Source organism: Uloborus diversus, chromosome 1, assembly GCF_026930045.1.
Source record: "Uloborus diversus isolate 005 chromosome 1, Udiv.v.3.1, whole genome shotgun sequence".
In the NCBI taxonomy this organism is placed as follows: Eukaryota; Metazoa; Arthropoda; class Arachnida; order Araneae; family Uloboridae; genus Uloborus; species Uloborus diversus.
Genome location: NC_072731.1, coordinates 77,910,673 through 78,032,918, shown reverse-complemented (window position 1 = coordinate 78,032,918; position 122,246 = coordinate 77,910,673). Strand labels below are relative to the sequence as shown.

General features: G+C 33.1%; 4 protein-coding genes across 4 annotated transcripts in view; 1 reads left to right on the top strand and 3 right to left on the bottom strand.

Annotated features, from left to right (window-relative positions):
- Positions 1 to 606: 606 nt before the first annotated feature.
- Positions 607 to 81,247, top strand: LOC129230566 (uncharacterized). Its single transcript, XM_054864973.1, is given in 17 exon segments — positions 607 to 743; positions 20,597 to 20,641; positions 46,935 to 47,081; positions 47,735 to 47,919; positions 53,689 to 53,755; positions 53,757 to 53,793; positions 56,362 to 56,369; positions 56,400 to 56,876; positions 60,851 to 61,217; positions 68,544 to 68,602; positions 69,605 to 69,675; positions 72,794 to 72,865; positions 72,957 to 73,053; positions 75,642 to 75,684; positions 75,782 to 75,939; positions 76,329 to 76,403; positions 80,910 to 81,247. Coding segments are annotated over 17 exon segments (2,151 nt in total). The 5' UTR covers positions 607 to 635; the 3' UTR covers positions 81,045 to 81,247.
- LOC129230555 (uncharacterized) lies at positions 32,465 to 33,388 on the bottom strand. The gene is made up of 3 exons (XM_054864963.1): positions 33,048 to 33,388; positions 32,839 to 32,916; positions 32,465 to 32,742 (listed from the first exon to the last, which is right to left on the bottom strand). The coding sequence occupies exons 1-3, from the start codon at positions 33,373 to 33,375 to the stop codon at positions 32,516 to 32,518; spliced, it is 633 nt and encodes a 210-aa protein (XP_054720938.1). The 5' UTR covers positions 33,376 to 33,388; the 3' UTR covers positions 32,465 to 32,515.
- Positions 33,546 to 36,238, bottom strand: LOC129230544 (uncharacterized). Its single transcript, XM_054864951.1, has 2 exons — positions 36,157 to 36,238; positions 33,546 to 35,171 (listed from the first exon to the last, which is right to left on the bottom strand). Exon 2 carries the CDS (start codon positions 35,168 to 35,170, stop codon positions 33,602 to 33,604), a length of 1,569 nt encoding a protein of 522 aa, XP_054720926.1. The 5' UTR covers position 35,171; positions 36,157 to 36,238; the 3' UTR covers positions 33,546 to 33,601.
- Positions 81,248 to 87,619: 6,372 nt separating the features above from the next.
- Positions 87,620 to 122,246, bottom strand: part of LOC129234665 (uncharacterized) — a 111,136-nt gene continuing 76,509 nt past the window's right edge. The window contains exons 3-14 of the mRNA XM_054868708.1: positions 114,846 to 115,115; positions 112,174 to 112,440; positions 109,619 to 109,731; positions 107,982 to 108,210; positions 106,927 to 107,064; positions 102,457 to 102,632; positions 100,902 to 101,035; positions 100,096 to 100,235; positions 98,587 to 98,668; positions 95,359 to 95,503; positions 89,520 to 89,694; positions 87,620 to 88,935 (exon numbers count right to left, since the gene is read on the bottom strand). Coding sequence (XP_054724683.1) covers positions 88,772 to 88,935; positions 89,520 to 89,694; positions 95,359 to 95,503; positions 98,587 to 98,668; positions 100,096 to 100,235; positions 100,902 to 101,035; positions 102,457 to 102,632; positions 106,927 to 107,064; positions 107,982 to 108,210; positions 109,619 to 109,731; positions 112,174 to 112,440; positions 114,846 to 115,115 — 2,033 coding nt within the window. The 3' untranslated portion in view covers positions 87,620 to 88,771. The remainder of the gene's footprint in view (positions 88,936 to 89,519; positions 89,695 to 95,358; positions 95,504 to 98,586; positions 98,669 to 100,095; positions 100,236 to 100,901; positions 101,036 to 102,456; positions 102,633 to 106,926; positions 107,065 to 107,981; positions 108,211 to 109,618; positions 109,732 to 112,173; positions 112,441 to 114,845; positions 115,116 to 122,246) is intronic.

Genomic DNA, 122,246 nt, shown 5'->3' with positions numbered 1-122,246 from the left:
GCGTTGCTTGCGTTCGACGAACCTCACCGGTCTACCGGTGAGTAACCGAAGTTAACCGCAGCGGTCTGGGGAGGAGCATTTGTGACTTTAAAATTTTGAAAACGACCCCATTCGAAAAATTTTTGTGAACACAAATGAAAGAAAAAGTAATGTAATGCCTGCTCCGATGTTTGAAAAAGAAGTTCCAGAACAAAACTCAGTACGTCTCGGAAGAACCAAATAATCCCTCTTAGCTTACGTTCGACGAGCACGACCGGTAGCGCTCGGTTAGTTAATCACGTGACAGTTAATGATCTCGTGCTCCATTCAACCAATCAACAGCTTAGAATGGTAACCGGTGCGGTAACCGGTTGATCATAGAACGCTGCGGTAAGTAACCGGTTACTTACCGGTAGACCAGAAGGAGAAATATGTGTTTTGAAAGTAGACCGACTCTTTCTTAACGATCACCTACGATTGGCTGCAGTGAAACTTATCTTTCCGGAAAGGATAACTCGCCTCCAATCAAGCACACTTGCTCGACGGATCGCTAGTATTCGATAACGACGTATCTCTATCCTTACGTCACAATTCACAACAAAACTTTTAGAGATTTGCGCAAAATGTTTGCATCCTGAGTTTTGTAAAGAATTTCAATGTTATCAATATTACTGACTTTGTTTGTCATTGCAGGCTTCGGTCTATCCCTTTTCCTCATAGTTTTACTTTTTCTGAATCCGAAAAATTACAGAATTTCTGATGGGGTGAGTACATTATTGTTATTATAAGAGAAATATGAGTGGATAACTCTTTTCAAGCAAATGCTTTACTGACTTTAAATGAATCTTCCTTGGAAGTTGTAGAACTCGTATTTATCTTTTGGAGTGAATTTTCAGTTACATTTTTCAATTATATTGTGAAAATTGTCCTTAAACAATCACTCTTTTTCAAAAGTTATTTTTATGATTTTCTGAAAAATAAGCTAGAAGTATGTGTGTAATTGGTAAAGAAAAGGAATAGTTTTCTTGAAAAGGCTTTGTAGTATTTTATAATCTATGATCAGGAGTAAAAATTTAGGGTGAGGTGGATAATGGGAATCTCAAAGAAATTTCGCAGATTCTCGGGTTGAAAATAGTGGAGACAGTAGGCTCCGAAGTGCAGAGGATTCACAAAAAAGCCAACAAAGACCAATTTGTGGGAGATGGGTCATGTTGGTCCGCTTTTTTACTTTTCATTTTTATTGCATAAAAAAATTTAATCAGCAGTTAAATGTTCTACAAAATAAGTTTCACTAAACATTTCTCATTATCTCACTTTTTTTTTGTTGAAAAGAATTAAATTAATGAACTTTTTTATTAATTTTTTAATGGAACCTTGTGAAGTAGATCAATGTGCCCTCTGCACCATGCTCGCACCATGCTCGGGTACATTGGACTGCATTACGCAAACAACTTCTTTTATATTTTTAGTGACAAATTTTATCCAATTCTGTAACCAACTTATTTTCTTTTGTGTGTAGGATGAAAAACATAAAACTTAAAGATCCATATAACATATTAAATTAATTTTAATTGATAAACCATCTTTAATTATAAAGTGATAAGCATTTGCCATTAGTACACAATTAGTTTTTTAAAATTAAAAGAAAAATGAATTATTAAATGTTCATGGGGAAGGGGGAGAAATTAATGCAGATTAAAGTTGACAAAAGGTATGTTAAATGACAGCTGGAAATATAAAATTGTTACTGCCTGAGCAGACATTGGATTCTGCAGGAATAAGTCTTGTGTCACTTCTATATGCACAATTTATGTGCATCAATATTTGCTGGGGTAGGGGGGGGGGTCTTATTTTTTTTTTCTTCATTTTAAAGCATGAAATAATTCCAAAAAGAAAATAATCCTGTTAAACTAATCAAGGGTCTGTCCAGGATTGTTCACAAAGTCCGTTTTTTGTGAAAAATCAAATTATTTTGTGAAAAATGAATTCATTTTGTGAAAAATCAAGTAATTTCTCAAAAAAAAAAAAAAAATTAAAATGAAATTTCGGAATTTAGAGATAGCTCAAACTGCATCTTTTAAACTTAAAGTTGAGTGCTTTCCTCTTCTATGTTGAGAATATCATTCTGGAGTTTTTTTCTAGTATTTAGCGGGGGGGGGGGGGGCTTCACTCTCTCAAGTATCAATATTTATCTACCATTCTACATTGTTAAATTATCCTAGAAATATTTCTGTACAGTATTTAAAATAATTGTAACAAAAAAAAAAAAAAAAAAATCAGACAAGGGGGGGGGGGGACCTTGCATTTAACTTTTTGATCCAAGACACTCTTAAAAAGCACAGAATTTCCTTTAAAACTTATCCATTCCGTGATTTTAACAAAAATAAAAAGAGATTTTATTTGTTTACTTCTTAACAATGTGTATTAAACATCAAAAATTCAAAAAATCGGATTCCCATAGCGGATGCAAAGAGATCGCAATTCTCAAAGTCATGGGCGGATTTATGGGGGGGCAGAGGGGGGCAATGCCCCCCCAGTTTTGGGAGGACTTTATGTAGTTACAACCCATCCTCCAAAAATTGTTTAAAAAATCATTTTTTTCTTTTTTGACTAGTTTAGAAGGGCATGGGTGGATTTATAGGAGGGGGGGGGGCAATGCCCCCCAGTTTTGGGAGGACTTAAAATAGTAACAACACATCTTCAAAAATCTTAAAACAAAGAATATATTATTATTTTCTTTTTTTAAGGGGTTACAGTACCTCAAAAATGATGAAACAATCAAAAAATTTTTTATTGCTTATTTCAAAACTAAAAACTATTCTGAAAACAGGGAAAAAGTTTCATTGCTTTAGTTCAAATATTTAAAAAGTTATGAGTAGTTTTAGGCCATGCCCGCTATGTGTTCTTATGCAAAAGAAAAACTTTAAACTGCTTTTTCTCGATGATGGTATTTTTGTGTTTTCATGTCATTAGAATCCCTAAGGATTTTTTCTATTTAAAGATACAGCTTTAAAGTAATACTTTTTTGCAATTGGGATAACATATTTGACAAAACTGCATTGGATAAGCATTTTATAAATTACTCAAATGCTTAGAGCGTGTTAAACCTTTAAAAACCAATTTAAAAAAAAACTTTGATTTTTTATATAATTAATCAATGAAAATTTTCTAATAAACTCATAAGCAAATGAATTCACAGATTTTTAGAGATGATTATAATGATCGTTTAGCAAAAAAAAAAATTTTAATTAGTGCAAAAATAAAAAAAAAAACTTAGGGATTTCAAAAAATCGAAATTTTTTTTTAATTTTTTTCATTTTTTAAAAATTAGGCAATATTTTTAATTTTTGAAAATAAATTATTGATTAAGAAATAAGTATGCATGTTATGGTTTCAAAAAAATATAAAATTTACTTAAATTTCAAAAAAAATGTTTGAAATGTACTGTGACCCCTTAAATAGTTCAATGAAAATGAAGAAAATAGCGAATGTCCTTTTCTGATGGGAGAAAAGAAAAAAAAAAAAGAATGTCCTTTTCAGATGGGAGAAAAGAAAAAAAAAGAACATTAAGTACAAATAGTACAGCTTTCACTAGGGTGCTGAAAATATGCCTACATTCATTATTTTGGACTGAAAACCGGGGAAGAAACCCCTGAACTCCCTAAAATTGGAGATATTCAATATTCCACTTAAAAGGGAGCCCTGCGTCACTCTCTTGGTACCAGTCACCTCTCTTAAAGCCAATTCAAAAAGGACAGCATGAAAACACACATTAATGAAAACGACACCAAAAAAAAAAAAAAAAAAAAAAAAAAAGAACCAACTTCAAAATTGCTCTAAAAAGTGAAAAATAATTTTATTCTTTAAACACCATCGATAATACTTTTAAACATAATTTTTGAAGTTGACGCAAAACGAGTGAAAATTAAGTGAATTTAAAGAACATTACCAGTGTAACCATGTTCCGTTCATATTTTTTTCTGAAAATCATCCAAAGTTAGAAACGAAACATGTATATCGTTGCTCAAATACGCTGTCATCAATGCATAATGTATGTGGTTAGTGAGGAAACTAGACCTGGTTAAATTTATAGTTGTAGTTGAGTTATGGCTGTGAATGATCTTATCTATCGTTTTTGCGCCAACTTCAAAAATTATGTTTAAAAGTATTATCGATGGTGTTTAAAGAATAAAATTATTTTTCACTTTTTAGAGCAATTTTGAAGTTGGTTCTAATTTTTTTTTCAAAATTTTTTTATTTATTTCTTTTTAGTGTAAATGTATTTCAGAAATATTAAGAAGTTACCATAACGAAACTTTCTTATTTTTTTCATAAAAGTGCTCCATACTAAAAAAAAAAAAAAAAAAAAAACTAAAAACACGCCTTGCACTTTAAGCGATTGACACTAACAAGTTATCGTTGTTCCTCCCTGGAATTCATTTGTGTGTTAATTTAATTATAACCATTCAAATATTACGTTTTTCCTAACTAATTAACATTTTACAGCCCAGTTGCTTTTTATGCAATACTGTATCTCCTTACTTAGCCCAGATCATCTGTTATTGGCATAACATGAAAACGATAAAAATACTGCTATAGTTGAAGCAAACCTAACCTAGTAGCATTGTGAAGGCTAAGCAGATCCTAATCACTGCATAAACCTCACTTCGACGTTAGGTTTACCCCCACTATAGAGCAATGGCATTGAAGAAACTTGATGCTTACTCAGGGTGGCGACAGATCAGGGAAATCAGGGAGATCAGGGAAAAGTCAGGGAACTTTATTAATCAGGGTAATATCAGGGAATTTTGAAAAAATAACAAAAAATCAGGGAAACTTGATTTTATGAAGGAAAAAAAATATTTTTTTTTTGCTTTACGAAATTAAATACTCTAATTCCCTACGCATTTTCCGCCAATTATCTGTTCGAAAAAAGTAAAATTAATGAGGTGCGATTATACACTCCCCATATTTGTGCATCTTTTTTCCTCAACGTCAAAGTATTGAATCTTACTTATTAACCACAGGATGAACTTATTAAGATTGCTTCTGTGTCTGTTAGGTTGTTTATTTTACCTAGCTTGAAATTTCCTTTTACGCTTTCAATGCTACATAAAATAAACAACCATACAGGCAAAGAGGAAGCCTTCATTAATGCCTTAGCTCCGTTGCCTTTATCCCATTGTCTCGAAGTAATTAGCGTACTGTAATCACGATTTCAAGAAGAAATCTTTGGTTTTTAAATTAATACTATAAAAGCTTAAAAGTTATTACTTCTTTGGGTTTTTAATTTAATTGCTAAAATAGAACTTTCAATTAAAAGAACTTTGTTTTTTGGCGGTTTACTATTTGTTGTCACCGCAGATTATAAAGGTTTTCTTTTCTTCAGACTTAAGTAATTTTTTAATTTTATAACCAAGTTGTATTCTTTTATATATTTTGATATTAACTAATTGCTTTTTTTTCTTGCATTCAAAGTTGTTTGTTACAAAAGCAATCTAAGATTTTTTTCGTTACATACTGAAATCATTTGAAATAGAGTTAACTTGTGAACTTAAGTAAATATTTATATTTTTTTATTGTTAAAATGTAGTATTCATTCATTAAAACCAATATTTTTGGTTAGAGAAAAGCAACTTATGAATGGATGTCAAATGGTTTCATCTGTTTTGCATAAGTATGTCAATTAGTTAGATAAGAATAACTACATTACTTCTATTCTTTCACTATTGTTATTCTTGCAACAATTATTATACTGTTTGAAAACTTAGTTCAAAATAATTTCAATTACTTTTTGGTTCTATCATAAATACACATATGTTTTTAAGAGAGATAATTTTAATAGTTTCTTAAATTTCTTATGCTAAGTGGTTTCTGGAAGTGAAGTTTTTTTTTTTTTTTTTAAATTTCTATAATCTTTCCATGTATAAAAATTTAATATACTGTTTTGTTGGTTTTTCTTTCCTTCCAAAAAAATTGTCTTGTTTTTTTGTTGTTTTTTTTAAAAACCATTTTATTAAAAAAGTAGCATCTTTTTAAAATATATCTTTAGTTCAACAACTTTACACAACTTAAAACGTTTAAAATACTGCATTTAATACAAACATACAATGGATTTCAAGTAGAGCAAAGAAAGAAAACCATTATCATTTGTAACGTAAATCAGGGAAATTTGGTGAACATAATCAGGGAAATCAGGGAAAAGTCAGGGAACTTTTTTTCACAGTTCCTGTCGCCACCCTGATTACTTCAGAGAAGCCTTCATTCAAAATTATTACCACAATTACTATTAATATTGTAACGGATTTTGTGCGACTTCCACTTTCTTGAAATGAAGACACAGTTCTTGATAAAAACACAGGAAATTTATTTACACTATGTACAGGAAAGATCTTCAACAACTGCTAAATTATTCATCAGCAATTAAGCAATTATCACACAACACCGTAAACTCAACGTTTACACACGTATTTACTTCCAAATACGAAAACAACACAGCGAAATGCCTCGCTATAAACAGAGCAAAAATCTTCTCCAGTTCGAAATATCAATCGAAACTCCCCCGTTTATCCATCGCTAACGGCTTTTATAAACATCGAAGAATTTTCCACAACATTCTTTCTGCTTTCAGAAATGCGTAGACCGTTTTACAACTACACTTCCATTGATAAAATCAGTGAATGAAATAAGAAAAAAAAAAAGAATAGGGGGTTGTATACTTTAGCCATATGTTAAGGGGTTGTATATTCATTACGGGAAACTATTTACAGGTTACGTTCCTACAATAATTACTATTTACAGGATTTGTAACATTGCCCCCTTCCTAAGGACTGCACGTCCCGGGCAGTACAATCCCCAGAAAGGGTGCTAAACTTCTATCACAAGTTTACAAATATACACATTAATTAATAACTAACAGATACAGAAAACACAATAATAACAAGAAATATTACTAAACATTAAAAGCAAAAATTATCTACAACTTTTATGTTATCAACCATGGTTGTTTACGTAATACTCATGAACTATGGCCATAGTATGGGGCTAACCGATCATAATGTACAACCCTAGGTTTTGCATTAGGTGATTTTTGGATCCTCACTACAACGTCATTCAGTCGGTTAACGACTTTGTAGGGTCCATCCCAATGCGACTGCAATTTGGGTGAAAGACCTTTCCGTCGGATGGGATTCCATAACCAAACCTTGTCGCCTTCGTTGAATTCATGTCCAGTAGACCTTGTGTCGTATCGGGTCTTCATCTTCTCCGCCGCGATGTTGATTCGCTCTCGTGCGAAGTTATGAACGTCTTCCAACCGGGCCTGGAGATCCTGGATGTACTCCTCAGGCAAAGAAGGCGCATCCGGAGGACGACCGAAGACGAGATCACAAGGTAGCCGAAGCTCTCGTCCGAAGAGCACCTGAGATGGGGCATATCCGGTAGTCTCGTGGACAGCACTGCGGTAGGCCAGCAGGAACAAAGGCAGCTTCTTGTCCCAATCCTGTTGATTTCTGGAGACCATAAGTGAGAGATTGTTCAGGATTGTGCGGTTAAATCTCTCCACCATGCCATCCGATTGTGGGTGTAGTGGTGTTGTCCTAGTTTTCTCAATTCCGAGAATTTGACATAGGCCCTTAAACACAGCAGAGATGAAATTCCTCCCTTGATCGGAATGAATCTGCAAAGGTGTTCCATATCTCGAGATCCAATGTTGGACTAGAGTCTCTGCTACGGTGGTAGCCTCTTGATCTGGAATGGGATATGCTTCCGGCCATTTGGTGAAGTAGTCGATGGAAACAAGAATGTATTTGTTCCCATCAGCAGTTCTTGGTAGAGGACCCAGGATGTCGATCCCAATTCGTTCGAAAGGAGCTCCAACGTTGTACAGATGTAGCTTCCCTCTGCTTCTCTTCTTCGGTCCTTTACGAGCAGCACAGGCGTCACAAGAATGGCACCACTTCTCCACGTCATCCTTCGCCTTGCTCCAGAAGAAGCGCTCCCGAACTTTATTGAGAGTTTTCAAGACACCAAAATGTCCTCCAGTCGCACTACTATGTATTTCTTTCAGAACATCTGAAATCCTTGATCGGGGAAGTAGTAACTGCCACCTAGATGTTTTGCCGTCATCAGATTCCCATTTTCGGTACAGTACGCTGTTCCGTAAATGGAGTGAATTCCATAAAGCCCAGTATCTTTTTGTTGCAGGACTAAAGATGGAAACGTCCTGCCAGCTAGGTCGCCGACTGTCACTCTCCATGAACTCCAAAATTGGTTTTATGTCGGGGTCTTCAAGTTGATCTTTTCGAACTTGGTCGTCACTCCATGGATCAGGTTCTGATGATGTTGGGGTCACTGTCACCTGATAGGCAGTAGGGCTAGTCGTTCCATACTGTTTCTCGATTCGGGAACAATAACTGCAGTTCTCAGGACAGGGTCTCCTTGATAAAGCGTCTGCATTACCGTGAGACAACCCTTTTCGGTGCTTGATCTCCATGTCATATTCCTGGAGCCGCTGTATCCACCTGGCTATCTGGCCTTCTGGATTCTTGAAGTTCAAAAGCCAAGTTAATGAGGCATGATCTGTCCGAAGCAGAAATTTTCGGCCGTAGAGGTAATGATGGAAGTGTTCTACAGCTTTCACTATGGCCAGTAACTCCTTCCTGGTGACGCAGTAATTTCGCTCCGACTTTGATAAGCATTTGCTCCAATAAGCGATGACATGTTCATTTCCGTCAATTTCTTGGGATAAAACAGCTACGATGCCCTCGTTGCTCGCGTCAGTGTCCAGGATGAAGGATTTTTCAGGCTGAGGATAGGCGTTGATGTTAAAGCCTCCTTCAGTCGTAGAAATGCATCTTCGCATTCTTTGGACCATTCAAACTTTTGCTTGCTCTCCGTCAGCTTATGCAAAGGTCGTGCAATGTTGGAAAAACCCCTCACAAACTTCCTGTAGTACGTGCAGAGCCCCAGGAAACTTCGCAGCTGATGGATGTTTTCGGGACGACTCCAACTCTTGACAGCAGACACCTTTTCTGGATCGGTTTGTACACCTTCAGAAGAGATGATGTGACCAAGGTAGTTCACTTCCCGGCGGAACAAATTACATTTGGACGGGCTTAACTTCAGATTGGCTTCCTTAAGCTTTTGCAGCACCTTCCTAAGATTTGCCAGATGTTCTTCGAAACTGCGTCCCACGATGATGATATCGTCTAAGTAGACCAGACAGGATTCGTAGGAAAGTCCTCTTAACACTGTCTCCATAAGACGCTCGAAAGTAGCTGGTGCATTGCAGAGGCCGAAGGGCATCACTTTAAACTGCCATAAGCCTTGTCCAGTAGTAAACGCTGTCTTCTCTCGGTCATCAGGGTGTATCTCAACCTGCCAGTAGCCGCTCTTCAAGTCCAGGGTCGAAAACCACTTGTGTCCGGAAAGAGTGTCTAAGGTGTCGTCTATCCGTGGAAGAGGGTAACTGTCTTTCTTGGTGATTTCATTCAGTCGTCGGTAATCAACACAAAATCTGGTGGAGCCATCTTTCTTTCGGACCAAGACGATGGGAGAGGCCCAAGGACTGGATGAAGGTCCGATTACATCATTCTCCTTCATCTCTTTCAGGAGGGTCTCAACCTCTTCCTTCTTGGCGAACGGTAGTCGTCTTGGATGCTGTTTAATAGGGGGGTGTTCTCCAGTATAGATCCTATGCTGCGTCAAATTCGTCCGACCCACATCCTCCGATGTAGATGAAAACAGATGCTTGAAGTCGTCCACCAATTGTTCCGCAGCAGTTCTTTGATCCTTCGATAAGGGTGCACTCCCAATTAACTTCGATGTCAAGGACTCAGAAGACACAGTCTCGGGGGAACTGATTCTTCTAATGATGCAGTTTACGGGAGTACAAGTTGCTAACACTTCGCCTTTCCGGATATTCCTTGGCCTTTCACTCACGTTGGTGACTCTTACAGGAATTACATCCTTAGAAAGGTCCACAAGCGTAGATGCTACCAGCACTCCTTTTAGATTATTGTTTAGGTTAGGGTATTCAACGAGTCCAAATCGAAAACTATAGCTTTCTTCAATGGAGCCAGATATTAATGATTCTGACTTTGAGGGAATCGATAAATCTGTTTGGGCTATTATTTGATGAGCGGATTTTACATCCATTTCTGCGGGGAAAACGGCTATGTCTTCTCTCATCGAGTGCAACTCATTTGTCTTGAAGTCGAGGTTGAAGTCATACTTCTTTAAAAAGTCCAATCCGAGAATGAAGGGGCCTGTGATAGCAGCAACGAATGCCGTATGATGGTAAGTGGCATTTCCAAACACAATTTCTAATTTTACTTTACCTTCAATCTCGATCTTGTCACCTGTCACAGTTTGGAGGTAGAGGTGCAGATTAGCGGTCGCCACTCGCCAATTGGCGACCAAAAATTTTCAATGGCTACCAAAGATTTCAGCGCCGATCGCCACCGGGTGACCAAAGGGGAAAAAAATCCCCCCAAGTTGAAGTTATCGATTGCACTGTGCTTTCGGATCCAGTTTTTCATGCTGTGGTAATCACTAGTGTTCCCGCTAGGCCGTTTTTGAAGGGCGCAGCGCCATGCCCTTCTTTTAGATCGCGAAATGCGCCCTACCCTTTTCAAAAATAAGAAATTGCACCTTTTGTTTTTAAAAAATGCCTCAACCATCGCTTCGACCTGCCGCGATATCGGGGCAATTTTATTTGTCCAGCGATCGTCTGCAAAAACGCCAATGTCTTATCCTTGTTCCCAGAATTTCACCTTGAAAACGGCCCCATAAACAAAAGGGGAAGCAAATACCTAGGGGAAGAAGGAATGAGATTCTCAGAATTCAAAGAGGCTTATCAGTAGGAAACAAAGGCATGTTCTTCCCTTCTACTGAGGGCTTGTTTTTGTAAGGTTGTGGGAAGGAGTGGGGTCTTCTGGGAAGGGAGAGATCTTTGCTTCATTCCTTCCCATCCTTGATCTTCTGAGAATCAACAATGAGAAAGGGAATAGGACAATTTCCTAACATTTCAGACCTTTGTGTCCGTTTTTCGTCTGCACGTGGAAATTAGGCTTAGCTAATTATAGCTCATTGCTAGTGATTGTGTAGCAATCTTTTAACATCTGTTTCTGGAAAGTTAACTTTCTGATTGTTTCCTAAGAAGAACATAGTACAAAGCTTACTGGGCTAAAATACAAGGGTATTTTTTTAACATCTCGGATTTTTAACCCCATCCCCCCCCCCCCCAAAAACCGTTTGAAATGGAAACATCGCATTGACAGGACGTTCATTCAATTCTTTCCTTTTTGCTAAGTATTTTAATTATCTTTGTATATGATTTATACAACAGATTATTTAAAACACTTATTGACATAATAAAAAGCACACTTTTGACTTATTTGTGCTTTTTTCTAACTGAAATAATCTTGCACTGTTTCTTTTTCATTCATAAATATTATACAACTGATTTTTAAAAAAATCACAAAATTAAAATGGCAAAATATTAAATTTTCACAAAAATTGTCTGAGATTAAAATCGTAGCTTGGCCCAAGCTGTTTATGCATTGCATTTAGGAGCGCATACATCTGCGAACACATTTGTGTTATGAATTTGAACAACTCCAAGACTAGGAAATAGAACTCAAATAAAATCTTTTTAGTTTTGCAATTTGCTACCACTGCATTTTTGAAGCACTGCACACAGTATTTTAAGTTAATTATTCTATTTGAAGTGTAATATATTTAAAAAAGAAGAATTTATACTCATCACAATTTTGATGTCTACTAAAATACTTAATGGCACAATGCACATTACTAGGCAGTTTCTTTGGTAGGAAGGGGGGGATCAGTTATTAAATACTGTTCTTCTTAAATTGAAATTCAAAGGGTTTTGAAATGCCTAGAATTTTTTTTTTTTTTTTTTTACTCTTATAGGTAGTTAAAATTATGGGCTGAAAAGTGTTGAAAAACACCCAAAGCCAAGTTTCAGCATTAGCTAAATGTTCCTATGGAGTGTGGAAAATGTGCTTAGCTTAGTTGGCATTTGTGTGTGGGGGGGGGGGGGGGGTGAGCTAACTCTATTCTGAACACAAGTGCATTTTCAGGATGAAATCACATTTAATACTAAAGTCAGTGGTGACGGCGATCAAGGTGGGGGGGGGGAGGTCATGGTGCAGACTAGACTGTTTGAATTTTTGCAAGGTGTTTTAGTTATTTCTCCTCTTAATTTTTTGAGGGGGGAGGGTTGAGGGGCGCTCAGTTCTTTTTGAGTGGTGCATCATTGGTCTTGGATGGGGAGGGGGGGGACACTGCGTTGAAATAGTGCCCTTTTTTAAAAAGTGCCCCTTTCAAAGGCCAGCGCGTCTAGACGCGACGTCACTTACTGACCTTCAAGAAAAGTTGAAATGTTGCCCCTCTCCTCGCTGATTCGTTGACCACTTCCCATTTGCTACACCTACACTGCGTTAGGGGCTTAGAGCATTGATCGGGGAGGGGGGGGGGAGAAAACTGCCCCACCCCCCCGCGGTCCAGCAGATATGATCCCCGAACCCAATTAAGGTCAACACCGCAGCATCTGCAGACTTGATTTCAGTTCTTCAAAACGAAGACAACCAGCATCAAGTCAGTTAGTTCATTTTTCATTATTATAGAAAAAAAATTTTTTTTTTTTGGAAAGATTACTGTAACGAGTGTGACAAATTAAACATGGCATCAAATACATTATTTTTCTGCTGTATAATACGCTATTGATTTAAAAATCAATTTTTAGAAGTACCAAATTACTTTAAAGTGGCCGACTTACACCGGTGTCATGAAACTTTTCTCGACTTGCTTCGCGAAAATCTGCTTCCCTTGTTCCTTTTACATCTTGCAAATATTTTAATATATTTTTTTTTTTCAATCTGAAAATATTTTGACAAATGCAGCGTTAAATTAGCTTATTTAATGTTTAATTTTCATGACTTTATTTAGGGAGCCATATTAAATTTGAAATCGTACTTCGTGCGAAAAATTGCACTTCGTGATTTAGATTTCAATCCTTTTACACCTTGTAAATATTAAAAATATTTCTTAAAATCGGAAGTTATTTTGCGCAGGCTAAATTTAATTAGCTTATTTCGTGTTTGATTTTAATGAATGGATTTATTTTTGGATCCATGCTTCCTTTGTAATCGTACTTCGCGGGGAACTGCACCTCGTGGTTGAGTTTTCAGTAGTTTTGCATCTTGTTCATTTCTTAATATTTTTGACAAATGAAAGTTATTTTGACGTATACTACCTTAGATTAGCTTGGTCTATGTTCCATTTTAATAAAAGAATTAATTTTGAAGCCACGCTTCCTTTGTAATCGTACTTTGCGGGGAATTGCACCTCGTGGTTGAGTTTTCAATCCCTTTGGATCTTGTACAGATTTTAATATTTTTGATAATCGGAAGTTATTTTGGCACAGGCTGCCTTAAATTAGCTTATTTTTATGTTTATTTTAAAGACTTGATTTATTTTTGGAATCGTGCTTTCTTTATAATCGTACTTCGCGGATAACTATAACCATGTGGTTGAGTTTTAAATCCTTTTGCGTCTTATACATATCTTAATATTTTTGACAGACGAAAGTTATTTAGACAAATGCAACCTTATAATAGTTGTTTTATGTTCTATTTTTATAAAACAATTTAGTTTTGAAGCCATGCTTCCTTTGTAACCGCACTTCGCGGGGAGCTGCACCTCGTGGTTGAATTTTCAATCTTTTTGCATCTTGTACAATTGTCTTCATATTTTTTATAAGCAAAAGTTATTTTGATGTGTGCTACCTTAGATTAGCTTGTTTCATGTTCCATTTTAATAAAAGAATTTATTTTTGAAGCCATGCTAACTTTGGAATCGCACTTTGAGGATAATTGCATCTTGTGCTTTAGATTTCCTTTTGCATCTTGTACCAACATATTTTAATTTTTTTGGCAGTCGGAAGTTGTCAGATTTATTTTAAGTTTTTTTTAAATAAATAATAAATGCAATTATTTTCGGGAAACGTGCCGACATTGCACACCAGTTTTGCTAATCTTTTTGCATTTTTTAATTACTTCAGAAGTTTTGATAATTGAAAGTTATATTTTAATAACTAAAAAGTAATAAATCCTGTTCATATATTTATTTTTACAGGCTTTATTTTAATCAATTTAATTTTATCCTAAAATATTAAATCTAAACATTTTTTTTTTGCTGTTGAATTTGAAATGTATTATTTCTATAAACGATACTAAATGTCGTATGTTGATAGGCAGATAGTGGATAGCTACTTTATTATTAGTTCAATTCTAATTCAGACTTTTAAAATAACCATTTGTTCGCAAACTACAAATATTTTTCTAGTTTGTTTTTATTATGTGGTTTTGAATTTTAAAATTTGGTCCTACAAATTTAAATTTGCAAATATGTTGGCTAGGGGGATTCCATGAAAAGTGAAACCAGTAGGTCAAACAAATATTAGATTTTAAACTTAATGTGTTCCTCCATCCTATTTCAATCCAAATCATTCTCAGATTTCTTCAATGAGAGAAGGAAAATACTTACCAATCTTCACTGGTACTGATTTTTACTGTGCTAAGATTTTTAATACATAGATATATAAAATATATGTACAGTGAAGCAGAGTTTATACGTTTTTGAAGGGACTGTATGAAAAAAAGTGTATAAGGGAAAAAACTTACAATGGGTATGCATTAAAATGTATTAGATTATGCAGGGACCAATTCAAAAAACGTACCAAAGAGAAATGTATAAACGGTGCTTTTCTGTATATATATATGTGTGGGTGTATGTTTGGCTACCAAAAATTTGAAGTGGCTACCAAAGTTTTTGGTGTTGGTAGCCACTGGTTACCAAAGAAAAATACTAGTCTACACCTCTATTTGGAGGGTAACACAGGGCGGCGTCCATAGAATGTTGAGTCCAAATTGACGAGCCACATCTGTTCTAGTGATTGTAACATTGGCTCCAGTGTCAATAATCAGTTCGCAGGGAAACCCGTTTACGTATGCGTAAACAAACAGTCCATTACTGCCGCCACTCGTCGATGAAATCTGGAAAACTTTAAGATGGGGCTCATTCCAATTTGGCGACCTCCGCCCCGCGAGATTGCCATGGCTTAGTTTTCCTGGACCTGCGAGGGAGAGGTGCTCTTCCCTCTGGTTTCTTGGCGAGCTTCACAGTTTCTTCGTAAGTGACCCTCGCCGCCACATTTCCAGCACTTAAGTGATTGTCCATTTTGGTACTTGGGAGCCGAAGTCCTTTTGAGGATTCCTGCAATTTCTTTTATTTGCTTTTCCAGTTCAGCAAAGCGTGACGAAACCGGATCAGGCTCATCAGTTTTCACGCCGCGGATTGAATGGCGATCCTTGCGGGTTGCTTGCTGGGCGGCCTCCAACTTCATCGCATACACAACAGCAGAACTCAGGTCTTTGACATCCGCCATCCGTAGAGCTTTCTGGATTTCCGGATCTCGAACCCCGTCGATGTAGTAGTTGAGTGCCAGGTTGTCTCGAACATCCGCAGGACAGTCGCAAAAAGCAAGATGAGACAATCTCTCGATGTCCGCCGCAAGCTCTTGCAGGGTTTCCCCGGTTTTCTGGAAACGGGACTTCAACTGGAGTCGGCTGAAATCTTTCTGGCACTTCTCACCGAAGCGAAGCTCCAACGCAGATGTGAGGGCGGCGAAATCCAGGCGCTGGCCGTCCGGAAGGGTCTGAAGAATGTCCGCTGCGTCACCTCTCAGGGATGCTGCAAGATGGCAGGCCTTGGTAGCAGAGTCCCATCCGTTCGCTTCCGCCACTATCATGAACTGAGTTTTGTGAAACTGCCACGAAGTTTTCCCATCAAATGTGGCAAGTTTAATGGACGGTCGAGCAACCGATGTGGGAGCGCCAAACTGTACAGGGCTGCTTTCCGCGGCCGCCAATCTCCTTTCCAGATCTTTAAAGATGTCTTCTTTAAGTTGATGAAATTTTCTATCTTCTTCTTCCAGTTTATTTTCTACAGCATTGCATCGGCCTTCAACGGAACTCAATTTTTCTTCAAATTTCTCTTCGATTTTATTTTCCACTGCGATGAATCGGCCTTCAACTGCCTCAAACTTTCCTTCAATAGCATCAACTCGATGCTCTATCTCATTAAATTTATTTTCCATCACAGTCTTTACCGAAGTAAGATCGTTTTTAATTTCCTCTTGGTTAGAAACTAGGTCATTTTTCAGCACCGTTAAATCACTTTTCAATTGGTTTTGATTAGCCGCCATATCATTTTTTAATTGTTCTTGATTAGCTGCCATATCATTTTTTAATTGTTCTTGATTAGCTGCCATATCATTTTTTAATTGTTCTTGATTAGCTGTAAAACTTGCAGTCAAGTCACGTTTTAATTGTTCTTGATTAGCCGCCATATCACTCTTCACAGAGGTGATTGCGTCAAGAAGTTATTTTAATTGTTCATCCATTGCGCGAGTAATCACCATAAAAATAAAGTCCTAATTCAAAAAAGTCTTTATGAAAAAATGTCCAAAGTCACACTTACTCCAAGAAAGTCCAGAAGAAGCCCCACATTGGGCGCCAAATTGTAACGGATTTTGTGCGACTTCCACTTTCTTGAAATGAAGACACAGTTCTTGATAAAAACACAGGAAATTTATTTACACTATGTACAGGAAAGATCTTCAACAACTGCTAAATTATTCATCAGCAATTAAGCAATTATCACACAACACCGTAAACTCAACGTTTACACACGTATTTACTTCCAAATACGAAAACAACACAGCGAAATGCCTCGCTATAAACAGAGCAAAAATCTTCTCCAGTTCGAAATATCAATCGAAACTCCCCCGTTTATCCATCGCTAACGGCTTTTATAAACATCGAAGAATTTTCCACAACATTCTTTCTGCTTCCAGAAATGCGTAGACCGTTTTACAACTACACTTCCATTGATAAAATCAGTGAATGAAATAAGAAAAAAAAAAGAATAGGGGGTTGTATACTTTAGCCATATGTTAAGGGGTTGTATATTCGTTACGGGAAACTATTTACAGGTTACGTTCCTACAATAATTACTATTTACAGGATTTGTAACAATATTATTGTTGTATGGCACCAAATTTTTTGAAACAATGGGCTTTATATTTGATCATATAATAGGGAAATCGCATGAAATTTACTGTTTTTTGACCATAACTTTTTTTCTAAAGAATAAATATGGTCAAACAAAGTAATGGGACCTAAGTTGAGCCATCCCCTATCCATTAAAAGAAGAATCATCAAAATCGGTTCACTAGGTGAGACGCCGTGAGTGTGAAACAAAAAAAAAAACATACATACGGTATGAACTAAAATGTTGCTCAAAAAAAAAAAAAAAAAAAAATCCTGCCCCCCAGGAACTCAGTCCTAAATCCGCCTATGCTCAAAGTGAAGGTATCAAAAGTATAAAAACGGCTTGTAAAAGAAATATTTTTGATAAAATTATTTTAAAATTGCATTTTAGAGTCCTATGTTAAACATTTCATTAATATCTGTAGACACAGTTGAAGCAAAAAAAAAAAAAAAAAAATTAACTATCAATTCAGCATTTTAATTTTTGACTCATAAAAGGAAATGGAATTTTGCTTTAAAAACTTAAAATGAGAGTTCTAACAAAAATAAAGAAACTTTTCATTTATTTGCATCCTAATAAAGCGAAGTTAGCTAGAAAAGAGAGCAAAATAATTCTCATATCGGATGTTAAAAGATTGCGTTTTTCAAAATGTAGATATCTAAAGAAAAAAAAACGGTAATTAAAAGAGTTTATTTAAAGTTAATCATCCTTGTTAGCATCGAAATATCAAACCCATATAATTTTCTCCCAAAATAACAGTTAAACATCGCACCACATCCTCACCGTAAAAATGCAAATATTGACAAACTGGTAAAATGATGAGAATATTTTATAATCAAGTTGTTACAAAGGTTCAACTCCAGACACTAAGTGGTGATAATTTTGAAGTTGGTAATCATATCTGAAGCGATCATATTTTATTCCCACCCTTACTATCCCTTTGCACTTCTAAGTTCATTTCGCAGATATATAATATTATTATTGTTGTTTATTAAATCATGAGTGGGGGGGGGGGGTTGCTTACCAACGCCTTTTCAGAAAAGTTTACAACAACACTGCTGCTAATAAGCTGTGATAAAACAAACAAAGAAAATTGTTTAAGACCAAACTTATTTTCAGGGCAGTAGCAATTATTTATAGCTTGCAGAAGCATTGCAAGAGTGCCATGCCGATTTTTTTTTTTTTTTTTTTTGCAAAATTAGCAGATTTTGTATAAGCTGATCGCTCTAATTTGACTTCAAAAAAGGTTCCAAAAATTATCGGTTTTATACAGGGAGATATATGTTATTTTGCTTTCAGATTTGCTCTTTCAATAAACAATTTGTGAAAGATCCGATCTTGTTTATCAGAATTTTGTGAAGGGACCGTTTTGATTGATCGGGATTTTGTGAAAGGTCCCTTTTGGTTGATTGGATTTTTGTGAAGGGTCCGTTAACGGACCCAAATATCCTCTGGCCAGACCCCTGCTAATATCATATATTTCAAAGAAAAAATACAATATAATTAACATTTTTAAGTTCGTAATCTTTGTCTTCTAAAGTTAAGTGTAGAAAATGAAAATAAATAGTAATCTTTAAAAAAAAAACATACCTTTTTTTTTTATTTCAAGTAATTATCTTAGTATTAAAATAACTGAGACTGTTCCTATGTGCCTTATCTCCCTAAATGAGAGGACTTAAGCAGTAGTACTAATGCAGCTCTATTAACATTGAAATTTATTAAATTTTGGAGTTTGGCACTTTTAAATGCATATAAGTAAATAATTCTAAAAATTTAGTTGAAGTTTTTGGAAAAAAAAGAAAAATGTATAAAATGTTGAATGTGGAGTGAAGATTTCGATAATTATGAATCTGGAAACCTTCCTTCATTGGTGTCAGTTTTTTGCTCCAGTGCCTGCACGAGAGGTATGTTTCTAACAAAGCATGTATCTAAACAAAACAAACTAAAACATCTATTCACATAGGGTTACTATAAATCATCAGGGTTACCAAAATAAAATTATTTAAGTCAAAAATGAGTTGACCGGCCAGATTCCCAATTATTGAAATATCCCCAACGTGGGAATGTACTAATGCTGGAAAAAGTGAGTGTAGCCTCGCTCAACAGATGGCAGCACGAGCCCAGGTCCCTTTACTGAGGTGTGATTTTTCGGTAATCGCGGAACTTACTAACAGTTTTTCCATAGACTCGTACGATGCTTGCCACCCGGTAACAATGCATATTTTGGACTCTCGTTTACACGTCTGAAGTGCTCTACACGAAATTGAACCAATTCTTGTGTTTTTGATTAATAAATAATGTTTACCTAAACTTGTGATAATTACTAAAACAACAACAAATAAATGAGATTGCTATTCTTTCTAACTTCCAAAAAATTGAGCCCTTCATGCACCATACTTCATAACCAAAAGTATCCAAACACTTTTGAAATGTTTCTCGAGAAATAAGGCACTAATTGGCTGACATTTTCCTATAAGAATGAAATCATACAACATGTGTATTTTGGAAATCAACAAAAACTGGAAGTATAAAAATAATTTTTTTTAAAATCATATTTCATAACAATTAATGGGGAATAATATTTTGTAAACTTCACAAAATAAATTTCTTACTTATGCACAAATATTTTATGAATTTTCCTAAAAGTATCACTTATTTATGAAGATTTAAGCATTTATTTAATAAACACTAATTTGCTCCATAACATACAATTTTCCGCCAAAGTTTTTCATCAAACTTTAACAATGTTTCAGAAAACTTAATAGCACATAAGAGAATTATTATTCTGAAATTTGAAATGAAAAGCTTGAAAACTTCTAATTTTGAGCCAATTAAGTAATAAATTTTCCACTATATTAGTACGAAAGACAGCACTTTGCCACTTTCATAGTTGTACAGCCAGTTGTATGTGGCAACTCATAAAAAATTGCAGTTGAATATCATGCAAACGTAAAAAGATATCAGCAACCCTATGAGCCATATTTAAATGATTCTCTGTTGACGATAGATGATAAGGGTTGTTCACAGTTGTTCAGTGTGGCTACACTGTGATTCGTGATAGAAACAGATCGTTCATGAACAATCCCTTGCATGGCATATCAGAGAATCATAAAACTACAGCTCATTTAATTGCCAATATCTTTCTAAATTTGTATTCTATTAAACTGGGGTTGTTTTATAAGTTGCGACATAATCCTGGCTGGGGTAAAATATGTAAAACAAAATAATTTTAGATTTATGTTTTGATCGTGGTGAAAGAATAATTTCATAGTGGTCATTGTGTTTAGTTTTTTTTTTTTTTTTTGAAGGAATGTAAAACATTCTTGATCTTTCTCCAGATACCAATTTCTGGAATATATTTTCATCTCTGCTTTAAAGTTGTGTATTTTCCTCTTTAGTATGCTATGACATTGATAAGTATAAATTTTTATTGTATCCCCTGTTTAAAAAAGAAATAATATGAAATATTTTGTTACAGGATCCAACCATTATAATATTAAAATTAGTGGAAGCCCATCGGGAGGTAAGTTGTACTGGATTTTAAACAAAAATCTTGTTTGATTGTTTACTTTATTGAATTGAATTCATTGCTAAATCTTAGCTGTTTTTGTGTCTGTAAGAATGCTTAACTATAAATTTCAGTGCATTTTAATCTGAATTTTGGTTTTAGTTATTCTAATAAATATTGCGAGCCTTTGTCTTGTTTTTGTGCATAACTTAAGGATACTGAATAGAGGTAATTACACCATTCTGCATGTCTAATAATGCTAAAAGAAAATCAAGGCCTGATTAAGATATTGGGATGCCCTAGGCCAAAAAAAATTTCAAGGCTCTTCTGTAGTCAGTCCTTATAATTTTAGCCATTGGCTAATGCAATTTCAGCACTTCGCGGGGCCCTCTAAAGGGAGGCCTCAGGCCACAGCCAAGTTGGCCTAGTTGCATTCCATATGATATGAAAAAAATCAAATAGGTATTCAGTAATTAGGCCCTGTAAAAAATCATGCCATCCTTTTGATCAGCGCCTTAAATATCATTTGCCCAGTATTGCTCATTTTGTATATAAGAATGTCCATCCAGTGCTGAATAAAACAGTGTCAGCTGATGGAAATGAAGAGCCCGACCACTGGGAAGAGCTCCTCTTGAAATTGGAGAGTAGTAGAAATTTTATGGGGGGGGGGGGGAGTACAGGGATCAAACTGACAAGAGGCCCGCCTTGACTCTTGACGGCCTTACATCTATCACTACCCATGGCTAACCTGTACAATAAGTATAATTTAAGCTATTGCTTTAAAAATCTACTTTTTGCATTAAGAATGCAGATGAAACATAGCTTTGGCCTGGCCAAATCATGAGCTGTGATTCCTCCCATGATAATTTATGTTGAAAATCCTTTTTTATGCTTATACTGCATGGCAAAAAAGAAAAAGAAAAAAAAAAAAAAAAAACTCACATAATGCTTCCAACACTTTAAATGAAGCTTTTAAAATGTTGCATGAAACATTCTTTCTAAGATTAGCTTTGAAACGTATGAAAACAATAGTGTCATTATTTTCATTATCTATTAGAGCAGATGTGCTAGTAATGGTCACTCAAAAGCAGGGGTGCCCACAAGGGGGGATTATGGCGCAAGTTGTGCCATCAAAATTTTTTTTTTGGGGGGGGGGGATTTTTTTTCCAGAACTTTTTTCTTTTCTTTAGAACATGAAAATTTTGAATTTTGGAAAGAAAAAATATTTAAACTTATTCAACAAGAAATATATGCATTAATAATATTTTTTTCATGCACTCTTCATTGCCGTCACTAAGAGGCGGGTGCTACACCCCCAAGTTTTTTCAGAAGTGGGGCCGCCACTTTCATTTTAGCGTTGAAAACGAACGAAGAGAAAGGGAAACTCTTCGTTGTTTTAAAAAATTAAAATAGCAATTATAAATGAACAACTGAAATAATAGTGGCTAAAAGTATTTTTTCTGTAAAATTTGAATAGAAAATGTAATCTTAAAATACAATTTAGGAACATCCATGTTTCTCTTTTATTAAGAGTCGCGGAAATGTACGCTTCAAACATTTTTATTAACCAAAAAAAAAAAGTATTCAGTACAGTACACTCTTCACTAGACCGCAGAATGGGTATGTCTGCCTAGTCGGAAACTATGGGCTCGGCTCAAATTAAAGTACTGTGCATTAAGTAAAAATAGCATAATGGGAGGGAGGAAAGGCGACAAAACTAACATGGTGCACGCCTTGTCTCTCGGCGGCCCTGGTTATACAAAACTATGCTTCATAGTTCTTCAGTTAAAAAAAAAAACATAAATAAATAGGACAGTTTCATTAGAACAGCCTATAGGATAGGGCTCGCCGAAACATTCCTATACATACATATATATATATATATATATTTTTTTTTTTTTTTTGGTGAAAAATATTGTCCTGAAAATAACTGCTAAGTGGAAAAAAAGGTATGGGTCGCTGAAATAAATTTGAAATAGAGAGAAAAAAAAACAGTTAAATGCAAAGTGAAATTCAATGTGTTGTAATGAATACTCACACCAAAAGTTCTAAATTCTTGAATGTAAAAATCGTAAGTAAATCACAGCTTAAGCCAGAGATGCAGGTGGCATATTTAAAATAAAATACAGCAATGGTATAGCAGAAAGTTACCACATCGTTCCAAAATGTTAAAAGTCCTTTTTCCAAGGCCGCAAACGTTTGTATTGCAAGAAAGCAAAAATATTAGGGGGAAAATTGAAAGTTTTGTTATGGAAAATCCAAGAATATAATCGTGTTTGGCAAAGGAAAACTGGAAGAAAATATTACCACAATATGTTTATCAGTAATTAAAATTGACAATGAAGATAAGAGGGACGTAGCCAAACGGAAAGGAAGAGTGGGGAACTCCAAACCCTTCTTTTTACGTCCCCAAAGCTGGCCTGGAAGTGAGTTTTTAAAATTTAGTTTTTGAAAAAATCCAAGAAAAATGTTTTTAAACCCCATCTTTTAGCCTAACGTCATTAAAGATGGCCTACACCTGAGTATTTAGGACTGCAATTTCAAAAAAACCATGAGAGTGCTCCGAACTTAACCTCCGAGAAAGGCCCTCTCAATTAATCATTCACCTTCATTCAAGGTCGAATAAATTTCGTCTTTTGGACTTTAATTTAAAAAAAAGTTCCCTGAGTTGTTTCGAAACTGTCGTTCTCCAAATTTTACCGAAGATCCTCAAAAATTTCATTGTTAAGGCTTCAATTTAGAACATTTTTCGGAGGAGAGATCTCCAAAACCTTCTACCCCTCTAACAGTATGAATGAACGGTCTACGATTACTTTAATTGAATTTCAATTTTGAAAATTTGCCAGGGGAGGACTCCGAATCTCTCGACACATTAACATTAACAAAAATCTTCTGAAACTGCGGTTTCTACGAATCCAAATTTTTTTCGAGAGAATGCCTCTCTCTCTCTCGCCAACATCATCGAAAAATGTCTTAAATCTCGCTTTTAGTGCTTCAATTATGAAACATTTCTGGTCGTGAGCCCCTTCAAAACTCCCCCCCCCCCTCTTTCATCTAAGGTTGGTTTTCATTACATTTTCGGAGCTTTGATTTCAGGAAACTGGCAGTGCACTAAATTTTAACAAAAAAGTCTACAATTGCGTTTTTAAGACTTTAAAATTTCAAAAAGTTTTGATGGGGGGCGCATCTCCCATCCCCTTAATATCACCATAGATCGTCTAAAACTGCATTTTTGGATCTACAATTTTCAAATTTTTCCCGGGGGGAGCCCCCCCCGCCCCCCCTTTACGTGTCACAATCACAAATAATTCACAATTGGGAATGTGTGCTTGAAGTTTGCATTTTGAAAAATTATAGAATGATGACACCGAGTCTCTTCCTCCCTTAACATCACCATAGATCGTCTAAAACTGTGTTTTTCAAATAATAGTCTTGAAAATTCCCGAGGGAGAACCCCTGGAACCCCTCTTCTGAACATAATTAAATATAACGTACGATTGTGTTGGGAACTTAAATTTGTAAAAATTATCGGGAGAGGCTATCCTGGAACTCCTCTCCCCTTCCTCCCAAAAAATACAGTTTAAAACTTCGTTTTTATGTCTTCAAATTGCGAAATAATGCAAGACGGTAGCCCTCTGACAACCCGTAATTCTGATTGAACATTATCCTTACGATTATTTATATTGCTAGTATAGTGAAACCTGTGTTAGTTGACCACTCGCGGTGCAGTACTTTGGTGGTCAACTTAGACAGGTGGTCAACTTATAAAGGACGGTAATGATTTTTTTTTTTTTGTCATTTCTTTCACCATGTACTCATTTTTTGAGTAATTCACCCTTATTCTTTTTGTTTAACTCACTTTCATTGTTTAACATTATTGAAAGTGAAACAATAATTAAAAATACCATTCGAATAATTTTGTTATTTTTTCCTTATTTTTAACTGTATTAGACACTGTAGTTTTAAAAATTCCATATGTGCCGGCTGACTTTCTCTGGCTTTCTCTATTTTCAATTAATTTTAATATAATATTTCATACTTTTTATTAATCTCAAGTTCAACTAACTTTCTTTTTCAAGCCCTTTTTGTACAACTTATAGCACAAAGAGCAATAAGCGTGACTCTCCCAGTTCATAAAGGCAAAATTAAAATTTCCTATATCTTAATCCTTTGCACCAGAAACATGTAACTTCATTCATTAACAGGCCCAGATTTGCGTACCCGCAGTGCCAGGGGCCCACGTACTTAAAGGGGCTAACAACCCTAGAAATTGAAGAAAAAACAGAAAAAAAAAACTAGCACTAAGACTTATTCACTTTACAAATAGACAATGCTGGCCAGTAGGGAGGGGCCCTAGATATTTTGCTGCAGGGGTGACCCAAAATGTATAGATCCGGGCCTGCTCTTTTTAGCACAGTTCCTGTGTTGCCACAACATATTGCAACTGAAAGAAAAGACTGAACTTTTCTACTGACACCTGTTTTTACTGAACAGAGTACAAAAAGCTATCTCAAATAGAACAAGAAATGAAAAACAAGTGTGGAGAATAAAAGAGAGCAACATAAGCTTTATGCTGCTGTTTTGTTAGTAAAATGCTATTCTGTCATCAAAGCATTAAAAACATTTTTAGAAAGCTATCAAAAAAAAAAAAAAAGAAAAGAAAGAAAGAAAGAAAGAAAAAGAAATAAGAATAATAATAAAAAATAAGTAAATAATAAAATAAAATAATTTGCTGAAGAAAGTTTTAAAAAATAAACCAAGTGGTCAACTTATAAAGGGTTTTTTACAATACTCCAAACCAAATTTGGCGTACATTAGTGGTCAAGATAGACAGGTGGTCAACTTACAAGGGTGGTCAACTTACAAGGGTGGTCAACTTTACAGGTTTTACTGTACTAAGGTCTAGTAATATGACCAAAACCAGAAGCCAAATCTTCTCTCTCTGCATATTGGAGCATATCGGAACGTTTGAAAGCATTAAGGGGAAGCCAAAAGCGTACCCCCCCCCACCCAGTTTTTTGAAATAGCTACGGCCCTGGTACTCTTTCCAAAATTTAATGACCGTGTCCCTTTTTCAATGAAAGGAGCATCACAGAAGGCATGGAGTTGGTGTCCATTTCAAAGCTGGATCAAAAGATTTGTTTTCTTTTCAATATCTTATAAATTTTCTGGAAGTAATACAATTCTGCATGATGAATATGTGTGGCAGTGATGAGAGGGAGGGACGGCAAAAATGTTTTATTGTTTGTAATAATTCTGACCAGTATGCTCTAGTCTTTCATTGATTCATTTGCACCTTGACAATCGTTAAGAATAAGAACTAGTTTTGAAGTCCCCCTAATCAACAATTAATATATTTTCTTCATTAACTAGCATAAGCTTATGAAGAATTTTGCTCATTTCACTTTACTCCCTTCTTCTCTACCATTTTAAAACTGATTGTTTCAATTTATCATTAGATGATTTTTATTAAAACTTTCAGTGATGTTGGTTTTCGCTGCTGGAAGTAGAACAGTCTGTTCTTAAGGTGTTTAAATTATTTTTCGTAAATCATATTTACTTTCTTCCATATCTGATATGTATCGAAGGATATTTGATTCGTTAAAATTCTCGAGTTCTGATTTTTGATGTGTGAAGTATAGTTGAATCCATTTTTGAGGATTTGATTTCCAAAAAAAATATCTGTCATGGTGTGTGTGATCTATCACTTTTTGTCTATGCGACTTCACTTTTGGAAAATTTCCAGGAGAACGCCCCCACTGTAACGCTAGAATGACACCCTCTTTATCATCAAGAGTCATCTAAAAACTGTTTCTAGTAATGCAATTTTGAAAAATTTATAGGAGAGAGCCCCTGATTCTCCCTCTTTCCTTTACACGATCAAAGACAAGCCTGGAATTGCGTTTTTGGAGTATCAATTTCAATAAATTGCCGGGGGAATGGCACCGAAATTCACCTTCCACTAACATTATCAAGATCTATCAAAACTGCGTTTCTAAAGCTATAAGTTCGGAAATTTAAGTGGAACGCCCTTCTCCCTCCTCCCCATTCTCGTCAACATTATTAAAAAATTGTGTTAAATTTGGTTTTTAGGGCTTCAACATCGCGAAAATTCCGGGAGAGCTTCCAAAAACTCTTTTTCTTAACGTCACAAAGGTCAGATACAATTGTGATCTTAGAACTTCAATTTCAGAAAACTGCTTGTCCCTCAACCATAGATAGCGTTTTTAAAACTTTAATTTTGAAAACTTTCCAGGGGCGAGCCTTAGGATCTCTTCTTTTCTTAAAATTACCACAGATAGTCTAAAACTGCGTGTTTAGAACTACAATTTTGAAAACAAACGAAAGCCCTCCTTAGCACAACGGTAGACTATTTACAATTGCGTTTTGAAAGTTTCAATATTTAAAAATTACCGGGAAGGGACCACCAAACCTTTTTTTCTCCTAACATCACCAGAGATCGTGTAAAACTGTGGTTTTAAAGTTGCAATTTCGAAAATTTTCCGGGAGAGAAACTCCCCTGACCCCGTATCTAATTGACAATAAATTTCCGTTTCACAGTTCATGTTGTATACATCTAGTAATGACTCCATCCCAAACCAGAAAGTTGCCCCTGTAATTATTCATACGTTTGAAAAAAAAAAGGTGTAGCAAAATTCAGGGGTACCCAAAACTTGTTCACTCAAGGGTCCTTGTTTTAAAATTAGGCAAAGCAAGGCGGGTCAACAATGCAACAACATTTCAGTTTAAATGGTATTTGTTAGCGCTACTCCCGCCCCCGTGAATTGGACTGAAAATTAAGCACTCTAAAAATTGTTATGTTTAACCCAAGTCAAAAGCGAGAATTTTTTTTTTTTTTGGGGGGGGGGGGGAATTTGCGCCATTGAGTTTGGGGGGGATGGGCACCCTTGACTCTAAAGGAATATTTATAACTATTAATATTAATAATATTTTATTTTATAGTTTTAGGTATAACTAGAGGACCCAACAGACATCGTTCTGTTCAAACTTAGTTAATTGAAAAGTTAAAAAATTTTCAATAATCTACAGGGTTGGCTTTCTGCCGGCAGAAACTAGTTTTTACCGTGCCAGTGGCAGAAACTGGTTATAACTGGTAAAAACTGGCAGAAACTGGCAAAAACTTAAAAGCGTCTTTAATAACTCAAGTAATTACTAAATGATATTCGTTTAGGTAATCTAAAAAATTAAACTTCATTTCATCAGTAAAGAAAATAAAATCCTATGCTAGTGCCCTTGATTTAGTTCGGAAAGGGAACTTTCCAATTTCAGATGCTTGTAATATTTGGATTAATCTGACAAAGGACGAAAAACCACATGGGTGCTTAGGAAAGATGAGTGACATACAGTATTAAATAGGCATTACTGATTGTAATTTGCTCACTTATATGCTTCATCTAAATTGCTTATGATTGAAATTATCATGTGCTTCAAGAAAAAAGTGCCAGAATTTTACTTGCCAATATTAACCTAGATTTTGTACCTAATGCCACAGCTTTGCAAAACAAATTGGCCCCATTTCTCAAAACTTATTTTGCATTCATATTTTTACCACTCCCCCAGTTACTAAATGGTGGACCAGTTAAAAAAAAAAAAAAATACAATAGATGGAAATTTCATGATGGATGAAAGTTTCATGAACATTGCTTGTTCCTTGATCCATTTCCTGCTAGCTCTTCTGTTAGAAGAATGTTCTAAAGTTTCACATTTGTGCATATTAAATTGAAACTATTTAGATTTTAGAAACCACCTTTTCCAAGATGCAACTGCAGGGTCCAAACAATGTAACATTTGATTTTGTATTGTGATAATACAGTAAAACCTGTGTAAGTTGACCACTTGCGGTGCAGTACTTTGGTGGTCAACTTAGACAGGTGGTCAACTTATAAAGGGGTTAATGTTTTTTTTTTTTTTTGTCATTTTTTGCACCATGTATTCATTTTTTGACTAATTGACACTTACACCTTCTGTTCAACTCACTTTCATTGTTTAGCATTACTTTGAAACAATAATTTAAAATGTTATTCAAATATTTTTAGAGATTATTTTCAAAGAATTTTTCTCATACATTTATAACCCCATGATGATCTACTTTTCAACAAAATAACTCCTTATTGAAGGTTGGCACACTTATTAGACTAGTTTTGGAAATTCCATATGTGTTCCAGCTAATTTTCTCTGGATTTCTCCCTTTTCAATTAATATAAATAATTCATACTTTTTATCAATCTCAAGTTCAATTAACTTCCTTTTTGAAGCCATTTTATGTAAAACTATAACACAAAGAGTAACAAGCTGGCTCTTATAGTTCAAAAAGGCAGTTTAAAATGAAAATGTCCTATATTTTAATCCTTTGCACCAGAAATAAATACTGCGATGCAAGTAACTTTACTCTTTAGCACAATTCCATTGTTGCCACAAAATATTACAACTGGATAAAAACACTTTGTACTTTTCTATTGACACATGTTTTCATTGAACAGAGAGTACAAAAGGCAATCTCAAATAGAACAACAAAAGAAAAAAAAGTTTGGAGAATAAAAGGGTTCTTAGTAGTTTTCCCATGTGGGTTAAAAGGAGGTTTAGTTATGCTGCTGTTTCTAAGATGGTAAAATGGGGGGGGGGGGCTGGTCTGGCATCAAAAATATTCTTGGAGACATATAAAGAAATAATAAAATAAAATAATTTTCTAAACAAAATTTAAAAAAATAAATCAAGTGGTCAACTTACAAAGGGTTTTTTACAACACTCCAAACCAAATTTGGGGTACATTAGTGGTCAAGATAGACAGGTGGTCAAGATAGAGAGGTGGTCAAGTTACAGAGGTTTTCCTTCATTATATAAGATAGGACTAATTCCGTTCCTGACAAAAGTGGTCAACATAGACAGGTGGTCAACTTACAAAGGTGGTCAACTTTACAGGTTTTACTGTATTGTAATTAAACTGTGCTTTGGTTAACAGTTATTTTTTCCATGCATATCTTTTGTACGTCAAATTTTTTTTGTCATTTTTGAGAGTTTTTGCCAGTTTTTGCCGCGAATGTGGCAGAAAGTGGTTTTTGCCATGCCGATTTTAACGGGTTTCTACCAGTGGTTTTAACCGCCTCGGCAGAAACTTGCCAACTCTGATAAACTATCAAATGTTTGAACCGTTCTGTTGAAAAAAATAAGTAAAAAAATTAATTTGAATTTTATGACATCTTGAATTCAAATTATGTTTTTCGCAATCACGAGTGTGTGTTTGTGTGCGGGGGGTATGTGTGTTTGTGTCTGTGTGCTGGAATAAGTGTGTGAGTAGTTGTGTGTATGAATGTGTGTGTGGGGGGGGATGTGTATGTGTGTGTAGGCATATATGTTTGAGTCTCTGTGCAGGCATGAATGTGTGGGTAGTTGTGTGTTTGTGTTTGTGTATGTGTGTATAGGTGTATGTGTGTGAGTGCGTGTGTGTGTAGTTGTGTATGTATGCGCGTGTGTGTAGGACATGGATGCAACCTGGAGACGGCTTTCGCTATAGGAGCAGCATCTGGAGGACTCGGTCGACGGTGACGGTGCGGAGGGTGGCGGTGGGAAAATAAAATGATAGGACATCAAAACAGTCAAATAAAAGCAATAAGCAATCGTGATTGCTCAAAAAATGTTTTAAGCTGCTGTTGTGTCAGATGCGTACATTTATTACAACTTGATTTATCGAATGGCCACTGAGCAGTTGTTTTATTAACTATTTTTTCTCCCGTCCTTGATGGTTTGTTTCTTCAGCCATACTCAAAGGATAAAAAGCGCCCTCAGATATTAAGTGTAAAAATCTTAACTACTCATCTAGAACAAATGGGAAATCTCGCTGCAACATCCCCCATATGAAAAAGAATAAAACAATCGAAAGGATATCGCTTAGAAAAATTATAAAGGTAAAAACAGTTCTATGAATAAGGGGTGGGGCGAAAATCACTCATCCCTCCCCCCCCTTCCCGATGTAAAATAAACACATTCTTCAACTAAAATGATTAAAAACTCTTTAAAAACGAAAAATAATTCTTTGCAATTTGAAATAATTCGCCAAATAAACAAAAAATACAATAAATTACATTAACAGTATCTTTAAAATGTAAACAAATGTTCATGCAACTCTATTGTTTATAGCCCAAGTCGCCACGCCACCACGTTACTGTAATCCAGCCAATCAGTGAGAAAGCCAACTCTGACTGATTAGCGGTCTGATCTTTTGAACGAAAACTTTTTAACCTTCATATATTGTCTAATTTGTTTTTTCCACCAAAGATAAAGATCTTCTACTGCACTGATCTTTTGTGTACAGAACTACCCTGTTGTAATTTATCTGGATGAAAATAAAATTTGTTTCGTCTTTAAATTCCATCATCTTTTCCTTTAATAATGTACTGATTAGTTAGATAATCCTGAAAGTATTCTTGACATTGGTGCCAAAACTCAGATGGATTTCAGCCGAGAAACAAATGTTGCTAGGTATGGTACTTTTTGATCATTTGGTTAGGAAAACCTAAAGCGCCGATCTGGTCACATGGTTCAACTACGATGACAGAACACACGATTTGCGGTAACCTTCCAATACTTTACTTTAAAATATATCACAGTACCTAAAATTGTTGCTTTCAAGAAATGAAGGCTTCACTCTCACTCTCTACGTTTTATCTATTCTCAATTGACATATCACAATAGGAAATTTCATTATAAAAAGCAGAGCTGGCTTTCTTATTGTTCTTTGGCAACGAGTTAAGTATTTATTTCAGTTCTCGCTCAACAATAGGTTAAAATAAATATTAATCATTTGGGAAATATAATCCTCCAATGTTGAAATTAATTAATCAATTAACAAAAACGTTTCCGATTTGTTCCATAGCGCTTCAAAACCATGCTTGCCACAACTTAATTATATGCAAAAAACTTGATCGAAATTGGTCCAGCCGTTTAAAAGCTTTATGGTGACAAACGTCCGTACAGAAGATTTTTATATATTAAGATATTCCAGTTTATTTTTTATAATCTGTCAACCAAATTTAACGAACCTCTGAATCATTGATCAAGATGATGGACAATATCCCCGGAATATAAACATGCAAGGAATTATCAAAAATTAAATAAAAGCTGAGCATATGTTTTTTTCTTTTTTAAAGTAAATGATAGGTGAGTAGGAAAGAAAGCATGCATGGCTGAATATCACATATACGTGCATTTTGGATTTTTTTTTTTTTTAAATGTCAAACCCGATATTTTTGTTTGAAATTTTAAATATAAGTTTGTAGGTACATCTTGAAAAAATTCTGAGCTTGGCAGAGATCGATCATATTTAAAAAAAAATTTATTGAAAATTTTCAATAATAATTCATAATTTTAATTATCTTGTAAAATCCCCATTATCACAAAAAAAAAAAAAATTTTTAGGTTCAAATTCATTAAACAACATAACCTTTAACTTTTCGACAAAGATTTTCTAAATTTTAAAAATAATTCTCATAAAAAAAACTCAAATTTTTAAAAATTTGAAAAGTTTTAAAATTTTAAATTTGTTTTTGAAAAATGCACATTTAATGAGTGGTAAATATGATTAATAGCATATCTTTTACCTATTTACTAAAAATTATTGGGTTATTTGTATTTAATGTTTAATTATAGCATTTAAAAGACATTAAAAAGGTTGTCACTGAAATGACAATTTGTCACTGAAATGACAGTTTGTCACTGAAATGATATTTTGTCACTGAAATGACTTTTTAACATTGAAATGACATCAACAATAATAAAATTGAAACAAGTAAAATATTCTGAAGAGAATGTTAAGAGAAACAATAAGAACCAATCAATTTTATTACATTAAAAAAACTTAATTTACAAGCATATTTAAGAGTTGAAGGCAACAAAAGCATTTAAAACATTTTGGTAATCAAGTTCTTCAAGTTTAAAATATCGTGTTGAGGCAGGTTCTGGGCAACTCCTAATTTTGCACAGGATATGCGGAACTTCAATATCCTGTATATCTTCTTTCTCAGGCCACGAGAACTTATTTCTCCCACAAATTGTCATAAATGACACGCGCAATGTATTTTTAGTAATATTTTCAATTACACCTTGAAAGAAAAGAAAAAAAAAGTTTTAACTATATTTAATTATTTTTTTTACTGTGTATTTTATTATATATATATATATATATTTTTGTCTCTTACCTGGATACCACTTATCCGAAAAAACCACTGCAACCCAGTCACCAACATTTAGTTTGGCTTTAGTTTCATTGACTATATCTTTCAATATTATTAAGAAAATTAAGTAAATTTGAAAAGAAATAAACATTAATTATCATCACAGGGATATAATCATATTTTATAAAAAAATATATTTTATAGGTATGCAACAATAGCAATAAAAAGGATACCATTTTCATCATTAATTTTATAGGTTATTGCCGATTCGGGGAAATGGACACAATCAGCTGGGCATGTCCAGCAGGACAATTCTCTTTTGAACATTTTTTTTGTTGTTTTACACCACTTTATTTGATGTAGCTTTGAGATATTTGGAACTTGAATAACGTCCGAGGGCAAATTGTGTTTTATTTTCTCTATTTCTTCAGGTTTCAAAATAATTACTTTAACTTTACTATTTTCAAATAATTTGACGAAGTCCTCAGCAGATACAAGGTCCCCGCCATGTAACACAAACGAATCCGCTGTTCTCTTTAGGGAACCACCGATTCCGTCCATGGCACCCTTACCATGCCCGCTACAGCTAAAGTTCCATGAAACATCAGTGAGTTTCGGGAAAAAAAAAGGTGCAAGTTTTATCATTAAATAGATGTTGTACCGATTGCGGTACTGGCCAGTTGGGCCGTCTGAAAAAAAATGCACCTTCTCAATGTCATCTTTTTCCAAGTTTGAAAATATCGAAGCCATATGGGCCCACACAGCATGGGCTTGGTGGGAAAGATCCTCAGAGACTGTGCAAAAAACTTTTGGGTTCTATTTTGCCCGCTACATTTGCATACATCATGACTGTATGCAGACATATTTGTTTTTTTGACGCACCGAAGTGCATGGATTGAACTTCTTTATGAAGTTTCAATTCATAGTTCTCAGAAAAGTCGATATGAAAACACAGCTCATTTGGCTGCAAGCCCTCTTTTATCGTCTTCAGTGCCTTCGCTTGGTGAGTCATTGTTTTCACATGGGTTTCATATTTTGGTAGTTCAACTTTAAGTTTCTGAAATATATCTTCTATTGTAGAAGACTTTTCTACTTTTACCATTTTGGTTATAACTTTGATGTTTCCTTTTATTTGTTTCGACTCCTTAACTGTTTGCCATGAAAAATACTTAAATACCTGTTTTAAATCGATGTTTGCTTTCAAGTCATCTAAATTTAAGTGAAATAGAGAATCAGGCTTCTTGTCTTCAATTACCTTTAGGCGGTGCAGTTTTGACGTTATGAATTCCATATTTTCATGCTTGATGCATGCACAAGTTTCCCGATCCCTCATCTTCGGGGGTACAACCCAAAAAGGTTTCATTCGACAAAATGTCGTGTATGATATTTTTATTTTCTTTTGGTTAATGAGTTTCTTGTGAATTTCTTTAACTGTTTTTGTTAAAATTCGTTTTTGTACTCTCTCATTTGATTTTGTGACATAGTCTCTCTTGCATGGGGACATTTTACTATGCTCGTCATCTTCATAGAAATCTCGAATTAGTTTCTGGTAATAATCCGAGATCGATTTATTTCTTTTACTTCGCTCATATTTTAAGTTGTTTACACTAGTAGAAACAGAGCTTATCCTGCGAGAAAGAAATGTCCGGGTTAAATTTAAAAATCTGTACTTTTTTATGATTTTCCCGCAAATCACCCTATGGAACATCTGTTTATCTCTCTGGGTAGAACATTTGACTTTTAAATTTTCCTTTAGTTGATCTGTTAATACCTCCCCAAAAAGTAACTTTCTCTTAATCGGGCTTGAAATACGTTTACCTTTTAACAGATTTTCAACTCTACTACGTGGAGTAAAAGAAGCTGACGATGCTGCTTTTAATCGCAACCAGCTTTGCTTATACTTCTGAACTTTTGTTTTCAATTTCTCATTCTCTCTTTCTTTTTTCGCTAAATCTCTGTAGGCTTTAGATCTACTTTTAGCAACCTTTTTTCGACCTGAATTTTTGCGTGAAGTGCTAGGGTATTGAATATCTTTTTCTAACAATGGTGACGGAGTATTTATGTTATCAGAAATTTTTTTTCTGTATTTCGTGGTGGCATTTTTCCATATTTTTCTTTGTTTACGCTTTTCTCTATCAGATCTTTCTGCAATTGGCTGAATTAAACCTAGCTCTTTCTTTTTTCTGTACCTTTCTCGAGCTTTGGCCTTTATTATTTCTTTTTTTTCCTCTGTTAAGTTACTTTTGTACTTCTGGTTCCTTGCATTAGCTTTTTGCCGATGCAACTTGTACTGTTGTGATGTTTTCTTGATTTTCCCCACATCCTTTTTTTTACCTTCTGGTTTTGGTTTACCCATCCTAAAAAGAACAAAGTGTGTGAGCAATTAATGCTATTTTTTGAAGCTATAATTTTGTTTTCAGGAGAAAATGGAATAACATTTTAGTTTGAATTGTTTAGCAATTGTTATTGACAGTAATATGAGTGAGTTATACCTCAACTTCTTTCACATAAAATAACACTTAATACACGTTTTTTTTTTTTTTTAATATTGTGATAATTTTTTTTTTTTTTTTTTTTTAATTCACTATTCATTTGGGGCTCTGCTATGCCATACTTTTTAATAAATTAAAATTAGACAAACTCTAAATTTATATTAGACAGACATGCCCTCATATTTAATAATATTGAGAGAAAATTAAGTATGCAATTTAATTCAAAGATTAATATTTTTCGTTTTAAAGTAATAGTTGAAAATATATATATATATGTATAAAAATAAATATATTGAATAAAAAAGCACTGCCAACCTGAAATAATGCAAAATAAATAGAATTTGCATTTTTTTTTTTGGTATTTTTAGAACGATTTTTTTTTTGCTGAATTCGAGTGCATTTCTAATAAATGTGCAAAGAGAAATCGCATTACATGCGCAACGCGCGAATCCTGTCATCAAAAAATTACAGTATTTGATATTGAAATTCAAACATCCAACAATACATGAGGTATAATTTATTTTTAAGACTCCCAAACCCCCCAAAAATACGTCAAATGTCATTTTCGCGACGATGCTGTCATTCCAGGCGACGTCAGTCATTACCGCGACGTCGCAAAAATGACCGTCACGAAAATGACGAAACATCGAAAATTCGCTCCGTGAGGAAAAGCACGCTTTAATTAAGCCTTTTTCGTCACATTACTTGCTTTAGGTTGAAGTACTAGATCAAAATATAACTTCATTCTAAATTTTTTAAAATTATTTTTTGTTTTTACAGGCGTCGCGAAAATGACGAGCAATAAACATACGCATAACTTGTAAAAAATAGAAATCACGTAAACACTTACCTGTTGGAATTTTTCTATGAAAAACCTATTCATCCAAGCTCTCAATGTCGATTTTCATTCCAAACAAGTAGTAAAATTGTTCCTGGCGCCATCTCTTGATGATTTACGAAGTTATTTTTAAGTGTCACGAAAATGACGTCGATGCTTGCATACAAAGAATTTAATCATCCAGACATGAAAATTATCACAAAAAAAGAAATAAAAAGTATTTTTCTATGAAAAGTAATGTTTATTTTTTAATATTTCACAATTTTTATAAGCATTCTTTGATTTTTGCTAACAGAAACCATACTTAATCAGTACTCATTGGGTCTTGGATACAGTCACGAAAATGACGATTTTGAAGTTTAAAATTTTCTGAAAAATAAGAATATCGCGAAAAAGCCCTATTTTTAAATTTATTAGTTATTAAAACAGTACTTGCGGTGAATAAAAACAAAATTTTTCAATATATTTGCTTAAAATCAATAATAAAAGTCGGAAATGCTAAAATGCACATTTATGTGATATTCAGCCGCATATTGTTTTTAACAATTTATCTTAATTCAAAACTTTTCATTAAGAAGGTCTGAACATCAATTTAACTGCAGAACATGCTTTTAATATCTCAAACAATTTTGTATTACTTATTTGCAGTACAAATTTAGAAATACTGTCAGCCTCGTTTAATCCGGTAACAATTGAACAAATACCCAAATACCCCGCTTTTACGAATAAAACTTTCCAGAACCGAATATTTCCCTACAGGCGCAATGTTAAAGATCCCCGCTTCATCGACTAATTACCCTGGATGATCGAATAATATTAATCAACTTTTGTAAATATTGTTGATGAGAAAATTTTTGAATAAGTTAGATATAAGTTAAGTAATAAGAACAGTTATTGACATAAAAATATCTTATATAATTAAAAACATAGAGTACCTATGTATCTATGTATGTCCAAGCTTCTCCCGAACGACAGTAAACTGACCATCGAACCAGGTGTCGATGGATTCGTAATCCTCCTGTCTTCATGTTTGGCTATTTAACATAATCCTCCGATAATAATTAGCAGAGATATCAGTTAAAAACTATTAATTATGACTCTTAGATTTCAAAATCAAATCCCTCTTTTTCGAAGGCTTTCCTCTATTCAAATTATTATTCAGTGCTTCATCTCAACTTTCCGCAACAATGCGAGACAACGAGAGTTAAAATGTATAGCGTGAAGAAAGTCATTGAGATAAAAGATCTGTTGCCATTGAACAGAACTCTTGAATATGAACAGGTAAAATTCTTGTTTTTGTTTTGAGGCTTTTCCTGTAATCAGGGGATTTAAAATGCTTACTTTTTTGTGGTTTTCCCGCAAAATTTCACTGAGACATTTTTTTTTGGTTTAAGCCTGAGTGTTGAACTCGCTTTTATTTTCGAGGTGGACCGTGCAAAGCCAGGTGACGCAGCTAGTAAAACAATATTTTTCACCATTCTAATTTCTTTTGTCATTATTGCTGTTACAAAAAAAAAAAAAAAAAACTATAAATAGCACAGTCGATAAATTTAATAACAGAAAGAAATACAGTGAAGCACCGTTTATATGTTTCTCTTTTATATGTTTTTATCAATTACACATTTTTTGAATTGGTCCCTGCAGAGTCTAAATACACATTAACGTAGACCTATTATATGTTTTTTCATTTATACGTTTTTTTCATACAGTCCCTTCAAAAACGTAGAAACGGTACTTCACTGTATACACATTTCCAGGGGTCTGGCCAGAAGAAATTTGGGTCCGTTAACAGACTCTGCACAAAAATCCGATCAAACAGAATGGACCTTTCACAAAATCCTGATCAACCAAAACGGACCGTTCACAAAATTCTGATAAACAAAAACGGATCTTTCGCAAATTGTTTTTTGAAGCCAAGGAAAAAGAGTAAATCTGAGATCAAAATAACGCATATTTTAGTGTTATAGAACCTTAGGCCTTGGAGGGATGAGCTTATACAAAATCTGCTATTTTTGCAAAAAAAAAAAAAAAAACAGATCTCTCGTGATGCTCCTGCAAGTGATTTGTTTTTTTTCTCCTTTGGAAGAAGTTAACAGCTGAAAGTCAGTAAATAATTTTGCTTGTTTGTTTCATTATAGCTGCAGGTGTTGTTGTAAACTTCTGAGAAGGTGTTGGTGTTGTTTTTAACTTCTTTGAAAAGGCATCGTAAGCACTTTTCTCTCCCCCCCCCCCCATGCTTTAATAAATGATAATAATAATATATATCAGCGAAATGAACTTAGAACTGTAAATGGATAGTATGGGTGGGGACTTCAAAATGATGACATCGCCAAGTAACGTCTTGCGTTAAACTTTTATGGTGAATTGATTAGAAAATATTCTCATCCAGGGTTCGTACGCTCCGGGAATTCCGGGAAAACCGGGAATTGTCAGGGAAAATGACACTGTCAAAAATGTCAGGGAAAAGTCAGGGAGTTTTCAAATTTTGTCCTCCAAAATTTTTTTTTCCATTTTTTTTCCCAAGGAATTAACTACCATGAGATCTAGTCTTCGTTTTTATTGTGATTTCACGAAAAAAATTGTAAATTTTTATCTAAACCGACGCTGGCACTTAAAAACTGCAATCGAGAAATGAACGTTTTTTTTTTTTTTTTTTCACAACGAAAAATGCGCCAAAAGATCGAAGATTTTCTTGCATGGAGTCAGTGAGGGGAACGCATTTCTTTCTACTGCCTAAAGTTTTAGATGGGTTGCCACAACATTCTATTCGGTACAGGGTTCGTACGCTCCGGGAAAACTTGGAATTATCATGGAAAATGACATAGTCAAAAATGTCAGGGAATTTTCCAAATGTGTCCCCAAAATTTTTCTTTTCCCAATTTTTTCCCAGGGAATTTGGTTTTATGAGATCTAATCTTCATTTTTATCGATGTATTTAAAAAAAATTGTAACAATTTAAAAGCAATGAAAAAAGTGGCGACCCAAAAAATCTTCAGCAGCCGCCATTTTTGGCTCTCAGTAGTTCCCAAGGGAAAAAAATCAGGTGAACAGCAATTATGTACAAACTCAAAAGGAGAGAAGACAATTTACTGCTTCGGAAGCACAACCTGTAGATGGGAAGATCGATCGGGGAAAATAGTTTTTTTTTTTTGATCGGAAAATCATTTCAGCTACGTGTGAAACGCAGTCGCCATCTTTGGTCATTCACAAGATGGATGTAGATACGATCCTAAAATGCCTAAGTTTCTAAAAACAAAGCAGAATTGGATGTTTTCTTTAATTGAAAACTGATGAAAATAACAAAAAATGGTCTACAAATTGTTTTTCTATTGTTATTTAAAATAATTTTCTTGAGAAATAAAAAATTTTGTTCTTAAAACTTAATCTTATCCTCACTGCCTCGGACGCAAATGTGATAAAAACTTTTCAATGAATTGTAGTTTCATGAAGATTAATTATTGTTTAATTGTCTTCATGCGACAAATTAAAAAAGTTATTTCTTATTTTTGGGCATAGCCGCCATATTTGGTCATTCCCAAGATGGAAGTACACAAGACTTTTTAAGTGCCTAAGTTCCCGAAAACGGCATTGGATGTTAATTGCAATGCAAACTATTGAAAACAACACAAATTGTGCCTTTTTTTCCGGATAATTTGTAATTATTTTCTGGAAAAATGCAAAATTTAATCTTTATAACATTTTTTTGTTTTAATTGATTTAGACTCTTATGTGCTAAATACTGACTATTTTGCTTTTATTGTATCCTTTTAAGGATTATTAATTATTTATTACTACTTTTATACTACAAATCCAAAAATCTACATATTATTTTAAATTTTTTCACTTTGTCGCAATATTTGATCGTTTGCACAATGGAAATAGACTTAAACTTCCAGAAACAGAATTGGATGTTTATATCAATGAGTAACATTGAAAATAACATTAAAATGTGCAAAAAGTTGTGAATTTTTGAAAATTAACTAATACTTTCTGGAAAAGAAAATTTGAAATTTTAATGTAAGCGTCCTTTAATATGTGAAAAAAAAAAAAAGATTATTGGCATTGGCCTATGATCGGCGGATGTTGATTTTTGTTACTATGCATTACATGGTATGCCAATTGATGCAACAAGTTAACCATATTTATACTAAAATTTAGCTTTGCGTTTTGCTCAATATGTTTTGTGTAACCTACTTATAAGAAAATAAAAAGTATTGTAAACCAAAAGCGGATGCTAAAAGGTTGCTGCAGGACTACAGCAAAACGCTATAATATTACGCGTGACATCAAAAAAACCCTAAAATAAGTTGAAAGTACTCTGTTTTCAACAAATAGTAAACAAATTAAAACAATTTTGAACAAAATGTTTAAAAAAAACTTAAAATTTTGACAGAGAAAACAAAGGAAAAAAATCTAAGTTTTTTTTTTTTTTTTTTTAAATCTAAGGGGAGAAGTTTCAGTTCTTCTGCATTGCTACTTTAAACAATTTTAATTATTTTGAAAATATTACTATTTAAACTTAAATTTTTAATGAAGCGAGTAACCTGGAATTTTCTAAAAAAACAACCTGGAAAACCTGGAAAAGTCAGGGAACTTTTTTTAACCAAAAGTGTATGAACCCTGTCATCATTTTACCAGCTTGACAATATTTATGTTTATGTGGTGCGATATTTAACTGTTATTTTGGGAGAAAATTATATGGGTTTGATTTTTCAATGTTAACAGGGATGATTAACTTTAAATAAACTCTTTTATTTATACCGTTTTTTTTCTTTAGATGCCTACATTTTGAAAAATGCAATCTGTTTACATCCGATATGAGAATCATATTTTATCTTTTTTTTCAAGCTAACTTCGCTTTATTAGGATGCAAATAAATGAAAAGTCTCTTTATTTTTGTTACAAGGCTAAATTCAAGTTTTTTAAAGCAAAATTCCATTTTCTTTTACAAGTCAAAAATTAAAATGCTGAATCGATGGTTTATTTATTTTTTGCTTCAACTGTGTCCACAGATATTAATGATATGTTTATCCTAGGACTCTAAAGTGCAATTCTAAAATAATTTTATCAAAAATTATTCTTTTACAAACCGTTTTTATACTTTTGATGCCTTTACTTGAAAGACTGATCTCTTTGCATCCACTATGGGAATCAGATTTTTAGAATTTTTGATGTTTAGTACGCTTTGTTAAGAGGTAAACAAATAAAATCTCTTTTTTATTTTTGTTAAAATCACGAAATTTATAAGTTTTAAACGAAATTCTGTGCTCTTCAAAAGTGTCTTGGGTTAAAAAGTTTAATGCTGAACCCCTGCCTGAATTTTATTTTTTTTGTTACAATTATTTTAAATACTATACATGTAATATTTCTAGTTTAATTTAACATAATGTAGAATGGTAGATAAATAAGGAAACTTGAGGGGTGCCCATCTCCCAAAGAGTGATGCTGCCCTCTCCCCCCTCTGGAATTTCTGAACCTATTAATTTATACGCATTTGAAATTTTGCAAATAAGTAAACAAAAAAAAAAAAAAAAAAAACAAGTATTTTTGAATTGGAGGATACATTTACTACTGAATAGTTTTTTATATAAATATCTGGTTTAGAAACATACATAACTAAAGAATGGCTTTACTTCAAAGAACCAAAATACTGTCACGTTATGTGGATGATTAAATACATTGTTAACACTAAAATACATTTTTTGAAGCAAATTTATTGAAACTTAATAATGACTTATTCAACCTTTGTCCCATTGATTATCATTCTGCCTGTTTATAAAAAAAATATTAGACGTTTAAGCATCATTATATTCCATTCACTGAATTTTTATTTTACTTAAATATATATGATGAAGACAAATAAGAATAGTTTACATGAAATACACCGCCAGCTCAGTCATTTCCAAGCCGAGGACTGCAGTTTCGTGCTTATTAGCACTCATCAGCCCGGCATAGGAATGTGACTGAGCTGGAGATGGAAAACCTCTTATGGAAGCCAAGAGGGCCAAACAAACTGGTAGCTAATGTAGAATTAGCACAAACCAGCCGAGTGACCGAAGCAATGGTTCGGTTCAACTCGAAAATTGATGGCAAGGTATGATATATTCAGTAAATTACCGCCCATTAGCCAGGGCTCGAGCAGAAATACATGAAATACACCGCCAGCTCAGTCATTTCCAGACCGAGGACTGCAGTTTCGTGCTTATTAGCACTCATCAGCCCGGCATAGGAATGTGACTGAGCTGGAGATGGAAAACCTCTTATGGAAAATGACTGAGATGAAAATGATTGGAAATGACTGAGCTGGCGGTGTATTTCATGTATTTCTGCTCGAGCCCTGGCTAATGGGCGGTAATTTACTGAATAAGAATAGTTTAGTTTTTTAAGTGTACGCTGATATTTTTTCAATCACAAGTAAGTGCTTCGATGAGGTTGTGACATTTACATAGAAGTAATTCTCATTTCCAAAAATTGGCATGTTTGAAATTAAATAGTCCTATTAGAACTATTCTTTTCATGTAACAAGGTCATGAAAATGCTTATGAAGTAATGAAAATGTCTTAGAAAAGTCATGGAATTTTTTATCCAAACAAAGTATGTACCCTGGGAAGGGTGCATCAAACCCCCCATGTTTCAAAAAATTTTCTAGAAATTGTTTGTACCCATGTTATTTTTGTTCCAAATGCCAAAAAAAGTATATGCACATAAAGTTTCGTGAATTTTGAATAATATCTATGTGGTCCACTTGTCCCTCGAAATATAAAAATTGTTTAAAAAAAAAAAACCTATTATGAGGAAAAAATGAATAAATATCTCTTCAATCAAAAGTATGAACATTAGAGTGATTTAGTATGAAACAAAAAAACAGATGTACATGCACTAATTGCTTTCTGCCTTTACTTGAAGTCTTGCAAGCACTCTATTTTAGATTCATTTAAATTTTTTAGTCATTTTCTTAGATTTTTTCGCTTTTGTCGATCTTGTTCAACAACTTGCACAACATGCTCATAGTGCTCCTTCACATTTTGAGGACTTGATGAAGTCACTACTTAGCTTGACCCCACATTCTGCACAGTCATTGAGTGCATTTCGTGCTTGTAACTTTGCAAAGGATGTGGTGCAGGATGTAGAATTTGGCCATACTGAAACTTCTTCTTTTAAAAATCCAAGTCCAGTTCCAACAAAGAAAACAAAAACCAAGAATCTGCTCCAATTAAATCTGAAGTCCTTGTATTGATGTTGACATTTTTTGGAAATTTGGGTATCGAAAACCCATGCATGTCTACCTTTAAATTCAAAACCAGTTTTGGTAAAACTTGGTTTTGTATCCACAGTGGTGGTAAAAAAATTGCATTACCCTCACATTTTCACAACAATGGGATTGCAAATTAGCTGATATAGGAATAGGAGGGAAAACTTTCATTTGGGTAAAAAATTGGCTGACCGGAAGGAAACAAAGAGTAGTTGTAAGGGGAAATTATTCTAATTGGAGTGAGGTCTTAAGCGGGGTTCCTCAAGAATCAGTGTTAGGGCCTGTTTTGTTCATTGTCTTTATGAACGATATTCACAAAAATATTTCTGGGAACATGAATTGTTTTGCTGATGATGTCAAAGTTATGGGGACTGTAGAAAATGAAGAACAAGCAAATCAGCTGCAAGAGGATCTAGATCATATTACGGAGTGGGCTGATAAATGGGGTATGGCTGTTAATGTTGGGAAATGTCAAGTGCTACATTTAGGGCATGGAAATAAGTGTACAAGTTATTATTTGCAAGGTTCAGTCATTAGTCAGGCAGACAAAGTTACTGATCTGGGGGTCCTAAAAAGCCAGGATTTAAAGTTTAGCCAACAGTGCAGCATTGCTAGCAACAAAGCCAATAAGATGCTTGGGTTTATCAATAGATCTATTTCAAATAAATCTAAAGAAGTTCTTCTGCCCTTATATAGAAGTTTGGTAAGACCCCATTTGGAGTATGCTGTTCAGTTTTGGTCTCCTTATCTTAAGAAAGACATTAATGTATTGGAAAGGGTTCAAAGGTGGGCTACAAGGCTAATAAGTGAACTTTCCCACTTAGATTATGATTCCAGGCTTAGAAGGCTAAAAATGTACAGTCTTGAGCAAAGAAGAGACCGAGGGGACATGATTCTGCTGTTTAAATTTATTAAAACGAAAGATGTTACGGGGCTAAAGTTTAGCACTGAAAACAGGACAAAGGGTCATTGTTTTAAGCTATTTAAATCTCAGGCTAACATGGATATTAGGAAAAATTATTATTTTAGCAGGGTAGTGGAACCTTGGAACAGCTTACCGGAAGAGGTGGTAATGAGCAAAGGAGTAGACAGTTTTAAGAGGGCCATTGATCTTCACTGGGGATCTAAATTGACTAGGACCAGTCTAGCTGGGCCCAGAGCCTGTTGCTGGTCGTCACTTTTGTATTTGTATTTGAATGTATGTAAAATTGTGCAAAACTTATGAAATAAACATTTAACAGCAGGAATATGATAATTGCTTAGGTAGATCAAAGCTGTTTCCAGACCAAGGCAAACTGCTGACCCCATGCTCATTTCTCCATTTCTGAACCTGTGCATGAGTTTAGAGAAAAAAATTACTTAACCCCATGTCAATTTAAGTCTAACGACAGGATAAAGGTTTTTAAATTGTTACTTATCAGTTTTGCCCTATGTCACAGAGCAGAATCATCCTGGAAAATGACGTTTGGAACTGAAGTAAAGTGATCCCGGATAGTAGGAAGAATTTTCTCCTCCAAAATCCCAATATACACCTGAGCATTTACTGCTCCTTGCGCAAAGTGAAGCCCACCAACTCCTTGATCAGAAATACAGATCCAAATCATCTGGGATACGGAATGTTTGACTGTGTTGAATGCAGTTGGGATGATATTCCTCTCCTTTGCGGCGCGGGTGATGCAATTTTTTTTACCACCACTGTAGCAGTGCATTAGCTATGGCTTTTTGTTCTTGTGCCGGAACTTTGTTCTACCACAGGGCAAGTAGCACCACCAGGTGCTGTATATAAGAGCGACAAAATTTGCAAAGTCACGAAATTTTTTAATCAATCTGTTGCTTTGAAGATAGTGCCTGTAGGTAGCTGTGTTATTTGTTCCTCAAGAAGACAGATCTTAATTGTGTATAAAAACTTAGCCATCCGGCATGCTTTGTGCATTGTGCAAGGCTCCTGAGCGATTCAACTTTACTTCTTGTGTCATATTGGGAGACTCTAGGTATAGAAGGAAAAGTTTTGCAAAGTCCATGTAATCATTTCTGTATTTTTCAGAATTTAAGGCATATTTTGCTGTCTTGATTGCATTAGTTTTAAGACCACTAACTGTGTGTTCAGCTTCTTCAATCAACTGGCTATGATCAAGATCAAAATAATAGAAATTATCACGGAATTGTTTAAACAGGCATATATCCGGAGACTTTGAAGCCTCTATTTTTAAATCATCAAACACATGGGTCAAAATGATTTCGCTTATATGATTACAGCAAGCTGACCAAAGAAGTACACTTCCTAGCTTCTTTTGCACACTGAGACAGGCGGTGAATAAAAATATGCGATTACAATCTGATGTCCATAGTGTAATTAGAACAAAAACTTAAATTAAAGCATGAGTTTCCAAATCAAAACAAAAAGTAGAAATAAGCAAATAGAATACTTATAAATTTAGACTAGTGTTTTAAAATTTCAATGAAAATGAAAAGTAAACAAAATAAAAGTTAATTGATGGCTCAAAATTAAAAGTAAAAAATTGACTTAAAGTGAAAAATACAAGTTGACAAAAAAGCAGATATTGCTCTGTTTTGTGAACAGAGTTGAAGTTGTAGTCACTATTCAATGTTGCCAAAAAATTATAGCAAAAATTAATTTGACTGTTTTCGTCAGAGAGGCAGATTAAAAAGCACAAAAGCCGTATTATTTATTAAAATTCAATGCCTTTATGATCCATTTTGCATTTTACACTTAGGTAATTACTTCTTACTGAATATTAAGATAAAATTAATTTAAATATGAAGGAATTAACTATAAAAAATACTGATTTTAGGCATTTTTTGCAGAAAATCTGAAATTTCAAAGTGGGCGTGAACCACCTAAAATTATTAGGAAAACAAAAATATTTGATATGAAGAAGTTTTAAGGGTAATGGAACATTTTTAGACTAGGTACAAAGAAATTTTTTTCCAGAGATGGTTTGATGCACCCTAACCCTGGGTTAAGGAAAATTTCCTCGCTTAATCAAATAATATTTCTTGGAACCAACAATATTCAATGAAGCGGTTCCAACAGTACCTGCTTTTTTGGTACTACTAGTGTAAGATATAAGTAAATCTAGTTTAAATAGTTGATATTAATTTTAAAAAAAATACAAAGAAAGCTGACGGTGCTGTACAAAACTTAGAATACTAAAACATGAAATATAATATTATAATATATTAATTTATCGTGCATTTAGTGCTAAAGTTCAATAGGTGCAGCATCCAAAACACTATTAGTTGGCCGAAGCTTCATCATTGGGCACTTTGGCAAAACTACGCTTCATGCCATGCTTGATTTAGTTTTTTTTTTTTTTTTTTTTTTTTTTTGAGGTTTGAATTGGTAGAACAGTAGAAAAAATGACATTAATTTTTTAGATTTGTGTTTTGAAATCTGAAAATTAGCATGCAAATTTGGAATATGTTTGCATTATTGTTTAATGTGTTATTTATTTTTTGTTTAGTTGTATATTTATTTTTTGTACAAAGTATTAGTAATATCTAAATCTTTTTTCAGACTCTTCCTGTAAATACATCTCATGGTTGGAATCTCGCATCATGTAGTTCAAGTCTGCGTTGTTGGAAGAAGGAACTTTCCTTCAATATTATTGGATCACCTTTAGTAGTTTATGCTTGTTCTAAAGAAATAAACTGTGCTGCTGTGGTTAGTTGTCAAGTTATTTTTATGTATTTCATAATTGCAACTGTACTTAGCTCAGTCATTTAACACCATATACTGTTAACCTTTTAAGTTAATCAGTTTTATCTTTGCAAAAACTTCAACTGAATAAATAAAGCATACAAATTTAAATTATCATTGTTATTTAGTGTAAGTTACCTTATTTTCTTTAAAAATATACATTGTTTTCATTACACATAAATGTCATTTTCTTGTTCATTAGTAACTGTTGCTGTTGTGTGATTTGGTGTAAATTTACAATTGCTATGTCCTAAATATTTATGCTATCTTTAATTCTTTGTTGTGAATGTTTTGTCTCTTATTTCATCAACAAAAAAAAAAAAAAAAAAAACACTGAGAAGTTGATTTTAAGCTTTCTGTGTGGGCATTTTCTGTATACACAACTTTATGCATTTCAAAAAATCATGTTTGCTAATTTCAGTTTTAATTTGCATGGTAACAGTACTCATCTAAATTAAAATAGTTTGTGCTCATTAAATTTTATTGAAAATAAATGTTCTTCACAGTTCAGTTTGGTGTAAAATATGAAAGAGCTGAGTTTTGTTGTCTGAGTATTTATCATTTTTTTCAGCATAAATCAGTTATCTGAACTACTACATTGGACATTGATTTTGTAGATATTATTAAATGTGATTGCTGATGTCTCCACTTGGCCTGAGTGGGACATTCACGCTCAAGATCAAAATGTTCATCTCGAATTGCCAGAAAATCCTCTTCTCCATGGTGATGCCTATATGCAGTGTGATCAGCTAGTACTGACCACTTCCAAACTGAAAGCAAAGCCTGAAGTAGAAATGTTTCGGTATGATAGCTAGCATTCTTATTGGAAACTAAAATACTTTTAATTCAAGGGGGGGGGGGGAGATTGGAGATTAAAAAATAAAAATATATTTTTATAAAATGAATTTGCATGTTTGGAAATATTTACTTGATTTAATTTTTAGTCAGTAGATGCTAAATTATCCTTTTAGTTTTCTCTTTTTAGTCTTACAGGTACTTAAAAATGCTTCAGATTTTAATGGAAGATTCCTGTGAGTTTCAGACCCATGTTTCATTTTCACATAAAAGTCATATGTTTAAAATTTATTTAAAAGCTTTTTCGACTTTTTTTTCCTATCTAAGTGAGAGCAATATATATATATATATATTTTTTTTTTTGGAATTTTTATTATAATAATGAAAAACATTGAATAACACATGGTACAATGCAGGACTGAAATGTTTATTTCCTGGTGTTTCTTAAAATTTGTGAATCTGATATTTGAAAGCAAATGTTTTCCGCCCAACTGTTTTCTCATTTATTTTATCATCACAAAATTTCAGACAAAGAAATATCTAATATGATTCAGACTCAAATTATGAAATTGTTTTGTAGTTGTAAACTTTCTATGTATTTTTATCATAATTTTATCATTTAAGAAAGTTTTGCTTCTAGTTGCTGTATTATGGAGTGCTTCAACATCAATCACAGTGTTCTTACTGTCAAAATCAGGGGTTCCCAAACTGGGTGCCAAGGCACCTTGGGGTGGCATAAGGCAATTTGAGCGGTGCAGCGAAGTGTCCATGGTATCAATATACGTTAGGGTGGAGTGAAAGTATAGGCAAAAAATTTTTTTTTTCGAAATTCAACTTCTGATAGTGCGGAAAAGTTGTGGTTTGGTTCCACAAAGAAAGGGCTAAAATATTTTTACTCTACCTTTCCATCTTGAGGGTTCGCTTTGACCTTGAAGTTTACAAAATTTACACTTTTTTTCCTAAAATTCCACTTTTAATGCAAGTAATTTTTATTTTAGATGCTCAATTTTTGGTGGAGGGAAAGAATTGTGACTGGGTATCATAAAGAATAGGGAAAAATTATTTTAATTTTACTTTTTAGTTCTGTGGGTCGCTTTGACCTTGCATTTCAAAAACTTGCTTTTGTTTTGTAGTGAAATAATCGCAACTTTGTTTTTTCTGTACTTAATTTAATAAGTTAAAAAAATGTTATTTGATACTATAAACTTAGAATTCATATATTTATATCCTAGATTTCATTTAAAATATCTGCTTTTACTTTTTTTGCTTGAAAAATCTTACTTTTTTAACTACGGTTTTTATAAGTCATTTCTCTTTTCCGTAAATCAACTGTAAATGTCATGAAAGAATTCTAATATCACTATATGAGGGAAAACACTTTTATCTTGCCTATTTATTTACTTCAAGGGAAGCCCTTGAAAGCCTTTACTTTTAGTAGTTGCGTATGGGGGTACTTCACCTCCCTCTCATTCTTAGCTTGAGGAACGAATTCGTCCAAAGCCATGTGGCACCTGTTTCGCATGTCATCTGAGAAAAATAAGCAATCACATTGCTTAGCTGAGATTATGCCTTGCCTACATAATCGAACATTTGTTTTTCTCGAATGAGTGTATGTTTGCAGTTGAGTGTTGATTTGTTAGTCGAGTTGTAAGGAAAATGGCTACTAGTAGTAAAATTAAAACGAGAACTAAATTAAAGTGTCCTGTGTTTGGAATACCTAAAGAGTTTAGTAAGCTAGTTTTGCCCGCGTATGAAGACATGATACTATTTGCATGTTAGGAACCATTTAAAGACAGATGAAATAACGAAAGAACCCATGGTAGCTGAAGTCTCAGAGGCAGTAGCTTTACAAATCGAAGAACTGTGGAGGAAATCTTCAATACCTCTAGTTACTCACACTCGTGTTCTTCAACTCATTCGTTCATACAATACCAAATACAAAGAATTATTAAAATCTATACGGAAACATAAAAATGAACGTCATCTGGTCAAAATAAAAGCATTCGCTGAGGATGCAAAACAAAAATTGTTTGATATCTCGTCTTGTAAATGTAAATTTTCCTCTTGTAATTGTCAAAAGTCCCGCAAAGTTCCTGTGGAAGAACAGGCGTTTCTTCATGAGCAGAGAATTGTTAGAAAAGTGATCATGAGCACTGTTGACTTAACTGCAACAAAAAGACTTCGACGGAAATCAGAGAGAAAATCAAAAGACAATGCTCGCCTTTCTAAAGTTGCAAAACAAACTGAAAGTGAAACACCTATGATTTTAGAATCAACTTCAAGTTCATCAGAAATGGACATAAATGACGAAATTTTCCAGGCTTCTACTTCAAATTTTAGAGCAAAAGTGAAGGAGACACCATGTTTCACGAAGCTGCCACCCAACTCTCAACAAATGCAAGTTTCCTTACCAACATTGGCAAGGGAATTTGATACGGTGTTTCAGATAGAGCTGCGGCACCAATAGCAAGTGCTGTGCTTCAAGATGTGGGTTTGATTACAGAACAAGATTCTTCATGCGTGATTGATCGCAGCAAAATCATTCGAGAGAAACAGAAGAAAAGGAGAAAGGTACTGGTACAAGAGACGGAAACTTCGAGAAGTCTTCGTGCTTTGTATTTCGATAGCAGAAAGGATAAAACGTTACAACTTGCAAGCTTAGATTGCAAAAAATACCGTAAAACAGTAGTTGAAGAGTATGCTACTTTGCTTCAAGAACCTGGATCTAACTACCTTAGCCATGTGATTCCAGCCAGTGGCACAGTGATAAACATCACCAGAAGTATAACTGACTATATAACAAGCAATAACATTTTAGTTGATAATTGTGTAGCTGTTGGATGTGATGGAACCAACGTAAATACTGGAAGAAAGGGAGGTGTAATACCGCTTCTCGAAGTTCATTTCAAGAAACCGTTGCAATAGTTAGTATGCCAACTTCATTCTAACGAACTTCCCTTACGACATCTTTTGAAACACTTAGATGGTAAAACAGATGGTCCACGCACATTCTGTGGAATCATTGGTAAAGCATTGGATGTAAATAGTTGTCAGTTGTAACGTTTCAACCGATTGAGGTTAATCTTCCAAATATAAACAGAAATGAGTTGAGCACTGATCAACAGTACTTATTTGATGTTTTTAAAGCTGTAGCTAGCGGTCAGTGCTCTGAAAATTTGTCTAAACGAAAACCTGGAACATTAGTACACTCGCGGTAGTTAACGACGGCAAATAGAATTTTACGGCTGTACATGACAACTGACAGTCCGCCGCAGAACTTATACACATTAGCAGAATATGTTATGAAAGTGTATACACCAATGTGGTTTACCATAAAGATTAACCACTCTTGCAAAGATAGTTCTAAAAACCTCTTTGAAACAATAAAAAAAATAACGTTATCTCTCTTCTGAATTAAAAGCTGTAATCGATCCTGTAATTCAGCCCAATGGTTACTTTGGGAATCCGGAAAACATATTGATAGCGATGATCACAGATGATCGACACTGTGTCAGAGAACTTGGTTTGCGTCGAATTATGAATGCAGGTTCTATGACACCGATTGGATTGCGAAAATTTACAATTCTAGAGTTTAATTTTGATGCTGAAGACTACCATGAACTCATCGATTGGCAAAATTGGGAACACACGGAGCCGCCACTTACAAGTGGAATTCTAGATAAGGATTTGAAAGAAATAGTGCTTGATGGCGTACCTTCTGAATTGTTTGATTTCCATAGCCTCCCATGTCACACTCTAGCAGTGGAACGATACGTTAAATTAGTCACAGGAGCATCGTCTACGGTTTGTGGTGTAAGCAAGAGAGAAGGATTAATTAGAGTAAGATTAGAATTCAGAAAACTTATACCGCAATATAACACTAAGTCTGAATATTGTCAGTCATAAAACTGATCTCCAAGCCAACTTTTCCGCCAAACTTTGCGTCATTGTTTGTAGTGTGCAGATTATAGTTTGAATTTGAAGGAACAACAATTTGAGAATTCATTGAGTAACTTCTTTAGTTTGCTGTGCTTTAGTTTAGTTTTGCTGTGTAATTTCTGTGACTGTAAAAAATTGGATTGATAATTTCATACTTTTATGTTTAAATTTTGTAATCTATCATATGTAAAAATCACATTTTGGTGCAAAGTCACATTTCTCAAGCAGAGAATCTTTTACGTCAAAAATGCTCTTACTTGTTAGTTTTTTTATAATTTTTAGTTTTATATAAATAAATAATTGATGCATATTAAAGTTAATATTTTTAAAGGAATAACTTTTAATACATTTTTCTCAGTGTGCTAAGTATTGTAATGTTACTTAATTTTAACTCGATATTGGGTGATTTTAAGGTATATGATATTTAGTATATTTTATTATTTAAATATTTGAGTTTGGTATGTAGTTTAAACAAACGGTCAACTTTGAAGTGATTTTTCATCATATTGGAAAAATTTTGGCTTTAATAGAATCATTAGAATTTGTATCAGTTTTGATGCAATAATGGTCAATTTCAAGGTCCGAGTTGACCCTCAAAATATTTTTTGTTATAAAAATGCTTTTGCATGACAAAATATCTATACAAGAGGAAACTTTTCAGCACTATTACTTAGCTTTAATCAAATTTTGATTTTCTATGAAACTATTACAACTTTTGTCAGTTTAGATGAAATAATGATCAATTTCAAGACGCGAGCGGATCCTCAAGATATTATTTGTCATAAAACTGTTTTTGCATGACAAAATATCTATACAAAAGGCAACTTTTCTGCGCTACTGCTTAGCTTTTAAAAAATTTTGATTTTTGAGGAAATTTTTATAACTTTTGTCAGTTTTGATGCAATAATGGTCAATTTCAAAGCAAAAGCGGATCCTCAAGATAATTTTTGTTTTAAAAATGCTTTTGCATGACAACAAAACACAGCTTTTCCGCACTATTACTTAGCTTTTATCCAATTTTAATTTTTTCACTCCACCCTAATATACGTCTATGTAACAAAGATACAGTAGCATATCATGAGAAAGTTCTAGTTCTTCAAAGGATGCCATGAATCGGGAAGGTTTGGGAACTCCTGGTCTTTTTAGACTTTTTTTTTTTCTATCTAAGTGAGAGCATTGAGCTTTTCTTTCTTTTGCTACTAAGCTAATTGTATAAGTAATATATCTGAGGAAAAATACATTTCTTCTTACTGCAGCTATTTTGATAGAGATTTCGTTTTACACTAGAAGTCTGTACATTAACTTAAAAATTATAGTAGAAATATATGCTATTAGAGCCTTTGATGTGTTCCTCATACAAAAAAATTCATCTAATATTGTTAATCTTGAAATTATGGATAAAACCATCATAATTTTTCTTTTTGTCTTTTTTTTTAAATTAAGGATATATTTTGCTGATGCTCTTGATCAAGTTTCGTGAATCTCCCCCCCCCCCCCCCGTTACCATGTTTACAACTTTTGCTGCTCAAAGAAGCATGCCTTTCTTCTGTGGAAGCAGAACTTTCTCATCTGTGGAGACTTAGAAATCTTTTTGCTCTTCGAATACAGTAGTCGTTGTCGAAAATCAGCAGGAGGATGGTGATGAGTAGTTTCACATAAGTGTAAATTTTTTAAAGATTAAGGGGGGAAAATGATGAAAAGCGAATAAATACGGGGTTATTAAAAGAGATGTTGTATTGTAAATGTATTTTTTGGTCTCATTCAGTTATAGAATGTCATTAAACTATTCATTTACATAACTAAACTTTATTGGGATATTTTTTCATTTTATTTTTAGCTTTGGTAACTTAGAAAGCAATGGTACTGGTTGGATACTATTGTGGAATGCGAAACAACTTGATTGGGATACTATACATTGCTCAACCTATTGATAATGATACAGGTGATTAGTAGATCCTACATTGTGATATTCTAACAGTTTACTTTTATTATTTGTATTATATACTTTCACTTTAAAGACCAGGATTTTAAATTAATCAAACAATTTTTAAATCTTTTTTCAGTCTTAAATTTTTTATCTGTTTTGTTTTCTTGTTTTGTTTTCAAACTTAGTTCTATTTTTGCACATTGGAGAATGGATTCCTTTTACTTTTACATGGCTTGTACACTTTTAAAAAACCTTGAAGACTGTTAGAAATAATTTTTCATTTTCCAGTGCTTGAAAACCTTGAAAACTTAAAATGTGTCTTATAGTACCTGAGTTTTGAGATTGATTTTTTTAAAGGAGCATGTTTACAGAAACATTAAAGAAGCCTGTTAAAAAATTTTTAAAAAATCAATAGAGTTTTTCCGTTTTGATTTGTGTATTTCGAAAATCCAATTATTTTGGAAAACTTTATTTTTTTGAAAAACCAACCAAAGCTCATTGTATCCTTGAAAAGTTTTTTAATACTCCTTAAAAAAATTTTGAATTCAGTGTACAAACTATGTTTTAAAACAAGCATCTGGAGTTTTAATTATTGGTGTACTTTATGAAATCTAAACTGGCTCAAGTTTGAAATTACCATTTTGAAAATTTCAAACTCCAACCATTTAAACTTAATGGAAGACAACAAAATACACTAATAATATTTGATCATTTGGTTTTTTATTTTTGAGTTGTAAGTAGTGTTAATTTAAAATTAATTGGTAATTTATATCAACATTCAAAACTTTCTTTTGTGCATTTCAAATATCAGATTGGGGAAAGTTGTTTCCTTGTAAGGAAAAAACTTTTTTCAGTATACGATGTGCTAAATTTAAATTGAATTTCCAGTATGAACGTACTGTAAAAAATTGTCAAAACTACCCCACTTTTTTGAAAAAATAAATGAATAAATAAATAAATAAAAATTAATTTGAATTTTGACATCTTGAATTCAAATTATGCTTTTTGCAATCACAAATGTGTGCATGTAGGCGTGTGTGTTTATGTGTGGGAGGGTATGTGTGTTAAGTGTGTATGGGTATGTGTGTGTAGGCATGTGTGTTTGTGTCTGTGTGCAGGCATAAGTGCATGGGTAGTTGTGTGTATGAATGTGTGGAGGGGGGGGGGAGGTATGTGTGTGTAGGCATATGTGTTTGTGTCTGTGTTCAGGCATGAATGTGTGGGTAGTTGTGTGTATGTGTTTGTGTATGTGTGTGTACATGTTTGTGTATGTGTGTGTAGATGTATGTGTTTGTGTGTGCGTCGTTGTGTATGTATGCGCGTGTGTGTAGGATATGGATGCAACCTAGAGACGGCTTTCGCCATAGGAGCAGCATCGTGAGGAGCTGGTCGACGGTGGTGCTGCAGAGGGTGCTGGTGGGAAAATAAAATTATAAGACATCAAAACAATCGAATGAAAGCAATAAGCAATCGTGATTGCTCAAAAAAAAAAAGATTTGCCATATACTTTTTATGCGATCCAGAATGCTTGGAACAGTAGCAATACTCTTGAAACTTTCCGGTGTGTAGAAGAACAAAGATAGCACTTATAGACACCAAGAACGGAGGCAGTACAAATTTTGCATTTTCGGTCTTATGTGTCTGAAATTTTAATTTCATTCTTTTTAATGTAGTAGGACTTGGGTACTGATAAATAAATTAAATGTCTCTTTCATACTCAAGTTTCAAATGGTTTCCATTTTGCGACAGCAATTTTTAAAAAAATGTCCCATTTCTATGTTTTTGAGTGCAAGTTTTGTTAATTATTTGCTTTTAATCAGAAATAATATCAACCAAATTTGCTTTTTGATTTATTCTAGCCTTATTATACTATTTTTTCAAAAACATTCCAAGTGATTAACATTCCTTTCCAATGTTTAGCTAATACTCCCTCTTCTGTCACTGAGAGTTATTTTTCCGCTAGTTTTTGAAATTCATAAAAAAATTTCACAAGAAGAAAATTATACATTTCATTCTACATGCAATAAATTCCATTCTATTCTAATTTATGAAACCATATAATTCTGAAGGTACATTTATAATGCATGAATTTGTCTTGCAGAACAATTTCAGTCAATTGATTTGTGTTGCAAAACGTCACAAAGTATTCTACTTTGGGGTAGACTCGCGTTACCTCTGACTTTAAGGAACCCAAATAGCCTGACGTTTGAATGTAACAATGCTTTATCATTCATAGATCAAAATAAAACGTGAATGTTTGGTGCTCTTGCATTCTTTCTATCATGCTCTAAAATTTTGTTTGTGAACTTAAAACTTTTAAAATGCTATCAATTTGATCTGGATAAACAAGGGTCTACTGCATAGGTATGGTTATGATGGCCTTTAGTACATTCTAACATTCCAATTATAACATTTATAAAAAAAAAGTTTTGTATTGCCAAGGATATTTATTGCATGTATCTTGTCAGAATTAAATATTTCTCTTCTTAGAATTAAATATTGATATTTAATTCTAAACATTCTCTTAATTCTTCTTTGTTATAGTTTTTAATTTCATTATCTTACGTAATTTTTTAATTTTAGGAAACGAAGTACAAGATTTCATTGATCAGGATTCTGAGGAATCAAAGTGTCTATTGACTGCCATTTGGGGATGTCAACTAAAACAGCCCACCTGTAACATACCAGAAGCTTTGTGTACAAAAGTGCTTAATTTATCAGAGGCTATAGCCTTAAGTCAATTGAAGATCCGTCCATTTGAGTCAATGGTGCATGCATCTTTCAAGTATCCTCATGTTCCAACTATCCACTCAGCTCTTAGTGATCTCCCATGCAACCCTTGTGTTCTTTTGAAACACGAGAAGAAAGAACAAATCACATCATTCCAAAATAGAGTTTTAGCTGTGTTGCCTCATTCGCCTCATAAGCCTCTCACCATCAGCAATGTTGCAGGGTTTTCTTTAATATTATATCCCATGAAGAAAACTCATAAGTCCTGCACAAATGGGAATTCATCACCAGCCGAGGAAAAAAGAAAATCTCGGAGGAGACAAAAGTTCAGAAGTGACTCTGTTACTTCAGCCTTTCCTCGTTTAAAGGTAAATGAAATGAATTCCTTTTGCTTTACCCCAGAACGTTCACAAACTTGACTTTTTTTTTTTTTTTTGCAAATTGTCATTTTAAACGGCTTGTAATTGGCATTTGCAATTTAAAGCCAGCATATGTTTTAAATCATGTTTGAAAATATTTTACAAAGTGAGGTGAAATGCATTTATTTTTGATATCATTTATATACTGGAAAATCCTAAGTTTGTGTACTATGCTTCTGTGTTTTTTTTCCACCAGATCATCAAAAGAAGTTTTAAATTAATTAAAAAAGGAGAGAAGCTGGATGGAGGGTCCTTATTTTAGGCTAAAAAAAAAAAATCTTCCCATAGTTTTTTCTAAATTAAAATTCAATATGTTAGGGATCCGTGATCTTATGATTATGCTTGATATGAATGTCACACAATGCTCAATGAATGTATTATTTTTATCCCATTACTTTCTTATTATTCTTTTTTTTTTATTTATACAATTTTCTCACACATTAATTACTCTTATGTGCTGCTGTATAAGTTAATAGGTGCAGTTTTCAAAATAATCTTCTAGTGCTTTTTCTATTTTTGCTCAATTTTGTCATATTTCAATATGTTTGGTAGTGTTATTGTGATAAAAGCAAAGTATTTAGCTTGACTTATTTGAAATTAGAATCTGAATTGGCACTATTAAATTGAAGTCAGTCTTGACACAATGAACCATTTTGAAACAAATTCTGGTTTTAAAAAAATATTATGAATTTTTGTGTTTGAAATACTTATATTTTGTTGTTTTTTATTTGAAGTAACTACTCTTATTTAGTTTTGGTAACAGCATGCTATATTTTAAAGCATTTTGCAGTTTTGTTTAATATGTTTTGCAATGTATACTATCAAAAAGAGATATTTTAAAGAATTTTGTATCATAAATACATTATAATAATTCGCTTTGAGTTTTATATATTTCATGTTCTGATGCTTAATTACCTGATATTGTTTTAAAACCATATTGTTATTTATTTTCTTATTGCTCCATTCAAACAAATTGCATTATAAAATATTTTTTTTAATAGTAATAGTACATATGCTATAAATGTATTGAAAATACAAAAATATTCTTACTTGACATATAAATTTCATTTTTGAATATATATATATATATATATATATATATATATATATATATATATATATATATATATATATATATATATATATATATAATAAAACATCTTGAAATTTCTTAATTATCTTGACTAAACATTTTTATTGTTTTGTTACAATATTCTGTTGAAATCCTTTCCTTTTTTGCTTGCAAGATATTTCCGATTTTTTAAAAAATTTCAACTCAATTTTTTTTAATAGAAAAAGAAAAAAACTCCGTTTTTGACTACAAGGTATTTTTGGGATTAATTATTTTTGTTTTTTTCATCATACTTGTTTTATTCAATGTTCACATTCAGTATATGTACTTTGATCCTTGAAAAAAAAAAGTTTTTTTTTAATATTCCAGAACACATGCAAACTTATATTATGAGGTATAAATTTAACATGAAATACTTTTGTGATATTTGAATATCTGAATCTTTATTTGAAATTAATAGAATTAGTCTTACATCATCTAGTCATAACTGCATGAAATGGGAAATACATTGTTAGCATAAAATAAGAACTGGCATTGTTTATTAAGTTTTACAATTTAATAATGCTTACTTTACAAAATGCTAATGATGTCATTTGATATCTGTACATATATATATATATATATATATATATATACACACACACACACCTGTGTGTGTGCGTGTACTAAATACAACAATATTTGCTTAATTTTTATTTTTATTTTACTGTGAACAGTTTTGTGTATATTATATTATTTTGTTATAACATTAAATAAAGAAAAATAAAATCATTTAGAAATTTTAATGTGTCTTATTTGATTACTACACTTAAATTATCTCAAGTTTACATTTTTAGTTTTTAGAACATCAATATTTAACACAAAAACTTATATATAGCCATTAAGTGCACCAAAAAACATTTGTCATTAATGAGATACGACCCTTCAAATGATCATTTTTATACTTTTTAATAATGATTTAGAATTACTATTGATTGTGTATTTAAGAAAAACTTCTATTTATTCTTTGTTATACAACAAGCATAGACTATTTTCAGTTGTATAATACAAGCTAAAAGTACAAAGTTTTTTTTTTTTTTTTTTTTTGAGTCTTAATCCCACTTTTAAACTACCAAGCCTTTTTTAACTTCTTATCTTTTTTTCCAATTTCATTAATTACTTCAAATTATTTGAGGTTCCTTTTGTGAAGTTAAGAAATCAAAAGATCAGCAAGTTATATAAAAATTTATGTATTTTTAAAAATTTCTTTTATTGATTAGAAATCCTGAAAATAAATGCTAACATTCAGCAAAAAAGCTCAACTGTTTTGATATCTTGCGAAGTTAAACAATTTTATATGCAACCAAGTTTTTAACACATAACTAGCCACATTCGGAGAGCAGTTAGGTTACGTCTTTAATCCTGCTTTTCACTTGAAACATGTTATAATAAACATTTTATAATTGTAGTGTTAGGAAACATTAAAAAGAAAAAAAAACATAATAATAAAGCAAATTGACTGCCTTAGTAAGTTTTAAAATAGAAATCTTTAGCGAAAATAGATTAATCATATGAACAGGAGAAGAAATTAAAATGCTTAAAAAGTTAGCGTCTCCGCCGCGCCAAAGAGAAACATGCAAACGTACAGAAAATAATAGCCAAATAACTCTCCATGCAAGAAGAGCTAGACTTTTCATTTCAATTCACATACTAAGCTAGTAGAAAATAGATCTAGTATTGAGGCTTTAAAATCTTCAACTGTCAAGTAAAAAATTTATTACCAATCAGTGGGAAAATGATTTTTGACTGTTCTTGTTGTAATGGATTGCAAAATGTTGGAATTATTATGTTAAAAATTTTCAAAAACATAAAAATAAATTTGGTAGCAGGATCTTGATGCTGGGGTTAGGGCCTTAAATTTTTTTAGGCAATATATTTTCTTTGAAATTTTCTTCAAATTTTTGTAGATCATTTTGGAAGTTTAAAACAAATATTCATTTTTACACACTGTGGATGAGTCATGAGATTAATCACAAATTTCTCATATTGTCAAATGATCCTTCACAAAAATCACTATGTGTTGTAAATTTGTACTCCTGCCGTCTCTTGCATTTTTCTTGATCTTAGAAGTTTTAAAGGTTCACAGGAACATTTTTTAAGTTATGATGGAACATATTCAAACTTATTCCATTATGGATTGCCCATGCATACTTGAGTATGGGCATAAACTCAACTGTAAAGGGAAAAAAGATAAATGAAAATTTTCTAAATTGATTTTTTTAAAAAAGTGTTGTTGCTTTAATTCACCTTCGGAACACCTGTATGCAAAATTTTACGACTGTAAATGCAGTAGTTCAGCCTTAAAATTACTTTATTTTGCAATAAGAGAAAGATTTAGAAAAAAAACCTTTCTAGAAAGCAATTTTTAGTTGAGATTCAAAAAAGGGATGAGTTAAAAATAACAGTATACGCTTTTCCTCCCTCTATCTCTTTTTCCATACTTAGTATGAGCACTTGTATTCAGTATTGGATCTTCAACTTTTGAGACTCAGGGCAATATCTTAATGCTGCCACAAATTCCTTCAAGTTTCAATGGAAAAAAAATCACAGAAATAGAGTGAATTTGAAGCTTCCTAGAAGTTGCTGCCCCAGTTTGCTCCCCCTAGATTCAGCACTGTTTGCATTACATGGACTAAAACTTTTTGAATAGTGAAAAACTTAGTGTGAAGTTCCATCAAAATGAATTGAAGTTAATGAATTTGTTTCAAGAAGTTTCTTGAAATTTATTATGAGTTATTAAAAACTGAAAAAATTAATGAATTGATAAAGAACTGGAAAAAATTTAAACCATCCTGTTTTGATTTTTCATTAGCATTTGGACATAGAAAATAGAAGATCCTCTTCGCTTTCTAATCCTCTCCGGAAGAAACTACCTGAGCTTACCGTTACACAGCCAGAAGAAGAAGCAAGCCCTCCTCAACGATCTTCTAGTCATTCATTTCTCGACGTCTTATTCCAGCGCCGACGCTCATCTGATGGAACTAGCAAACGAAGCAGAAGTCCTTCTCCATCCATTAAGATATCAACAAAAGAGAAAAGGAATAGATTTTCTTTTGAAAAGACCGCTTCTATGTCTAGTCAAGAAGACAGTTGTGGATTACTTTGTCCAGATATGGAACTTTCTGATTCTTGCAGTGATGCAGAAAGAAGCTGCTTTGAATTTGCTCGTAATATCCAAAGTAAGAACTGTTTTAATTTCTATACCTGACTTGTTAGTCTTTGTCTTTTAATAATATTGATCCTGCAGTTATTTTTTGCATTGCAGTAATTGCTCTACTTGCAGAAGGTTTGATGATTCTAGTTATAATTGCATTAATACTTCTTGTGAAATCTACAAGAAAAAAAATTGTTAAGTCTTTTATCACTGTCCATTGTGAAGTAAACAATGTATTCTTTGAACTAGATAATTTGAATTATTCAATGAAATGATAGTGAAATAAACTCCCGATTATCGGTGGTCAGATTATCTGCAGTTTGAATCATTCGCAGGTCTATTCCAGGGGTGTTTGTGATCGCAAATTTCCGAAACTTTTGGGTTGCAGTTTCTGAAAATTTTGGTCTGGTAACATTCTAAAACTACAAAATTATAAGTGAATTCCATCAGGGCCGGAAGGACAGTTTGAACAAAAAAAATAGATGTATTTCTGTCTGTTAGCCTATCAAAATATATATTTTTTGAAAAACTGATGTATAGACTTTTATAAACATCATAGTAAATTGCTAAAAAAGCCAAAGCCAGGAATTTTTTGCCAGTAACTTTTTTAAAAATGAAATTTAAAAAGTGGTAACGGAAGGACATTTTTGCGACATGATTTTCGCGCAATCATGTTCTCCCCAAAAGTTCAACAAACTATAAAGAGAAAATTCTATAAAAATTAGAGCACATACGGGGAGTGTTTAATCATTACAATTTCACCTCTAGTTTTAAAAATAATTATTTTAAGCATATAAATTATGTATTTGTTAAGGGTAAAGGAAGGACAGTAACGGCAGGACAAAAAATCAAAAACAATTTAACTTAGTAAATTTCAACTTACAAACATTTATTCAGCTAATACAGCAGTTGAAACAATGACATCTAATACCTGAGCCATCTGTAACAATTCTGAATTCTTGAAATACTCAAAAATAATATCAGAATCCATAGAACATTTATCTTCTTTGTCAGGGAATACAAAGATCTCATTCCCACATTATTATGCATTCTCAAACAAGATATTTTTGCTCCTTCATCTTCTATAGGAAGTACCTGTTCAACATTGCCCTTTGTTAATTTCTTTCCCTTCCATTCATTTGACAAAACTTGTCCAAATGTTATGAATCCTTTCGCATATTCTCATTATTTAATGCTTTTGATTCAGCTGTGTCTTCTTTTTAATATTATTTATAACTGTCAGTCTGAAGTGAAATCTCCTTTGATTTGTTGAAATACTGACTTTATTCAATAACATAACTTGTTACAGGGTTCAAATAGTTAATATTTTGTGTGTCAGGATAAGAAATGATATTACTCCATCTTTTTAAAAATTGATCTTTGAATTAACTGATATCTTCGCAGTATGTTTAACGGTTGAACTAATGCTCTCAACAGTCCTTTCCTGTGACTTGTATTAACTAATCTGAAAGCAGATTGAGTATTGTATTGTTCCAATATAAATATCATATAAATATCACAAACATGTCATACCAAAATTATTTTCACATACTTAGGAACTTTTAAGTGTAGTTTTCATGATTTTTATCACATACAATAAAATAAGTAAAATCACAAAACATTTTTAAAAAATTAAATAAAAGTTTATTTTTTAAAGGAAAGCACACATAATTTTTGTATAAATATTCCTTTTTATGTTTTCAATGTGACTAACTTTAAACAATAGTTTGTTTTCCACTAGCATTCTAAAATTTTACCCTATATCAGCTTATAGATAAATGTCCTTCCTTTACCGTATTTTTTTGTCCTTCCGTTACCATTAAAAACCATGTAAATTAAATCTATAATCAAATTCCAACTGAGCCTCCTTGACAAGAAACATAGTTCTGCTTTGCATAAAAAAACATTAGTTTCTATACCCAATAAGTTCTTGTTGCACTAGCTGAGATTTAGTATTTTGGTAACGGAAGGCCATCAAACTGTCACCTTAGTAATGGACCTGTTTCACAGTTGAAAAAAAAAGAAATTTTGAATTTATTACCGAAAAGTTTAAATAGACATTCAAAAGATAAAAGTTGACCTAAATATTATATGTTGATAACAAGTTTATTGTAACAAAAAAGTATGTAACAAAAAAGAGATTTTTTGCTCTGTAAAAACACAAAGAGGAAACTTGATTTTGCCCTTGATTTCCTGAAAGTTATCAAGCTATTGGGAAAAAACAGGTTAAGGTTCAAGAAATTCATTTATTTCTGAAGAGAATGGTATATGACCATTTAATAAGACACATACAGACATTTACAGAATATTAATTTTTAAAATTCAAGTGTCATGTCCCCTTTTTTATCCTACTTTCCCAGTAAAAGTCAGAAAAAGGAGAAAAAAGCATGAAAGAAGGCTTAATGCATCTTAAAAATATCTCGAAAAACAAAAAAAAAAGTCAAAAATAAATAAAATAATTAAATAAATATCAAAAAATTAAAAATTGGAAAGTAGGGTATTGAGATGGGGAAAAAAATGTCTGTCGGTCTGTCTGTCTGCCCCCCCCCCCCCTAATAACTTTTGAATGAATAGTCCGATTCCAATAATTTTTTTTTTCGAAAGATCTCAGCAAGGACACCTTATTCCTATATTTCATTTTTTTATTTGAACTATTTTTTGTTCAATTTTGATCAGTTCAAAAAAAAAAACATTAGCACCTACGGGGAAATTCAAGGCAATTCCGAACTGTGTGACGAATTTGCTTCAAACAAACTTTGTAGGAAAAAACTTTTGATGAAAAACTTGTATATAAAATATCTTTTTGATTTGAACAATTTTCCATTCAATTTTGAACAGTTCAAATCCCTTAACATTAGCACCTATGGGGAAACTGAAAGTCAATGTAGATTCCGTACTTGAAGGCGGATTTACTTCAAAAAAATTTTGTTGGAAATAGCTCTTGACGCCAGACTCCAACTCCTAGAATTTAGAGGCACCTGACTCCGACTCCTGTGCCGGACAACTAATCTGACTCCGACTCCCCGACTTCAACTTTGTTTTCGTAGCTTTGCCAAAAATTTATTCACAGAAGACAAAAATGACTGACTCCGACTCCTTTATCTCAAAATCAGATCGTCTCCGAATCCACAGCTATGGTTTTAACTGTGAAATAATTATTGTTGATATGACTTGTTTTTATTTTCACGTTAAAATTTTAATTTAGGTATTCAGTTTTTGGCGGATAAACTCGAAATCATTTATGTTTCTACATAAAGATATGTGCAGACGATTTTTTTTTTGACAATGAAAATTATTTCTTGAAGTTGACATTTTATTGTTTTTATTTATTTTGGTAAGTGCGTTAATTCATTTAAAAAATTATTTTTGGCAGCAGAGGAAAAAGAAACAATTTTTTTTTTGATATGATGTATTTATTTTAATGAGTTTATTATTTTTAATTATTATTCTTTCCTTTCGAAAGCTGTTAAAAAAAATTTAATGGAAAAAAGTGCAGTAGCTGCTTTGTTTAAAAGGTGCTGCTTTTTTTTCTTTTCTCCTGACTAAAATGAAGACAAAAACCTCTATTTACGAATAATAAACCCGGAATTAGCCAATTATTTTCAGAGCCTAAAAAAAATTTTTTTTTGTTAATTTGAGTAAAGAAATATTGGAGTGCTTTCTAAATGCTATATCCATATTGTCCGAAATAGAAAAAGACTTTTCTTGGAATCAATCAGCCATTTTTGACGGGCGAGGGTATACCCAACGAATATTGATTTTGATGCAGAAGAAGCAATAATGAAATTCCCATTAAAACTTACTTTTTCAAATGCTTTACATGGCCTGGAATCTAAAAACCTATCTCATGCAGCAGGCAGCAAATGATACAGTATTTTCTTCTCTCCATAAAGTCGAAAGAGAACAATTTCGAGTCTAGTTTCAAGGAAGTGGTCAAACATCTGTTACTCAGTAGTTTAAAATTTCAAATTAACTGATGTGTAATAAGTTGTGAAATGCTGAATAAAAAGTTTCTAATTCAGTTTCACTCTCTAATTATGAATATTTTGCACAGTTGCTTATTAAGAGTGGTAAATAAAGTGCAATTTTTAAAAAAAAATTTCACACCCCAATATTACGAATAACCCTGATTTAGCATATAAAAGTTTCGGTCCCGATGAATTCATTAAATAGGATTCAACTGTATGTATATATTTAAAAAATTTGAAATGGTTTTATTCATTGATTTCAAATATTTATTTTTTGCATGCATATTTGAAGACTATTTCTGAGAAAGGGGAGGAGGGTGTCGAGTTTCCAAAAATTTCACCAAGTCTTCACAAAATTTTACTTTAGTACACTTGCACCTCTGGTCTATTCACAATTTTTTTTTATTAAAAATTTATTGGTCATTAAATGTTTTTGAAACTTATGATTGTGTTATTATTGTTCATTGTTAGCTTTTACTTCTGTATATTTTTTACATTGAATATTAGTAGATTCAATGTAGCAATGTTTTTAGCTATAATTTAAATGTATGTGTGTGAGTGATATTCATATTTTTTTAGCTATTCTACCGTGTGGAGGTAAAGGGCAGTAACAGCAAATTTTTCGTTTTTCATTTTTTTGCATTTTTGTCTTCTATTGCAGAGCTCTTCTCAATCTTTTTTACTTCACGGCACACTTGATAGTTGGCTCGACTCTTGCGGCACACTAAACCAAATTTCATATGTCAATGTGGACAATGTTTTCATCATTCACTAATCAAAGCAACGAAGGGGAAAAAACAGAGTTTCCATATGGATTTAACATTTAATCTTTTAAATATTTTAGTTTCTTTAGAAATTGAACATGACGAGTTGTTCTTCATGAATTTTAGTGATTACTAGTGATACCCTCATGGCTTTGCCCGTAGTAGAAAATTAAAAGGTCTTTTGGTTCGCCTGTATATTAACAAATAATGTATGATGAATTTCTCACCAGTTGGCTTGCTCATGTTACGGTTCCACGTTATGATAACTTTTTAATTTACTCGTCCATCCTATGATAATTTTGCTCGGGAAAATGTTCTTAAAATTGGAATAGAAAAAGAACAAAATCGAATTTTATAAAAATTGCTTCGAGGCGCACACCCCATGCTACAAACTAATTCTGTGCCAAATTTCATGAAAATCGGGTCCGAACGATCTAGGCGCTATGCAGGTCACAGAAATCCTGACAGACAGAGAGACTTTCAGCTTTATTATTAGTAAAGATAAAGATATTATTAGTTGAGATAAACATAAAGATTATGACCAGCAAGTCCCAAAGTTTCATTTAACACGACTGAGAAAGTTATGCCTGCCTTAAGGAAAAGTGACGTTTCTTATTCAGCTCTATGAGGAGAAGAGCTACAGGAAGTTATTAAATCGATGATCTAGCTACAATTCGTTGTTCTTGAAAAGTGTCAAAGCTAAGAATAAAGGTAACAGTAACAGCTCAAGAATAACGTGATCAGAATTTTATACATATACTCTTTTCACTAACAGCCAAAATGCGTCCAAAGGCGCTAAACTAAGTAGTGCTTAAACTTGATTCTGAATCATGACCAAATTTTCTACTTCCATTTTAAGCTTTTCTTTCAAGGTATATATATAGTTATGGTAAACCTAACATGACAACATCGTAATGCTGTAATTTGTATATGCGTAGCCTGAATAATGCTGCCAGGCTCAGTTTGTTCCAACTATATAGTTGGTCCGCTTAAACATATCCAGTATGCCACGATCAAATTTCTCTCTCCAATGCTAAATTTTTGGTTTTGAATCTGTTTAATTGTGCATACACATGAACACGATACTCACTGCGTCCATGAAATCTTTGATTCAGTTCGTTAAGATTCTAAAAAATATCAGTGTACGTTTGTTTTTCAAGAAAATATTTATTGTGTAATAAACTGATACTCTTCGTTTTGTCATGAAACATCAGAAATTTGTACCTCATACCTGAACTCAAAAATTCATGTCTGGACCTTGCTTTTCAAAAAACTGCGAACCAACATGTGAAGAAGCAGGGAGTGATGATCTGCCTCCCTATCTTCAGAAATTACAATGAAAATATAAAAATTTATTGGCCTTAATTGTATGTAGTTAAAGGTTTTTCCTTCCACAACCGTGGCTAACTTTAGCTCCTGTGTCATGTTGTTTGCCAGGAGAGTTTTACAATGGAGGAAACCGATTTGAACATCTGGATTTTTATTTTTTGCATTCAACATGAACCCTTCGATATTTCCCATCTTTGCAACTCCTCCATCACTGCACGCATGTGTGCACTTGCAACACTGGATCCCTTGCTTTTATTAATTTAGCTGTAACGCAGAGCATTTCATTACCCGTTGCATGATGAAAAAGTTCTTTCCAGAAAATAAAATGATCTTGAATGCCGTCCTCATCAGTTAGTATAGTTCATCTTTTATATCTGTTGATTCATCAACTTGAAATATAAAAAAAATCAGCTACGCGTGGTTTATCAACCATTGTTTTTAATGTCCCCCGTCATGTCATTAATTAGTCGCACGATAACATCGTCTGAAATTGGCACTTTGACCACTTCATTTATTGCATCCGTACCCATCGTTCCCAGTAAGATTTCTTTACAAGTTGGAAAAATAAATGTTCACACCATTGGTATTAATTCAATGAAACTAGCAACAATTGATGAAACTAGGAACATTATATGTGATTTCTTGCGCAGGTGAAATAGGTGTTCTTCCTTATTCTACAATTTCGAAAATACTGCGACACACTTAGGACCTTGTCAAGGCACACCAGTGGCCACGGCACACCGGTTGAGAAGCACTGATCTATTGTACGTTAGCTTTGCTGTACAAGCTTTCTTATTTGGTTTCCAATGCAAAAAATTCTTGAAAAAAAACATCTAATTCCAACATTTCCTATTTTTAAGTATTGAATACACCACACATTTCTTCAAATATCTCGAAAACTCATTTCTGCAGATACTGCCATTTACCTGCACATGGTAGTATTGTATATAGTGGTATTGTTTTTTACTTATTCTTTGGATTATCTTGTATCCAGTTTTTGCTTATCTGTGGTTACAGTGCCACCCTATTCTGCGGGTAATTGGGAGTTTACTGTATAGTCTCTTCTATACTGAAGTCCACATAAGTGAAACTCCTCCCCCCCCCCTCCCTTAAAATATAGACCTTTTTGTGTATGGGGGAGATTTTTTGAACTCTCAGGTTTAAAGAGGATAGTAATAATTGTAATACTTCATTGATATTTCAGTTTATTTATGAACAGAATATCTCAACTTAAGAAAAAATTAAATGAATGTAACATTTTTCTTTCAATTATCTTTCTTCTTTTCAAAGATGAAAACATTGACTTCCAGTCCATTGGTGACTATTCAATTACTGCTGTACTTCAAGAGGTATGATAATCATTTTATGCAATCATTTATATCATGCAATGTCATACAAATTACATTATAAATGATGAATGACTGGGAAAAATGTCCCCCCCCCCCCCGTTTTTACGCATAACAATTCATGAGATTAAAAAATCAAAAGTAAATTGAAAAAAGTAATGAATAAAACTTAACAAAAGCAGAATGGAAAAATAATTTTTTTATGCATTCCGAATAAAGATAATTTTATATGTTTTACTAAATATTTTGTTGTGTTAACATTTGTTAAGTTGAGCTTATATCCTATTGGAAACAAGAATGTTTTTAAATTCTCTTAAAATATGTGCTCCTTCTATTTTTGTCAAAATAAGGTTTTTCTTTTGGGTTGTTTGTTGAAAGCTATTTTTATACCTACTTCATACAAAAATTTCTGTTTCAAAAACATATGCATTCTTAATGTATCTTAATGCATCTCTTAATGTATGTGAGTAACTCAGATGCAGATACTATAAATTGAGATGATCAGCACAAGGTCTGGGCTCAATGAGACTGATCCTAGCTAATTTATTAATCCCTATTGAAGATCAAGTACCCTTTTTTAACTCATTTGATGAAGCACCTGCTTCCAGAAAGTTATTCCAGGGATAGGAAAATATTTCATAAATATAAATTTCCCAAAGCTGAATATTATGTGTTTTCTTTCTTTCTTTCTTTTTTTTTTTTTTTTTTTTTTTTTTTTTTGAGGGTTTTATTTCAAAGGAGTGAAATAAATGCAAACTGTTGGACCAAAAAAGTAATCAATTCCAGTAAAAAAGGGGAAAATATCATCAATTTTTCATATAATGTGTATTCTAAAAGCATGCAGAGAGTTTGTGTTTATACTTTAGTATGTATGTTGACTCACTGTCACATTAGGGAAAATGGCCCATTTTTATGATTAATGAATAAGGTTTAAGTTAAGAATTTTAATGCCTTGTGTGATCTTTGCTGATTTTTGTACTTTTTAAACTGGAAAAATTGTTGCAGAATCTGAGATCGTCAATGCTTGAGAAAGATACATCAGAAGAAGAGCAAAAAATTGTCAGTGGTGGCTGGATGTAAGTTAACTTTTTTTCCCCTCATTTAAAAGAAATCTCTGATTGATTTCATAATTGTGAATTAAAATATTTAGGACTTAACGTCTTGAAGCATTAGAAGTAAAGGAATGAGGAGCAAAGTGAAATAATTGAGGTAACTTTTTCAAAATGGATAAAGTAAAATTTGTTTGTAAAATTACATTGCATAGAGAAATAACAGTATTTTTTTTAATAAAACTTGCATTGAAAGATTATTTTTTATATTTGATGATAAATTTGTACAATTCACTGCAAAACTGGCCCAAACCTCTTAGGGAATAAGTGTCAGACTGGGGAGACTTGGAAAGGAACAAAAGGGAAAAGGGTAGATAAGAATTACAATAGATCCCTTCTCCTCCAACTCGAAGGAAAAGTTTAGCGAGAGGGAGAATTTTCAGGGATATTTTTTCCTGAATGATCGGTAGACCGTCATCTTGGACTACAAAATGCTAATATTGTCTCTCTAAAAGTCCAATGTGAAGATATATTGATTTATATAATTTGTTTCTAATTAATTCTTTTTTTGTTCAAAATATTTTAAGATTCTTGAAGATATAATATTCTGTACTGTAAATGGAAGAAAATTTTATTTTAAAACTTTATTATTATGCAAAGGCGTTTCCCAAATATTTCTGTTTCTCTTCAAGAAATATCTTGATATTGTTTTTACAGTACATTATTTTTCAAACCGAAACATTTTAAATGTGGGATTGCTTTTTAGAATATGAATATTATGGATGTGCTGAGTAAAAAAATAATTTTAGTCATAAAAATAATAAAAATAATAAAATCGAAAGTTGTTGAGCATGAAAAGTGAATTTAGTTCATGCGCTTGTTAATTACATACATTCCTAATGTTAATTATTCTTATCTGAACTTAAAAAGTGCAAACTACATTTCCACAATGTTCAACCTATCTTATTATTTAATTAATAAATCGAAAAAAAAAAAAAAACAGCTTCTTTAAAGAACAAATTTAGTGATTCAGAAAAATTATGAAAATAATAAATTAAAACTAAATGCTCGTATTATTCACACAGAGCTCTTTATTTTCATGAAGTACACATTAGGGCCATTTCACGGAAAGCGGTCACTTTGTCTTGCAAGTAACGCCTCATATATTTGATTAAAAATAATAAATTTAAATTGTTATTGAACAATATATTGTGGCTTAAACACACATGTATGTGCGATTTATTAAGTAAAAAATTTTGTCATTCCTATTTAAATTTATTAAACTTCTTAAAGGTTCTTAACCCATATGTGAAAGACAAAATGGCAACTTTTTCGGGGACTTAAAATTGCATACTTAATTTTTTCATTGTTTCAAATTATTATTTCTCAGCAAATGAGATATGTTTCATTAACATTGGAATCTTAGCTTTCAAAACCTGCAACTTGTTTTGTCATTGCAAAAATATTAGGGTTATCTTCAAAAAGTAACTTTTCTGTCACACGCCTTTTAGTAAAAACTTTAAGGAACAAATCGTTTTTATAATGTTTTTTTTTTCTTTTTTTTTTTTTAATTTTTTTTTTTTTTTAACTTCATCAAAAATATATCTATTTAAACCTACTAGCGATGTTTTAATGATAATTCTTATTTTAACATATTTTTGGTTCACAGCATGTGAATTCTCACTTCTGTGGCATGTCAAACACCTGGTGTTACTGTTTGTGTTGCTTATTATTTCTTTCACAAGTGCACTAGTGTCTCAAATGCTAACTGTTTAAGTATAATTATGTTTTAATATTGTGTTTTATTTCGTTTTAGAAGGATAAGGAATTATGTCACACAATAAATTCTCACCTCCGTTACAAAATGCCATTTTTCTTTAACACATGGCAGTAATGACATCACATTTTATTTTCCCTTGTGCGATGGAGCCCCCTTGTTTATGTTCAGCTACATAGAAGTTGTGAAATTTTACTTGAAAAACAAGATAGATTTGATTTTAAAAACCGAATGTGGTTATTGGGAATTCTCACTTCTGTGAATTTGAGTTTCAGGAACGTTAATTAATGTAAAAAAAGAGGTGCACATGTTTTCATATGCTTAACATGAGCAGACTGTAGCAACTAAGAAAAAATTTCTTTCCCTGAAAAATGTTATCTATTAGGCCTATATTAATGGAAAATTCTTCACCTCTGTGAGATCTTATCAATAATCCATAAAATTTGTTAAAAACATTATTGTCTTCATTGTATGTACTCAGATTGCTCATCAAAGCTAGTTATGTTAAAAATAATGAACAGTAAGACTTCCCTCGTGAAAGGGGGGGGGGGATATGTTTTTATAAATTGACTGAAGGATACTGACATAAATAGATTTTTTTATGTTGAATATAGACATTTCTGATCCTCAACTCTATAATCCCAAATAAATTCCCAGCAGTAATTCAAGTATTTACTTTTTTGGTTCAATTCGATAATTGATCTGAAGAAAATTTTGCTATTTTAAAGACATTCTCAGTTTACATTCTCTGTCTTAATCCCTGTGTTTTGTTTATAGTTTTACATTGTTTGCCAAAAACAATAAAAAATAATAAGTCTCTACTTCTGCTTTTAAATTGTTGCCACAAACAATGAAAAATAATAATAATTATAAAGTTAATTTTGTAAATAAACTAATTTCATGACTAAACCTAAGCAATGTTGATTTTGAGTATCCTAGCAGAATGTAAAGAAAATGAACTTTGTGTAATAGTAACTGTAGATAAACATTAAAATTTCTCACTTACTTTATAATTCTTTTGTTAAATTCTTCAATGTTTAACGTCCTGATTCAAGATACCTTTTATATCATTTTTCAAAAACGTTCCACCAAAGTTTGCACAAATTGAATGTCTACTTACCAGGCATCTCGTGACCTTCCGGTCAATTGAAAGTTTTCTGTATCACTAAAATATGGAGTTAAAAAGAAAAAAAAAAAGAAGGAGGGCTGTTAAATTACAATGTGGAATTTAACCCCAGGATACAGTAACCCAGTAGAAAATACTGATCAAATGTGCAAAGGGAAAGCCCTGATATATTTGTGCTGTTATTATCAACAGACTAATCTTTATTTTAGTGTTTTCAGACTGAAACAATTGATTCGTTTCAGATTCAAAGAAGCAAGTAAGGATGTTACCCTGCTCAAAAAGATAACAAATTTTGATTCCTGTGTTGTTGCAAGGTAGTGAAATATTTTTTTTGTTTTTGTTTTTGTCATAGTTGAGATTTAAACAATCTGTTCCATCATAATGACTGGTTCTTTCATTTTTCAGTTATTTGTCAAAAGGCATTATTAATTCACCTAGTCTAGTAGTATGGAAAACCTTATGTAATCCACTGACAAGATTCATGTATGACGATACAATCAAAGTGAGTGTCTGTTTATTGTTTTTTTAAAGTTTTAGTTGAACTTCAGCAGAGTCATATTTTTAGGCACCAGTTGAGTTTATAATCAAGTTCGATGGGAAATAATAATAATAAATCTGGACCTGTAAGGGGAGGGGAAAGGATGCCATGTACTTTTTTGTTTCTTTTTCAAAACCAAGATTTAGGCATTCTTCCTGAACATTTTATACTGTATTCAGAGGAACTGAATTTCGATTAACAAATTTTTATTTTATGAACCTATAAATGACAATCTAGTAATTCAAATCATCAGAAGAAAAACTTGAAGCCCATCTCGTAACCCTGGTTGCAGAAATTCTATCATCAATCTGTGATGCAGATTGAAATATCCGAAAACATTCTACCAGATCCATCTGTATTCATATAAATATTCAGTAGAAGAACTTGGCAACACAATTATCTATAAAGCACACAACTTTTCAGAACTTTTTTTATGTCTTTTCAACATAATTCTTTAGCAAATTGAATTTTGATAGTTTTTCCTTTTCCATCATTATTCAAAGATTTTAAATGATAATTAGCATTCACAATAAATAAGTAACAGATTGTTCTTGTAAATGCAGCCACTATGCAAACCATGAAGTTAGCAAAAGAGCACAATGCACTTTCTTCTTCATTATGAAAGATATATTTTGTGGATGATATACATCTTAAATTGCATAATTTGTGCTTTAATACTTATTGTAGTAAAAAATATTCATATATTCTGAATATTTTTTTTTTAATTTGAAGTGATATCTATAAAATAACAAAACCTAAATAATGCACATCCTCTGGTCCCAAGGTCAGGCATAACAGTCTTCTACTGTTCAACTTAAAAAAAAAAACATCATCAAATATACTGCTTAAAATCAGAATACTAAGCTTAAAAATTACAATTAAAGTGTAGATAACTTTCAAGAAAAACAGGAAAACTTTGGTAGTCTTTAATAATTTTTATTTAAAGCATGGTGAAACGTTATCTTAAAGTATTTTAAACTTGCTTTCTTTTCTGCTCTGAGTTTTACTTTTTCACACTGAAATTGCCCTCTACATGGAACAATGAATCGTTTTCTTTCCTTTGCATTAATCTGCAAATTCATACAGTTGAATTCTTTCAAGTTTTGAGGTGAATATTGTTCACTACATTAAATTATTCTATGCCATCCACGTACCTAGCACAAGTGGCACCCATCACAATAATTTGTTGTATCGCCTACCGCCAGCTATACAACCCACAAAAAAATAAATAAATAAAGGGAAGGCTCACAGTTTTTAGAAACCACTTATTTTTGTAAACCATATTTTAAAATAGTATTATTTATGATTGATTATTGCAATATGTAATGCTTATGTGTATTTCAGAACTAATATTTTAATGAAATTATAATCCAGAAATAAAATGATTGCAGTTCTATAATTTTATGAATATATAATAAAAAAAGAACATTATTACATGTTTCTCCATATCATATCGAAATAACATATTACTTTTTGGTGATTTTTAATAATAAATAAATATTTAAAATATCATGATATTTTGAGAATAAATATTGGATATATATCGTGATATATATCATGATATACACTCTATAACAAAAAAATCGACGCACCAAAAAAGTAATTATCCTATAGCTTTGAAATTTCATATGCATGAGTGGTTTGACCAGATATGCAAATGATTAAAATTTGGTGTCCAATGAATGAATAGTTTGATCTCCAGCGCATCAGAACTGCATATCCAGCAGATGTATATGATCTATGACAGCTGTGCTTCAGCTTGTATCCAGGCTAGAGGCGGGTCAACACCATATTTAATTTGTTACTGTAACTCTGACATTAATTATTCAATTTTTCTGAGATTTTAATCATTTACTATTCTGTATATTGTCTTCCTATTCACCAATTTTCGGGTCAATCGGACAACTCCTTCCTGGTGCATCTATTTTTTTTCGTTATAAAGTGTATATTGACTGATATGTATTAGCAAACACTGGTTACCACAACTTAAAGCACTGTTTCCCACTTTTCTGAAGCCCTGTCTGTGGAGACACTTCTTTCCCTGCGCATCGAACATTTTCAGAGACACTTGGTAATATGCTCATCACTTATTTTTTCTGCTTACTTCTAGAAGGAGTGCTTAGCAGCTTAAACTATGTTAAATCTCCTACAGATAGGAATTGTCTCCCTGCAATAATTTTAAGGTGGTGATCTGAGATGCTTTGGTGGGAGTTTTCCAATCTCATCCTAGTTTTTAGATGCTGTAATTAAAAAAAATATTGTAAATTTGATATCAAGCCTTTTGGGGTTCGAATGCACAAAAGATTCTTTTGTCCCCACAATATGTAGTCATTTCTATTCAAAAAATATTTTTATACTCAGCCAATTCAATGCGAAATGAAAATATCTGACATTTTATAACATCAGTTTTATATTGCTGGTTTAATGGTTGTTCTTTATTGAATATTCATTTTATTGATGCTCCCAGTTAATTGTCTTGTCTTAAAATGTTTATATTTTTTTAATGATTGAATAATATTAAAATTAAAACAGCTAAATTTTTTCTTTTGCAGAAAATTACTGTTTTAAAGGAATATCCCAATGGACAGAAGCTTAGTATGACTTTACTTAAAGTGCATTATTCTAGTTTGGATTGTAATAATTTCCAAGAACAAGTTATACTGCAATATTTAAATGCTGTTTTATATTTTAGTTCACATGTACAATGAATCAGTTTCTCTTCTTCGGAAAGAAGTTCAAGATTTTTGCATCCTTCAGACTGAAAAGAAACAAGGAAATCAATATATATTAGGCTTTCATTCTGTGAAGGATGACCTTTGCCCTATTGTAAAAGATGTTGTTAGAGGCACAGTGAGTTGGAAATATTTATATTAATACTGTGTTGTTCTTTAATGCAATATGATTGTTGAAAAAGTTGTCATAAAAATTTTCTCATTTGTGAAAAAGTAAATTTTCCTTAAAAAAAATAAATAATTTTTGGTATTATTACCTTTATATGAGTCAAGCATAGTAATTATTCAATACTGATTGCATTTTTGGTAGAATAGCACAAATAATAATGGACTTCTGTTTCATAACTTTTTAGTTTTGAAGTAATTTGCATTTTTAGTAAAAATTAATATCTAATGCTTTAAATGTGCTAAACTTTTTTTTTTTTCAAATACAATCATTTAATTTTGTATAGAAAATTAGCTGCTATATAAACTTTTTGAGACAGCTTATCAAAGCTTTTCTTTTAGATTATAGCGAGTGGTTGGATTGTGGAAAATGTGCCAGAGAATCCTCATTCAAGTGTAGTTTCATATCTCGTTCAGGTAACTATTAATTTTCTTCCAAAACAATGCTTTAAAAATATCTACAAAGAAAAAATGATTACACTTACTGAAAATTAAGCATGTTTTGCCAAATTGGAAGCTAATTGTTATTAGCATTTTTTTAAAATTGGAGGTAGAAGTTTTTTACATTCAAAAGGGCTTTTCTTTTTGATTAAGCATCAGACATCAACCTATTTTGTTGAAACTGAAATTTATTTGTAACTCTTTTAAAAGTGGAAATTTATGAAATTATTTTTTTTAAATTATCCTTTTTCATACTAATTGATAGTAGGTGAAAAGTGCTGTATGTGAACATGGTATGTTTTACTAGGTAACCTGAAGCAAAAAATCGTGAAAAATTCTTAAATAATGGCAGTAACAGTCCTTTTTTTTTGCAAAACTTCTAGAGCAGTGAGCCGTTTTGTGTTTCTGTGGTGACAACTTCTGTGTTTGTGTGTAATTTCTTCGCTGTCTTCTTCATGTGAAGACCCATTTTAAACTAACTGATAATCTAAACTCTATTATTGTCAACCAATATAAACAATCAGGTAATTTTTTGACAATGTTAGAATAAATTTATTCAGTTAATAATTCTCTAGTTTTACAATTTAGGGGCCATTCATTAATTAGGTAAGTGTTCCGAGGGGGAGGAAGGGTTGAAAAAATCTCTGCATACACTTACTTGGGGGGGGGGGGGGGTCCAGACCCATTCTTACGTAATATTTTTCCAGTCTATATTTTACATTAGAAATCACGCAGTCAAGTGGTTTGGCAGGGATCCTATTTCATTTGCGTCTGGAAGATAAAAAACTTATTAGGATGAGCTGTTTTTATTTGTTTTACAAAGAAAGGATGGCGTAGAATAAAATAAAAAAATTACACTATGTATGGCATGTTTTATTTTAAATTAGTATCGCAGGAGCGGATCCAGACAAAGTTCTCAGAGAGGGCCATTTGGAAAAGTACGATGCTTTGGAAAATTTTTGAATTTTACAAATATCAAAATATCCCACCTTTAACTAGAGCATTTTTTAGGGAATTTTTCACTAGGCGATGCAAGTGTAACATAAAGGCTGTAACCTTCCCAATAATTTTCCTCTTTTGTTAACAAACGTGTGCATACATCGTGGCCTCAAAGAGGTATTCCTGTAATCACTACTTCGTTCTGAGGCGACTGTATAGGACTTCTGATTTAAGAGGAAGCCAGTATGAACCAACCGTAAGTATAATATTACTAACTCCGAAGCAAAGACGGTCAGGGGGGTTCTCACCCAGAAAATGTTCAAAAATGAAGTCTTAAAAATGTATTTTAGACTATCTTTGGTAATGTTAGGGGAGAAGAGGTCCAGTGGTGCTTCCCTGTCTATTCTTTGAAATTGTTGCTCTAAGAATTAAATGCAGTTTTAGACAATCTTTGATGATGTCAGAGGGAGGAGAGATTTGAGGGCCCATCTAAAGAGATTTTTCTGATTTTTATTCTTGGAAATTCATTTTAACTGTCTTTCATAACATTAAGGGCCCGGGTGCGACCCCCCCCCCCCCCCTGCGCCCATTTTTCGAAATTGAATTACAAATGCAAACATTATCTCCAATAATGTTAAGAAGAATGAAGTTCAGGGTTTCTCCAGCGGATTTTTTTTTTGCCATTGTAGAGCCAAAAACACAGTTTAATACGATCTTTTCGTAATGATACGGGGAGGAGAAATTCGAGGTTCCACACCAAGAAATTTGTCTAATTTGTAGTCTTAAAGATGCATTCTAATTATCTTTGTAATGGTAGGGGAGAAGAGGTTTGAGCGCTTTCTTCGAAATTGTAGCTCTAAAAAGGCGTTTGGTGATGTTAAGGGGAGGAGAGATTAAAAGGCCCATCCTAAAAAATTTTCCTAATTTATAGACTTAAAAACGCATTCTGAACTATATTTCATATGGTTAGGGATTGAAGAGATTCTGAGGTTCACTCCCAAAATTTTTCAAAATTGAAATCTTTAAATTGAAAATGTAAGCAATCCATAATTCATGAGTAACTTTTAGAAGACCAGCAATTTTTCGAAATTGAAGCTCCGAAAACGTAATTCTTGAAGACTTTCCAATGATGTTGGGGAGGGAGGATTTCCCCCCCAAAAACATTTAGAAACTCAAGCACTTAAAACAAAATTTAGGCCGATCTTGAACGATGTTGGAGAAAACGAGAGGTGGGTGACCCTCCCCTGGAAACTTTTAAAAGTTATTTTTTAAAACATGGTTTGTAGACGATCTTTGGTAATATTAACAAGAGGATGAGGAGTGGTTTGGAGGTTCTCCTATTAAAAAGGGAATGAAGAATAATTACATAGCACTGCATAAAGCCGGTTAAAACTTATATCTAACTTAATGCACAATCATTAAATGTATAATTTTTTATCGGACACTTACTGACACATATCCCTTTTCTTTTCCCGGAAGTAAACACATCCAACAAGATGAGCCCATTATGCTAAACGAATCCAAATATTTGGTATACACTTGATAGTTTTGAAATTTTCATGGGGTGGCCATGCCCTCCCTATGGCATTTGTTTCCATTCTTGTTAGACTTCACATGAATTACAATGAAATTTTTTTTTCAATTTAAGCTAGGAAAAAGGATTTAAAAAACTATACTTGAAACTTCCTCAGTGTGGTTTTACGGCTCCCAGGCGTTGTTTTTATATTCTTGTTAGACTTTGAGGAATAATAAGGATTTTTTTATATTTAGCTCTAAAAAAAGGTTTTTGACTATTTTCGAAACTTTTTCAGGGTGGCCATGCCCCCCCCCCCTCATTGTTCATTGTTTTCCTTATTGTTAGACTTTGTATTATAAGGGAAATTTTTTGCATTTTTGCTCAAAAAAAGGGGATTTTAACTATTCTTGAAATTTTCTCAGAGGGGGCTATGGCCTCCAGGGCCCCCTCCCTGGATCCGCCCTTGTAGTATCACATCATATACCAAAAAAAAAAAATGTTGAAAAAATATTTAGTCTAGAACTTTTTCATAAATATTTGGGGGATATCCAAAGTTAACTTCTGGTAACTTGCTTATGCATAAGCTAATATTTTTGCTCTATTAATACAGGGGCATTCCACGGTATTTATGACATTTATGTAGAGTCCGTAACGTGACCTTTTTTGCCATAACTTTTTAATTTACTGTTTGATTAGCATATTATTTTATTTTGATCTTTTTCTACCAACACACCAGCTCAAATTAAAACAATTTGCAAATCAAACGGAAAATTAAAAAGTTATGGCAAAAAAGTTCACGTTACGGACTCTAAATAAATGTCAAAAATACCTTGGAATGCCCCTACAGCAATAACGAAGTTAATTGTAGATTTTGAAAGCTATGCTTCCAATGTAAAGCAAACATGTCTCATTTGCTTAGAAATAATTATTTAAACCATTGAAAATATATATATACAGTGAATCACCGTTTATACGTTTCTTTTTTATACATTTTTATCAATTATATGTTTTTAAAATTGGTCCCTGCAAAGACTGATACACATTAACCTATAACTATTATACGTTTTTTCGTTTGTATGCTTTTTTCATTCAGTCCCTTCAAAAACGTATAAACGGTGCTTCACTGTATGCCCATTTCATTGAAAATGACACGTGACGGTTCCTGTATTTCATAAAAAAGAAATAATTTTTGAAGAAAGTTTTAGCTTAAGAAGTCACACCTGCATTTGTGATTTCTTAAGCAACAAAATTTTGTTCATCATCCTTTTAAATTATTATTTTTTATAAAATATATGAAGCGTCACGTGCGGGACAAAATTATCGTTTTCCGTGGAATGGCCCTAATAGTGAATTTCATAACAATTCCATTGATACAAGTCCGTGGATTCGTTACTTTATTATTTTAGAAAACGAAATGGAATCTTGCATAAGAATAGCACGGGGGAGGGGGGAGGGGTTGAAAAATCTTATGTACCCTTACATGGGGGAAGGGGGGGTCAAAAATGGTCAAAATCATTCTTGTGTAACTAATGAAAGGCCCCTTAGTCCAGAGGTAGAGGATGGAGCCCTTATGAACTTTTGTAGTGTCTTCACATCTGGAAAAGTTGTGAACAGTTTCCCTATCCTCTCTTTAATATAAGTACTAGAGCACGATGAAAAAAAATGTAAATATTTATAATTATTTCTTATATAATCAATTTATAAATTTATTGTTTTTTGTTTAAAAAATGTACATAATTAGTATTATTTTATTAAAACTGGTTGGTCACCACTTCAATAATGTTATCTAACAGTTACATACAATAAAATACCCAAGAAATTTTAATTCAATAAAAAACTTAGCTTTAAAATAATTTTTAAGTACATTATCATACTCATTTCTGCATTTCTGTCTACAAACAGCCTTTACAGCTGCTCTATAAATTGAGCTACCAAGGCCAACTTCTTTTGACTCTATTTTTCCATATAGTATAATGCCCTTGTGATTTGTTTGACCGATTATAAGAATCTCTTTATTTTCCAAACAGATGATTGTTAGCAGTCCTGAAACTAGTACAATGGAGGATATCAGTAGCGTTCAATCTCAGTGCATCAACAACCTGAGTGTTTATTTATCAACAAAACCAGTTTGTTATTCTCAGAGTGATGGCAGTAGTTGTTGACATTTTCATTAACTGATGAAGAATTTCCAGCATTATTTGTACAAATATTGTTTTATACTTTTAGATCAAATATTTTAATACATTGTTTTTAGCTAATTATGTGATTGAAATGTCACTTTTTACTTGCTTAGACTAAATGAGAGTATCCAACTCTTTCTTTTTCTTAGCTCTTGTGTCATGTACTGTTTAGTGAAAGTTAGTTATAGAAGAGATGGGCAGAAGACATTGTGCTTACACATGCTTACACACACATACACATACCCCGCCCCCGCCCCCACGCACACAAACACTCATACACACAATTCCCCACACACTCATGACTGCACACAGACACAAACACACATGCCTACACACATACCCCCCCCCCCCCCCCCCCCACCACCACACACACACACATACAAACACACACTCGTGATTGCGAAAAACATAATTTGAATTCAAGATGACAAAATTCAAATTAATTTTTCTTTTTTATTTTTTTTTTCAAGCAATCACAATTGCTAATTGTTTTCACTTGACTGTCCTTGGCGTTTTGGTTCCTAATTCAACCCCACCGTCCTCTGCAGGCACAACTCCTCCGGTCCTGAGCAATGTCTCCTGGTCGGTAGTGTCCATGTCCTTATACACATGCACACTCACACTTTGAGCCTTTACACACATACACACAGGTCTACGCACACACACAAGTCTACACATACACAACTATACACACGTAACCGCCCAAGAGAAGGGGCAGTCTTGGAGGGACAGGAACTGTTTCTAGAAACAAGTGAGTAAGGTAGTAACCAATGAGTAAGGTCCTGTCGCAACTCGGGATAGCAAAAAACATAATATGAATTTTAAAATTCAGAATTCAATTTATTTATTTATTTATTTTTACAAAACACGTCTCCTGATTCTCGATAATAGTTAATGAATCCTGAGACGTTTCTAGAACACAAGCAGATTTTGCTATTTAGATGTAACTTAGAAAATTGTGAATCATTTGCAGCCCTTTTCAGAACAAAAAAAGTGATGAAGAATCACAGTTTGTTTCAACTAAAAAAGTAATCTCCTCGTGTGGACTAAATATTTCATACTTCTGTGTTCAGCGTTATGAGAGGACCAGTGGTATGGCTGCACAATTTTACAAGAGATTCCTTGGTATTTTGCATATGTTGTTACGCTCATATTTTAAATGTATATTTAGTTTGTGAGTGTACTCAGATTCCTTTTGGTAGAAAGACATTACAGCAACCCAATGCTTTATATACATTCATAGAAAATTCTTACACGCTATTTTTGAAAAAAGTCAAACATTGTTAATTTTGGACTGTTTGAAAGCGACTCTTTCAACGGCGGAAAAGCCAACGTCCTTTTACATGTATGACTTTGTTTGAATGTTTATTCGCTTTGTTTATATTGTGGAGAGTTTTTAAAAAATTGTGTACTCTATCAAAACATCTTCAATCCGCTAACCTTAATTTTCAGACTGTCCATGATTCAGCTAAATCTAGTCAAAACAGTTTATAAATTTTACTTTGATGTATATTTCAACCAAGAGCGAAACTTTAAAAAAATCTTAATTTGCTCCGATTTTAATAAGGTGGAAAAAAATCCAAATGAATTTAGAAGATGACAAAAATCAACATGATGATATAAAGTCATAAAATTGAATTAATATTTCGTATCAAATAATAGATTCAGTTTCTGATAAAATTAAAATAAGATTTGATGATAAAGATTTATCTGTATTATTGACCTTATGCTCAATGTTATATTGATAGGTTATTAAAAAGGATAAATAAAATATTTCAATTATAAGTAAAATTTATAGCTCTGAGCAAGAAGAATTGTTTTGAAAATGGCCACTATACTATTCAATAATGAAAAACGAAGAATAGCACAATATTCAAAGTTACTTGGGTTATGTTAAGGAGAAAAATCTAAGAGATGTGTTTTCTAACTTATCTTTGTTGCTTTGACTGTTTTTCAACTATTCCAATCGGCTCAGCTAGTTGTGAGAGATCATTTTTGTGCACTAGGAAGTTAGACAATTATCTTCGGAGCACAATGGGACAAAAAAGACTTTCATTTTTAATTGTACTGGCAAAAAAGTACGACTTGCATATTGATGGAAGAAGGTAACAAGATTTCCAGATTCTAAAAATCATACATTAAAACTTTCTGAAAGGTAAAAACTGTAATATCAAAATATTTTGTTGAATAATTTATGATCAAATAAAACTAAATTAATTAATATTTAAACTCTTTTAGTAGCCTTATTTTTTATAAATATTTAAGGTCAGTTGGGGCAAGTGCGGCTTAAGTTAATAATCAGTAACCGGGAATATCTGCAAGGCTGCTTGCCATCTGGGTAGCTTGGTAAACGTTATTACTTTGCACTGCGTGCGTTAGATCGCGCTACTTGAATGGTAACTCTACTCCCTCCCTCATTTCCTAAATCTTCTCATTCCCACTACAGTGCCATGTTGTTATGGTTCGAGAAATCATCGTTTCTTCTGTTGTTGTTCTCACTTTTTCGTGCTTCCAAAACGTAATTACAACTATTTCATGTCTACTTTTCGTATTTTTAAAGCTGAGATTTATTATTTTTTACTTTAAAATCAATTAATTTTAGGGCTGCACTTGCCCCAGAAAATTATACGACTGGGAAAGTGCGACCCGAAAGTAAAGGGGCAAATGCAGCCTCGCATTTCTTGGGGCTGCACTTTCCCATTAATCTGGCAATGTTCTTTTATGACAGATATAATTTGCTTGCAACGATTTAATGAAGCAATGTAATTAATTTTTAATCCCTGCACCTTTGTCTAACTAACAATAAGTGTCACTAGTCTATATTTCTCCAATATAACTGTTTATATATACTGCTCCATAATATAAATTAAATTGTTAATTACTATACTAAGTGTACTTATACAAAAAAAATCTGTTCAAGTTCGTCAAAGACATGTTACCTTTTGTCAGTTGCATAGTTACCTTTTGTATTATTAAGTTAATATTTTATAAGCTAGTTGATATTAAAGTTTAAAGATTATTCCTTGATATGGAAGTTTTTTTTTTTAAAGCTTATTTGCATAATAAAAGTTATCTTTCATGTTCTTTATTTAATTTAAAATAAAAACTTCATAATTTTGTTTAATAAACCATTGTTCCTTGAACCTTCTTCATTTTACATTGATAGGTTTCGTTAGGAAAAATGTAATAACTTCCCAATGAATAGGTGAAAATAAAAATAAAAAAATATTTTTTTAATCAGGAAAAAATACTCCATTGATTGCATTTGCCCCTTATTTTCTCAAACGGTTTTTTAAAAAAAATTCAGGTAGGTGATGCTCTTGCCCCACTTTTATTGAGAAAGTGCAGCCCTAGAGCACAATAGTTTAAAACAATTTTTTTCAACTTTTTTACCTGCAATGATTTTAATAGGCTCATGTCTTGGGAAACACACTAAAACAGGTAACATACGAAATAAAAATTAAATTTTTTTTATTAAGTCTTGTAATGTCTAGGCCTTAATAAAGTTGAACTGTACAATTTAAAGGCTGCACTTCCCCCAACTCACCTTAATCCATTTTATGATCCTATCCTGTTAACCAATATGTATTTTAATCCAAACTGAGGTAACTCACATTTAAAAAACTCGACCCCCAAATGAAATGTTGAAATGCCGCCCCTGGTGTTATAAAATGTCGTGAAAATGAATACTTTAAAATGCAACTGTATCTTATTTAATTTAATCTTTAGGAAAAATATAAAAGAAACAACTTTTTGTGATCGTAAATTATGAATTTCAGCTATTTAGTTTGGAAAAGAGTTCATGTCAGATACGTAATATAAGAAATCATAATCTCTAACACTGAAGAAAGAATAAAATGCTAAACTAACTCAGAATTAAAATGAAAACAAATTAGGTAATGAAGTCATTTCTATATCAATATTTTCAAACCTGTGCCATTTGCAGATTACTTCAAATTATCAACTCTAACACATTTTGAATTTATTTTTTGCTCTTTAAAGTTTGAAATTATTCTCATAAGATTTGTTTCAAAACTGATGGATGGCAGGAGGGGGTTGCCCTAAATTCAACATCATTTGTTTCCTATTTCAAATAAATAAATAATATTGACACGACCGCATCATCACTAGTAACATTATCCTTAGTGGATCTGATCTTAAGCAAGTTTCTTTATTTAATATTTTTATTCATGTCATTATGCTGTTCATTTTTTCTGAAATCCTACATCTTCAAGTATCATTGCGTGTTTTTAATGCTAGCAGCAGTGCATAAATTTCTGTCAGAATGTTTTTATTTTTTTTCTGATGTTTGCAACAATATCTAGCGTTTCAATTCAAGTTGAATTTCTAAGCTAAATTGTGTTTACGCTAGTGATGTACTTTAGATTGACAAAAATAATTAAGAATTATTTGAATAAAGGTTCTAAAAAATGCTACTTCATTTTATGTTTGCAATAGTTGTTTGTAACTTTCCATTAGTTTAGTATAAAGAAATGAAAGAAAACATCTGATAAACTAAGAGAACTGTGAGGAATGAAGGGAGGCTCTTGATAGACACTAAACTCTTCACTAAAGCCTGCATGATTTTTCAACAAATATCTAATCTTCTTTAATAATAATAAAGCTTATATGTCTGGATGTCTGTTACACGCATAGTACCTAGACTATTCTGCCGATTTTCATGAAATTTGGCACAAAATTAGTTCTTAGCATAGGGGTGAGCACCTTGAAGCGATTTTTCGAAAATTCGATTTTGTTCTTTTTCTATTCCAATTTAAAGAACATTTTACCTAACAAATTATCATTACTTGGACCAGTAAATTATCATAGCATGTACGAGCAAATTACCATAATGTGGGCAAGCAAGTGGAACTAGCAAATTGACGAGAAATTCATCATTCATTCTTTGTAAATATGCAGATGAACCAAATGACCTTTTAATTTTATACTAAGGGCAAAGCCATGCGGGTACCGCTTGTATTAATATGACAAATGGTCAGTATGCATATGAAGAAGAGGTACAAACTTTATCAGTAAATTGCATTGATAAGTTACTTAATGATGTATTACCTTGTTTTGCCATGAAATTGGGAGGAGGGGGAGTGGACGATTTTGTGATATGACCCTGGATATTTTTTTTAATGTCATGTTGAAAATACTTCATTTTTGGAACAAGAGATCACTCTTTAATAACATCTTAGGTTGTTATGCGTAATAAATCTATTTAATAATTTTTTTATTAAATTGTAAACAAAGAACTAGAATAAAATTTCGAAAATGCTCTAATTTATAATATTGAAACAGCATTAAAAAAGGGGGGAATTTTTAAATATTACATATTATTGCAATGCTAACTGATCATCTCTACCCATCTCTTAAGCTTAGTAATCTCGTTTGGTTTAATAAGAAAACATAAGCGAGTGTTTAAGACAGCATTGAACAGCAAGTGTAGAAGTCGTAACGTAAGTATTCTAGCCTCCTTAACTCTTAGGCATTTCTATATACCATGAGCTATTTCCTTAGCTATGTTACTATCTGAGAGGAAAGGCAATATTTTCCTGGATTGTTTCACTGAGCTAAATGTTATGTTACTTTTTAATAGCATTTCAATTATTTAAAGCATTTGTATATCATATTATGAAAGCAATAACTTTAATGTGATACTTTTAGCAAATTTTCCCGTCTTTGGAAAATGATTAACACTCGTCTGTTATGCCCTATTTGCCTTTGTTGGTGTAAAGCATTTTGCAAAGCTCTTTTCCTTTGAGATTTTAGAGTTTGTTCTAAAATCATCTCAAATATTTTTCATTAAAATAGCTCTGTTACTCCTTATAAACTTTTTTATTAAATAAAAGTTATTTTGAAGATTTTTTTGTGTTGTTCTTGCACTTTGCATTGCAGTACTCCATTTCTTAAGTAGTTTTGAGAACAGTTTTTCTTTTACTAAATGAGTATCGTTTAATCTTCTCACAAGTCTATGAAGATAAGTATGGCTCAAAAAGTTTTGTTGCTGTTAAAATAACAAAAACTGCATTTAAAAAATCAATTGTTTTAAAATAAAATCTTCACTTTGGGCTTTATGAATGGTAGAAGGAGACATTATTTTCATGGTACTGTCTGACCAAGGATTGTATGGAAAGATAAACATCCGTTTTACAGCCGGAAATAGACGAATCTATTATTTTTCGGCGATGCCAGCTTTTGCAGAAGCAGAGTCATTCATGAGTGGAATACCGGCATTAAATTTTTACTTTTCCTCCTCATTTGGATAGCTTCTTCTTATCTGGACGTTTGAAAATTCCATACAATCCGTGGTTGCGTAGTATTTGTATGGATCCTAGTGTGCTTTGAGAGAATAGTAGGTTTTTACTAAAATTTGTGCATTGAAAATGTATATTACTTTGCAAAGGTTATAGAATGACAATTTGTATTATCATAACTGCATTGTAGTGAAATTCGTATGCAATGATTCAAAACATGATAATTTTCATAAATAATTTAATAAATTAAAAATCACATTTTACATACAAAAATAAATAATTATGAATGCTGAAAATACATAAATTTACATCCCATCAAGATAATTCAAGGCCCCATGTAATTTTAATCTCATTCAAAGTTATGAAAAACATACATACACTGTCTCTCAAATTAATTTATAATACAATACTGATATTGGAATTGACCAGAAATCTTCGAAAAGTGTGCTCACACTTCAAACAGGATTAGATAACTATCCAAAAATGATTGCGTATGATGAAAGCACGTCATGTAGTTTTTCACAACTGTGAGTTTGTTCGAAAGCATCACCAAAAGTTCAATACCAGCAAACCATGCCATGAAATAAATTAATTTTACCGGCAAATTATGTAGCTAATTTATGAGAAACTTTCGTCTAAAGCTAATGAAATGAGACATGAGAAAATAAATAAATAAATAAATAATGATTGAAAATGGCAAAAAATGTAGAACCAGCATGTCCTTGCAATTATGAAATGAAGTTTTTCTTCAAAAAGAAACTAACAAGTATACGTTGGATGTAACTAACATTTTCGAAGTGAAATGGGAAAAACAAATTTTTGTGACAGAGTGATTTTAAACAGAGAACTTATATACACTAAGGCACAATTTGTCTTGAAAATGCTTCATGACTTTAGAGTTTCATTGTCATATATTAATGCTCAATTTTCCAATGCTTTTAATTCCGAAAAAAAAAAAAAAATCTTAACACATTAGATACATTTGATTAGGAATATTGAATAAATTGTGAAATCTATATTTTGCTTTAATTGACCTTTTGAAGTATGTTATTTTTGCACAATAATTTCGAATATTTGACTGGGCTAGTTAAAACAAAACGCATAATAAAGAGTAGTTTGGAGGGAAATAATTTTAAACTATCAACATGCTAAAGCTTCATATTTCAATGTTTAAAATTATGATATTGGATGTACGTACTCATACTGTGCAAAGTTAACTTGTTACTACGAATTAAAATTTTTCAAGAAAAATTAAACTGCAAAAAAATTTATAATTACTCTGACATTTTTAGAGTTCTTATGAGATAGTTCGAATTTTATTTTTAAAAAAAAGTACTCAAGAGATTGGCTGCGATTTTTAGCAAGGGGGAGAAAAATTGGTGTTTTTGATCCAAACATTCGGAAGTCACTCTTAGGATTCATTAAGTTTATGGGGAGAGGGGGTCCTCCCTATCCTCTAAGTTCTTTTTCTGCTCTCTGATGAGCAACGAAGTAGGATACAGTACAGATGTAGATGACAAGAAGAAGAGCCGTCGTAACTCCAAGCGCCATCACTGAAGTCCGTGATGCACACTCGTCCAAAAGACCCACCGACTGTTGGACGACGAAGGTTTCTGCACAAAAGAAAAAACTTTATTTCATTGAGAAATTTCAAAAAAGTGTTTATGAGAACTTCGAAAATTCTTGTTCCCCTTCCCCTTTCCTTTAATAATTTTTAAACTTTTAACTGCATTGACGAGTCAGCCTGCCTCCCGATTGAAAAAGAAGCTAAAACTTGTTTGTAAAATAACTTTAAAGCGAACTATTTTAATTAGTCCTGTAATTAACCGCAATGCACAGATGTCATTGCTCAAAAAATCTGTCTTAGTAAGTGGGCATAAACTCTTTGATCACGAATCGTGCTGAGCTTGGCGATTCAAAAAGTTGCCAATCTGGATCTAGTTATATGCATACGCTTGTTGTTTTTGTGTGTGTGTGTTTTTTTGTTTTGTTTTTTTGGAGCGATTTCAAATGTCTAAAATTTTCCTTCCATGAAATAATACTCCAAATAAAACAGGACATACTTCTAATAATGTGTGTTTTTGTCGACAATGGCTCGCCAAACTTGTCATTGTCAACATTATCCAGGCCATGATAGAGTCGATAAATGGACAAGAATACTAATGCTATTTCTTAAATGCATTAAATATGTACTCACCATTGGCAGAATGAGGGTTGTTCTGGAGCGAAGTGGAGACTCCTTCATCCCCGAAATCAAGGACCAAGATCTCCTTGCTGAGGGTCATTTCGTCCTGAATTGTCTCCGAGGGAGATCTCTTTTTCCTCCCCCAAGATTCCTCACGGGCCAGACTTAAGTAATCCCCACATACCGCCTGAAAATAAACAAAAAAGAAAGATCAGTTTTGCTTCTTGTTCCTTTAGTTGTTTATGTTAGTGAGTGAAAATGATAGCTTCCGACTTTTTTTCTCAAAATCAGTCCGATTCTGCATCCCTGGTTGTAACGGACTTCTCGTTATAACCTAGATCCTAGGCTACATTTTCAATTCGGTGACAGTTTTGTTTAGGTTGAAATTAAACGTAATTAGTGAGGGGTCGTCCACAAATGGTGTCACGTTTTGAAGACTAGGGTATTTGTGAAATTGTGACAAGGTGGAGGGAGGTGGTAATAAGAAGTGTGGTATCACAATCACACATTTTGTTTCACATAACACTTTACTTTTGAAGAATAGTGTGACGTGAGTGACTAGGGGAATAGGTAAGGTGAAAAATAGGTGTTTAAACATAGTGTGACATTCACGGACAGCTTATTATAGACCTATTTGCAGTTGGCATCCATATTCATTACATTCAAACAAAATGTCTAAATCATCAATTAGACACTTAGTCTAGTCATATTAGACATTAAAATTGCAAAATGCGATGTAGTTCTGATTTTTTAATATGTTGCTTGGGTCAGTTAGGGTAGTGTAAATATAAATTTGCAGTTTTCAAAAACCTATGCTCGCTGCGTAATTCGCGAAAAGCTGCGAAATTTTCGGACTTTTTTTAGTTTTTCCTTTTTAACTCCTAAGCTATCCAACTTTTGATTCTAAATGTGGGTACCCGTTTTATAGCACCTTAAATTTTTGAACAATTTCAGCTTGAGTGGCGTTCTGTACGATCAATAGTACTTATGATATGGACAAAAGAAAAAAAAACAATGATTTCAAAAGGGTGAAACTGTAATTACATGTTAGTTTTATCATTAAAACATATCTTAAAAATTAATTATACACTTAATGTCTTGGTTTTCATAGTGTATTTGATCAGTACGATCGTACTCCCAAACTGAAAAAAAAAGCAGGTAGTGATAGGTCGATTTTTTTCCTTTATTTTTCTTTTTTTCATTTTTATCGATTAGAACGGCAAAAATGTTGTGAGCAGTCTTTTCAAATGCCAGATTGCACAAAGCTGAGCAAAGATCAGTTCTGCAACAACAGCGTACTCCCATATATCCCTTCTTGCACTAAAATGAGAGAAATCTGAAAAGGACCGGTGAGGCTGGATCGTTTAATGTAGTAATTGGTGACGAAACAATCTCAAAATTTATGTTGGTCTTCGACCAACTCTGCTCTGAGGCATCTTTCTCCTCTGCCAACCATTTGTTTCCTTGTCGGTACCTGCGATACGAATGGAATTAAGGTACTCTTTTTGTTTGAAGACTTAACAGAGACGGTTCACAATTGCATTACAGGCTGCTTTGAGGAACAGGTGGAACTGAATACAGGGTTCATACTCTATTTGGATGAAAAAATTCCATGACTTTTTCATGACCTCAATGAAAATTTTCATGACCTCATTACACAAAGAGAATAGAACTATTTAATCCCAAACTTGTTAATTTTTGGAAATGAGCATTAGCAAAACGTTTACATGGAATGCCACAGCCTCATTGAAGCACTTACTCATAATGGAAAAAATATAAGTGAACACTTAAAAAACTAAACTATTCTTATTTGACTTCATCATAAATTTAAGTAAAGTAAAAATGCAGTGAAACGAATATGATGATGCTTAAATGTCAGATATATTTTTTATAAACAGGCAGAATGACATTGAATGGGGTAAAGGTTGAATGAGTCATCACTAAGTTTCAATAAAATTGCTTCAATGGTTGCCTTTTAGTGTCAACAGTGCCACATAACTTGACAGTACATTTTGGTTCTTTAAAGTAAAGCCACATAGTTTAGTTTTTGGTTCTAAACCAGACCTTTTTTGAAAAAACCATTCAGTAATGAATCAATCTTCTGATTTAAAAGTATACTTGTTTTGTTTACTCATTTGTACATTTTCAAATGCATATAAATTAATAGGTTCAGAAATTCCAGAACATGTTTGATTCCTGACATTGAACGTAGCAGTGGGTCGCATGGATTAGTTTTGCAGGCCGTATGTTGGAGAGTATGTTTTAGAGTATTAGAATTCCTCTTTTTCTGTATTCGTGACTAAAGATCTTTATTTTCTAAAAACCTTCAACAAATTAAGATAAACTCTGAAAAATTTAATAATAAAGTTCCTACGAGTGATGGAATCGAACTCGGATGCAATTGAATTGCTTCTTTTGAGTGGGCGGGGTCAAACTAAGAACGTAAATTTCGCTACTACAGAATATGAAACATAAGGGTTGAAAATAACAGTAAATTCAAAATAAGTGATGTCCAAGCAGTAAAATCACATCGCAAAAAAAAAAAAAAGGCAAGCTGCTGCGACAGAAGTGGATGCAATGGAGATATAAAAATTCAGATTTGATATTGGGATCCTTCAATTTTCCACTTTCAATAGCTTTTATGTGCTATACTGTTAAATCACTCAAGATTTCTAATGCTCCCTCAGTTACTGTTTGTTTCTCTTTGTCCAGGACATTTTTCCATGACTTGAAATTAATTTTCATGACTTTCAATGAAAAGTTCAACTTTCCATGACTTTTCCAGGTCTGAAATTCGCTTATTTTTTTCCCATGACTTTCCAGGATTTCCATGACCCGTACGAACCCTGGAATACTGTAGCACGATGTCGGGGGATGCCTCCTTTCCATACAGAGGAACCAGCTTCTGCTAAAGCTCCGAGACTCACCTTAGAAAGGAACGCTATGGTGGTCTGATCAACCTCATACCAGTTCGTTTGAAAAACACCGCACAGTTTTATTTTTCTTAGCCAGACATGGGAAGATGTGGTATCACATCCACTAACTGCGTGAAGAAAAAGTACGAATCTAAGAGTTATTCCATTTTTCCTCGGTTGAAAAATAAGTTATAAAGCTGAATATAAATTAACGGGACTTTGGTTCTTTTATGGAAGGAAATATTTTTTATGTTTGAGACAAAAAAAAAAGGTAGGTCCACATCCTCTTCATCATCGATCACGATCTGTTGAGATATACTTTTTTCGATGGCGGGTTCGGATAATGTTTCAGTTTCTCTAATTATTTTTTTCTTCAATGCCCTCAAGTTCCAACCTAGGGAGCAACTCGTCATTGAGGTGTCGTTTATTACACGATTTGGAAAAGCGATTCTTAAGGAGCACTCTGATGTTGAGAGGTCAAATAAATCACATTGCGCTAGCGCGCAGTCGTTCTGATGTATCCGAAGACAGTAAAAACGTAACAGTCATTTCAGTTCTCCAATAAAGTTAAACAGGAGTATAATTCATTACACTCACCGAAAAGCACGCAGCTGAACAACTAGTTAATGTATTGCATCTGTGGATTAGTTCGCTCTCTCTCTCTCTCTCTCGCGAGCGCGCGATTGAAACAAACATTTTAGAGAAATAATAAATTAGATTGAAAATAAGTGTTTCATTTTTGAAAAATGATACAATTTCGCATAGCAGGCTGCTTTAACCGTTATGGCTTGAATGCCAGCACATGTTTTTCTTTTAATCGAACATTTAAAATTCAAATCCAAAACCAAATTGAACTAAGTCCATTATTTAAGCATAATGAAGTGGATAATAATTTTAATATTTTACATCGTATTCGAATAAATAGTTAAAGGTTTACTGGGTGAAACTCGTAATATCAATTTGGCGTAGTATTTTTTCATTTATATAAAAGGTCGAACACTGCTATGAGAAAAATATACATTTCAGCATACAATGAAAAAGTTTTTATGCACAAAAAGGATTCCCTTGAAAACTGAATTTTTAAATCTAATACTTTTATACTTTTTTATGCTTATATTATGCTTAGCGGTCTGAACGGAGTCAAAGCTTTGAAAAAGAAAAAAACACCCTTCGGCTAATTGTCAACTTATTTGAATAAGAACTGTTGCCTGCATAAAGGAATCGGAACGCCGAGAAGCATTCCCGTCGTATTTATTTTATTGCCTTACGTGTGTTATCTGTTGTATTTTATTAGTACATGTAATGCGTAACATTAATCTAAATTTTCTTTAATGGCGGACAGCCGGGGCGGGCCAGAAGTTCAGCTAGTTTATAGCTGAAAGCTCTACCGAAAAAAACTTAGCAATTTAACCGAGCAACTAAGTCCAGTGCTTTGAAGCTTTATTTAAAAAAATAGTTGAAAAACAGGTTGGAACATTGTATTAAAATTTTGCTTTAAAAAAAAAAATCTGCATAAGAACTACAGGCTGCATCAAAGCTTTGCAACAGCGAGGGGCGTTTCTGAAAAATTGATTTTAAGACCGTAAGTCTGTTTGTCGTCATTAGCAGGCCCGATAAGCTTTAAAATCAGGGGGAATTTCTTCAAGAAATAAGAAAGATCTCGCATACCGACAGAAAAATAATCCACAGAAATAATATTTGAGATAAGATATTAAACAGAAGTATTTTTATTTTTGAAAATTGATACAATTTGTTATCGCAGGCTGCTTGAACCGTTATGGCTTGGATGGCAGCACATGTTTATCATTTAACCGAAGGTTAAAATACAAAATTATTTGAACTAAGTTCGTTTTTTAAGCGTGGCTTTTCGAATGTAGTAAAAATGTAACTGGCTATTTGTTTTTTGCCGAAAGAAGAAACAAAAATGATATTTTACCCATCAAGTTGCTAGTAATTTTAATGTTTTACTTCGTATTCTAATAAATATTCATAGTTTAACTGAATGAAAAGCGTAATTTCAATTTGTGGTAGAATTTTTTTTATTTTTACAAAGCGTCAAAAACTGTCATTAGAAGAATGTACATTTCAGTATACGATTTATTTATTTTTTTTTCTGAAAAAATACTATTCCATTGTAGTCTGAAATCCTAAACCAGATACTTATATTTTCGTTTACATTATGCTTTAATTTTGTGACCGAGGCCAAAGGTTAAAAAAAAAAAAAAAAAAAAAAATAATTTTCTTACCTCACCCTCGTTACTTATTGTTATCAAATATTAATATAATGCGCGGTATTTGTCTAACTTTTTGATGCAAATTGTCCACATCGGACCCGAACACTCGTACTTTTGGTTACCAACCGAACACTCTGCCGATCGAGCTATCCAGCTCTGTCAGTCTCAGCGCAAGTTAAACCTATAAATTTAACCGAAAACTTCAGTCTGGTGCTTTAAAACAGGTTTTCTTTTGACAGAAAAAAAAAACAATTTTTAGACCGTGGGTCTATTTTTCGTCATTAGCTTGCACGATAAGTTGTAACTCAAGAAATCGATCAAGTATTGAGAAAGTTCTCGCGTAGGAACAAAAAACAGGCTACAAAAATAATACATAAGGATGATATAAAGTATCAACTTTCTAAAAATGGTGTTTTTACTTGAAAAAGAATGTTTTGTACGCGTTGCGGGTGTGACCAAACGGTCACGCCCGCAACACTTACAAATCATTAGTTTTTAAGCACGAGAAAACTTTTTAGAAAGTTGAGAACTTCATATAATGAAACATAATGATCGATTATATTAGAATATATCGCAAATAAAAGCCAAAGTTTAAAATTCTGGGAATAGAGCGCAAATATCTGCGCAAAATTCACACAAGGGCAAATAAATTCGGCAAAAAATCCAAAACAGCGGAGAATGTTGTTGAAAATATCTTCTTACCGGTTCGCACTTTCCAACACAATATTTGACATTACATTGGAAAATGACTCCATAGGATTCTGTAAAACGAAACGCTTCGTAAGAGCTCTCCAGAGCCTCTCCGTTCTGGATGAATCTGGGGAAAATCACAGGGTCCACGGGGCAGCTGCAAAAAGAAAGAAAAAAAAAAAAAAAGCTATTAATGGAGCTCAGATGATAAGGTAAGTACGCTGTTAGCACTTGTTTTGAAGCCGTCGTTAGCGCGAAAATTTATGTCTTGCGAAATATCTCCCCCCCCCCCCGCTCAAATGATAATAAAAAAATCAAAATTTTTTTTACTTGTCCGAAATTTAATGCCTTATTGCACAGCTACTTAAATAAGAAATCAGTGCTAAAACTTGTTGAATATAAAATTAATTCACGAATACTACACAACTATTTCTTGAATATAAAAACTGCTTTATGCAAGAGCAGTCATATTTAGTACTTTCGGTTCTGTTAAAATTCACGAAATTTTCAGTTGGCGAAATCGGCGGTTTCCTCATTTTCGCGAAAACTACTGCTCGTAAGATAAGTTCTTTTACAGTAGTTAGAAATATCGTTATTTCAATGGATGCGTTTCTTGGAGTGAAGTTAGATAACGACATTTTTAAGTTTGGACCTGTATAGATTTTCCTTCGCCTCAGTGATTCTGAGATCGCAACCAGTTAAGTTTTTGCGATTGATCAAGTAAAGGCAGTGAAAATGCTTAGGAAAATCTTGTTTTCTTTTTCTCAAGTAATGCCACTTTTATTTTGCTCTGAAAAGTGCCGTTTGTTAAACTAGTTCGGCTTTGTTATCAAAGAAACACACAATTTTTATTCAGTTTTATGTTGCGGGCTGAGAGAAATACATCCGTCTTTATTATGTTTTTCTTTTTTTTTTTTTTTTCATTAAAACAAGCTTCCTAACAAGTTATCTGTTTTATCCACCGTAGCTCAGAAGCAGTCTTTTTTACTCTGTTTTGGTTTCCCATTGGATTAGTAATTGTCTATCATTAAGTTAAGAATTCATATCAATTGAAAATCCTGCCCTATTTTTAGCTCATTTATGTTGATAAAACATAATATAATAACTTCCTCATAAAATAGTAATTTAAATAATAATACACGACAACCGTAACTAGAAACCTGCCCTAAAAACTGGAAGTTTCTTTTTAAAACTAATAAAAAACAGTTTTCTACAGCTTCCATTAAAATAGTAATACTTTAGTTCAGTGGCGTAGAAAAGAGACTCTGTACCGCTCCCTTGAAGTTCAAAATTAAGCTGCAATAATTAAATTAGTTATTCCACCTCACATAGAATACTTTTTTCATCATCTAATCAATTCAACGTACGTAATACTGCGTACGTGAGATTAAAATCAAATTATCTCTGCTTGAATTAATAATTCCAAGTATCAGAGTTGATTGATTTTTGGAAGGACTCCCTTGAGGAATTTTCGGCTACGCAACTGCTTCAGTTCAATGCACAATTCTTTAGCTAAATATTTACGTCCTTGTGTTTACTCAGAAATTCATTATTTTCACAAACGTTTGTCAGAAGGCAGTTTTATATTATGTTTTTAATTTTATTTTTGCTTTGCACAATTTGTGAAGGTGTATCAGAGCGTAACTTTACTGCCTACTTGTAAATAACATTTTCAATTTCATTAGCGATGCATTGAAATTTCACATATTGAACGAACTTATTGCACTGTATAAGATTCACATAATAACATTCATTGTTGTATCAGAGATTAAACGTAGAATCAAAATTTTATCAATTAAACAAATATTGCTATTGTATAAGTGATTCACATATGAGTATCAGCATTGCTGTTGTTCACATAACACCCAGTGGTGCTCAGCCTTTTTTTACTTTCAAACCTCATTTCATACTAAGATAAATTTCACGAGCCAAAACAATTATAAAATTTCAATTATACAGGTATTATTATTATTATTATTATTATTATTATTATTATTATTATTTTGATAGCATGAGAAAAAAAAAGAAAATTAAAGATAATTATAAACCAAAAATTGCTGTCATCATTATTACTACATGCTTATTTTATTGACCAGAAAGTCGCCCGTTAAGGTATGACGGGTGAAAACTGCTTTTACATTTGAAGGAAGTCATTGCCTGTTTGATGATATTTTGATAGTTGAAATTGTAACCCTTTAACTTCAGTGGATTAACCCTAAACTCCAGTCGGTAGCGTTCATCGTTGACCATTTTTTCGTTTCTTCATTCCCCTGAAATGACACAGTCTTACCAGTAAAACAGTTAAGTTACCGGATCGAGTTCAGTCTTGTCACAATAAAGCCTTTCCCTGCATGTTAAACATTACCAAAACATATTATCAAATTATCATGACGGGGCGCGAGTTTATTTTTGAAACATGCGGTTACTCGATCATCGACTATTATATATAAGGAGAAACGTAGCTTACATTTGTTTTCAGAAACCAATTTATGACTACATGGCTTCGAATTTGCAACAATCAATCATAACCCGGAGTTTAGATGATCATCAGTTGCTTTAGAAGGTTTCAGAATACATTTTTCGTTTCATTGAACATAAGAGCGAGCGACATATGACCCGTGGGGCGTAGGTTCAGCACCACTGTATAAGAGATTGACGTAGCAGCAAGATTTTATTTACTAAACGAACAACGCTGTTGTAAAAGTGATTTAGAACAGAAAATAGCGGTAAAATAAGGATGTAATATTGATGTAAAAAATCAATTAAATATCGGAAAATATTTAAGTAAGGTACCATTAGCTAAGTAATATATGTTTTATGTCTAATTATGCCTTTCTTTTCTTTCAATAAGTTAATCAATTTTTCAACCCTTTTTTTTTTTTACTCTTTCCTTTTACTTTACAGTTATCCTCGACCTCCAAGGGGAGCGCACCTGACAGAATGAAAATTGCTGGATAATAAGATAACATTACGAAGAAAGTATTATGCGTAACTCTCTCGTTCAAAAATAGACGTGAGCCAAAAAAAAAAAAAAAAAAAAACGCATTTTTCTTTTTGTCTCAACTTGTTTCATCTCATACTCAAGAAATTACAAATTTAAAGATCAGTTACTCTTCAAAGACCGTAGTGATGTTGCGTGATTAAAGACAGCACACAAAGTGGATTTCTTTGTAATGATTTGCAAGATAGGCATATCTGGAATTGAGATATTGAAGCAAAAAAACTTTTAGTTTTATTTACCCTCTATCGTCGATTATTTCAAAAGTGCTCCTTCCGTCTTTAGCCATGGCGAAACAACTGCGAGCGAAGATTCCATAGGGCGCTGTAAATTAAAGATTGGAATTGAATTACATATACAATAATTGTATTTAAGAATTATTATCATTATTATTATTATTATTTTGAAACTTACATTTTCATACGTATACATTTTTATGTATAGTAAGGACAGGGATTGTACTCTATGTAAATGTACATACTGTATAGTAATTAAAGATTATATACGCCCTATTAGTTGATGCGGTAAATAAGCTTATATTAAAATAAACTGATTACAGTGATAGAAATTCTTGGATGACATGCATAAGTTACTCAGCACAATCAACCCGATTCTCGAACGTCTTAGATTAACTTCGTTACCGTTTTTTAATCGGTAATGTGGCAATTCCGGTGACAGAATGATGAATCAGATGCGAGTTCGTCTGCGTCTAGTCGAAAACGGCAGGGAGAGAAATTCGACTGATACGAATACACATTGATTGAGGTAATAACCTAAACGAGTAAGAGGGCTGGAAAGCTTTTGAATATGACACAGTCTTGCTTCATTCAGGGCCTGATTTACCATTAAGCCCATGAGGCCCGTTCTAAGGGTCCCTTAGATAGCTTAGGTATTAAAAAGGATAGCAATGTGTATTTTCACCTCAAAACAGCCACTTTTTGCTTTCTAGTATTTTGCTGCACCCCAGCCTACAGCATATACCACTATGGGGTTGTTTCCTTCAGTCAAAGGTACTACTTTTAGTCACTGAAATTGATAAAATAAGCAAAAAAAAAAAAAAAAACATGGACCTAGAAAATACTTTATTTTCACAACAGTTTTTTTTAATTAAATTTTTTAAAACGTCCGATTTTTCAAACAAGGCGTGGTCTTTACGACGTCACAAATGATGCACTTTGGCGCATCTTTCTATCACGTTTCCACGTTATGATGATCAAGAGGCGAATTAAATACTACACTCTACGCTTATACTATCAACCATATCGTTGCCAATACAAGTGAGTAAAGCAGCGAATTAAATATTTTGCTCTGTGAATGGCAACAGTGAATGGCATTTCATCATTTGTGATGTCATCGGCAGAAGTGTAAACAATAAAAGCGCACCGGTTAAAGTAATTTTTTTTTAAAAAAATATTAAACTTAAACAAATTATTTAAAAATGGTCAGATCCTATGTTTTTAAGCATTCTCTTTCAGAAAAAAAAACTTTTAAAATTTTGGAAACAATCCCATTGCAAAAAAGGTGTTCGGTATGCGGCAGCCCCACTTCAGAAAACTGGTGGAATGTAGTTCTAGGGGGCGATACAGATGTGTCCGGTCTAAAGTCCGAAAATTTCTAAATCGGACCCTGTCTTTCTGGGAACGTGCTGACAAAACAACGTAAGAAAAAAAAAAAAAAACCATGGGGTTTCTGTTTAAAAGAATGTTTTGCACGAGGGAATGCGGAATTTTCCAGTTGAAGCGAAAACTTACTGTCTTTCGGGATCTCGATGTGGAAAGTGAGTCTGTCTCCAATACGCACTGTGCTTGCTTCTCTTCCATCCTGACCCAGGATGACAATCTGCGGCAGGGGTGCTTCGGGGGCTCCAGAGATTTCCAAGGTGGCAGGGTCTCTGCGAAGACACCAAAGGGTTAGGAGAAGAAACAGTTTACTTATCGACTGCGGACACAAAAAATGGCATCGGACTGGGATTTGTTCCTTATTTGCTCGTTGTATTTAAAAAAAAAACAGTGCTAACAGCTCAAACCTGATTTGTGTTGCAAGTACAAATTAAAATAAATTAATAATAGGTAAAATGGTCGTAAAAAATGTGCACTGTCCTAGCCTCTTTTTGCCTGCCGCACTCTATATCATCGAGTGAGTACTACAAGTAGGTAACGTAAAATTTGGAAAAAATAGAAAGTTTCACTTTGGCTGAAAATTTTTGTTCGAAAGAAGACATAAATAAAATGGAATTTGGAAATAGTGCAACCAGATAAATCAAGTCCGGAGATAATATTGTTATAAAAATATCTATACGGTGAAGTGAAACATTAAAAGAGGTAACTAATACTTTTGTAAAATATCTATTTTATTATCGTAATTTTTGTAATGATAATCGTTTCTGTGACCTTAAATTTTATAAAAAGACATTTCTGGGAGGAAAATGAGCAGTCTTTCTAAAGCTCCTGATCGATTTTATTATTATACTTAATAATTTCTCGGAAATTACAGAATTCTGAAATGTTCAGATCTGCCTGTGAGAAAATAAAGGAAATCTGATGTTCGAAATACTTACCTCACAGGTATCATTCCAAACGAGATGTTTCTGGACGTAGTTTCGTAGGTACATCGAACATTGTACATCTTATCCGCTTTTGTCAGGACTACGTTGTGGTGCTGAAGAACGACTGTGTTTGTGTACACTCCAGCCTGAATCGGAATTTAAAATTATTGAGTCACTGTGCAATGAAATATGTTATTGAGATTAAAATAGTGATGTGGTAAAATGTTTTCAGTTTGTAGCGTCATCTATCTATCAATATTTTAACTTTGTTCTTAAACTTGAAGTTATTCCAGTCAAAAAATAAATAGCTTTAAAGATAAAGAAAAAATACATTTTCAAAATTTGATACAAGTATGGTAATATTTTGTGGTCTATCAAAATTATTTTTTGTCATTATGTAGTAATAAAGTTATTGTAATAAACATTAAAAATATTAATTGAGGTTACTGATGTCCAGTGTAGCACTTACACGATATGACCAAAAGTATTGGGACACTTTCGAAAATTCATATTTTTATGGATTTCCCAAGAAATAAGAGTCTAATTGCTTTGTAACTTTTGTCACATAAAAGGTATGCTCTAGATGTCGTTTTCCAATAAAAGTGATATCACCCTTGCGTTTCCAGGATCAGTAACAAATTGAAAGAAAACCAAAATGTTTTTTGATTACAGTTCATCGTAAATAGCTGAGAATAAGCTGTAAATTTTAAAGAAAGAAATTAGAAAGAAAACGAAGTACAGTTGTTTTACATACTTTCAAGAAAGTATCACTGATTTTCACGAAGATATAAGCATTTCTTTCAGAACTACGAATTTTATTTGAAGCTTTTTGGCTCATAACATGCAAAGTTTTCCACCAAAGCTAACCAAACTTTTAGAAAACGTGACAGCATACAAGAGAAGTATAACACTTAAATTTGAAATTAAAATGTTGAAAATTTGATAAAATATGAATATTTAGAGCAATTAATTTTTTGTTTCTTTTCGTTTTTTCCACTTTTTCGTTTCTTCATTCTCCTAAAATGACAGTCTTATCAGTAAAACAGTTAAGTTTCGGATCCAGTTCACTCTTGTGAAAATAAAGCATTTCCCTGAATGTCCAACATATCCAAAAAAAAAAAAAAAACTACCAAATTATCATGCCATGGAGCGAATTTCATTGTTGATGACGTCAGGAGCGTTACTCGATCATCCGCTGTTATAGGTATGAGGATTTACAATGCATATCATTTTAATGTTGTATGTCCAAAGGTGCTAAAAAGTAGGTACGTAACAACTTGAAGTTATGAAACGAATTACTTGGTGACCCATGGGTTATAAGTTGTCGTTTAGAGAATACACGGGGATTAACTGCCTTTCTTTTTCTTTTTTTTAAAATACCGAAATAAACATTTTTACTAAAGTGAGGTTGACATCAAGGACTCTGTACTAATGATTCTCGACCTTGGCAATGTTGTAGCAAAAATAAAATGATTATTGCTTTTAAATTCGATTTCCTCACCAAAATCTCAGTTATCGAAATTTAGCCCTAAGATGTTTCTCCATTTAAAAAAAAAAAAAAACTTACCAGAGACTGGGTGTTACAATCTTGCCCGGAGAGTGAAAGTTCTAGTTGGAAGTTCTGGCTATTGTGAATGTGTGCATTGCAAGTCTCGCTTCTCCCCAACGCGTACACGCGGCCATGGAAAGGGCGGGAAGTCTCCACAAACACGACGATCTTGGTATCACTGCAACGTATTTTCACTGCAAGGAGAGAATAATGAAGGAAAAGATCAGTTTAGGTAACTGCATATTATGAAAGCATTGTATACTGAAATTTTAAACACTTTTTACACTTCTGTCGACTATTAGATAGTATTTTTGCTTTGAATTAAAAAAATGTATATTGAATTAATTAAACTTTAAGATGGAACAGCTTTCTGAAAAATTATTCGGGGCACGGTCAAATCTTGTTGCTGTAACTATTATTGAAAAGAGAAAAAAATGAAAACGTTCGTTCTTTGCATAAAATATTTATTATACAGAAGATCTAAATTATGTTAAACAAATATCATATCCAATTCGTCTTAACTGTTTGAAAAATTCCGAAAACCTTTTCTGTAAAAAAATATGAAGTCTAAATCAAACGTTAACTAAATGGAAGTAGTTTTTAAAATGCAGAAGGCTTTCCAAATGTTGAGTCCAATGAAGGATGCAAATGAAAAAAAAAAAAAACACTCAAAACAGATCGCTCTGTATGATACAATTATACAGATAATACTAGGCAGATGGGCAGGAAAAATAAAACGACATATTACCCCATCTGGGGCATTATTATTATTATTATTATTATTATTATTATTATTATTATTATTATTATTATTATTATTATTATTTGTACTTCTCAAAGCAATATTTTTTTGCAGTCATAGCATGAGCATGTAAGAAAACTCCGTTCTAGGTTGTTTATCCGAAAAATTACATTCGTTTTATCACTAAAATGCTTAATAAATGTAAATTTTTTCATCAATAAAATCTAAAATTCAAGAATTTCAAACAAAAATCCAAGAACCTAAGACCTTTGGGAACACCCAAGCTTTGGCTTCCCTGATATAGAGGTGCCATAAAAATAAAAAAAAATAAAAAAAAAAATAAAAAAAACTGTTATAATTTCCTTGGAAATGGTCAAGATGAGTATTTTGGCTGCTCATACGTTCATACGTATTTATGTACGGACGTGTCAAAATAACTAATAAAAAATTATTCAGGGGAAAATGGAAATGTAAGATGTGTCGTGAGTATGAGCCTTCAACTTCATTCAAGAAAGTAAAAAAATAATTTTAAATGGCAAAATTTTGTTCTTTCTCTCTCTCTCTCTCTCTTTTTGACGAAGTTTCAAGAAAATTACTTTTCGTTTTGATACTACGATCATTTCATTCAACGACCACGGAAGGCATTCTATGAAAGGGACATACCGGGGCGAGGTCATATTGAATGGTTAAAAGATAAAAACCGTTCCATTTTTTAGAGAAAATGTTCGCATTTGGACAAAAGCTAGTGGGAAATAATTATTTGAAAGGAAATTACCCCTAAAAGTTTTTATAGCAGTAGGTCTTAAAGCAGTCCAGTTAATTTTTCCCTATCATTAAAAGATTTCATTTAATGGTTGCAGTATAAACTATAAAGAATTTTGTTCGACGTTGTTGTAAAAAGTAATAACATTGCAATATACGCTTATCGTCAAACTTTCATTCCAATTCCCCCTTAAATTTACCTTTCATCAATCCTCCGTAAGGTTGTGATATCAATCTTTTTAGTAACCATTGACCCCTGTCCCATATTACTGATGGTTGACAAGATAAAAACCTGTAAGTTTTACTGTTTGACAAAAAGAGTCACATCTAATAGTCTTGCTAGAGTAATGCTTAAAAATCTTCTTCTTCATTAATTTTTGAACCAAAAAAAAGAAAATAATAAAAAATAAAAAAGAAAGAAGTGGTATTTCTGCGGAGCTAATTTCCTTACTGTTATAGACCTTACTTTATGAGGCCTTTTGCTGTCTTCCGGGTTTACACCACCAGCTGTTTTAGCTGTTAACTTGAAACATGCCACCAATAAATGCAATTTATGAGGCAGAAAAAATGCTACCACACAGCGAAAATAGTTTCTCGGAATTTCCTCCAGCCTACCGGTACATCTTTTGTTGCGTTTGTACAGTAATTTTCAAGCGTTTGAAGAATCTATAGTTTTCGAAGCATATTTGATTGATTAAAAGGTGAATGATTCTGCCGCTTAAAACTGTACAGACAGAATCAATTCCTTTCCTTGAGCACTGTGATGCATCCAAATCTAGATATTATACACTCATGTTTGTGAAAATTGCAACAACATGAAGGACTCATTGGAAATGGATAAAATTTATTGTACATACTAGCAAAAATACCCGGCGTTGCCTGGGTCAGTAATAATATTGAAAAACAATCGCTACTTTCCTTTGTTTTCTGCTTTAACTGAAATAACTCAAAACACACTGCTTTGACGTGATTAAAAATTAAGCTTCTTCCTTACCCATAAAAGGAAAATGGCACTAAGTATGAAGAACAAAATAGTACTTTTTTAGAAACGAAAAAAGACATTTAATCATATACAAATATGAGGAATTTCTAAAATATGAATTTAAACATCACGTTTAAAAAGATTTATCTCTTTTTTTTCTGAACATATTCTAAAATCTTCTCTATATTGCTATTGAAGACGTACTTTAAAAAAAATGTAGTCGCCCGTAATCCCTTACTGCGATTTAAAATATTACCAAATTTGTGGTAATCGTTTTGAGATACTTTGGATAAGGTTCCCCCTTCCTACTTTGTAAAACTTTGTGTTACTCGTTTTCATCGAAGAGATAGTGTCGCCAAATACTGAGATACTGCTGGTGACCATAAAATGATGCTACCCCAAATGATTCCAAAATAAGAAGTAAAATTTCGCAATTGTTTGAAATTGTGCGCAGTTTTGTGCTCGATTCCCTGATTTGTCTCAGATTAAACATATAGGCTGGGATTACTTTGGGTAGTAAGTAGGACATTTTTTGAGTTTGGTTGAATTAGCGGAGCGGTTACAGTAAATGTGGCACGATATGACGTAGGACATCACCAGGGGCGGATACGGGAAAATCTTTTGGAGTTAGGCACGGGAAATTGAGTAAGTCCCCCCCCCCCCAGCCGCCGCCTTTGATGTTTCATAACAATGTTTTAATGACTTAATTTTTAAATGTGCGTGTTTTTAATTTTTTTTTAAGGATTCCTTTAGGTTAATGAATCTACTTCTAAGTATATGAATATTAAGCACTAATAAACTTTGAATGTGGACGAAAAACATCTTTAACGTTTCAAGCCATTTAAATACTAAACCCAATGTTATATCTCCGAGATGCTAGACAATGAGTGGCTTTTAGGAACATTGTCATAATGATTATAACACACGAGGGCAAGGTTATTAAATAAACCCATACCTCACTTGAATTTTTTTAAATTAATTTATAAAGAAAATCATAACTTCATAACATAGTATAAGTTTTACTGAAGAATTCAGAAACTATTTTTGTGTTAATTTCTAAACAGTTGCTGATTTGTTCTTAAAGTCGTGATACAGTTGAGATAACATATTGATACTACATGCCGTTTCCATTAAAAACGATGGCTTTTCCAAGAAACTACCATTTGATTTCTTTCATTGTGCATTTTTTATAAGCTGAAAAAGAAATCTATTATTTCGCAAATAGGTTTCTGGTTCAAAATGACTCTTTTATAGGTGCGCACCTATACATTAATAAAAATAAATAAATAAAATAATATTGATTCTATCAAAGAAGAATTAGTGGACGAATCGCGATAATACGGTCTCTTGAATTCGAAACCAGTGAGTTAAATGTATTCTGCAACTCTCGGCCTCCGACTCCAGTAATACTTCTTTAGCAAACAAAAATGCTTTTATTCAAAGTATGCTCTGTGTGTTTTGTATTCTTTTTAATTAACAACGTAAAAAAATGCAAAAGAAAGGTCAATTAAAAAGTAATAAATAAAATAATGAAATTAATTCATCCTTTTGGGGGAGCACGGGTCCCCTGGGCCCCCGTAAAATCCGCTACTGGACATCGCACAATTCTTTTAAGCCTCAATCCTCGCCAGTATCGCCTCGAGCCAACTGGGTACTAAAACCTCCATTCATTTAAGATTTTTTTCTGTGGCATATGATCATTTTGCTTTCATTTTGTAATCACATTCTTATATCAATATTGTCCTCACGAATGTAAAACTTCGTTTTATTCTGACAATTGCGTCGCTTTTTTATGCGTCGCTTTTTTTTTTTTGTTATAGAGTGTACTTTTTCCCTTTGGAAGGTATGCGTATCAAAAAATGATTTGGCCTTTTTGCCTCGTTTGCTCTGTGTTCAAAATCTTGTGTCTCTTTTGAAGATAAACATTCAGCAAAATTCTTTAGCCAACACGCACCACAAACAAACTGAGTGTTCTAAAAGAAAGAATTGTCAATAATCTCACCATCATAGCATACTCCATAAGCATCACAAGAGGGGTCTTGTTCATCGGCCATCATGGCTGCCGTTTTCGGGGTGGTGATCTGGAAGAGTTCTGGTTTTTGCTCTGGCACTTGCGGATTGAATGTTCCCTCAGATGGAGCTAAAGAAAAACGTCATATAAATGAATACATTTGTGTAAAATTCTTGTATGTAACGTAATACACACCTGCATCTCATCTTCCTCAGTAGAGCCATTAAATGTATTTAGATACCGCGATATAAAACTACTAATCTTACAAAAGTTGACGCCTCTGACTAAAAGTACTAAATTTCCAATATCTGTATTCTTATATGCACTTTATCGGTTGAATTTTAAAAGCCCATGTACTTATAGTGCCAGTATTTCAATGATATTAGCTCTCACTTTATTAAAATCAAGCTCGCAAAGCACAAAAGTACATTACTTTTCTACCATACCCCCATTTATATCACCAAAACTCTTGTAACTCCGAAACTGTGCTTAGCATCCAAGTTGCAAATTTGTGTCAGTCACGAGTTCGAGTGTTAAACGGTTCGAAGCATTTTTTTTTTATTGTTTACTCTTTTATTATTTTCAATTTATGTTTTTAACTTGCATAATGTTTTCAATTGTACAAACACTTGCATGGAAAAATACTCTGCAATCTGTCATACATTTTTAAAGAGTATATTTTATTAAAGCATTAAAACTATACGCTACCCTTTGGTGAATACCTAAACGATTACATTTTATATGAATTTCGTTGATTCCATCACTTCCTGCTTCTTTGCGACTACAGCCCATAATCGGAAGCTCAAAATTTTACTTCACTGTTAAAAGGATTTTTCGTAAGCCTTGTATGCAATATTTTGTCCTTTATTTTTTGCTTAAGATTTTACCATTTCTAGTTCTGTTGATACATTTTATTTTTTTCTTGACCACTAGCCTCCATGAATTACTGTTAAAAACGACATAGTTTGATAACTCAAATATAATAACATTATAACCAAGAATAATTTATTAGCTTTGTTCGCTTCTAATATAAATTTCTCCCTTACCAGTTCCACAGACTGTTTCCAAATAGAAACGAGACCTCTCTCCTGCGCTGACAGGCTGAGGACTCTCAGTGGTCAGATCCTCAGTACCGCCGGGGAAAGCTGTGTGGTCGAGATGATAGAGGACACAGAGGGCTTTTCCTGGTCGAGTGTCTGGTTTGAAGAGGACCGACCTACAGAGAAACACTTCCTCCGAAGAGCATTGCTGCAAACAGTCTTGGCGATTGTTCACCTGGTGAAGAGTTCTTATATCATTAAATAGTTTAAGAAACGATAAAACTGTTCATGAGCATAAACAGTTCATCCCTTGACATACAATGACATCTCGGAGAGACGGCAACGCTTGGAGGCGTCAGTATCAATGCAATTAAAATGAATATTTCGGAAACATCAAAGTCTACAATGGTACCCGAAACAAACCACGTCTCCGAGATACCATTGTAACAATGGCGCTTGAAAAGAATGACATCTCGGAGATATCAAAGTCTACGATGAATGGCGGTCAGAAGACATCCTTCTACAATGGCATTTGAAAAGAATGACGTCCTGGTAGAATCAAAGTCTACAATTGCACTTGAAATGAACTTGAATGGGACTTGAATGACGGGGACTTGAATGACGTCCCCAAAGACGTCGTTCTACGATGGCACTTGAAAAGAATGACGTTTCGGTAACATCAAAATCTAAAGTGTCACCTGAAATGAAATACGTCTCAAAAGTTCTTTCTATAATAACACTTGATAAGTGACGATTCAGAGATCTCTAAGTTTGCAGTATCATGTGAAATGTATGAAGCCTCGAAGATGTCATTGCATGTTGGAAGTTGCAAGGTTATTGTAACTGTAAGTGGTTTCATTAGTAGGTTAAATGGTTACAGATCAAAAGCATGTCTCGTGGCTTAGCAAGAAAGCATGGGATTTGAAACTCGAAGCGTCTTTGAGCAAAATATGCCGAAAAATGGAAAGTACATCTCAAAACAGCTTTGCTTCAAAACATTTGTTGATAAATGATTCAAAGACTTAAACCGAATTAGAAGCAGCCTTAATCGTTTCTCGTAAAAAATCAGTCTTCTTTTTTTAACATTTTTTGTAGAACTATTTGAAGAAGGAGAGAATCGCTAATCTAAGGATTGCGCCCCAAGTACTTTTATCTTTTTTGTTGAGTCTTTATCCAAGACTCTGATTTTTTTTTTTTTTTTTTTGCAAGATAACGTTTCTAATTAAACATCTTTTTCATCTTCATTGCAAAAATATTTGTGTTACCGTGCTCCATAGAATCGGTGGCAGCTAGCCGCAAGATTCTCCAACAATTTGAGTTTTTAAAACAATGATACTACACGAATTCGTGTAACGTTACACCCATTGATACAGGTAACATTACACATTTTTTTAATGTTTAATCGAAAAACCGTATACTTCGTTGGCAGGCTTTAACTTTAACCCTGCAGTGCTTGCGTGACTTCTCATAGATGCCAGACATTTTTACATTTCTGATTTGGTTATTGATTGATTAATTCTGATGTAAATTATTATTAAGAAGGAGACACACTGAACACATCATTGCCTCAAAAGTTTCTGTGCAAAAAGCTACATAAGATGTACCCGAAAAAATATATGTAAAATTAAAATTTATAAACTTACCACTATTTGCTTGTCTGGATAATAGTTATATTGAACGTAGCTAGTGATTGCAGCTTGGGAAAGACCCACTTGCAGGTAATTATAATGTTTTGGTCCAGGACATATCATTGCAGCTGAAAGGAAATTGATAACTTATCATTCTGATTGGTTTTGAGCAAAACTCAGTGAGAATGTCTATTGTCTACTAATAGAAAGAATTAATGACAAAATTTAATTTTTCTAAAAATGTCTTATATTCTGAGTATTGCATTCATTCTAGGGTTTGTTTTCCATCTGGGTTATTGAGCTTGCGTCAGTTTAAGAATTTTACCTGTTCCTTTCCAAGAAAAAATATGTTCGCTCAAGGTCAATCGTCTTGTTGTCAGAGATATACTGCCGTGTTAAGCACAGATGTGGTATCTGCACATTTTATCAAAATTGAGTTATTGTCACCAGGTGGTCGTTAGTAGTTTAATTTACCTAAATCTCATGTTTTTCGGCGATTTGTGAACGCGAAATATTAAAAAAAGCTTTCTTTAACAAAAAAGTCGTAACTGCAAATTTGCTTAGTTTGCTAAGGCAGTTTGAACGAAGTGACAAATACTAAGCCTTTAAGGTGGTATCTGCGCAGTTACCACTTTTTTCCTTAGTAATTTGTAGATACGACTTTTATACCGTAGTAAAGCAGCATATTTAATAACGTAGCAGTTTATTGTAACAGAGTACTAAAATTAGTTTATCATTAAATAGTTGATATAAGTTGATAATAAAAACTAATACAATTTTGCATAATTGTTAAAGTAAATATTCAGCTTTTCTATTTAAATGTTTATTTAAAATGCAAATTCTAAAAATGGAATGCATGTAAAATATTCATATCTAATTCTTTCATGCAAAAAAAATGCATTTCATTCTACGGCCAGTAATCTTTTTATTTTAGTATCGTCTGCTATCAGAATTATCTTCATGCTCGGTAAAAATAAATCTAGAAAATAAAACATTATAAAAAACATTCTTTGAATATAAAAAACAAAAAATTGTTATGGATTGCAGTTTTAACTGTCCGGAGTTTTGAAAATGGTATCTTTCAGAAGGTAAATTCTGCTAGATTTGTATTAACATAATAAAGCGAAACAGCCAAGTCCGAAGAAAGCAGATGTTTTCAGTATTATTTAATGATACATTGAGCACGTTTGACTAAGCTATTTTTGTCGTATCTGTGCAGATACCCCTAAAAATGCCTAGTAATTGTTACTTACGGTGAAAATAGCTTAGCATATGAAAAGGTTTTAAAAAGAAAATTCGTCGTAACTACATTTATTAATTTTAAATTAAGATTTTTACAAAAATACTCTCTTACCGTTTTTAAATAAGTTATTTAAAAACAACTACCGCAAGTTGAGCATTTAATTAAGTCATAAATCAAAGAAACGAGTTGTAAAACTTTAATCATCAATTTCTCATTTTGAGCTCTGCTGCAGATACCACATCTGGCAGTATACTGTACATATACATTTTGCAGTTGATATAGATTGCAGGGTGCTTTCAACCTTTATGACCCAAATTTCATAGAAAAGATGATTTTGAGACTTTTTACTAAATTTCTTTAAGCTCGGAAAACAGCCCAATATTAAATTTGTAAAAATTAAAAAGGTTTTATTTATTTAGTGTCGTTCCTAGCATGAGTGACACTCGGGGTGATAATTTATGGTGTCACTCCCCCCTTACCTCCCCTACAAACGTAAAAAAAAAAAGTTTTTTTCTATGTTCACATAAAAACATGAAATTCATTCAATTTTCGGATTTGTGTTATAACGAAATTTTAAGTGGGCTCTTGTACAAAATATAAATAAAACTAAGAACGCTTTTTATTTAAATTGTCTAGACGCATGTGTGCAGGCCATAGAGAGGTCAAAAAACAAAGGGGTTAACAAATTGATTGCCCTTCAATTATTTCACACGTATCTCGAACACAGGAGAGGATAATAAGGTTCAGTTTTTTTTTTGGTACAAGAGAAAGTCACTATTAAATCTAAGTATTGACAATATGAATTCTGAGTATAGTATTCTGAGTATATATTCTGAATATAGTATTCACTCCATAATGTGTGTGTGAGGGGGGAGGCAGGGGTTTTTCTCCTTGAATTTTTTCTAATTCAAGATTTTTCTAATTCAATTCTAATTTTCAGTCTTAAAAATGCATTTTAGCTTCATAGTTTTCAAAAACTTGCAATTCCACTTTGGGTGTCAACCCCCAGATGGATGATACCCGGGACGGATCACCCTTCTCGTAGCGACGCAATTGATTAATTTTTACATATTTTTATTTTATTTATTTATTTATTTATTTTTGCCGCGAAATGTAATTAGACATAAACACTTTTCTTACATGTGAATTTTGAAATTTTCAAACCAAATTTAAAGAGGCTTTAGTCGAGACAGACATTCAAGATATGTTGCTTTTATTTTAAAAGCGGAGGGATGGAGGTAGAGGGGTGGCTTGTTTTAAGTCCGCCTAGGGGCGGCGTGGAGCTAAATTCGGCTCTGGGTATATTATGGAAGCAATGTCTTCTCACCGGGCAAACAGAAGTTCTCCAGGTAATCGACTCCCTGCGAGTCGACGAGGTGCGAGTCGGCGCCGGGGCTCCTGCGGTCGAACTCGCTGAGGTGGCACTCGTGCGTGACGGCGTTGAACTCGACGCTGCGGCACACGAACCGGGATTCGGAGAGGCAGGCGGCCAGGCACGACTCCCGGTTGGAGGTGAAGATGATGGCGTTGTCTAAACCCCGGAGGATCTTGTTGGGGATCCACTCGAAAGACCACAGCCGATCACACAGGTGATCTGTCGGGGCAGGGAGAAAAAAAAAACACATTAGATGGTTTCGATGGTATAAAATACTCGATCTATTTGCACGTTTCTATCTCAGAGCAGGAATTAGTAAATGGAGAAGGCAAGTTCAATCAATAGCGTAGTAGAAGCTGAGGCAAAGACGCCAAGTCATGTGACGTAACAAAGACGAATGGTTAACATGTTGTGTTTGAAACTAGCGAAATAAATATGATTTCTTCCAATGCTTTGCTTTAAAATATATCACGTGACTTGGGATCTTTGCTTTACGAATGAAAGTCTTCAATCCCCCTAGTATATCTCTTCTTAATGGTTTCTACGTGTGTATTCGAACTTTATTCTGGGAGTTTTAAACATTGGTCATTAATTTCCACATATTTACCGAAGAAACCTTGTATAACATAGCATTAAGTATTAACTTTCAAAAAAAAGTTTGTATTTAAAAAATAATGAGCTGAACGTGTTTCACAAAATTGGTGCCACGGTACCCTGTGTTATGGCAGGGAGAGGCTAGGAGTGCCGCAGAGTATACATGTATTTAATAGAGGTGGACTAGGATGCCGTGAGGAAATTCAAATTCGTCAAAGGGTGCCACGAAGTTTGGGAACCCCTGCTTCATAGTATAATACATATGGTTCCTTACTATCAAATGTACAAAAGTTAGAAGACATCTTGATTGTGCTATGATGTTGTTACTCATGAAACCCTTAATTTGTTTAAATTTGCTATTATGTTGTTTATGAAAGCAATTTACTATTAAACTTTGTCAATTGTTTCTTACAATAAGGGCTGATTACTGCTGTGACACACGAATACTATATATGTTCCTAATTTCAGTTTGGAAAACTTACGACTGTAAAGGTGTGCCATTTTTATAATGGCTCACCAATACAAGTTTATAAATCTTACCTTTGCGACTGTTTTCTTATTGCTATATTTTCAAATCATAGTGTTTATTCGTGTACTGGCTATAGTTGGCCTAACAAACTGATTCTGATTTATTATCCCCGTTAATACTGATAAATGTAATCGAAAGCTTTTTATATTTCTTGTTTTGCTTTTACTTTGGCAAACAAATTCTTTTCCTGTAAATTCCAAACATATTTGTAAAATCATTTATTTCACCCCCCTCCCTCTTCCGGAAGGTGAATCGTATTGTTTGCTTCTATAAATCAGAAGACTCTCTCGGGGAAATAGCTTTCAGTAGAAGTTTTGTGTTCGTGCAAAGAAATGATTGATTTGTTACTCTAGAAAGAGAGAAATAAGTTCTTAGAAATTGTGACTCGTAAATGGCTATTATTATCACACGATTGATCGAAATTAGTTGAAGAGCACTGAAAGACTGCAGATTGAATCTTTGAGTGCTCAAAGGAGTGAAAAAGTGACGTGGAAGATACAACGATCTTTGATTTTTGAGGATGAGTTAAAGTAGACTGATTGCACAGTAAGGAGCATTTTAGAAGAGCAGTTGCAAAAGCTTGTAATTACGAAGACGCTTTTCATTTTGATTGGATAATTCGCTTTCAAGTTTAAATGTCACTGGTTGATGGAGACCATATTTGAGGGGGGAAAAACACATTTTATTCCTCTTGCATTTTCACTGTTCTTCTTTGTTCTACACAAGGCAGATATATTTTGAAAGTAGAGGTTATTACGAAGTTAACTGTATGCGCAATTATATCTTTTAATCAAGCATTTTTTTTTCTTTTGGTTTAGAATGCCATTCTCAGTCACTGATCTTGTTTTCTATTATTAAGACAGTTAATTGAGTCGTATTATTAACTGAATGAGATGGAGTGCATTGAATAAAATGTCTACGAAATAAACTTTGGAGCGGTTTTTTCCATAGAAAATATTTTGATTACACGTCGATTGTTAGTATCAACTTCCTAAAAAGAGAAACTTTGAAAGAGCTGAAAGTTTTGTTTGTTGATCAAACTACGCGTTTTCTTTTTTTTTTTTTTTTCCCCTTAAGGAATTACAAAATTGCATTTTTTTTTATTAGAAAAAAGTTTTCTGTACCAGTCTTTTGATACAAATTCATCACCTTTAACATTCTTTTATTTTCTAATATTCCGGAATATTTTTCAAAGTCTTATAGTATAGCTTTTTTAGGGAAGAATGACGGGAGCGATTCCTCTACTCTTTATCTCAAGAATTATGAAAGATTTGCAGAGTACTTTTAGTATAGTTGGACACTTAGTTTTAGCTGATAAACTGTCCAAGAGCGAATCCCCCCCCCTCCCCAAAATAATCCTGATGTATTGCCCACGAATATCTGAACAGTTATAGCTGATACTTTTACCTGAAAACTTCAAACAATTGCTGCGAGATTCAAAGAACGTCTATTAAAAAATAAAATCTGTAAATAAATTCCGAAATTCACTTCTTATTTTTACCTGAATTAACATGCATCTTTGTCAAATAGTAAGTGTGTTTCCCTCTCTTGGGGGCAGCGTTGGTCTTCCCAGCAGCAGTGTCGTTGCGCAGTGTGCAGGTGGTCTCAGGCATGCCGTCCTGAGGACGTACTGCATAGTCGAAAGCGACAGCTTCACACTCTGGTTCATCGCGGCACCACCGCTGACATTCATGAAGGGAAACGTTTCTCAGTGTGAAGTACGAGCTGCCACCCCAACTCAGCCCCGTGCTTTTGGCAAACGTGACACGACCTGGAAAAGTAAGTTCGTATGTTATTATTTTTTAAATATAAATATACAGAAAGTCAAACTATACTGCACTATTCACCAGGTACCGTCCACCGTACTGGCCACTTTTAGTGGTTTAACCGGTTGGACGGGACTCTGAAGACAGATCTGCTTTTTGATCCAGATCAGGAGTCGAGCAACTGCTTATCAAACATCCACAGAGCTATTGATTTGAAAGGAACATGGAGGACTTTGTGACCATGACATATTGAACTTGCTTTAGTCACCAATAGTTAACGGGGAGGATCTTCAATCAACTGGCATCAAATCCGGAATTCTCCAGTCCCGAGTCCAGCCACTTATTGATAGGCCAGCATGGCCTTAGAAAATGGAACTAATGGTCGTGAGAAAATTAGTTTTTTTTTTGTTCCCGAGAAAAATATGAAAATTTTAAATTTTTGCCGTTGAACTGCTGCAGAAAACAAGAACGTTAGAAATACATTACCATTATAAAGATGGTGCTTTAACAGGGTAGAAAGTTAAAAAAAACCGTGAGTTATTATTCCTTCACGCGCAGGGCTTAATTTACATCATGGTTGCTCACATCATGGTTGATGTGAGGTTGCTCACATCATGGTGATCAATGGTTGATTACATCATGGTTGAGCTTTTGCACTTCTTCTCAGTTCAGGTGTATTTTTACAAATTAAGCAGAACTTCATTCGATTTAAGTATGAATATAAATTCTGAAGAGCATAGGTCTCATGTACTTTTTTGGTAGTTTGGTTATTAAGTTCAGCTTACACACATGAATTAGTTGCAATAGTAATTTTATTTCTGGAGCTGAACCTTTTCAAACATAAAGAAGGTAGAAGAGAAAAACACAATTCTTGTCATTAAGCAAAAAAAAAAAAAAAAAGTGATGATAATACGTCATAGTTTTTTATTGCATGCAATTTTAGCCGCTATATAGATAGGCCGACGCATCAGCTTAAGTTTAGTCATTTTAGATCGGATTTATCATTGTTGCATTGCTAGGGTTACCACAGCAAAGGTTCGGGTTTCGCCAAATTTGCCGAAAATAATATTTTATTTAATGAACAATTCACGTGAAGCTAATAATCGCTCCCAGTGAGCAATCACCAAACGTGATAACTCGCCAGAAAAGACAATCACTCAAAGAAGCGCTCCGATCCAAAATGGCTGATCCTAAACTGATGCGCCGGCTCGTATATATAGGGGCCTTACATGCAACGTAAGAAGAATTGTAATAATTGTTCTTACAAGGCAGCAGAAAATGGGAAAATTTAAAGAATTTTATCACTATTCAATCCATATTTATGCGTACGTGGAGGAAACATGAAATAATTATGGAAAGCCGTGAGTTTAATCTTTTCAAGAATTGTAACAAAGTTTCATAAAGACAAAATCACAAATTGATGAAAATGAATGTTCAAAATACATAAATTTCGGTCTTAGCCAGCAAATAAAAAAATATTATTTTTGAAAAAAATTTATAATATATATTACAATAAAATAGTAAAACGAGAGCGCGAAAACATTCATAAATACTTTACTGCCCAACAAATAAAAATCCCCGTTCCCCAATAACTTAAAGCTTCGAAATTGCTGTATTTTACATGATTTATTTTCTGCAAAATCTCATTCTGAAATGATAATTATATTTAAAGAAAAAAAGTGAACTCTCGTATTCCATCATCACCGACCTTTCCTGCTCAGCAATGCTTACTCAGGAAGTGATAGATTGATGGGAAAAAGACAAGTTATGCATCAATGCATGTTGAGAGCGTAGGTCGTGTAGGCAGGTGGGCGAGATGGAATCTCCCAAACCCCAAAATCGTTTTGTTCCATATGAAATGGATCGACCTTGTCGATTTTTTCGAGTTATGCAAAAGCCCCTAATCCCAGAAATGATGGATCTTCTTGCCTGCACCGGACGATCCAGATAACACGCCAGTCACGTCTTTTACCTCGACATTTCTATCGCTTGGATGGACACGTTATTGCAATCAATCGATCCCCAGATGTCCCGAGGCCGGTATTTTTGTACCTCGATTGATGGTCATTACCGTTATGATTTGAACAAGCAGTGAAACCAGCCACAGCGAGACAAGAAGCTGTCACTTTTAAGCTGCTTACAAATGTGGTCACGTTCAAGTAATAAAAATATTGAGAAATTGGACTGTTTATCGTTATGACGGCAGTTAGCGAAAGTTGAGGACATGATGTGAAAACTATCTTTCGGACTGCGAAATGAGATGCCTTTACAAGATTTTGGTCTTGCTTCAACAACTTTTTTTTTTTTTTTTGAAATCAAACATTGGTCTTATTATGGTGAATAATTATGTAGGTGGTTGAACTGTTCAGCTACTGTTTCTGCTACTAAAAATACATATATTAGACTGCTCTTAAGGCAAGTTAATTTTGTACCGTTTTAAGCCCTGGTTTCCTAGAAGCGAAATCACCGAGCTTTGACGTCGCTGCTCGACGTGACGCTGAAATCAAAGTCAAGTGATTCCGGCGTGCCACTCACAACGCCGATTTTGCTCGGGCGAACATGCGCAGAAGAATCAAGTTTTCTTCTCGGCGAGAAGTGATGCCGAAGGTCGGCGATTCCCTTCTAGGAAACCAATGCTTGAAGAAGATAAAAAGATAAAATCCACGAGTACTTTTGGAATTCCTACATATACACACCGAATTACCATCTTGCAACAATATTTGTGTATCGGATTGTTTTGTTGAAATTAGATAGTTATTTTGACGATCTGGCGAAATATTGTGAAGGCATTGCGAGGGCACAAAGGTAGGGGGTTAAAAGTTTGACGTATCTGTGTTTCTGTCTGTGACACTCTAGCGCCTAAACGGATGGACCGATTTTGAAAAAACAAAATTGTTCGAAAGGAGAGCTGATCGAGAGTGTTCTTAGCTAAGTTGCATATTTGGATGACATTAATTAACGAAGATATTAATTAAAAACCTCTAAAAGATTTTTCGCGATTTTTACAGTTAAAACATGGTTAAACATTTTAAAATTTAATACCAAAATAAAGAGAATTTTTTTCCGCGTCTGAAACTACGTGTTTGGAACTTCTATGTTTCATAGAATTCGAATTACAACGATTTTTTAAAGCAGATTTTAATAACTGCTAAACCTTCATTCACGCGATTGATAACCGAATACATTGTTGGCCGACAACATAGAGTAAAGAAATTTACATAGAGAGACCCCATTTGCGTAAATATTTTCATCAAAATAACTTAAATTTTTGAAGCTACTTCTTGCTTATGCTTTATGAATTTTTGAATACAATTTAAGTTTTTTAGAGATTTGAGGTAATTTTAGCGCATTTGAAATTTTGCGGATGGTTGTTTTGTCTCTAAATAAAATAGATTATGCGCATTTTTCCGTCAGAAAACTATGAATAAATTAATCCGCAAAGTTGTCTCGGAAGAGGCATGGACAAAAAATAATAATTCCATAATATCTCTTTAAAAATAATTCTTTTGATGTAAAATAATTTTACGACAATTTTGATATTTTTCATCTGTGTAGTGGACCTTTATAAAGGTAATTTTTAACCTCGAGTTCTTTTATATTGTACCTAACTATCAATGCATCAAGTCCGGCATTCAATAGAATACCTAATATAGGGCGCCAGTATCCTACAGAGTGCCGCTTTTCATGTATTGCTGATATAACAAATGTAAGGTTCATCAGACACTTTGGAATTTGGCTTTGATAAGCACATTAATTTGTGACAACTATATTGTGACAGATATACGTGTGACTAAGGCTATTTATAAAATGAGTATTGACAACCTATAAGTACTTTTAGCTTATTTAAACAGCTGTTAGAAGATATGAATTTGAAAACTTGAAAAAAAAAAAAGTTTTTTCAAAAAAATATGATGCCTAGAAAATACATAACCAATTTATTGAAACTCCGAGAGCAAACGCAACATTTATGTGGGAAAGATGAATTGAAGTTGAATAATAAATTGCTGTATGAACAATTTTTAAGTGTAGAAGGAAAGGTTAAAAAAATCAATGTGTAAAACCTTCATAACTTAACGTTTAAAAATAATCATGAAAACAAATGACGTACAAGAGAGAGAAAATAAATCATGAGAATGAGATAAATCCTGAGGTAAAATAAGTTCACAAATCAACAGTAAAAGAAAAAAAATATTTTATGATAAATCTGTTTCAATATTTACTCTTTAGGGCTGTTCTGATGAATATATATATTTTTAAACAGTAACATAAAGTATTTACTTCCTGAAGTTTTCAAAAAAAAATATGCACCGCTCATAATATAAGCAATCACGCTGAGTGCTCAGAATGTCAACACACGCAAACAGAATCACAATAAGAAGATACTCAGTAGCTGAAGTCAACAAGAATTTCAATAACAAGAGGCGAACTTTCTGAACGAAAGTTACTCCAAGAGGAAAAAAGAAAACAAAACCTTTCCTAAAGACATCTTCTGTTCTCATCATCGACATTCAACTGGTCCGATCATCACGAATAATGGAAAAAATTTCCTTTCTGACCTTGGTATTAGAATGTCTGGAAGGCACATCCATGTGGTCGCCTGGCCCAGTGCTTTACCAGAGACGATGTCCTTCCTATCCTTTCGGCCCCGTTTGCTCCACTTCCTTCTTAACAAGGATTCGAAGGCAGGTCAGAATCGCAACCTCTGCCCTCATCCGTGTGTGGGTTGTCGTGGAGGGTCTTATCATTCGTGACTCGGACGATGTGGTTGACTCTCGGTTGTGAACTGAATTCTGAATGCTCAATAACAGCTTCGGGAACTGAATTGATGTGTAAATTATTTCGTGTGCTGGCAGACGGTTCGTTTTAAGTTTATAGATCGTGTGCTAAGAGAGGTGCGGGGCTGACAATGGGACGTCTCTTGTTGAGTTTCAACAGCTATTAAGACCAATCAGGATTGATGGTTTTGCTTCCGAGTTAGGAGTAATATCAGTGTCTCGAATCATTTGCAGGAATTTAACAGGAACTTATTTAATATTTCAATCACCCTAGGAGAAGTCATTTTTTTAAGAATGCAGCTGGCACTCAAATGTGGCTGTTTTTCTGTTGTCTTACAATGACAGATCATTTTGGAGCGTCAGGATCATCTTCACCTTTAGAAGATTTTTGCCACAAATTTTGTCCTTTGGAGGAGTTTTGAGATGTAACGTTTCAAGGTTCTCCATTTTAGGGGCTTTCGATGCAAAAAGTATGATATTTTGTCAAGGAGGTTCTTTGCGAGATTGAAATCTTCACGCCATTATTTTAAAGCAAGACCGGAGTGGAAGCGAATGACCAAACTGCTCCCAACCGAATCTGTTCTCTAAGAACTAAAATACAATAGCATATACTATGAAAATAGGATCCACGGACTTGTATTATATTGAGAATCGTGCAACCTAAAATGCGCATCAAACTTCGATTGTGAAACTTAGAGCCTCCTCTCTTTTGGGCAGACAAATATAAGACTCATAACCGTATTCCGCATGGGCCAGTTTCTTCCATCTGTTAAATAAGAATAACCTAATCATGAACACGAATCAAACACGTTAAACAAAAATGCCACCATCAATAGTTGAAACTTGCGCCACTGACCTGGTTCACGGTCCACGAGCCATACAATTTTCTCAAATAAAATATAATTTCAGACAGTTGTCTAGTTTAAAATATTCCAAAGCTATTTTGATTTTTCCCTCGTGAATGAAAAAAGTGTTACAAAGGTTTAGAACATCTAGTGATTTAGTGAATCTGTAAGGAAGAAACTTTGGGAAGTGGAAATTTTTAGAAATTCCCAAAATATGACAGGATGAATCCTAGCTGGATGTTCTTGACAAAAATTTATTGGAGGGGAGAATTGCGTTATTTATTAAGTATTTATTTGAACAATAATCAGGTACTTTTACTTTTTTAACCGTCGTTTAGCTGTAATTGTTTTTTTTAATGTCACTTAGTTGATTATTTAATCTATCGTAATAATGTTTGAACGAAAATAAGCCCGGTAGTTCTTTTTACGGAATAATTTTCTTTACTTAGTGTTTAAATCTTTTATTCATTTTCTTTTTCTCAATTTTGATTCTTTTACCATCTGTTCCACGTCTTCGGATTGACATGTACACATCTAAAATCTATGCAGCTTTGGCACTCTGTTAAATGTACAAAAATATTTGAAATTGATTGGTTCTCTTCATGATATTCCATCATCTTCTAGTTTTTCCGATCATCGTTTTTTCAAAATCGTGAATAGGCGAAGTAGTTTCCAATCGTTTCAACAAAAATCCAATCTATGTTTTGAAAACTGAAAACATATTAAACGATATAATGATGATAATTTTAAGATAGGCGTCTACCTTAATTTTCGAAAAAAATTGATTTTGAGACTTTGAGAAATTTTGAGAGTCCCAATATTATTTCTTCTAAATCCGCATTTTGTTTTAAAGAGATGAATTATTGAGAAAACTAGAAGTTTAATGAACTGAAATGCACTGCTTATTTAATTGAAATTTATTTTTTCCTTCTTGATTTTCTCATCTACGTTTCCAAAATTTTTACTTACGCCCACAGCTCTAGCAAAAAAAAAAAAAAAAAAAAGTAAAATTTTTATACATTTGAACGTTTCCAAATATGCTAATTGAATATAGTATTACTGCAATATAAACCGCTAGAAGCTAATGTACATTCAATGTGTGGCTTTAAAATAATTATCAATTAAAGATAGGAGCCAAAAAAACGTTTTTGGGGGAAATTTTCAAACATTTATCCATAGAACATAGGCGGATTTAGGCCGAAAGTTTTGGGGGTGCAACAGTAACGGGGATCTGGAGGGAGGGGGGATATTCCCGGAGTAACAAGACAGTGGCGAAATCAGAAAGTAATTTTAGGGTGGCGCGCACTTTTAAGTCTAAAAAACTCGATGTAAACCATATTACCATATTTAGTAATATTAGGGGATTGGCAATTCTTAACATTTCAAACTGCAGAAAGTCTTCAACGGAAGTCTATGTTGTTAGAAGCAATGGATGAATTCAGCTTCTGGTTTGGAAAGGCATTCACGCCCCAGAAAAAAATTGCAATAGTAGTTTTGAAAACGCAGTTTCACAGTT

Coding starts and splice junctions, on each gene's coding strand:
- LOC129230555 (XM_054864963.1), bottom strand. CDS start 33,375: ATGGACGGAATCGGTGGTTCCCTAAAGAGAACAGCGGATTCGTTTGTG. Junction 32,917..33,047: donor TAAAATTAATGATGAAAATG/GTATCCTTTTTA, acceptor TAATATTGAAAG/ATATAGTCAATGAAACTAAA. Junction 32,743..32,838: donor TTCGGATAAGTGGTATCCAG/GTAAGAGACAAA, acceptor TTTTCTTTCAAG/GTGTAATTGAAAATATTACT.
- LOC129230544 (XM_054864951.1), bottom strand. CDS start 35,170: ATGGGTAAACCAAAACCAGAAGGTAAAAAAAAGGATGTGGGGAAAATC.